The 112798-nt window shown below is 38.6% G+C and overlaps 11 protein-coding genes and 1 long non-coding RNA gene across 22 annotated transcripts; 6 read left to right on the top strand and 6 right to left on the bottom strand.

The window, feature by feature from the left end:
* The first annotated feature begins 651 nt into the window (after positions 1–651).
* gabrb1 (gamma-aminobutyric acid type A receptor subunit beta1) lies at positions 652–14666 on the top strand. Its single transcript, XM_079472439.1, has 9 exons — positions 652–1244; positions 1335–1426; positions 1553–1620; positions 6563–6783; positions 8430–8512; positions 11975–12109; positions 12430–12582; positions 12914–13155; positions 13266–14666. The coding sequence occupies exons 1-9, from the start codon at positions 1144–1146 to the stop codon at positions 13605–13607; spliced, it is 1437 nt and encodes a 478-aa protein (XP_079328565.1). The 5' UTR covers positions 652–1143; the 3' UTR covers positions 13608–14666.
* Positions 14193–18765, bottom strand: commd8 (COMM domain containing 8). The gene is made up of 5 exons (XM_079472440.1): positions 18136–18765; positions 17507–17662; positions 16684–16836; positions 16422–16577; positions 14193–16331 (listed from the first exon to the last, which is right to left on the bottom strand). Exons 1-5 carry the CDS (start codon positions 18178–18180, stop codon positions 16311–16313), a joined length of 531 nt encoding a protein of 176 aa, XP_079328566.1. The 5' UTR covers positions 18181–18765; the 3' UTR covers positions 14193–16310.
* On the top strand, positions 18723–39464 carry atp10d (ATPase phospholipid transporting 10D). Of its 4 annotated transcripts, none has more exons than XM_079472434.1 (23): positions 18723–18943; positions 21620–21999; positions 22532–22726; positions 29391–29595; positions 29842–29927; positions 30024–30130; positions 30219–30350; positions 30641–30753; positions 31475–31727; positions 31994–32208; positions 32360–32536; positions 32687–33314; positions 33800–33897; positions 34068–34194; positions 34450–34634; positions 35544–35832; positions 35929–36005; positions 36148–36273; positions 36367–36567; positions 36679–36759; positions 37394–37498; positions 37615–37802; positions 38122–39464. In XM_079472434.1, the coding sequence occupies exons 2-23, from the start codon at positions 21710–21712 to the stop codon at positions 38348–38350; spliced, it is 4107 nt and encodes a 1368-aa protein (XP_079328560.1). In that variant the 5' UTR covers positions 18723–18943; positions 21620–21709; the 3' UTR covers positions 38351–39464. The 4 variants fall into 4 exon arrangements, with proteins under 4 accessions (XP_079328560.1, XP_079328561.1, XP_079328562.1 ...); XM_079472435.1 differs by lacking the exon at positions 18723–18943 and adding an exon at positions 19911–20097; XM_079472436.1 differs by lacking the exons at positions 18723–18943; positions 21620–21999; positions 22532–22726 and adding an exon at positions 24503–25186.
* Positions 39465–39880: 416 nt separating this feature from the next.
* Positions 39881–45110, top strand: dapp1 (dual adaptor of phosphotyrosine and 3-phosphoinositides). Of its 2 annotated transcripts, none has more exons than XM_079473282.1 (9): positions 39881–40207; positions 41722–41844; positions 42458–42591; positions 42673–42803; positions 43124–43171; positions 43341–43403; positions 43486–43571; positions 44304–44347; positions 44511–45105. In XM_079473282.1, the coding sequence occupies exons 1-8, from the start codon at positions 40146–40148 to the stop codon at positions 44308–44310; spliced, it is 654 nt and encodes a 217-aa protein (XP_079329408.1). In that variant the 5' UTR covers positions 39881–40145; the 3' UTR covers positions 44311–44347; positions 44511–45105. The 2 variants fall into 2 exon arrangements, with proteins under 2 accessions (XP_079329408.1, XP_079329407.1); XM_079473281.1 differs by having other exon boundaries at positions 39938–40207; positions 44260–44347; positions 44511–45110.
* Positions 45102–46391, bottom strand: lamtor3 (late endosomal/lysosomal adaptor, MAPK and MTOR activator 3). 2 transcript variants are annotated; one of them, XM_079473283.1, is made up of 7 exons: positions 46314–46391; positions 46091–46130; positions 45955–45989; positions 45792–45850; positions 45567–45700; positions 45417–45480; positions 45102–45341 (listed from the first exon to the last, which is right to left on the bottom strand). In XM_079473283.1, the coding sequence occupies exons 2-7, from the start codon at positions 46097–46099 to the stop codon at positions 45268–45270; spliced, it is 375 nt and encodes a 124-aa protein (XP_079329409.1). In that variant the 5' UTR covers positions 46100–46130; positions 46314–46391; the 3' UTR covers positions 45102–45267. The 2 variants fall into 2 exon arrangements, with proteins under 2 accessions (XP_079329409.1, XP_079329410.1); XM_079473284.1 differs by having other exon boundaries at positions 46091–46127; positions 46314–46389.
* A 1314-nt stretch (positions 46392–47705) lies between these two features.
* rrh (retinal pigment epithelium-derived rhodopsin homolog) lies at positions 47706–51554 on the top strand. 4 transcript variants are annotated; one of them, XM_079472293.1, is made up of 8 exons: positions 47706–47979; positions 48311–48501; positions 48776–48860; positions 48981–49080; positions 49159–49312; positions 49611–49779; positions 49974–50152; positions 50225–51554. In XM_079472293.1, exons 2-8 carry the CDS (start codon positions 48377–48379, stop codon positions 50328–50330), a joined length of 918 nt encoding a protein of 305 aa, XP_079328419.1. In that variant the 5' UTR covers positions 47706–47979; positions 48311–48376; the 3' UTR covers positions 50331–51554. The 4 variants fall into 4 exon arrangements, with proteins under 4 accessions (XP_079328419.1, XP_079328418.1, XP_079328420.1 ...); XM_079472294.1 differs by having other exon boundaries at positions 47731–47844; XM_079472292.1 differs by lacking the exon at positions 48776–48860 and having other exon boundaries at positions 47721–47979.
* enpep (glutamyl aminopeptidase) lies at positions 50834–59798 on the bottom strand. Its single transcript, XM_079472290.1, has 20 exons — positions 58832–59798; positions 57817–57958; positions 57521–57649; positions 57310–57430; positions 57077–57231; positions 55415–55528; positions 55038–55172; positions 54878–54943; positions 54734–54799; positions 54478–54638; positions 54234–54313; positions 54005–54141; positions 53861–53916; positions 53564–53714; positions 53357–53430; positions 52697–52801; positions 52443–52616; positions 52163–52303; positions 51993–52074; positions 50834–51284 (listed from the first exon to the last, which is right to left on the bottom strand). Exons 1-20 carry the CDS (start codon positions 59473–59475, stop codon positions 51138–51140), a joined length of 2880 nt encoding a protein of 959 aa, XP_079328416.1. The 5' UTR covers positions 59476–59798; the 3' UTR covers positions 50834–51137.
* Positions 59799–60295: 497 nt separating this feature from the next.
* Positions 60296–64141, bottom strand: lrit3b (leucine-rich repeat, immunoglobulin-like and transmembrane domains 3b). The gene is made up of 5 exons (XM_079472291.1): positions 63916–64141; positions 63130–63593; positions 62403–62708; positions 61925–61987; positions 60296–61757 (listed from the first exon to the last, which is right to left on the bottom strand). The coding sequence occupies exons 1-5, from the start codon at positions 64038–64040 to the stop codon at positions 61591–61593; spliced, it is 1125 nt and encodes a 374-aa protein (XP_079328417.1). The 5' UTR covers positions 64041–64141; the 3' UTR covers positions 60296–61590.
* Positions 64142–65558: 1417 nt separating this feature from the next.
* On the top strand, positions 65559–74569 carry metap1 (methionyl aminopeptidase 1). Of its 2 annotated transcripts, XM_079472297.1 has the most exons (12): positions 65619–65753; positions 66119–66193; positions 66654–66705; positions 66805–66914; positions 67180–67240; positions 70898–70989; positions 71819–71902; positions 72134–72272; positions 72776–72907; positions 73058–73201; positions 73362–73427; positions 73504–74554. In XM_079472297.1, exons 2-12 carry the CDS (start codon positions 66149–66151, stop codon positions 73668–73670), a joined length of 1092 nt encoding a protein of 363 aa, XP_079328423.1. In that variant the 5' UTR covers positions 65619–65753; positions 66119–66148; the 3' UTR covers positions 73671–74554. The 2 variants fall into 2 exon arrangements, with proteins under 2 accessions (XP_079328422.1, XP_079328423.1); XM_079472296.1 differs by lacking the exon at positions 66119–66193 and having other exon boundaries at positions 65559–65753; positions 73504–74569.
* Positions 74570–79260: 4691 nt separating this feature from the next.
* Positions 79261–83185, bottom strand: LOC306903840 (alcohol dehydrogenase 1-like). Its single transcript, XM_079473362.1, has 9 exons — positions 82862–83185; positions 82039–82140; positions 81815–81956; positions 80841–80928; positions 80534–80753; positions 80179–80439; positions 79963–80095; positions 79732–79870; positions 79261–79620 (listed from the first exon to the last, which is right to left on the bottom strand). The coding sequence occupies exons 1-9, from the start codon at positions 82877–82879 to the stop codon at positions 79590–79592; spliced, it is 1134 nt and encodes a 377-aa protein (XP_079329488.1). The 5' UTR covers positions 82880–83185; the 3' UTR covers positions 79261–79589.
* Positions 83186–85882: 2697 nt separating this feature from the next.
* On the bottom strand, positions 85883–86722 carry LOC306903752. Its single transcript, XR_013787579.1, has 3 exons — positions 86658–86722; positions 86496–86587; positions 85883–85897 (listed from the first exon to the last, which is right to left on the bottom strand). It is a non-coding gene; the product is annotated as an uncharacterized lncRNA (long non-coding RNA).
* Positions 86723–87094: 372 nt separating this feature from the next.
* Positions 87095–110106, top strand: LOC306903948 (eukaryotic translation initiation factor 4E-1A-like). Of its 2 annotated transcripts, XM_079473500.1 has the most exons (8): positions 87095–87233; positions 88016–88119; positions 88521–88616; positions 88710–88773; positions 89158–89271; positions 89375–89514; positions 89604–89712; positions 108122–110106. In XM_079473500.1, the coding sequence occupies exons 1-8, from the start codon at positions 87189–87191 to the stop codon at positions 109949–109951; spliced, it is 2502 nt and encodes an 833-aa protein (XP_079329626.1). In that variant the 5' UTR covers positions 87095–87188; the 3' UTR covers positions 109952–110106. The 2 variants fall into 2 exon arrangements, with proteins under 2 accessions (XP_079329626.1, XP_079329627.1); XM_079473501.1 differs by lacking the exons at positions 87095–87233; positions 108122–110106 and adding an exon at positions 87236–87403 and having other exon boundaries at positions 89604–90564.
* Positions 110107–112798: the final 2692 nt, after the last annotated feature.

Genomic DNA, 112798 nt, shown 5'->3' on the forward strand with positions numbered 1-112798 from the left:
AAAAGGTGTGTGCATTGCTTTTCTAGAACTTCAATGAGACTCCACATGATGGCACCACTAAGCCATTTCACTGCAGTTTAGAGAAAAAAGGAATGTTAAACTGCAGATGTTTTTGTATGTCCATGCAAAACCACAACTTATGCTGTAATGCTATAATAACAGGCAAATCAATGCTGAATACAATTCCACACGGAAATATGCACATACTCAGGTACAGAGCAGCAAAGTATTTTTCAAAACACTTTTGACAAAAGTACAGAATAACACTGCAAGTACCATGATTGTTCTCCCAAGCACCTTACTTAATAGTGTAATATGTATATATCTATATGTTTAGTCTTTCTGTGCGAAATTATCCTTCTGTGTAAATTATTTTAATAACTTCTGGCTTAGTTTCCAGATAATATTATAAAGCAGGCCTATATTTTTATATGAGATGGTTTCACTTTGTAGTATGACAACAAAACACATCCCTTTGCATTTTAGACTTCAAAGTGCATGCTCTTGTAGTTCTTCACATCACCTACGCCCTGTCCTCCTCGACGCATCAATTCTCCCTACATCCTCCAGATATGAATGCGCTTTTTCGCGGCCCCTGCTGTTTTAATGCTTTTTTCTAGTTTCTAACAAATAATTCAGTCTGTCTCGGACGCGTGATGAATTGAACGATGGCGCGAAAGCACCAACGAGCCGAGTCGTCCAGCGGACACGCACCTCACACAAAAAATGCGCAGTTCATGATGCGCGCTGCTGCGGTGCGCTCCTACACATCAGAATCATGACTTAGGTGCAGAACGAATAGGTGAACACATCTTAACGCAAGTGTACGTTCAGAGGACTGCCGTGAGCTCTCGTGTCCGGTGACCCGCTGAAGCGCAGAGCGCCGGGGGCGATGGGATCTGACCGGCATACTGATACGCTTCGCAAGCAGCATCCCCTCGACCTCGATGACCGCAGCATCAGCACCGGGGAGCCGACGCAGGAGAACCTCTCCACCTGTCACTTTGGTTGCTCAATCCTTTAGCGTTTCATTATTTTGATGTTGGTTTCACAGCCGCCCGTGCGTTGCTGTGTAGTGGAAATTGCGGGACCGCTTCTTCAGACTAAGTTTACCGCTTCTGTTGCCGTTGATCTCGCTCGATAATGAGAGTGATGCTGAGCGCTTGGACTCACTGGCGCGCCGGGATCATGTTTCTCCACATATTTGTGGTTTTAACGTTTGGCCGAAGCCCGCCGGCGGACAGGTAAGATGCCGAGCTTAAGCGTGTCAGTATGATAAGACTGCATGCATTAAGTCAGTTTCTTCAAAAGCCCACTGCTGCTATTCTCCCCAGTGTAAACGAGCCCAGCAACATGTCTTACGTTAAAGTCACCGTGGATAAACTACTCAAGGGCTACGACATTCGTCTCAGGCCTGACTTCGGAGGTAAATAAGTTGTATTCTGCATCTACACGTTTCTTTTCTCGGTAACTGTTGTCACCATTTTGACAGATGATAGACTGTCGGATGCTCTGTGTGTCAAAGAGATTGTGGTGTCTGTGCGCTTTGCAGGTCCTCCGGTTGATGTCGGTATGAGTATTGATATCTCCAGTATCGACATGGTGTCAGAAGTGAACATGGTGAGTAACGTGAACAGTCGGAAGGTCCTGCTTTAAGAAAAGTGGTTTAATAGTAAGATATCCTATTAAGGCTAATGGGAAGACTAAAGTGGGGGGCATGGACTGTGTTCTATGGACTATAAAAGTTCACTGAGGAGCAGAATAGATTTGTAATGTGTGATATTTTCTTACACATCCTACACATACAGTCAGACATTGATTTGGAACATGCACAAAAATGACATTTTTTACAACATTTGATTAGATTACATTATTGAAATTATAACTGCATACAATCTTAAGAAAATGTTTTTCAATAATTGTATTTTTTGTGGCAGGTGTCTTTGTACAGTACGTGTTTGGTGGCTTAGCAAGAATATATAACATTAAAATATATAGCCCGTTTCTATTTAACCCCAAGGGATGGTCTTGTAAGGGGTGATGCGATGCTTCAGGTCAAGGTCGAGGTTGTCGCAGCAGGTGAACTGTGTGACAAAGTGTCAGATGTCCCATGCTGGAAAAAGCTATTTTTTGTGAATTATAGATAGAGGGCCTGAACAAACCCATTTCTGTGTTGGTCTGTCATACATTAATTATTTGAGTAAGTGGAAGCTTTTCAAGATGGGCACAGTGATTTTAATTGGAGATCCACAGCAAAGAGACAGTAAGCCTTAGCAGAAATATCTTGCGATTTTTTTTTAGATGTTTTGAAATGGTTTTATAATGATCATCAGAATGAGCATAATTTCAATACTGCAGATACAGAAAACCGCTGTACCAATTATTTTTATGCCTTTGTTTGTTTGGCAAGATCAGAGCACAACGTACAGTCCCAAAATTAAGTTACTGTGGAGTTTGAAATAAATGAAGGGTGTCTTGTGCTGCATAGTTGTGAGTAATAATGCATTGTGCATTGTTGGAAGTGTGGAGATAATCCTGCATCTGGCGTACTGTAATGTGTGTGTTAACCACACATTTTCTGTTTTATCATCACAGCATATTCTTGTGGTTACTTTTCTCATGTTCTAAATGTGCTGTGCTAGCATGTGAAGAGACTAAAGTTTAGAATATTACATACGAGTTCTATGTTCCCAGAAATACAATGTTCCTATTTCACTAATGGAGTGGTGCAGGGATGACGTATTTTTGAAGGCCAACCCGGAAGTTAGCGCCACACTGGTTCCCTCAACCAAAATGATGACGTCTAACGTAACGCTAGTTTCTTTTGTCAACTATAATAAATCTCGATGATGCATGCGGTGGACAAATGCAACATGCGATGCACCAGAATCCTGGCCGGGACGTGTCCTTGAAAAATGACACGTATGGTCACCTTACCATAGACTTTGCGATGGAACCTGAAGTTCTAAAATGCTCTCTCGCTTCCAGGGTTTGCATAATAGAACACATCACTTATTTGATTTGATTGATAATCTTCTGTTGGACCGAGAGTTGATCGCAGAAGATCAGCTCTCTTCTCAGTGCTGTCACCTCATCTGCACTCGCTCTGCACAGAATCACTGCAGTGTGCACTGGTGAAGTTTTCAGTCAAACATGTGAGGAGTTGATGTGCTATCTCATGGTGTTTTCCTAAATGAGTGTTCAAGAGGAACATGGCCGTATAATAATTATCCAGCAGGGTATATAAACCTTTGTTTACTTAAATCTGGTCTGGTGTCAGTTCTCCCTCCTCCTGCCCACTTCAACCCTCTATCTTAGGTGTGTTGTTCTATATAATCTTCCTATATAATTTCAATTACTGTAGTTGTCCCACAGGGGGAGGATTAAGAGCTAATTGCGTCGGGCATGCTTGATTCTCCTGGGTGCTTTAAGAGTTGAGAATAACGTCATTCTTTTCTCACGCTTACATTCTAAACTTCAATTTTTATGTAACACATACAAAAAGAATAGTGACAATTTTAGGCTTGCTGTGTTTATGAACTGTATATCTTTATCGTACAATTCTTGTTGCACAGATTAAAGGGTGAGGATGAGTATGTGATGAAAAATATTTCATTTTTAGGTGAACTGAATGTCAGGGCATCATCTTTGTCATTCATTCTTTACCCAGCCTCCCTTTCTTTTAGTCTGTGTCATTTTGTAGCATCATCTGTTTCTGCTCTTTGGTTTGCTACTTTTAATACTGCTGTGTCCCTCTGATATGAGTGTATCACACCCTTTTCTATCTTGTTTTCTCTTCTTTTTTGAATATGAGCAATAAACCTAAAGGCAAAAACATCTACAGCACAAATAGGTACAGTTATAGTAAGATATACCAAGAACCAAACTAACTAAAATAACAAACATAGCAGACAAACTTCGGTTTTCTTCAACTCTGTGATGTGTCTTTCATGTGATGAGTATACTGTAGGTAAATGAGGTTATGAACCTGTCAGATGTGGCTGTGATACTGCGAGTTCGGCCTTTTTGTGTGTTTGTGTTATTCTACTGTTGTTTGTGTGTGTTTTTCTGTCAGGGTGCTATGTTAAGAAGTTGAGGTGCTGGAGTGATGATTTTAAGCGGTTGTCAGGGGCAACCGCTGCTTCTAATAATAGAAGCTGAAGTAGGCATTTGTCCTAGGCGAACCTGAGGCACACCCATTCTCTCTCGCTCGTTCACATCTCTTTTTCTCTCTCTTTTTCTATCCCTGCCTTTGCTTTCTCTCGTCTTTGGCCCACACTCACATTATATCAGATTGGCACCTGACAGGTTTGCAAAATCCCCTGAAGAATCCACACAATGTTTTCAAAAACAAAAGCCTTTTTAACTTCCTTTTTCCAACTTTACAGAAAGACTGTGTTGTTAAATATTTTTGAAGCGTTTTACTCGATTTACAGTTTTCAGCTGTGCATACATCCAGTAAATCATCTCCAGATAAAAAGAAAGTTTGTTTCCCAAAGGCATGTTGTGAAGTGATTGCATAGGCACTTTAAAAATCTGCAAACTAGGCTGAATGATGTGCGTGTGTGCGCTCTGTGAGATGAGTCTTAACCGAAGCTTTGCGGTAAAGATAAGTCAAGTGGGTTGTGAGTTTGTTGAGGAGTGCTGGGACACGGCTTACAGTCTTCCCCTAGTAGGGCACCAACAGTCAATAGAAACAGTTGAAGTGCTTTTAAGCATCACTCACAAGGCTAGGCAGACATCCCTGGATAATACAAAATGGTCTTCAGTTATTTTTAATAATTAATGTTTGGTAGCTATTTCTTTATTTGTTTAATACAAAATGACGAGTGTACTGCTGGTTAATATTGAAAAGAGAGCGTATTACTGCATTGCAGCAAACCACTTCTACTCTGTAGTGTGTAAAAATACACCAATGTTTCACAGCAACGTAGTTCATTTTTCTACTGTTTAGTTTTTGCAATCCAGAATTTTAGGGGGAAGTCTTCACTAAATAGTAATATGTAAGTTTCTATTTATAACACTTTATGACATCAGAGTTTAGTTGGCGCAGGCAGGTAATTGAAACTTCTTATGCCTGACTTTGCATTAAAAGTCCAGTGTACGAAATTTTGCTTAATTTAGTGGTGAGGTTGCCAATTGCAACCGTGCACTATGGTGGCTGACACAGAACTAAGATGTCATCACATTTTCACTTCTTTGCCGAAGGAGATAATGTATTTACAAAACGCCTTCTGTAGAGCAGTTCATCCGTTTAGGGCTACTATAGAAATAACATGGCACATTCCACGTAAGGGGACCTCTGGTGATGTAGATAGAAATAGCTCATGCTAATATAATGAAAACAAAAAGCCTCATTCTGTAAGATCTTTATACACCTCTGAAGAGATAGTTATTTGTGTTTATATTGCATTTCTGTCAATAGATCATCCAAAGAATTACACACTGGGCCATCAATGTTTCATTTCCTTTAATGATGATTTTCATGAATTTTAATTTAATCATACAGTATTAATTATATTACTAATTGTATTTGATGTAAGGTTCATATTCCCAATTACCAGCTGTGTATGGATATACTGTATCTAACTCTACTATCACGGTTGGTCTTACTTTGGCATTTAGAATCATGTTGACTATCATCTTGGAGTTAATTGCATATATTGAAACATACACCTGTGAATATGTGAATACGTTTGTTCTGTTTAACCTCTGACTTTAACAGTTGAGTCACAGGATCATTCAGATTTCAAGCAGAGACTTTTTTCACATGGGCAAACAAAGAATTGCACAGTCACGTAAGAGGCAATATTGAGACTGCTAGCAGATAATGTATGCTAAGGTATTCATCAAAAAGCAGAATTCCAAGAAAACAAAACCAAATGTTGAAATGTAATATTATGTGTTTTAATATTTTTAGATGTAACAGGTGATGTTGAAATCTGTATACTAAAATGAGTGGATTATTGGGCAAATTATGATTTTTCTAATGTTCTTCAACAATGTGATATTCCAGGCCTGTCTAGTGGTCATCAAAGATTAAAGTAATGCGTTTTTATTTATCTGGAGGCAATGGCTGGCTGACCTTCAGCTGAATAGAGAAGAATCTTGGCTAGGGGGAAGGAGAGCTCAGCCTTGTAAAATAAGCTTGGGGTTGTAGACATCCGCTGTGATATGTCAGAGAGTCAGGCAGACATAATCTCTAAGACTGCAAATACAAAGACACATGAGATCTACAGCCGTGATAAATCATAGTGTGTGGAATATTTACTGTTTGTTGGTGCTGTAAGTGTATTTTTGCACATGCCAATGAGAACATCTGTGGAGCCGTGAACAATTTCTTCATCATTTTTGTTGTTTGTTTGCATAATTACTAAACTAGATGAATACATTAAAGATGCCACAAAAAATATAATCTTAACATTTACAAATGTTTCAAATTCTATATTTCTTTCCAGTGGAACACACACACAAATATTTTTCATACAATGACAGATTTACATTCTTTATTTTGTTTTGTTTTGTAAATTGTGTTTGTCTTTACACTTTGTGTGTTTTTCAGGACTACACCATCACCATGTATTTCCAGCAGTCGTGGCGTGACAAACGTCTGTCCTACACAGGGATCCCTCTCAATCTCACTTTAGATAACCGAGTTGCCGACCAACTTTGGGTGCCTGACACGTACTTCATAAATGACAAAAAATCTTTTGTGCATGGGGTCACAGTAAAGAATCGTATGATCCGTTTGCACCCTGATGGAACTGTGCTCTATGGTCTCAGGTCAGTGTGAAATGTCTTGTTTTTTAGATGTGTTTCCACGGTTGGATTTGTGTTTGTATTTTGGTTTGTGGATGCGTCTATATATTCGTGCTCGTGTGCATTGTTGGTTGACCCTATTCCCCTGACTGTCCTAATGTTGCTATTTTGGAATTTACAACTCAGTGATGCATACTTACCCTGCCAGGGAGTATAGAGCTCTGTTAACCAATGAAATATGAGGCTGTCGCTGTATTACTTGAACCAAGAAGGTCTGTAATCCCTGGAGAAAATCATCCGTTAACATTTATGTTCATCACAAGAACTAACTTCTTGTTAGTTCACGTTATAGTTAAAGTGATTGTTCAGCCAAAAAGGAAAATTCTGTCATCCTTTACTCACCCTCTTGTCATTTCAAACCTTTATGACTGACTTTCTTCGGCAGAACACAAAAGAAGATATTTTGAAGAAAGTCGGTAATCGAACAGCACTAGCCCCCATTCACTTCTATTGTACGAACACAAAATGAATGGGTGCCAGTTAACAACATTTTACAAAATATCTTCTTTTGTGTTCTGCGGAAGAAAGAAAGTCATAGAGGTGTGAAATGACAAGAGGGTGAGTAAACGATGACTTAATGCAAACCTTATTGTGGTGTGTTACCGCTAACACAACCCTATTTTATTTCCATCATTATTGATTTGGGCTGACAACCATCACGTCAGATATTATGTTCATTTATAACATGCTAAAACAGACTGATGACTCACGTCAGTGGACAAAAGACAAAGTAAAGAATCACATCGTCTGTCTTCACTGGGCAAACTGCATACTTGCTTAGTTCGCAGTTTGATCTGAAGCTTCGAGCCATCTCTCTCAATGCTGTATAATTTATGTCTAATGTACTATGCCTGAGAGGTATGGACAGAGCATACCTCCTTATAACACGCAGAGTTATAGAAGTGCTCTGTATATAAAAATACGCAATTGCTGATTAGATTACCATCTTCCTGCCTCTTAGAAACTCAATATCACCTTAATAAGTCATGCTACTGTGGATGTGTGGGTGTTTTATTGCTGTGTTTGTGCTTCCGCTGTCTGAAATAAGTGCTTTAAAGCCAACCTCACCTGGGACTGCAGAACGAAGAATCAATTCCATCATAAAATGACACAAAATGCAGCAGTCACGCACCGAAAGGCCATTCGAACTGTGTGTTTTCAGTGTTAATTAAAGCTCAGCGCAATTAAGATCCAGCCAGAGGCATTTCTGAGAGGCTGCAGACATGACTGAGACCGTGTTCAGGCAATTAAACAGAAGAGGGATAAAAAGCGGGAGATTTCTCAGAAATCGAAATGTCAGGAATGTAACGTGCATCGGCAATTATGATGTTTACCAAGCATCACATGAAAGAACATTTAAATGACACGTGAATGAGCAGTTCTAATCATAGCAAATGCTACCGTCTATCATAAGACAATAATTTTCTTGTCATATTAACGTTAGTTCAGCGTGACTTTTCTGCAAAGCTTTCCTGAGCAGGTATAGCATTAACTTTAGATCTCAGCAATCTTACTGTACGTTAAGGTTGTGTTGTGTAAATGACAGGAGAGATTAAAGAATAGTAAATCATTTTGATATAATGTACTGCTTTTTAACCTCATATCTGCAGGATAACTACCACAGCTGCGTGTATGATGGATCTGCGCAGATACCCACTGGATGAGCAGAACTGTACACTAGAGATTGAAAGTTGTAAGTTCTGTGCATGTTTTGACTTTGTGATTGCAGCTGAAGGGCTTGGTTATATTACATGCTGTACCCAGCACTAATGCGTTGAATTATGGAAAACGTGGACCTGCATGGCACGCGTGGTACTGTCATTAGGGCTGTGACAATATCAGACTTTTACTTCATGGTTACCAGAGCCAATAATCCACCGTAATGATATTATCAAGATATCTGTTTAAATGTTTTCATGAAAAAACTAATTATCAAATTCATAATTAAGAAACAAAGAATTTAATCACTGAGATTAGTTTTTTATTTTGTGATTTCACTTTTTTTGGCCAACAAATCAATTGGAGTGTAGGGATTAGAGAAAGCGTTCGCAAGCCGCGAGTGTTTGCAAGCCTTGTGCCTCTTAAGGCAAACCTTTTAACAGGTGCTGAATTATTTAGAAAATTTGAATTAATTCAGCATCGATACTCACGTTTTTGTATTTCACGGTTATTTACACCCCAAAAATAAGCAGTATTTATTAGTTACAATGTGAATAAAATCTTAAATGTTTTTTTCTTAAAATAGTTATTGTAATAATTACAAAGACAACAAATGCACTTCAGTAGTTTCATTGAAAACGTGTTTTTATTACTTTCCCTTTAATAACACTACTATATAACTATAATGTGCTTGCAACACCTTGCTCAACCAAAAATAATCATCAATTGAAAATGTCTTTTTTGCTCAAATGTCATGCTTGTTCACGATATTCACCTCTATGGTAAAGATGAACATGTCATGATACATCATACTGTATATGTTCATCTTTATGTGCAGCAGGCTCAAAGGTGGATAAAGAATTTAAGTGGCCTATGTTTGATCAACATTTAAAGGGGTCATATGGTGCGAAATTATGTTTTATCAACAAAGTTCCGGAGGAGCACATGCAGATAACTAACCCGGCTGGCTTGATATGACCAATCTCACAATCAGATAACTAACCCAGCTGGCTATCCATGACCAATCTCACAATCAGATAACTAACCCGGCTGGCTTTCCATGACCAATCTCACAATCAGACACTTTAACATTATGTACAGTAAATGTTATACCTTGAGTAGAAAAATCCATGATTTAGTTGAGCAGGTATTTATAAACATGCAGCTGAAGTCAACAAAGATAAGTGAGAAAAAGAAAGCGGAAAGAACATTTTGTGAAATAGCACATTTATCACCTGAGAGAATCAGAACTCACTAATGCAGCCGCTGTAATGCAGAGAGGCTTCTTCCTATCTCACGGCACTTATAGATCCATTCTACATTTCAAATTGAAGATTCATAGAAATCATTCCAGTTGCTCAGAAAGATGCTGGATTTTTTCCAGGCTACGTAACAGTTGCTGTACAATGCAGCAAAAGCACTGCTGAAATCAGTTGTGTAATCGGAATGAATTTATGCATCATCTCATTTATCCTCAAATACCTGCTGCAGAGAATATGGCTGTGCTGACTCTCTCTTTTTCATCTTTCTCGGTCTCTTTGACTTTACGTCTTTCTTTATCTGTCTTTCTTTTGCTCTCATCTCTTCCTCTCCATCTCATTTGCTCTTTGTATCTCTCTTGGTGACAGACAGTGTTTGTTATAGGGTGTCTACTCTGTTGGGCAGACAGCAGTAGCCTTGTGAGGCTGCTGTCGTGTCACGGTGTCTCAGCTCCGAGATGCATATCACAGCATGATGGAGAAACCACAAGACTTACATCACAGCAGACATAAACCATGTTGCTTTCACACAGCAGACATAAACCATTACGTACTGTCATGATTGACCATTACGTCACAGACCCACGTGTTTTATGTGGAGAGAAACATATTATGGTCAATCAGGACATAATATGTGTTCTCTCCAGTCTCGTCATTGGCCCCGCCCCTCTCGTTCCTAGTATTGCTTTCCTCCTGTGTCTCATTACCCACACCTGCCCATTGTTATCTCCTTTGTTAGTTTTCCTATAAGATGCCCTCATGTCTATTGTCTTGGGCTCGTTCGTTGTACTTGTTACGCCGTCATTGAAGCCTTGTCCTGTAAGGATACTTAAGTTTATGCTAGTCTTTGTGAGTGTTCGTTTTAGTCTTGGTATTTTGTAGTTAGTGTTCTTGTCAAGTGTGTTTAGTTCTTATCAGTTTAGTTAGTCCGTGTCCTGATTGTTATTATTTATCTTGTCTTGTTTTACCCCCCTTGTGGGTTTTTGTTTTGTGTTTATTTAATATTAGAGTCCTTGTTAACCCCTTCATCATCCGTGTCTGCCTGCACTTGGGTTCTCCTCTGTGATTCACAACACGTACATCATATACACTGGGAATAGTTGCTGAAATGTGGACAAAACTCCCCAAGCTGTTTCTTATAAATAGAATGCAAAATAAGGCCTTTTACAAAAGTATTTTATATGGTTGCAAGATTTGAAATATCCAGTAATACATTTGTGTTTTTTAATCAATAAACAGTGACTAAAACAGACAAATCGTATAACTAAACTATAAAAATATATAATGTAAAACTTTTAGTAACAACTCTTGTAACAAGATTTCAACATTCTAGTAATTAAACCCTGATATGTGTTTCTTTACTCGATACACATTGAATAAAAAGAGATGTATATGAATACAAAATAAATAAAAAAATGGAAATGTATACAATTGCTTTAATGAATTTAATATCAATTCAACTAACTGTGGCAAATTGTGGTATTTATGTTTTTTATGTTTATTTTAGTAAATATTTGGCTATTTGTTTAGCTGTTTTTGCAATAATGTATTATGTTACATTACATTATATTATATTACATTGTTATAGGTTTAACTTATTTTCAGTCTAGTTTTTTCAGTTTTGTGATTTTAAAGCAGTATTCTAAAGCAGTTTTTAATATAATATAATATATAACTATAACAATTATAGTTGTGTGATTTTGTGTTGGACAGACATTTGACTGTTGCTACTTAAGGTAAAGTTAATAACGTAAATGGACCCTAAATGGTGCTTTTATCATAGAAAATGCCTCCATTTGATCTGAATATAAAAAATCGGACCCGCAACCAATTTCAAGCTCAAATATAAAAGCGGAGAGGACTCAAAACGATAAAAAAGAAGAAAGGATGGCAAATGACTACAATAGGCCTTGATAAAGATTATCGCTGTGTTTCAGTCACTAAGGACTCTGATCTGATGTTCTTTTGATTGAACTTAATGAAGAACAGAAAGAATGGACGTTATCCCTTTAATTAAGCAGTAATGTTCTGGAGTGCTGTGCTCTCCTGTAGATAAGCAGGGATTGTCTGCAGGGAGAATACTGTCAGTCAGACCTGGACAAGCTTCTCACAGGGTTCTTCTCAGTGCAATAACATACTGATTTACAGAAGAAAAGAAGTAACTTTTCCTTTGTGGTGGATGTTGATGTTTGCTGTGAGTATATTCTGAACCTTTCAATGTCTCTTTTGTCTCTCAGATGGATACACCACGGATGACATTGAGTTTTACTGGCAGGGTGTGAGTTCAGTGACTGGCGTGGATAACATTGAGCTTCCACAGTTCTCTATCATTGACTATACGACACTGTCTACAAAAGCTGTGTTTGCCACAGGTACAGTGTGTTGTCAGACGAATAGCTTTGTGTAGAGACGAGGCCGATCTTCTTTAAAAGTCCTTTAAAAACTACACCAGGGTTACCCTGAGCTGGAAATCATACCGTACACTGAATTGTATGAAGAGTTTATTTGTTATATTTTTGGTTTTAATATTGTTTTGATAAAAATGGCTCTGCATGCGTTCTGTCTGGGGCTGAGAATTGACTTTACCCCCCCAATTGTATGTCTTATGTCTAATTCATTTCACAGATTTAACACACGTTACTGACTTTTACATGTAAATGTGTTTTAATGTCATTTTATTTCTGCTTTTCAGGGTCGTACCCTCGTCTGTCCCTTAGTTTTAAACTAAAGAGAAACATTGGATATTTCATCCTTCAGACCTACATGCCTTCGACCCTCATCACCATCCTGTCCTGGGTCTCCTTCTGGATCAACTACGACGCTTCAGCAGCAAGAGTTGCGCTAGGTGTGTGTTTGTGTTTGTGTTAGGTCACCCTGTACTGTACATTTCTCCATCCAAACACACCCCCACCTTTTTCATTCTCTTAAAGTGATAGTTCACCCAAAAATTAAAAGTCTGTAATCATTTACTCACCCTCAAATAGTTCCTAACCTGTATAAATGTCTTTGTTCTGCTAAACACAAAGGAAGATATTTGGAATAATGTCAGTAATTGAGCAAATCTCATCCCCATTGACTCCCATCTGCTCGGTTACTGACATTCTTCCAAATATCTTCCTATTCTTTCTTCCTAACTATTCAAACGTACTGTTGAGACATATTTGAATTCTCTTTAGGAATCACCACTGTTTTGACAATGACCACAATCAACACTCATCTTAGGGAGACATTACCCAAGATCCCTTATGTGAAAGCCATAGACATCTATCTGATGGGCTGCTTTGTCTTCGTGTTCCTGGCCTTGCTCGAATATGCCTTTGTCAACTACATCTTCTTCGGCCGCGGGCCGCACTTACAGAAAAAAAAAGCTGCCAAAAGCAACAACGAGAGAAGTCGAATGGACAGTAACAGAGTTCAGGTGGGCATGGATATACATAGATCACCATAATAAAGAGAAAAAAGGTTTTTAGGAATCTGTCAAAAACTGATTATTGTTATTGTCCTGTTTTCATTTTTTCTTTTGTAAAGGTTGATGTCCATGGAAACATCCCCCTCACAAACCTTGATCTGCGTCTTAGCGGGGCTGAGATGATAGGTGCCCTTGGGGACCCACGAAACACCATGTTCTCTTACGACAGCGCCAGCATCCAATACCGCAAGCCCCTTACAGGTCGTGACCTCTACGGCCGGCCCACCACCTCTCTCGAGAGGCCAATGCCACGCAAAAAGAGTCGTCTGAGGAGGCGGGCTGCTCAGCTGAAGATCCCAGATTTGACAGATGTAAATGCCATTGACAAATGGTCCCGTGTCATCTTTCCCATAACCTTCTCCTTCTTTAATCTGGTATACTGGCTGTATTATGTTCAGTAGGGGGCGGTATTAACACATCAGGTCAGACTCTCTAACCCTCCATTTGGTCATGACTTGATGTCAAGCAGGAGGAAGGAGTGCGTTTTATAAATTACCCTTCTATGTATATTGTTTACTAATAGATATTTAATTGAAACAATATATCATTTAAATCTATTAGTTATTATGAATATCCAATGTTTAATGTAAGTGGTCAAATATATAATAATTGGATTCATTGGATTTTTGCACAACGCTTGTGTGGAATCAGCTTCACGTGAGACTCAACTGCAAAGACTGAAACCACAAACTCACATTTAAAGGAAAATACTTTACCCGCAAACATCCTGCATGGCAGCACTGCACTTCTATGTCAGACCTGTAAAACCGCATTTGGAGGTCATTCTTCAAATTCAGATTGTTTTTGTAAACGCCTCAAAGCAACATTCTGGGTTCAATGCAAGTTAAAGATCAAATTGGCCCAAAAAGATGCAGGAAAGAGAGCTAATCTGCAAAGCACTGTTTACTGCAACTAAATCCACCCACAGGAGTTCATTAAAAAAGTTCATACACCTTGAAGCCTAAAAAACAACAACTTTACAGCTCAATAATAAACAGGATTTATGTAAACAGAAGTGCTTTACAAAAACAAGTTTTTTTGTGTACATTTTTGTCTTGAAACCCACTTCATTGTAAGTGTAACTATAAAAAACACTCAAAATAATTTTTGAGTAGTCAACATTATAGCACAAATTTGATTTAATTGTTTGACCTTACAGTATATCTTGTATTAAACCCAGAAAATTCCTTCTATATATACAGTTATCTTATGTACAAGACTTGCTGAAGATGATACCTTCACACAATGTAGCTCTTGCGTGTATGTGTGCCAGTGTCTTTGTGTGACTAACACACTTTTTGTGCTTAAAATCAGTTCTCGGTAATCTAATGCAAAACATAATTATACAGCAAAACACGATGACAAGCAGGAATTTATTATGACTTCACAATTCCTCAAAGTACTGTATATAAATTTGTACATTACAACATATCAGGAAAGAAAATGATGTCATCATGGTTTTGTGCTCCTTTTTATAAACCCAAGAATCCTGCCAATAATTTCATTTAAGTGGCGGTTGACTTTTCTATTTTAAAGCCCAGTATGGATAGCAAGTTACAACAAAAGAGAATTTGGAAATATAATACACGTCCTCCTTTCTTTTGTTCTCTTTGATTCAATCTTAGGCTTTATTGTAAACAGGCAATGTAATTTATCTTCCTGACACTAGTAAGCTGACCTAAATATGGGCATTGTTGATATAGGACTATTTATATACAGTAGTATAGGAATTTGGTGTATTTACTGTACGCACATGCATTTAGCTTTAAACATTCACTGTGAGTTATGTATTATCGACACTCACCAAAATAATAGGAGATAGGAAATAATAACTAATTTGTTGTTTTTGTCTTTATGGCTGAACCTGTGCCTTTTAAGAATTAAGAAACAGGGTTTCACATACAACAGAAGAGTCAAATTATTCTGAGAGGATATCCATTTTTATAGAGAACGATGATAACGCAGGGGAATCACAATAACGTAATCAAGCATAAGGGTACTTTTAAGTTCTTTTCTAATGCCCTGCATTGATATTGATATCATCATCAGCTATATAATTACATAAAGGGGCATGTAAATAAGTCGCTCCCAGTGCAAACACTAGTATTGGCCTGGAAGATAATCTTCTTGGTTATTTATCAAAAGTGAAGCAACATTGTTAGACTCTCCATTTAAACTGATCAAAGACATCTCGAGAATGTAAATGTATAAACAAAGCATATTCAAATTCGCTTTGGCAACGAATACACTAAAACATACGTACACATGAAACTTAAAAGCCAACTTTGATAGACCATTTATCACTCATACAAGGTGTTTGGCCTACAACAGCGAATGCCAAAAGATATAAAAAATTAACAGAATAAAAAATTATCCTAAGCGTATTTCTGAACAGTATCCTATTAGAACCACTAGCCATGTACGATTTCTGTAATTGCACTTAAACTTTGTTTGTTTGAATGCTTGACTGACTGAATGAGATGCAGAAGGTGCTTGTATTGGAGTGTATGTATGCATCTGAGTCGAGGACTGTAAGCACAGTTGTTCTTAAGGATACTTTATTTTAAATCATAGACCTTTTGAATGAATCCAAATAAAATCTCATCAAACCAACCGCAATGTGAAGAGCTGTTTGTACTTGCTGTACTATGAATACACACAGCTGTGAAAGAAATCAAAACACTATGTCTGCAACTTTATTTGAGGATTAGGCGTGTTCACAAACCGACAACCCTCGGGCCTCCTGGGATTGGGAATAATGAGGGCAGAATTTAATTCATACAACAAAGAATCAAGAGAACTTGATCGAGAGGACAATGCAGACTTTAATGCAGGATTTGACTTTATAATAAAGATTATAAATCATTTGGGACCTCTAACCGGTCAATTCTTGTTGCTTATAAACAAGCTTTCACTTGAGCAACAATAAAACAGTCTTTTGAGTTCTGTGTGAGTAGCCAAGAGTCAAAGGTATAATTTCCAGAGTCTTTGTGTAAAGTCTTGTTTGCCGGCAAGCCGGCATTGTCCCAATACATACATCATAATTTCTCTTTCAGAGGGGTTGACGGCACAGAACCCAGAGAAAACAATACCAGTCGGTGTCTTCATTTCAATTGCAGCACCACCTAGAATTGAACAAGTGTCAGGAAAGCTGTGTATGGATACTGCGGTATACTAAAAATACTCAATATATATTTGAATTATGACTGCATTACCTTATTAGCCGCCTCTAATGCACTGATGAGTGTTTGTAGCTCCTCTTTGTTCATTTCTATGTTTGTAGATCTTTGAGTTCCATTATCTTTTAAGTCCAGGCTGAGATTCAGCAGAGGAGTGTTTAAGGCCGAAAGCTTATCGCTGGATAATGCCAGCTGGAGTGAGTCGGTAATAAAACAAAGTGAGGAGAAAGAAAACAAGCAATAGTTTAACAAATTGTACATGTCCTTATATTGTCACACATGAATGTGTTTGACAGACCTTTATTTGCCAGTTGAAGTCTTGTAGCTGTGCGCTTGAGATGGCATTGGTCCTGTCCACCAAAGCATGTTTGATCTCATCGAACCTTGACCTCACACAATGCAGAACAGCCTCTGTACGTGCCGTGTCTAAATCACTCAGCAGCTCCCGAACCTACACATTCATGCGCACAATAAAATAACTCAGGATAACACAGTGACCCCAAAAGTATGTTATTATTTTCTTCTGTTAAAGTATGTTCTCTATTTCCCAAAAAACACACATAACAGGAAAAATTGTATAACTTGATTTGCTTGGGATAAAAGCGTTTACCAAATGCATAAATATATTCACTGACACCTATTGAAAAACCTATTGATATATAAAACCTATTTTATCTCTATCAAAGCTTTTTGAATTCTTATTCTTTACCTATCACAGTAATGAATAGGAGTAATGAATGAAACTGAAAACAGTATAAAATTCACAGCTCAACCGGGAGCTGTGAATAAATGCATGTAAATGTGTTCTGCGCTCCAGGGAAAATAAACACCATATGGGTTCGGAACATTGAGAGGACAAATAGGAATGGTCCACTTTAATAGGGTGAACATGATGGTGATATGGAAGGACATTGCTGATCAAATGCGCACAAAATACAATACAGCAAAATACTTCAAATCAGTTTAATCCCACAAACAAGGAAAAATAATTACATATTGAAAGTTACAAACATGTTTAGTCAACCTTACACAAAAGAAAAGAGGTGGTGTTATAATACAGTTTTAATTCTTCACCAATTGACATAGATCTAATGTTTGTAGATCTGTTCTCCTTTCCTCACCTCTTGATCTGTGCAACCTCTCCCTACAGCAAAACGGATAAAAGATGAGAGGCTGTTCATTAAATCCATCCATTCTGTCAAACTCCACCGGTCACTGTAATCTGACCGTCTGGGACCCCGTCGCCCGCACACTTCATCTGCCACCATGTGTACAATCTTAGACAGAAATAAAGGAAAATTCAGTGGGTCATATTCTAATAGCGTCCATTACAAATACTGTACCATTATGAATGATAATGTTGTTTATGATTAAAACCATTACTTTACGCAGTCTTTGTGCCTTACTTAATATTGTGCACACATACCATTATATACTTAAGTACTACATAATACCAATAATAATGTATTTAAATTGCTTAATGAATTAATGTATTATTTTATACGTTAGTCAACTGTAAATGTTTTACAGAAGTTAGAAAATAAAGAAATAAACTCAAGACAGAGGTATTATACAGCTTGCACTCTAGTGTGCAGTGAAGCTGATCACAATGCATAAGATGAGCTACCTAGGCAGGGAAGCAAGCATACTGCAAAGAGTCGCGTACTGATCATGCGGGATTGAAACCACCTCCCAGCTCGTGTTATTTAATAATGGATACTATATTAAATACCGAAGTGCTTCTACTTACTTTAGGACATTCTTCAGGCGATAATTTCTCGAGCAATGTTATCATTGTGCTGCAGGAAATCTTCCCCGACTTCAGTGATGTCAGCTGATAGAATATCACGTGACCTCTAATATGCGGGATTGCGCTGCTTGATTTTGTTCCTTGTCATCGAATATGCAAGAAACATATTTAATCTAATTTACACATAAAATTCAAAGAAACCCTTTAATGGCATTTACACATGAAAGCAAATGTAGCGTTACATGATCACGAATGAACCCGGAAACATTCGCTCGCGAAATTACAAAATAAAAGTACCTTCAATAAAATACACATTCGTGCAAATGATTCATACTGTTTAAAAACGAAATGTTAAATTAAAACTAGAGTGTGCTGTAATATTTCTTTTTATTTAGCTCAGGTGCATAGAGGGGCAGGTGAATCGTTTAAAGAGGGATTACTTAAAAATAACATAAACACTTGAAAGTACTAGATTACGTCTTTTCTTTCGTATTCCTTTACTCAAAATAAAACTATCAGTTTGCCAAAGCGCGAATATACGCTGTGCATGCAGACAGACGAAAGATAAAGCCGGTGGGTGTTTCTCTGTGTGGAGTGAAGGGAGTGAGCGCACGGATGATGCCTTGTATTGCTGCACGCGACACGCTGAGCTACGGTATATATAATGAAGGCTCGTGCAGTTTCCCAACGCAGTAAACCAAGCTTTTCATCCGCTCATTAAAGTGATTAAAATAAAAGACAACGAATGATTTAAACACGTGCGAACAGCCTGAAACATTCACGTTTATTCCACCGAGTCGATGAGTCGGTAAGTTGAACGTATTTGTTATCCTCAAACACTGTTGCTGTTTTGTTTAATAGACGTTTGATGTGAAGTCTTGGTGGGCGTCTAGTCCGACACAAGCGTTTGAACGCACTTTCTTTCACCGGAACTCGAGGTCACACAGATATGTTTATCTGTTATAAGTGCCTGTAGTAATGTTTACGCCTGTGCAGGTCAAAGACCGATTAACATAATTACTTTTACAGCTCTTATCTTTTTACATCACAAAACGAAGCTCATTTAAACCATTTTCCCTTGTATCGTGATAAGCGCGTGATTGGCTGCTTCGGCATCACGTGCTCCGGGTATTTTCTTTCCCTTGCAACAGTGTGTTGTATTACATTGTGAAGTGACACAATTCAATACCTTACAAATCTTTTGTCTGACTTTGGAAAGGTCTTGGGTTAGATTTGTGTTGAGTTTGAACTTCTGTTGTTTATAATCTGATATGATTTGTGAAAATGGCTCTTATCTCTTCTTTGTGTAATTGTATTAGTTAAGTACAAAAACAAACTTCATGGCTTTTGTTCTTCATTGTAGATGCTGTTTCGGACGTGGTAAAGAATACAATTCAGCGTTAAATACAGGAAATATAATATACAGAACATTGAGGGTTGAAATTTAGCAAATATGATCACCTTCATATAAACATTATTGCATGCAGATGTCTTTACTTATTCTCATACCAGTGTGTGTGTTCAGTGGCGCAAAAAGTGGGTATGCGCTATATGCGGCGCATAGGGGCGCCACACCATGGGGGGCGCCAACGCGATGGTTTAAAAATGTGAAATAGTAAAAGTTATATACATTTTTATAAAATTTATATAAGTTATTGTATATATAAAAAGTTATATACATTTAAGAGGACTAACAGGCTAGGCGGCACCGGTGCCCTCATAAGATTCCATCATATAATTTATTTAGACATAGAAGGGTAATATCGCAAGTGGGCGGGGCGCCGTGAGTTACGTTAAGTACGCAGTAACGTTGGTGAGTTGTCGTTGAAATTTGAATTAGAAAAAGATGGATAAACCAAAAAAGCCTTCGGGGCTAAACATAGAAAAAGAAAGATAGAAAAAGGAGATGGCCTGTCAAGGGATGCGACAGCAGCTAAATACGTGGATGGTGAAAGGCAACAGGTAGGATTTAAAATGTGACGTCTATTCTTGCAAATACAATATTCATGTTAACAGACTAACGTTAGCTAGCGAGCTTGCTGAGCAATCGACCGTCGGAATCATGAATAGATTTGCTACCAAACTTGGAGGCTTGAACATATAAATATTGACTGGCAAGTGTTTGCTAACTTAATGCAAAATAATGTTGCTGCTGATATCTACATTTAGATTTTGGTTAAACCCTATTGCACCAATGCCATGCATGACGTATAGCAATTTTATTAAAGTAAAATAAGAACTGGTAAATATAAGGTAGCATGCACAATAAATGACTAGAAGCTGGAAAACATTCCTTATGCAATAAGGCTGGTTTATCATGGATTTTTTTACCATTAGCTTCATGTTAGCTCAGCTGTGCTGTCAGACATACAGGCTACTTTACATCTGCTGGGTGACATGGAAGCTGTAATTAGGGCCACATTTCTCCTTCTTTAAAGATCTGTGCTATATGTGTATGTATGTATGTATGTATGTATGTATATATATCAGCACAGACCTTTAAACAGAGAGAGATGTGACCCTGTAATTACTTTTCTATATGTGTGTGTGTGTGTCATATTTGTACTTTTTAAAATCCCAAATGTTAATGTAATTTCAACAGCAGCACAACCTTACTGCATAATAGTTGTCTTATCTGATGCCATCCCTAGGCTGATTTAAACATTTTATTTAGGCTGCTATATTTAACAGCGAGTTCATTTTATTCAGGTGTGAGGGTGGTGAATCAGGAAAGACAGGGGAAAGCAACAGGTAGGTCTAACATTAGGTGGAAGTGTAGAGGGAGCTTGAAACCAACTTGATACCAACAGATTAATTTCTTAATATTATTAATATGGAAAAGGTAAGGGTGTAATGGTTCACAAAATTCAGGGTTCGGTTCGATACGATACACTTGTGTCACGTTTCGGTGCGTTTTAGATACGGCAAAAAGAAAGAAATGGCAGAGAAATTTCCATGAATAAATTTTTATATATTTGTGTCCATATACCATATAATTATGGTAGGCTTACAGTAGCTGTCTGATATACTTTTAAAATAAACCTTTATTATTTCAAGCCCATACATGATGATGTCCGGCACACTTTTTTATTTAGGGGGGGGCGCCAAACCTGTTTCTGCATACCCCCTAACACTGAGTAGTTGCGCCCCTGTGTGTGTTTATTGTTTTTCTGGATGGAAGGAACTTTTTAGCTTCCTGTTTCTGAATGATTCTGGTTAATCTCTCTTTGGACAAGTACTGGCCTGCAAAATACGAGAGGCTTTACAGGAAACCAATCAAACACTTCCTCTGTATGAGTTGCATATGAGGAAGTAAAAAAACATGTCTTCAGTTACAGACACAACGTCTGTATGAAGACATTGCGGATTCATATTTCATTTGGCTTTCAGCTCTGTCACGAGTTTAGAATATTCAACAGCATGCATTTTGTGAAGAAGACATAATAATCTACCAGCCATTTACACTCTGTTTTTATGTGTTTAGGAGGAAAGCTCTTTGCACTGCATACAAGGACTCCTGCCATTTTGGCCCCCCGGGTTCTGGAATTGCATTGGTTCTTGCGATTCAGCTCGTATGGATCAACTCCGTGTTATTCCACACAGATGTCTACAGCTACTATCCAGAGATGCAGGGAGAGGCTGGTACTCTCCTCCTTCATCACTGCCCCCTAAGAGTAGTCTGGATGCTCAAGACCCTGCGATTCAGCGGCTCAGCGGAAAGAGAAGAGTCGTGGTAGCACGTTGGAGTCCGCACCATGCAGAGTACCAGAACATCTCAAAGGGTTTCAGAAACAACAGCATTCGAACAACCAAATACAACCTTATCAGTTTCATCCCTATGAACTTGTTTCAGCAGTTTCACAGGTTAGATGTTTCTAGTTAAAGATCTTTCACTGTTGCGTAGTAGTTTCTTATCTAGATTTTTTGTCTACGTCAGAATGACTCCTTGACTAGTGAGATAAATAAGTGTAGTTTTAGTGTTTTAGTGTCCGAGCCTTATTGTGCTGGGAGTGTCATGTACTTTTTTTGTTAGACAGTTTGCATATAAAATTCCTCTCAGGATTGTTTTAATTCATTTTTAAACCACTTTTGTTTTGCTAAATGTTTCTTTTTCGAGTATCCTGCCATGAGCGTTGCGCTTTTAACATTCTGTCACGTTAAAAACAGTCCACATGCTTTGAACACCTAGTGCATTCTGTTACATTCCCTTGCATTTCTAATGTAAACAACAGCCAGAATCACAAATCAGACTGATTATACAGTCGTTCAGATAACCCACAACTATTAGCTTTTGGAAATAGTTTTTCCTATAGTTGTCAAAATAATTTTTGTGTGTATTTTAGAGTACTGATGAAGTGTTTTGCTGACACAGTTTAGTTTTTTTCTGTGACAACAGAGCAGCGAATTTATATTTCCTGTTCCTCGTGTTGCTGAATTGGGTACCAGCAGTGGAAGCGTTTCAGAAAGAGATCACCATGATCCCTCTCGCTGTGGTGCTCACCGTCATTGCTTTCAAGGATGCTATGGAGGACTACAGACGGTACCGCTACGACAAGAAAATAAACAACACGCCGACACATGTCTACTGCAGGTCAGTGTGTGTGTTTCTAATGTACAGTGGTGGCCAAATGATTAGAACAATAGTATTTTCTCCAGCTTAAAACGGTCTTTTGCTGTAGTTTGTCAGTAAGAAATATCCTATTCAAACATTAATTTTGCCATTAATTGTAATAATTAGATTTTTGTTTGCACAAAGAGTCTGACAACACCCAGTGCTCCACACAGAGATCCGATCTCAACATCATCATTAGCCTGTCTTTGTTCAAACGGAAATCTCACTGGATTAGTTAATGCCAAAATGAATTTTGGAAACGTAAACTGATATTTCCTACTGACAACAGCATCAAATTATAGCGAAAAGATTACTAAAAAACATTTCTAGCTTGTGAAAATACTAGTGTTCTAATAAATTTGGCCCACACTAGATAAAACAAGACAAAAACAACACTGTCATGAACACTGATTGTCTGAACAGGTTTTCATCTATTTTGTGATGTCATATCCTGTGTAGCGACCTCTGGCTAAAACCGGGGGGCTTCTCCTCTGACAGTGGCGTATTAATACTGTATCATGAGGAATGCATATTTTATTGATCTCTTAATAAAAAAAGATCATTATGCTTTGAAAACAAACTTTGGTAAGACTTTAAGTAAAGCCTTTAGGTATAATGCATTATTAAGGGTTATTAAATGGTATGATGCATTATAGTGTCAGAATCATCAGAATGTTTTTTGTAATACAATAAATGTTGTTTACCAAAATGAAAATATGTAACAATGAATTGATAAGAGTTATAATGTATAAATTGTAGTAACAATTACTCATGAGACATTATAAGGTGCACAACAAGGCATAATTAATACAGTAAAACTACTTGTATAATGCATTATACTGTACATATATGCTTTAAGTAAAGTGTTATCTATACTTTGTTATAATATGTTTTATTGATTTTTTTTTTATAAAACATGGTAATAAATACATAAATAATAAGTAATAAATTCATAAATGTAATATATACATAACAATAACAAAATTAAATGAATGTAATAAAATTATATGAAACACAGAGGCAATGGAAATCGCATATTATAACAGAAGAACCTAGGCGAGTAAATTATGACAGATTCTTTATTTTTAAATACTACCAATGTATATGAGCCTTTAAACTAATGGACTGGTTATGCTTTTGTTTACCATAAACATGAGGAACCGGTGCTGTTATCAAAAAGTGTTAACTATTGGCCCAGATTCACAATCCAAACCCATCACTTCCAAGAAAATCCTTCAAGCTTTAAGGAAAACTTCCTTCTAGACTCTCATGAAGATTAATGATTCATTAATGTGTCTCGTTGTTCCTTATTCTTTCACTTTAGTCTTCTATGGAGCGATCAGATAAATGGTTTGTTTCTCAAAAAATAGATCAGAATGATGCTATTGTATTGTAATGAGATGAAACGATATGTAGCTTCCCCACGTGGAACTTCATGTGTGGCTGTGATTGTCACAGTTAACCCCGCCCATAACCATGACCAGTTCGACTGGAGCTGTCATAACATGCTAGAATAATCCTTGCAGATCTACAGAGTGCGCTTAAATGTTAGTCTTCATTAAGTAATGCTGGTAATTATGAGCAGTCCTCCATTATGTTTTATAATACTAATAACAACAACATTCTCTGCACCTTAGTCCTCTGTCCCACATTATCGTCACTGGTTGCTCATTTACCAGCCCATTTGTTTTCTCAGTTGAAAAACCGCCTCTTGAGTCATAAAAAGCTATACATGAGTTTGTTTATGATGCCTGTGAGTGTTTCCTGGACGAGGAGCGGCCAGTCTACACGCTGTACATTATTTCAGATTTCTTAGACACGCTTGACTGTTGAAGCAGGTTTTGGATGAAAACACTTCTCAGGTTTCTGACCTGGCCAGTCAAGTCTTTGGTTTGGATAGGAACGGAGGGAGGACAATGATTGAGCATTACCTTGGAATGGTAAGACCTGTCGGATATGTTGGGGATAGAGAAACGACCTGATTTGGCTGGAATATTCTTACACGTTGTTTGGCTGGAGCTGAAGGATCAGTATCTAGAGTCCAGTCATGACTCCGGTGTCGGACCCAGATCAAGGTGGGACTATCAAAGATCAGGCAAAAAAGAGAAGGGTCGTCATCCCATGTTTGACCGAAGATGGAGAGGCGAAGGAATTGCGGAAGTTGTACAAAAAAAACAAGGTCAGAACGACCAAATACACATTTCTGTCTTTCATTCCAAAGAATCTTTTCGAGCAGCTCCATCGTTTCGCCAACGTATACTTCTTATTCTTGGGCGCATTGAACTTTGTGCCTGTCGTGAATGCCTTCCAGCCAGAGATCTCCATAATTCCTATTATTTTAGTAATGTTTGTAACTGCTGTCAAAGACCTTTGGGAGGATCACCGACGGAGGAGATCGGACAAAAAGGTCAATAACCGCTTGTGTGATGTGTATGACAGGTAAACCAATGAAACTTTCTGAAAACCATATGAAAATTGTAAATGTATGCGTAGACACGTGCTCTCATCTATAGATGCACGTGTGCTTTAACCAGTATGGTAGCTGATAGATCAAGTCATACAGTTTTGTTCTTAACATGTAGGAAAAGCATTGTTTTATCTAGCTGTAATATTTCTCTATAATGCACATTTTACGCTTGTTTATTTTGACATGTTAACAATGATGTATTGCCTCATAATGACATTTAAAGAAACATGACTGGTTTTTCAACATGCATCCATGTTAAAAACAAGGGAATTTGCATAATTCTGTGTCAGTCCAAACTGATTCATTTCTTCTAGCCTGTAGTGCTAAAACCGGTTTCTTGGTTTATGTTATTTCATATTGTGACTACCTTTGAAAATGCAGCTTAAAGTCCCAGTGAAATAAAAAATTACAGTGCCTATTTTATCATGAAATATTGCAGCGTTTATTGTAAATAAACTCTCAATGGTGATCATTCTCTTTTAAAAAAAATTGTGTGCACTCATAATCTTTAATAAAAATCTGAAAATGCACTTCCTTCCTGTAATGACTATCCACCTTAAATGACGTATGTTAAATGGATTGGACGGAGCATCCATTAACTCCTCCCTTTAACTGTCAGTCTGCTTCAATTTCAAAATGAAGTAAAAACGATTGCAACATCTGGTTTCCAGGGACTTTAAGTATTTGTTTGTTCATTCACAGATTTTTACGTAAAATCATCCTACATAATGTAAAAACATTTTGTTAAAATAAAACCTTAATCTTGTCAGTGTACAGCAGCCTTTCACAAAGTCAAGTTCAACAATTCAACAATTCCAAGTTACAAACAAACACACATGCAGGCACGCGTGTACACACACACAGGCGCCACGTGCACAAACCAGTGTAGGGGACCGATCACGTAAAAAACATTTATTGCTGTTAGTCGCTTCTCTTTTGAATTGTTTTCAGTTGGCAGAGAGCGTTTTGTGCGCCGGGCGTCTGTAGTTTACCGACTTCAGGTAAAGCGAATAGATAAAATGTTGCAGATACAGTCCCGCGAGCATGTGGTTTATGGTCTTTTCTCTTGTCCAGCGTCTGGCAGAAAAAAGAAGCACGCGACCGAACAAAACGCTGTTTTCAAAAATATGTCACTGTTACAGACTGCCTGGGCATATGAAAATGGATGTAGTGTGTAAATATTTGCATATTTTGTTGCCCAGACGGACATTTGTGCTGCACGATTCACTAAAAGTTACATTGAAGTAAATCAATGATGACAGAATTTTCATGTTTGTGTGAACTATCCCTTGAATGCTTGAAATCAAATTTGATTCTCATAATCGGATTTTGAGACGGGCAGGATCACATAATCTCGCTCACAGGTGAAAGTGCAAATTTGCCTTTGTGCGAGACCCAGAACAATGGCAGTATTTTTTTACTGTGATCTATAATATGATTTGCCTTCCGTCAACAGGAGCTTTCAATTCCCTGAATCACAGTCACGTCTTTTGTATACACTTGCACAAACAGAAATTGTGCACTGTTTGTACTGTATGTATTTATTATGAAAATAATTTTAGATATACTATGATACTCCAGTATACCAGCAGCTGTCTGTCGAAAACATACAGAGGTGTAAAAATGTGTTAGCTGTGTTTGAAGTCTTTCTGTGTTTTTTTTTTTACGTAAGCTGTATCAAAACATTATACTCTAACATTTGCCTTAGTACAGTTGTGCTGCTGTGTTCATAAAAGCTCCCATGTGATGGTCTTGCCGCAGTGGGTCATATTAGTTTTCCTATTGTGTAGCTGTTGCCATGGGAGATGGTGAACCACAGCGTTTTCTTAATTACTGACTTTGAGACCTTGGTGTTGACTTGAGTAGAAACAAGTTTATTGTTAGGATCTGTCCGTGTGTTCAAACAAAAGACGGATTAACAAAGCAGCACTGGGAAATGCATTTTATCCCTATTAAGAATCTGTTTGCTTTCTATAATAGATTGGGATTTCAGCATGGCAAATAATTCCTAATATAACTTGCAAGACTGGTTTTAGTGCTATCCAAATGGAGGAGGCCTGCTTTATCTCATAATAGACACACACAGTAAACTGACATCATATTCTTTTGGTGGTTGTGTAGAAGCAAAAGAGATTTAGTCAGAAAGCGCTGCATGGGTTTTGTCAGAAGCCACGCACATCTGTCTACTCTATACTGATTTTATCTCTTAGTAGCTAAAACAAACAAATTGGAGCTATTTAATGGTTACACTTTACGAGTAAGGTTTTATTGTTAATATTAGTTAAAGTGTTAGCTGACATTAACTAACATTGAACAGTTTATTTGTCTTGCATTTATTGATCTTTCTTAATCTTAGTTTAAACAAAATTTTCATTGTTTGGTAGTTTATGCCAACAGACACCACCTTTGGAAATCTTGCAGAAGGATTGTTTATTGTTAGTTCATGTTACTAGATTTAATGGATGTTAAAGGTGCTGTGTGTAATTTTGTGGAGGATCTACAGAAATGCAATATAATATATAGAACTACAGTGAGTGAAATCATTATCTGATCAACCGCTGATTTGGTAAATATGCCTGCTTGCAAAGAAATTAAGGGTGTTTAATTTTTTATGGTAGGTTTATTTTAACTGATAGATACAGAATATTAAAAATAATCAGGGGGGAATTGTATATAAAGGTTATAAATTGATTTGGATCTCAGTAAGTGAAATAAACATAACTTTGTAATTGGTGAAGAAACCCTTGTTTGCAGGCACAGAAGTTCAGACATTTCTGATAGTTGGTCACCAGGTTTCCACATGTGTCAGGAAACATTTTACTCCACTCCTCTGTAAATCTTTAAGGTTTCTTGAATGTCGCTCAGTAAATTGGCGTTTTAGCTTCCTTCACAGATTTTCCGACACTGGCTAGGACATTTAATTCTCTGTAAGCCACTCTTTGTTTGTCATGGCAATATGTTTTGGGTTTTTGTCATGTTAAAGGAACATCCACGACCCATCTTCAGTGATCTAGTTAATGGGAGGAGGTTCTCGTCTTAGATTTTACGTCACATGGGCCCGTCCCTCAACCCTTCAATGCGGTGAAGTCATCTTGTACCCGAGCAAAGAAAAAGCCCTAAAGCATAATGTTGCCATTAATGTGCTTCTCAGTTGTGATGGTGTTCTTGGGGTCATAGTCAGCATTTCTCGCCCTTCTAAATTAGGGAGGACCTTTCGGGTGCTTCAGAATTTCAATCTATTGTGGCATCGCGTGTTACCAGTGGTTTGCTTGCTAACTGTGGTCCAAACTGTCTTGAAATCATTACCAAGATTCTACCCTATAGTTCAGGGCTGATCTCTAACCTTTCTCATGATCATCTTTACCCCATTGGGGAAATCTTGCAGGGAGCTCCAGAACAAGAGCAATTGATAGTTATTTAGTGTTCCTTATATTTCCAATTAATCGCACCAACAGTTGTCTCCCTCTAACCAAGCATCTGTCTGTAGCCTATTGAAGGTTTCTGCAGGTCTGCAATCTTGTCCCTGACTTCCTTTGAAACCTATTTGGTCTTGACAAAGGTTGTGGAGAGGTTTAAATGGGATATACAGATTCTGTTGGCCTGCATCTTTTATATACCTCATAAACTGACTCAGGAGTACTTTCTTAAAGTGACAGGACTTATCTGTGGTCCATATAGGCACATGACCAATCTGCGGAGCCAGAATTCTTGCTGGTTGGTGGGGGATCAAATACTTATTTAACAGACTGAAATGCAAATCATTTATAACCTTGATTTCTTTCTGATCTGTCTCTATCAGTGAAAATAAACCTACCATAAAAATTATAGACCCTTAATTTCTTTGTAAAATGGCAAATTTACAAAATCAGCTGGGGATAAAATAATTATTTCCCTCAATTTATGTCTTCAGAGATGTATAAAGACCGTACATAATGTAGCATTAGTGTTTTTATTACTTTAGAATGAGCTATTTCTATCTACATACACTGCGGGTCCCTGTATAATATTCTATCAATATGGTGAACACACCGCTACCTCTATCCATAAAGAAATATGTTGGCGTCTTGTCTCTACGAGTATCTGGAGCTTTTTATGGTTATTAATTTTATTTTGAGCACACCAAAACATATATATGAAGATATAAAAAGGTTTCTGTGTGTATTTGTGTCTTTGAAGGAAGCAGAAGCATTATGTGGAGCGGCGCTGGGCAGAGGTGTGTGTTGGTGATCTGGTCCGTCTCTGCTGTAATGAAATCATACCAGCTGATATGGTGCTGCTTCACTCGTCTGATCCTAACGGTGTGTGTCACATCGAGACCGCCAACCTGGACGGAGAAACCAACCTGAAACAGAGGCAGGTTGTCCGTGAGCTGCCACAACAGGTGAGTGGCTGTCATCTTTACCACTATTGGCAAATGGTACGAGCACAAGAAACTTTGTACATTTGAAAGATTTTTATTTTTAATCTTTTAAAGCGTATGAATACATTTTTAGGGAGCAGTTCAATGAAATATACATTGTGTCCTGTGTTTTCATATTTTACCAAGATAATATCTTACCTAGAAAACATCTGAGGATTGAGAATGAAAATAAATGTGTCTGTATGTGCATGTATATGTTGTCCACAGGGATCCGAATTCATTCCAGAAAGCTTCAGCAGTCACATTGAGTGTGAAAATCCCAATAATGATTTGAGACGCTTCAGGGGCTTTATGTGAGTAAAGTAGCCGCTTCCGTACATAATAAACACTGGGAACTCTTTCATTCTGATTTGAATAAAAAGGCAACGTGTTTGTTTTCACTCACACAGGGAACATCCTGGTAAGATACGCGTTGGACTGCACAGTGAAAATCTGCTGCTGAGGAGCTGTACCGTGAGAAACACAGAGACTGTCATTGGCATCGTGGTCTATGCAGGTCACTTACACATTTCCGCTCTTAGAGATGAACTTCACCACAGATACAGCTAACGGATGGAGATAAATGAAATTGCATGTGCTTGCAGGTCATGAGACAAAAGCGATGCAGAATAACAGCGGACCGCGCTACAAGCGAAGCAAACTGGAGCGCAGGCTCAATGTAGATGTGCTGTGGAGTGTGGCATTATTGCTGCTTATGTGCTTTGTTGCTGCTGTAGGTCAGTGCCAACAAAGTCTATATTAATGAACATGCATGACATTGCAATGGTATCACTATTATTACGAGTATTACTAACGTGGAAAATGTGACTCAGTCTTTTACATAAATAGAATTTGTTGTGTTATGAATGAAATAGCTCTTCGGAAGTGTTCCAAATATGGACTTTCCCTAAAGGGCTTTGGTATGTCTCATGCAAAGCCAAGAGTCGTATAGCTGCTGTAGTTTAAGTCATGAATGTGTTAACTATTCAAGTTTGATTGATTTATGTGGTCTACTGGTGTTTTATAGGTCATGGTCTTTGGTTGAACGGACTAAAGGATCCCATCTTCATGATCCCTGATGACACGCCAAATGCCCTCGCTGCTTTTTACACGTTCTGGACAATGATTATTGTTCTGCAGGTTAGTGACGGTAAAAATTTACACATGATATAATCTGAGGGTGCAAAAGGCTCTCTATTGGCTTAACACTGTAATGACGTTGCAGAGAGTAGATGAACCTGAAAGCGGAAATTCTACGCTTTACATAGATACCAAACTTGAATGGGTAGTTCCCAATTTAGGAATTTCGGCCATTTTTGTTGAGCAGCAATTTTTGTTGGCGGTTTTACAGCATCCAAAACAATTTAGTTTTTATATATTTACGATGGGAAATTTCCTAAATATCTTCATGGAACATGATCTTAATATCCTAAGGCATAAAAGAAAAATAAATTTTGACCCATACAATGTTTTGTTGGCTGTTGCTACATATATACCTGTAATACTTAAAGGTCCAGTCAGTTATATATAGCGGCAAAGTTGCGTATTGCAACCAACCGCTCACTCCACCCCTCCCCTTCGAAACACTACGACGGCTGTCAGAACATGGCGAATTACATGCGAGGTGTAGATAGAAATAGCATTCTAAGGTAATAAAAACATAACGCCTCATTGTGTAAGCTTTTTATACACCATTGAAGACATAGCCCTGCATATTATATTGCATTTCTATCAATAGATCATCCCAAAAAATTACACACTGGACCTTTAAGACAGGTTTGGGTCCAGGGTCATAATGAATAAGTAGCGTTTAAAACGCCTATTCAAAGCTCCTTCACTCTCTTTTTCCTTTGTATTGCAGGTGCTGATTCCGATCTCACTCTACGTGTCAATAGAGATTGTGAAGCTTGGACAGATTTATTTTATTCAAAATGATCTAGATCTGTATAACCCGAGATTGGACACAGGAGTCCAGTGCAGAGCATTGAACATCACTGAAGATCTTGGCCAGATTCAATATATTTTCTCCGACAAGACAGGAACCCTCACAGAAAACCGCATGCTGTTCCGTCGCTGTACTGTGGCAGGAAAAGAGTACCTTCACCGCGAGAACGGTCAGTTTTCTACCCACACATAATTCAACCCGTTCCAATTTCCATTTCAGGTTGTGCCATTTTATAAAAGGATACTTTACCCAAAATGTTATTTCTATTTACAATTTAGTGTATCACTATTTCCATTTGGAGTGAATAACATCTACCTGTGAATAAATTATAACAAAAGTTTCATTAAATAATCTAAATATGAATAATAATAAATATATGTAAATATAATTTGGTGAGAGGCTTAATAACTGATGAGTTTTTTTGTCATTCTTCAGCAATTTCTCTGGAGCAGTATGAGGAGCAGGGATGTAGTGATGTAGATCGCTCTCACACGCTGAGATCGCGATCCAGCAAGAAGTCTCTGAGCTGTAAATCTCTCAGCTGCAATCAAAGTTCAGTCTCTCTCAATACCCTCATGGCAGAGTCTGACACACACTCCGTCGTCGACACGCTCCGAAGACGCACACTCGGAGCCTTTAGCGGCACCATGGTGAGATATGTGAACCCGTTGACACATAGCTTTTATGCATTTAGGGTGTGTACTTTTGTGTATTAGTCACCCATTAATTTTACTCTACCACACCTCAGTAAGTACTTATCGTCACAGATATGTGTGTGTGTAAATCACATGTTTCATTCAGGAGTGTGCAGTTGTTCCAGACCCTCAACTGAAGGGGAAGCTGGATACCTTGTGTTCACCCTCACACAAGGGTGTCCGCCATGAAGCTGCTGAAATCTCTCACATTCTGGACTTCTTTCTGGCGCTGGCCATCTGTAACACTGTGGTGGTTTCCTCGCCCACTCAGCCGAGACATGTGGTATGAGCCAAAGATTTCCTGATATTCAGTTAATCCTGTTGAAATATGAACTCAGGCTCTTGTCCACCTTGTCATATGGTTTGTGTACTGTAGTTTTAAGTCCACTGGCTTTAATTGTTTTTGTTGTAATATTTTTGCATATAATATCAGGTTCAGGTGCCTGTGGTTCGCACTCCCCTACGCTCTCTAGAGGACATGAAGCTTCTGTTGCAGAAGTTGAGTCTACCTCGCTTTCCCATTTCACCTAACCAAAACACAGACAGCCATAGCAGCCTGACCAAAAAACTCTTCAGCCGTGGTCGCTCGGCAACGTACTTCCCCAACAGCGCTTCACAAACGCCCAGCACAACCCTACCCTTACCCAACACACCCACCTGCACCCCTTCAGACACTCCCTCGAACCCCTCTACTCCAGTCTTGTTGCGTAGTGGCGCGTGTGGAGATATGAAGGATGCAGAGCAAGCCAAAGGTTATGATGAGACGGAGAGCGATGAGGATGAGGAGGAAGATGATTTGCTATATGAGGCAGAGAGCCCGGATGAGGCAGCGTTGGTACAAGCAGCAAAGGCTTATGGTTGCACTCTGCTGGGCCGGTCTCCAGAGCAGGTCTTGGTGGCTGTTCCAGGTGCGGGGCCGCTCTCCATCCCACTGCTGCACGTGCTACCATTTCATTCTGCCCGCAAGAGGATGTCTGTGGTTGTCCGTCATCCTTTCACAGGAGATGTGATGGTGTACACTAAAGGAGCAGATAATGTCATTATGGAGCTGGCCGAAGGAGGTTTGTGATGTCATAACTTTGTTTTATTAAAGCTGGTTATGCTACAGTTTTGCTAGTGTATGAGTGCAATATTCTTTTGTTGTTTTATTAGTTGAATATTTGATATTCGTTCTGCTTACATATTGTTAGTGATCAAAAGCTACTTTAGGCCCAAAGCAACTGATGGTAACAGTTTCAACATTTGGTTTTAAAAATGCATTAGTAAATGCTGAACTAAGATAATTGCTGTAAAAGTATTGCTCATTGTTTCTTCGTGTTAGTGCATTAAATGATGTTAACGAAATACAACCTAATCATAAAGTTAATGCAAAATTCCAAATATCGCCTGGTTGTCTATCACTAGATGTAACTACATTTTATTTGAATATTTGCCCAGACCTACTATTTATGCAAAGTTGGATACTATATTGTCACCAATAGTGTTGAACCGCAATAGCTCTGAACCCGGTTCATCTGTGTGCTTTGTGTATTCATGTGGGTGGCAGCTAAAGATGGTTTCTCTAGAGAGGTCATGGAACGGACGCAGAGACATCTGGACCAATACGCAAGAGATGGGCTACGCACTCTCTGTGTTGCTAAAAAAGTATGCTTAGCCTTCTCACTTCCTTTTTTGAAACAATGAAACTTGAATATGTTCCATCTGCATTCCGTTTGTCAAACTTCATCTGAGAATAGCATCCATTAACAACGCATGACCTTATGTGTGAACGTTCATGACACTGTTTGACAGAATTGTTGGTGTATGATTGACAGGCGATAGAAGAGCAGGAATACAAAGCCTGGTTGAAGAGACACGAGTATGCAGAAACCAGTATTGAAAACCGAGAAGAGCTGCTGCTTGAATCTGCCGAGAGACTAGAAAATAATCTCACATTGTTGGGTGAGACACTAAGATTATAGCTTTGCAAGAAGAAAAACCTAGAAACCACATACAAGTACTCTAATAACCACCCTGAAAACCATTGCAAGCACTTAGAGGTTTCCTTTGAAACCATACAAAGCACCTTAACAATTTCCTAGTAACAACTTGCATCCATTAAGGCCTTGAGTCAAGCACCTCTCACATTTTTTTGTCATGAACTGAAGCAAAGATTTAATACAAATGGAGTACTGAAAATGTTTTCTTGGCTCACAGGGGCGACGGGTATAGTAGACCGTCTGCAGGAGGAGGTGCCCGAGACCATTGAGGCCCTGCAAAAAGCTGGAATTAAAGTGTGGGTCCTTACAGGAGACAAACAAGAGACGGCTATTAATATTGCCTATGCTTGTAAACTCCTCAGACCGACAGACCAGCTCCTGACAGCCAACTGTGACAGTAAGGTATGAACACGTGTAGGTAGAGGGGGACTGAAGGAAAAGTTATTGAACTAAATAAGTGGCCGTTTGCACACAGGTAGACAACACTCCAGGTAATCTCCACTGATGTAGCACTGCAAAAATTCGAAATATTAGAGAGACCGGTTTAGCCAAGTTACATTTCTTCTCGGTTTCTTTTGATTGTTATCAGAAAGAATCTACAGGTACTCTTGTTTGTGAATTTTTACCGGAGGTCAAGTTGGGGCCACAAAAGTGTGCATGCGCAGTAAGGTTTGTTTATGTTGTTAAGATGAAACCGTCTTCTGTATATGCAGGTGACCTGAGCTGTGTCCTGCTTGTGATATTAATCATGTAATTGTCACATTGTTTAAACGTGTACTAAATACTACACACTTAATAACAAATACTAAAACTTTTTCAGGGTTAAAGGAATTAAAATTTCATATTTAAAATAAAAGTTATAGTAAACATTCATGTAAACTTGTGACTTGTTGTCATATGTCTTTTCGTCAAGAGACACAAAAGAACCAATGAGATTTGATGTTAATGACATGTTGCCAAAGCTGATATTGTAACGTACAGTATATACAGTATCTCTTTTGGCTTTAGTTTTGATAAATAAACTCAAAATGTGAATATTCTTACGCCCTACTCTGTAGCCTATTGGGTTTTTTAAATTAGAAGAAGAATTTGCCAATTTAATACTAAAATAAGTCATTTTGTGTGAACTATTCCTTTCAGAAAATGCAAATAGCAACAACATATTACGGAAATGGGAGCTAAAAACAAAACATTACTTAAGTGGAAGTATAAAAAACAAAGACAGTATTCTAATGTGTTCAACTTTATAACTTCAATCTAATTGTTGTACAATATGCACAACTGAATTTTTTCCTGTGTTTTCTCTTTTAGGAGGCATGTGAGGCTCGACTTTACGAGTTACAACGTGAGATCGTACACTTCACCAAGGAAGGATTGTCTAGCCATGACATGTCTGAGGATGATAGAAGCACCTCTGACTTTGTGCTGGTCATTGATGGCCGCACGCTAGACTTTGCTCTGCACAATGAACTACAGGGGGCTTTCCTGGACCTTGCATGCTGCTGTCGCTCGGTCATATGCTGCAGATCCACCCCCCTGCAGAAGAGCCAAGTGGTACGGCTGGTCCGAGACCAACTCAAAGTCATGACCCTGGCTATAGGTCAGTAGATGAAAGATCTGATTAGCTTCTGGTAAATGAAGCTGTCCATGTGTTTTGGGGCTTTGTGAAAATGGAATGTGTGGTTCTCGTTCTCAGGTGATGGAGCTAATGATGTTAGCATGATTCAGATGGCAGACGTCGGCATTGGCATCTCGGGCCAGGAGGGCATGCAGGTATGTGGACAGACACTGAACTGTTTTTCTGTTTGTTTCACATGCCAAGCTAAGCAGTTTTCCTAGAGTTACTAAAAGACATTTCTATCTTACCGAGACCTTATTGTTCATAGAAATATCTCTCCTGCTCTTTCTCCTATAGGCGGTGATGTCCAGTGACTTTGCCATCTCAAGATTTAAGTACCTGAAAAAGCTGATTTTGGTTCACGGTCATTGGTGCTATTCACGCTTGGCTAACATGATCCTTTATTTCTTCTACAAGAATGTGGTGAGTTTTATAAGCATGTATAAAATGAGGGCAGAATGAATGCGCTGTGGATCCTGTGACCTTCTTACCACTTTGTTCCTGGTGTCCGTTTAGATGTACGTGAACCTGTTGTTCTGGTATCAGTTTTTCTGTGGGTTCTCCGGCAGCACTATGACCAACTCATGGGTTCTCATCTTCTTTAACCTGCTCTTCACCTCCGTCCCTCCACTCGTGTACGGGGTGTTGGACAAAGACGTCTCCGCAGAGACACTCCTTGACCTGCCCGATCTGTACAAATCTGGACAGAAGTCTCAGGTGGGTTTGATTTTTCCTACACTATACTGTTGTATTATAAAATGTGAAGGTGTGAAAGGAATATTCTGATGGCTTGTTTGTGATTTGTTTGATACAATTTGTGCAATTCAGGCCTATCTTCCCTCAACGTTCTGGGTGACCATGCTTGATGCGTTTTACCAGAGCCTAGTGTGCTTCTTCATACCCTACTTTGTAAGTCATGCTCAAGTGTTTTAATAATACTTTGTAAAGGGTTCTTATTTGAATTGAGCGATTTGCATCATTCAAAAATGACATTTGGGTGTGTAGGAAAGGTGCAAATTCCTTTTAAAGGTAAAGTGTGTATTCTTTATTTAATAATACTTTATCTTTGAGCTGTGCAATTAAAAGTAATTCATCAAACAAATATTGAGGTAATACGATTGTTGTGTTTCCATTTGGAAAGAATCTACGGTGCAGTGCAGCTTTTTATTCAGTCGAATTCAAGATAGAAAGACAATTTATTTTTTAATCCGAGTAATCATGGTCGAAATATTTTGGTCATTTGTCATCGAGAAACCCTATATTCTTCAGTCTGATGTAAATACATGTAAACACACAGTTGCTATCAAAACCATGCTTTTTTTAAAGGTAGAAATATTGGCTCTAGTCTGTTTGTCCAACCAGTGAAGGATGGAAGTCACTAACAATGCTCACACACTTTACATTTTAAGTTTCATATTCATGCTTGAAATCCCTAAATAATATCCATTAATACTGGATTGTTGAAATGCATCTACAGAGTAATGTGTATTTATATATATATATATATATAAATGATCACCTTCTCTTTTGTTTGTTATGTAAGGCATATGCAGGGAGTGATATTGGGGTACTCTCCTTTGGTTCTCCAATTAATGGGTCTGCCCTCCTCATCATCCTCCTGCATCAGATCATAGAGAGCCGCTCACTGGTAAGCCAGTGAATTACAGTGCCAATTTGTCACTTAAAAACACAATATGTCTAATATGTGGCTAAATAAAATTGTGTGCAAATCTGTTTTGTGATGATTCTTTTTTTTCTCTGCAGACATGGCTACATGGTGCATTTCTGCTCCTCAGTGCCCTGTTCTATTATGTCTTCGTATTGGTGTTCAGCGTTACATGTGTGACATGCAATTCTCCCACAAACCCTTTCGGCATCGAGACTAAAGTAATGTCAGAGGCACCCTACTATTTTGTGTGTGGACTTACCACAATCCTGGCACTGCTGCCTAGGTACAAATCACACCTATTCATTCTGTTCTACGTGTACATAATATATTTAATGTGTAAGTGAATAGCTGCCAGCCCTTTACCTAACTTATTGGATTAGCACATGCTTTAAAATAAAGTGCACCCCACTAACCAATTTCAATAGTCTACAGCTTTCATCTTTTAGCTTAGCAGCATGATGTCAAACTTCTGAAATAAGTACTGTCAAGATAGAACATCTTAGTTAAGATGCTAGGCAGTATACATGTAGGCATATATTTAATGTCGTTTTTCCCCTCACTACACGCAATTTTGTCACACTCACTGTGTTTTTCTTTCACAGGATTCTGATCCGTGCCATTTGTAACAGCACCTGTCCTTCTGACCTGGTGAAAGCACAGAAAATAGAGAGACTCCCTCCAGTAGACTATTGCTCTAGCATAAAGCAGTGGAAGGAGAGCGGAGCCACTGGGAAACTGTCCGCAAGAAACATCCCTCAAGACCTCAGTGTGAATGCCGATGTGCCTAATTTAACAGATTGTATCACAGAAGCAGGCTCGGTCATTTCGTGACCAATAACAAAATGGCCACCTCAAACCACATAGACAGTCATTGATAAAACGATTGACTGTATATTCCTGCACTTTTATGATTGGCAGGAACTCTGACCAATCAGATCACAGAGCTGGAGTTTCTCTGCCCAAGGAGAGTGTTTTTACAGTGACGTTCCAAGCTGCAAGATACAGTTGTTTCCACTACACAGGTCTCAGGCTGTGCCTGTGGCTTTTTGAATTACACATGCACCCCAGCACCATACAAGAACTGTGTACTTCATGTGTTTGAAGAGATCTGAGTAGTGAGGATGAATCGTGGGCCAGGGTGCGGTTAGTGTATGCCAAGAAATTATGGCTGCTTTGCTCCTACTGTAATGTAATATATAATACAGTTTTAGATTTTTGAGACTGAGATAGTCCGGCAGTTTTGTCAAGCAATGTCTCAACCATTATTTTCATCATGTATTCACACTCATGTCATTCCAAGCCTGAATGGCTTTCTTCTGCAGAACACAAAAGAAGAACGTTTGAAGAATGAAACACAGGACCCAATTGACTTCCATTGTATAGACATTTCTCACAATATTTTTTGTGAGTCGCATACAGGTTTTGAATTGATGTAAGGGCAAATAAATGGCAAAATGTTATTTTTTATTTCAGTACCATGTCGGGTAACTCCAGTAACCAGTTGGAATAAGAAAGTACATTTGCACATGTATTTGTTCATCTGGTAACCTCTGAATAATAAGGAAAAGCATTCTTGTTTTATTGATAATAGACAGCTTTGACATACCAAGATGCTTTTACAATAAGAACAAGTGAATTTTCCCTGCTCAGGAATGAAACGAAGCAAAGAAAGAGCTGATGTATTTGTGACGAGGTCTTTGATGCCCATGTTTGTGTAGATGCATGTAAACATGCATTCCATGTGGATTATCAGTATTTTATTACTTTTTATGTCACGTTATTTTTATTGCAGAAATGAATGCTTGAGTCGAAAATGTGAATGGATAAACAAGATTGATGTATACTTAACTTGTATAGTATTTATAGTTCATGAACATGTTATTTTACATCTCTTGATAGACATTTGTTTTATTTGCGAATTTTCAAATAAAACACTCAAACTTATTCATTTTGCATTAATACAATTAAATATACAAATGTGTTTCTAATAACGCGTGTAGAGAAACATTGTCGCATTGGATTTACATCGTTCTATCTCCACCAAAGAGTAGAATTAACTAAAGAAAATAGTCAAATTGACTTTAAAATCTGTGCAAAACTAGATATTGTATAATTGAAAAAAAGTATTTTCTACTTTTTAAGTTTTGACAGTGTGCATATTGCAGTTTTTACATTTTTGCATTCCATTTTTTCAAAAAAAAATCCCAAAATGTAATGAAATACATATGTAGGCCTAAACAGTCATAGAATATGTGAAAACTTAATTTTGACAATGTCAGATCAAATCTATAATTCGACGATTTGTTCTGAGATAAGAGTTTCTGTGAAATATGATTCAGTGTCTTAACAACAACAACACACACAGATGAAAGACTTCCTGTCTGTCACTATAAAGTTTTGAATGGCAGTAACTAAACTATCTTGGATATGACATGTAACGTTACTGGGTGAACTCATTGGTTCCCTAAATAATTAGATCTGTGGGCGGAACTGTTGGACTTCCCCTGTGCTGAAGGTGCTTTCGATTGTAAAGCAGGACATCAAAGTAACTGTTTTAGTCGAGTCTGAACAGAGATCAGTCGTGAGTGGATTTCTTCTGTTCATATTTACGCTGAATGGTGAAGAGATGAGCTTGTGCAGTTCAACGCGCAGCTGCGGGGAAGACGCGGACGAGCTCGAGTCTGTCAGGTGAATTTAAGATGTGACTTGTTACCCTATAATAAAAACAATCCCGTCTGTATAGTAAGCGGTGTATCTTTTAAGCTATTATGTTTAAGTTACATTTAAACGTGTTAAGTTATTCGCAATTACTCATTTGTCATCGCATAATATAACATAATGATCGGTCATGAAAATAAAACGTACAGAAAGAACAAATAGCCTACACGGTGGTATGAACAAGCTTAGGTTGTGTTATGTGTTTGCACACCTGCTAAGCCTGTTCTTGAGTATGATGAGGAAATACTCTCGTTTCACGGACTGAAATACTGTATAAACAAATCTGACCATTTAATTTTACATAGCGCCTATTCATTTAAAGTAGTTTTATAGATCCTTATTGAAAAGTTTTATTTAAAGCTTCAATACATTTTTGCCTTATTTGATATTTTTTTGACACCAGCTGGTTCTTTTAACTGAGTTCTTTCAGTCTTTTGCAACATTTGGAACACAGCAAAACAAAAAGAGGCTACAAAGTAACAACCGTGATCGTAAAAAAGTGATCCTCCAAAGAAAGCAGACTGGAATATCTACTGAACGCAATGACTTCTTGGGCTCTGTTCAATGTTTACAAATAAATCACAATTGCATACCCCGAATAACATAATAATTATAACGTTATTTTGTTTGTTTTATATTAAGACTCATAACATTATGCTCAGGACATTGTCAGAACAAACATTTGAAAATGGTGTCATTACATTGCTCAGTATACATCCTACCACATCCAGGTCACTGCTCTAAAATAGTAATGACAGAGTAAAGCGGTGCCCTGCAAAACCTGAAACTTAGTGGTTTGTGAAATGCTTATCACTGAATTAAACTTGTTCATTTTGTATCTGATTTTATCATTAGACCGCCTCTCTTTTAAAGTGTTGATTTGATGTGCCGGTTTAAGAGATATCAGTCTAATGTGTCATGGGTTGTCAAGGGATACTTCACCCAAAACTGAAAATTCTGTCATGCATTACTCACCTTGTCGTTGATCCAAACATGCATACATGACTTTGTTCTGTTGAACAAGAAAGAGAGATATTTTGGAATAATGTTCTGACCAACAGTTCTGAAACACCATTGACTGCCATAGTAGGAAAAATGACAATGGTTGTCAAAAGTGCCACAGAACTGTTTGTTTTCCTACATTCCTCGAAATATCTTCTTTTGTGTTCAACAGAACCAAACAAATACTAAAACGTATTCCTACTCTGGCAGTCAATGGTGCTTCAGAAATGTTGGTCGCTAACATTATTCCAAAATATCTTTCTTTGTGTCTAACCGAACAAAGAAATGTATACATGTCTGGAACATCTAGAGGGTGAGTAATTCATGACAGAATTTGTATCTTCGGCTGGAGTATCCCTTGGGGCAGGTTAACAGTACACGAGATATATCGGATATGTTTTGTTTATGGCATATTAATGAGTCGGCTCACTGTATGTGTATCTAGCACTCAAGTCCCCTATTTTCTTTGTTGATCTTTGTAGTTGGTATCATTATGATTTGTCCCGGCATGCAGCTGAAGCTCTTCTGCTTTCAAATGGGGTAGATGGGAGTTTTTTGCTTAGAAACAGCAACCAGGGACCTGAATGCTTTGCACTGTCTGTCCGGTAAGATGTCCTCTGGACTAAAACCCTTAAATATTACAATAGTAACATACGAATCATTTACTTATCAATACTAATTCAATACTTATATATAGAAAAAGCTCTTTTGTTATTCCCCCATTTTGTCTTTCACTGTTCTGTGGTTCTTTAGTGCTGCTTACAAAATTTCAGTTCCCCTTTCTTTTTAAAAAGTGTGAATATAATCACAACTAAAGCCTGTTGGTAAAGCTGCAACCTGAACCCATTTTTAGACTATATTTACAATAAAACATGACCTTGAATGCAAAGTCCAACAAACCATTTCTTTTTTACAAAAATACTAGCACATTTGGAACAGTCTTTATGTTTGGAACAGTCTTTTGCGACCATTTTATAAAAACAAGAGAGGATCCATTGCAGTCATGTTACATCCTTATTGTATTATGTGAATCCTTTTTTTATTGCCTAGATAACATTTCTCTTATAAGAAAATTTGCCCACAGTTGCTGGCAGTGGAGAGACATCTAAGTCTAAAGATATCTCAATGTGGTCTTTGTCTTTTGAGAAAATGTAATTGACAGGAGGGGAAAACCTGCTTATCATTATCACATTTCCTGACTTTCCTTGACATGTTCAGTGCAAAGGATTCGGTGAAACACTTCAACGTCCGGCGGCAGTATGGCAGATATTCTTTTGGCTTCAATGAATTTTCATCTCTACAGGATTTCACCAGTCATATGGCCAATCAGCCCCTGCTAGGCAGCGAGGCAGGTAAGTGTACTTTTCCTTTACACAGTTCTCAAACTCACTTTTTATAGTGACCTTGATTCCTGTCTCACTCTTGTAACTAAGGAAGCCTCATCGTCCTACGGTTCCCATACCCACGCCAGGTGGAGGAGCCGTCTATATATGAGACTGTGTGTGTGCATACGGCCATGCAGACGGGGCGGCATGAAAATGACTTGGTGCCTAATGCTCCATCAGTAAGTCAATCAGCTTTTATCTGTTTATAGTTTAACATATCGAGTGTCTTTTAACATTTACAATTGGGACCAAAATTGGGACCAAAAGTCAATAGGATGAATGGGCTGTTGGTGGAGACACCTGAGATTTGGCAGACAGTTATACTGACTTAATTTACAAAAAATAAACTTACAGTGCCAGCTGGCATAGATGGGCACAGAACAGCGCAGTTTCACAGCGAGAACTATTTGTCCTGATTTAGAAAAGTGTTACATGTCATTACAGCATGAGATTGACCGTGAAGTGTTAATAATTACATAGAACTGTGTTTTGTCTACAGCTTGGCACTAAAGAGGGTTATCTGGTAAAACAAGGTGCCTTCATAAAGGTATGCATCATATGGTTGTTTGCTCATTACACACATGACACCCATTTATTGTCAAACTAATGTTTGTGTTAAATGTCAATTCCAGATAATGGGTTAAACTAGAGCAAACCCAGATCTATGTTAATGAATGTGGGCTGATAGTATCTCTCTTCATTTGTTTTCTGATTAGAACTGGAAGCAGAGATGGTTCACATTGCATAGACATGAACTAAAATATTTCAAGGACAAAGTGGTAAGTGTGTTTTGCGCAGTCAGCCTCAGTAAATAACTGAAGTTGATTATTTGTCTAACAAAAGAAAAATATTTATTCTTAGTTTGTTGAGCCAATTCGAACCCTTGATCTGACGGAGTGCTCAGCGGTTCAGTTCGACTACAGTCAGGAGAGGGTCAACTGCTTCTGGTAAGACGTTTACATTATGCCTTATTCACATCGATCCAACAAACATCAACAAAATTGAATTAGTGTCAATGAGAATTTAGAATGTTGGTGCTTGTTGGATCAGTGTGAATTAACCTTGGTTGCTGTAATGGAACTCCACATTGTGCCTTTTTTTACTGTATGTTTGTAGAAAATTTAGCAAAATTTTTCACATATGCATCTGGATTTAATTAAGTTTAGTGAAGATATTACAAAACTATTCTGTTTTACTGCACATACAAACAGTTGTTGAAAAAATTAAAGAATGAAACCATTAAACGCTAGGTTATTTTGAACCCATTGTTGGGTCAAATATAAAAATGTCTTGGGCTAATAACAAACAACTGTTGTATAGTATAACATTGCAAAAATAAATGTAATAGCATTACTTGTAATTTTTAAGTTAATTTTTTTTTTCAACTACACTTAAAAGGTCATAACAAGAAATAATGACAGTTTTGAATTTCTCATTATAATACTTTATTATAACTGTGGTCACTTAACATCATTTCCTATATATAAGTGAGCCTAATAAAGAGGAAGTCTGGACTAACACCTGCCCACATATTTTCCATACCATGCTTATTATCAGAATTCTACCCACCGTAAACACCCATTTAAAAACTTGATATATTATTTCACTGAACTCTTTTATCCCTGTGTCTGATAGTATGGTGTTCCCTGAAAGGACATTTTATCTGTGTGCAAAATCAGGTGCTGAGGTAGATGAATGGATAAAGATACTACGATGGAAACTGGTAAGAGGAACCTACAAACAAACTTTATCAAGATATTGAGTCTAAATACGCTACATTATTTCCTTCTTCTAACACAATTAAACGAATCTTTTAAGAATTAAACATCTTTTGTGACTGTCTTTCGTTTACCTTATCTCTTATGGTGTCTGTCCTACATTTTCAGTCACAGATGAAGAAAGGTCGATGACGGTCAACATGAAGAATATTCAAAGTAATTACATCTGAAGGCCTGTGACTTTGGTGATGTGGATCTAAAAATGAGCACTGAACCATGCATTAAAGCTTGTGCACACAGAAAAATCAAGTCCAGCGAATGTCTGAAGACGGTACACTACCGACATTAGAACTATAATTTAAAGTTGGCATACCAAACTGTACATGAAGCATACATTTGCCTCAAAACTGTGTGTGTTCCCAAATATATGTACATATCGCTGCTGTCCTTTTGAAACCTCGTATCTCCATATTAGTTTTTTTTTTTGCCAAAAATGAGTCGCCCTTTATGTTTGTCACTGGGTTTTGCAAATATCTAACACAGTATTTCATCATTTTTTAAATATTCCAGTGCTTTTTCCATTCCATGAAAACAGACAATATGGACATTGAAGGAAGGACGAGTTATTTCTAAAGTAATGTCTGAACTGACAGTAAATGAATACCCCATGTTGTTTAGTAATGTGTACACAGTACCCATCTTCCTATGAAAGAGCACCTTCTGTAAAAATGTATGATGGACAGTAAATAAAATATATTTTTCTTAACCAAAGCCTTGGACATATTTATTAACAAGGAGACACAAGGAATAGGTTACATTCATAAGAGACGTACAGCATCAAGACAAAATCAAACACCAAATTCAATACAGACATACAGCTCACATTATATATGTACAGATGTACAACACTGTAGTCGATACGTTTCTAAGCTACTTCCACCACCTGCCTTAATTCTTCTATCAGGGGAACAAGCTCCTTCTCAAGACTGAAGATCAAACCTAAACACAAATGAATACATATTAGTATTGATGAATCTACTATATTTTTTCACGACCAAAGTAACTTTGGCTTACCTGTGTTGGCATTACTACTTGCGATGAAACTTATCACTAAGGGTAATCGGTTGAACTGTACAATCTGCCAGGAAATGCATAACAAACACACAAATTACAACCAGAAATGTTGCAAGTAACAAGTGAAAAGTTGACTCTGTAAAACAGTACCTGATAAGTGTTATAGTAGCAAATTATGCTTTTATTTTTAGACAAGCCCAGCTTGCTGCCCTGGTCAGTTGCCAAAGCAAAGGTAGAGAGGAAAGCCGGCCGCAGGGCGTATTCAGGTGCATTGTCATTGGCAACTAAAGGTGTAGCACAACCAAGATTTCAGATAGAGCCTGTACACTATAGAAAACAAACATGCAAACCACGTGACCAAACTGAGGCTTTTACCTTTGATTACAGGAACCCCATCTCGATCTGTGATTACTATCGCATGGAGCCCTTCAACACTGTGAACAAAATACAACTCTTAAGAAACAACATTATTCCTTTGTTCATTACATTTGACAACGCATTATAATATTTGAGTTCAGTTGTTGATGAATCTGTTTACCTTGGCAGTTGTTTATACAGAAAACTCCTCAGATTCTTTAACAGAAACAAACATAATGTCAGGTGAGTGATAGTTATAATCCACAGAATATAAAGCAAGACTTCAAGCTTTAGGGAAAATGTACACTACTACTCACATCTGCCATATTTATGACAATGGATTCAGTGATTCGCCTGCTAAAGCAAAAATAAAATAATGCGATTACACATAATGGAAATATCGTATTGGTGTCAATTTCTAGGTAGCGAGACATTTTATACTTTAACGTGCAATGCTGACGGACTTACGTCATCTTATAGTTGTTGTTAATAAGGAACATATTTATAGAAAACGTACATATAAAAATGTGACGGTATTACCTTTATTGTTGCTTGACTTGATAGTTCTCAACTTGTTTATGCGCGTTCGTCACATGACAAGCGCAAGCTTTTCCGTATACCTAATATCCGTTGTCGTCACTTCCGTCAAAAGGCACAGCCACAGGGCCTCCGGTGGCAATATGCAGCAGGGAAACTCGTCTCAATAATACTATTTATTTGTTAGTTTTATTTTTTTATTTTATAACTTTCATGTAACCCTTACATTTTGGTCTGATGCTAGCTCCTTTAAATTTGCCCATAAAAATATTGTTTATATGTTATCGCTTAAATATGTTATATTTTCATATACTAATGATTGTAAAATGTTTGATTATGTGGCGAATTTCGAGATTTTACATGGCAAATATTATATTCATGAACAAAAGTTTGTAAGATCTGCACTTAACTGCAATTTATATTTGTTAGAATTGGAGAACTTAAAAAATCTCTATCGCTTATAAACAACCAAAAACATGTCAAGTTGTTCAAATTAATTTTTTCAACTTAATATCCGGCCTGTTTTTTACCATACAGTGTTTTTATGGATGCTCTATTTGTGGTTTATTTTGTGTGTTAGAATTTGTCCATAGGAAAGAGGAGACATATTTGTTGTTTTACTGAATGAATTAACCTTGAGATTATCTGAAAATATTTTTAGCAGCATCACAGTAGTTATTGTACAACTGTACATAAACAGCATAGTCAGAGTAACACAGAGCAGAGACGCTTAAACGCAACAAGGGGATGGAAAGATTATCTTGGTTAAACCCAATCCTTTCTCCATGGTGGCTTTATTTAAACATAAACCACATTTTACAGCATTTAAATGAATTGAACGAACAACATATATTGTACATCATTTCAAATTAACATTCACTTTTTCAATGTGATTTTATGCAGTAATTATGATAATTAATCATACAGAATATAAATGACAATTTATGCTGTCTACAAATAAGGTAGCTCCTCTTTGAGCGGTTTCATTTAAAAGTTACATCATAAGATTCCTGAAATAATACAGCCAGATAATGTACAGTGCATGTGCTTGACCTCATAAATATTTCACACATGATCCTGGGCCCAAACTGTTTCTTATTTCTTTTTCTAACTCTTCATCTGACAGATTTATGTTTTTTAATAAAAAAATGCTACTTTTTGTTTTGAAGGTAAACTGTTTGAATGAAATTATACTCTTATAAGAAACCTTTTCTGCTCCTTGGAATGAAAAGCCTTCATGTGTGGATTAACACTGAAACAACGCTCTCTTCAGTTCTCGCAAATCAAGCAGAAAACATAATTAGAGAGCTTTCCATTCCAATGTTCTTCCAGCCTTTCATTCCCACAGTCACCCCATCAACTTCTACATCCCCTAAATCCCACAGCCCCCCACCCAGCCTCCTCTGTCACACACACAAACAGTACAGTTTCATGATTCTCTCACAAGGTAAAACAGAGGACTTCAAGGTTCCTTTGAGCTGCACATTTGAATGAAACTGATGTGAATGTTAGAAAAAGAAGATAAATCTGACTGGTGAGTAAATGGCTTTGTGTGACAAAGAGATGGAATCTGGCTTTCTGAATTCTTCTGAGAGTTTTCCTCATGTTGAAAAGAGTGCCTTCACACAATCAGAGCACAATATTGTCGCTGCATATCTCATCACGGCAGGTAATGTTTGTGTGTTTGTCTATTTGATTGTATAGCGTTCGAGATAAGCATTTTTATATAAAGAGTTTAGTAAGCTAACGCCAAAGTATTTGCCTTTTTACGTTTATTTTCTTACATCTGTGTCTTTGGGTCGCATTAGGATGTAGGGTTGTTTTCAAACATTCCTTGAATTTGACATTTATAGATTCAGCCAAGCGTGGAAAGCTACCAGCAGAGGGAGCCTGTAAAACGGCAAATGAATGCGTGAAATGTTTTGAATGGACATGAAATATGCCTTTGTGTGTCCACAGACCTATTAACATCTTCTCTCCTCGTCTGTCTCTCTTGGCAGGGGTAGTCAGTCTGTCAAGTAACATTGTGGTGCTACTGATGTTTGTGAAGTTCAGAGAGTTGCGTAATGCCACGAATAATATCATCATTAATCTGGCTTTTACTGACATTGGTATTGCTGGCATTGGTTACCCCATGTCTGCAGCCTCAGACCTGCACGGGAGCTGGAAATTCGGCTACACGGGTTGCCAGGTGTGCGTCCATTGCCTGGTTCACAGATACAATAATGACTATGTTTGACTTTTGTTTATGCCACATTGTTTAGTTAAATGAACAGAATCATCCAAAAAAATGTCTACTCATCCTGGAGTTGTTACAAATCTGTATAAATGCCTTTGTTCTGATGAACACAGAGAAATATATTTGGAAGAATGCTGGTAACCAGTTCTTGGCCACCATTGACTACCCATACAAGTCAAAGGTGCTTTCCTACATTCTTCAAAATATCTTTTTTTGTGTTCAACAGATCAAAGAAAATGTGCTTGTCAATGGGGGCCAAGAACAAACAAATTTATACAGATTTGGACTCAAATCTTTTTTTTAACTCAATGGTGAGTAAATTATGAATTTGTATTTTTGGTTGAACTGCTCCTATAAATACTTAAGTGCGTCACATGGTATAGACTGTATGTTATGCTGTTTTGATTCATTCCTAGATGTCTCCTTCATAGATCTATGCTGCTTTGAATATATTCTTTGGAATGGCCAGTATTGGACTGCTCACAATGGTTGCCATTGACAGATATCTTACCATATGCCGGCCTGACATAGGTATGCATTTATAATTATTTTCAGAATGCTTACCAGGTTGCGGATTGGATTGTGTAGAATAGTTTGTGTGTGTTACAGGTCAGAAGCTGACAACCTTGTCATACACACTTCTAATTTTGGCTGCTTGGGTGAATGCTGTGTTTTGGTCATCCATGCCCATCATAGGCTGGGCAGGATATGCGCCTGACCCCACAGGTGCTACCTGCACCATCAACTGGAGGAACAATGATGCGTGAGTCGAGAGTAAAAAACAGCAGGAATTATGATTCATAATATAATTTACTCATACTCTTGCCATTTCAAACCTGGATTACTTCTTTTTCTAATGCAGAACACAAAAGAAGATATTTTGAAGAATGTTGGAAACCAACAACAGCGGTACCCATTCATTTCTATTGTATGGTCATAAGACCAATGCATGTCAATGGGTATTGTACTGCTGTGCATTGGTTACCAACATTCTTAAAATTGTCTTCTTTGTGTGAGGCAGAAGATATAAATGTAAGAGGATGAATCACTTTATATTTTAGATCTTTCGTGTCCTACACGATGGCTGTGATCACGATCAACTTCATCATTCCTCTCTCGGTCATGTTCTACTGTTACTACAGTGTTTCTGTTACTGTGAAGAGGTATAAAGCCAATAACTGTTTAGAGAGCATCAACATGGATTGGTCAGACCAGATGGATGTGACCAAGGTAAGCAGTGTATTTGGCATACATATTCGTATGCATTTCGTATGATATTGTTTTTTGGTAATAATTGAGCATATATGAATTCCTTCAATGCATCTTTTTTAATTCCCAACATTGCTATAGTGATTCTCATTACTGTGGGAAATGACCCAGGATGCGCGTCTTCATTTAAATTAATTTCTTTGTCTTTTTTGTAGATGTCTATTATAATGATAGTGATGTTCCTGGTTGCCTGGTCACCCTATTCAGTTGTGTGTCTTTGGGCATCATTTGGTGATCCCAAAAAGATCCCAGCTTCCATGGCCATAATTGCCCCGCTCTTCGCCAAGTCCTCCACCTTCTACAATCCTTGCATCTATGTCATTGCCAACAAAAAGTAAGTGCCCCTTGTGCCACCTCTGTTGCTACAATGTGTTGTATTATCTCATCTATTTCGTCTTGTCTGCAGGTTCAGAAGAGCCATCATTGGAATGCTACGATGTCAAACACGACAGCGAATTACTATTAACAACCAGGTTCCAATGACAGCCTCTTCTTCACCTCTTAATCCGTAAATGATCAAAACCCCTAGTGAATCACGTATTCATTAGACATGAATAAAATATGGCCTATAATCAGCGCTGGACGCTATCTCTACGCTTCACAGTTAATACACCACATATACCATTACTTTCAAGTCTGATCCTGTACATTGTATCAGTATGTGCTCTCCTTGGAATTCACGCCTTGTATTGAAAGTACAGTGCCCTGCCTGTTGCATTATTAGTGTCAATACTGTAAAATGGGACCAACTTGATTTGACGTTCTTGTGTTACATTGTTATCTTTTCATTACAAATGCTGTGAAATTCCACATTGTTACAAAGAGTTTACAGGGTAAATTCTTCTCCATTGCTTTTGTCTTCACTTGAAAGTTAGCACTACTGACTCTACTGTACGTACCTGTTTCAAATTGTATAAAACTGTTTTATCATGATTTATCTCGCAGGTTTCTGCAGTTCATATTTTAATGTCAGACATGAACGCAAAGAACAATAATGTGCACTTGAACACAATGCTGGGAATTTAAACATCCTTTATAATGTATTTTACATTGACACATTTTACAAATAATTAATAAAAAGTATAACACTTTAAATAGGAAAACATTTACAGAGTCTGCCGATTTTCAATGCCTGTTTCCAAAGGAAACAGTATTTAACTGTAATGGAATTCAACCCAATGTTATTTTAAGGCTCTTAACAACAAAGTATTTTCAAGCTGCCCTGAGCAATTCATTTCATTAATTTAACTAAACTTTGTGAGCAAATGTGTGTGATGTAGTGGCTAGTGGTAGAATCAGTCGTGAACTCATGTACATCACTAAGACACATTGCTCTCTAGCCAGAGCTTTATCTCCTCCAGGTTCCGTTTCATCCATTCAATATTGTTCCTCACTGTCTCTAGTGCTTGTTTCCTGGGCATCTCACCTGCTCCTGCATTCGGGTTCGATGCAAAGAAATTCCCCATCTGAAAAAGAATGCGAGATTAATTTACAAAAAATAACACTGTAAAAAAACAGAAATGTTCCCTCAGCTGGTGCACCAGAAATATTATATAAAATAGAATAAAAAGTTCCCCCCTGTAAAATGACATGGTTTTCCCTTAGGTTTTCATTGTAAATTTGCTGTCTTTTTCTGTTAATTGCAATGTTTTGACCACATTTAAATAAAAGATTGTAAAAAAACCCTGGCAACTGGGGCGCCAGAAATATACCGCAAAAATAAAAGTTTTTCCTGTAAAATTACACGTTCCTTTATTTTGTAAATTTGCTGTATTTTTCTGTTATTTGAAAGTATTTGACCGTATTTCAAAAACCTTGTGAAAATCTGTTATTTAAAAACATTACAGTTTTTGGGACATTATACGTGAAAACCTGTAAAAATACCTGTAAATGATGTTTTTTTCCAGTGTATAATCACTGTCCTTTCAAAACCTAGTATGTCCTGATTTTCAGGAATGCTGAACGCTGCACTTTTTGAATGATTAAATACTTAGGAACATAAAAAGTGACTCATAATAATGACGTATGGCAAAACATACAAATCATGCAATACGGAGACACAAGGTTTCAGAAGGACATCAGTGATATATAACATATAACGTGATGAGATCATCATAATGCAGCTTTCTAGTAGTGTGCCTAGTGTGTGTAGTATTAATCCAGGTGTGCATTACCTTCCACAGCTGCAGCTCGGTGTTATACGTGCCAGTAATTCTGGAGGGCAGGCGGCCTAAGTTCCTGTCATTGATAGTATATCTGCAAAAGACATGACATCATATACAATATTAGTTATTTAAAGACCGTTTGTTTCATACAATTCATAATCGTTAATGGATAAACTGACCTGTTTACTAAATAATCCCAGTTAAGCGTGACCCAGTCCCACGCCATGGTTTTACCATATTTGTTCCGGGACACATATTGCACTACGGTAAAAACATCTTGGCTCCTTATTATGCTTTCATTCTTAGTGGCCTCCAGCAACCTATTAAGAAACATTTTCAATAAGTACTGTGTGAATTGTAAAGTACGTTTTATATAAAAACATTATGAAAAATGAATGGGTGGCCATTGTGATGTATAATATTGCAATAGGATTTGAACTAATATTAGTATGGATTTACCTAGACAGAAGTGTGATATCTTCCACTGATGCCAGCCCATAGAGCAGCTTGTCTTTCTCCTGTGCGAGACCTGCGGTGAGATATCTCTGGAACATGACCTCCCATCCTGGTGCGGACCCCGAGTTCATCATTCCATAACGATACACCAGCAACCGTAAGTTCACAGCCACACTGCTGCTCCCAGATCAGACAAACAGCCCATTAATACACAATCTCTAAGTCAAGTGTATACTTCCTGTGAGTCAATGTATTACCTCAGTGTTCCATCAATCCATTTATTAAAAATATCAGAGGCTTGATTAAGAGCCTCTTGATCTCCCATCTGACATGCGATGCCCAACACCATCTCTCTCAGTAGCCTGTGCGGAAACACACATCATTCAGTTTGTCCGCTGGAGTGAATTTATATTGAAAAATGATACCGTGGTGTTGGAAATGTCCAGTGTGTCATTATTAAAGGATCTATGGACAGAAATGCAATATCATATACATAACTATGTCTTCAGAGGTGTATGAAGAGCTTACACCATGAAGCGTTTTGTTTTTATTATCTTAAGGAGCTGAGCTTACATGCAATGCGCTATGTTGTTTCTACAGTAGCCCTAAATGGACAAACTGCTCGACGGAGCGCATTTCATATGTATGTTTTCTCCATCGGCAAAGAACTGAAAACGTGACTACAGCTTCCTCCGTAGTGCTTTGAAAGGGAGGGGTGAATGTGGAGCGAGCCATTCAACTTTTCACTATAATCAGAATACTTTGCATTTGTAATGTATATACAATTCTTTAGACTCACACTTCCCACTCACACACTATTCAGCACATGTACTGTATACATATCCAAGATGGACAGATCCAAAACTGGCCTGTGTAATAGGAAAGTCTTTTCACTAGTTCTGCTAAATATCTCTTACCTTTCTGTTTGGGTCCCCTCATCATTCCACCCAAGAGTCTTGGATATCTTCTGCACATGATCACGGAAGAGTTTCTAAACAGATTTAATATGAAGCAGAAGATATGAAAGAGAATTTATGCCAACATATTGCATCTCACAGTTATTCTACAAGTTTAGTGTCATTTCACTAAAAAGTCCCATACTCTCAGACGATATTGAAACCTACCTGGAATTTAGGGTACAGCACTGCGTCATCAGCCAGCATGCTCGCCACATATGAGATTGAAGTTGAGACTCGATCCCACACAATGTACTCGGTTTCATTGATCAGATACTTCATTAAGTTGAACGCATTTGCATAATCAATGATATCTGCCCTGTTTACCAACAAAAAGCAGCACAATAAACACGAAATTCTTAATAACCATGGCAAAATATATACGTACTATGTATGAATCTGCTGAAAACGCTTTGAATACAATTGTCCACCATATGTGTTAATGTACATTTTGCAATGACTCACCGTCCAAATGCAAACACATCATCAATGTAGCTGCTTCGGTCGGTTGCATCATACACCTAAAACACACGTTGGTTATTGCATTTTGATTATTAAGTGGCAACTTTGTTTTATTATTTCAAGAAACGGATTAGAAAAATACAATACCAGATGATCTGAGAGAAGTTGCTCGCTGATAGTGGTCCACATACTGTCATTGTGATAAACTCGGTAAAAGCCCATGTGGTCTTTGTTGACTTTGATGAGACCATCACTGGCAGGAGAATATCCGGGAATGACTAGCTCTGAACAAACACAGAGCAAGTGGTAGATCTCCATTAAAACATGTTAAGAAGTGAATCCTCAAATGTAAATAATCTGAGCAGAAACAAGTTACCTGTCTGTCCCTTGTCAAATATGATGGAGTCATTGTTGGAGTTTAGTGATTTCCATTTGACAGGAATGGTCCATTTGTATCTGTGGGACAAGAGTTGCAACGTCAAAGAAAAACTTCAGTAAATGAACCAACCAGAGTTGAAATAAGCAGAATCAAACATTAACGTTGATGAACAGTCAATACAAATACTGCACCGATGACCATTGAATGAAATGAATCGGGATTGCAGGACTGTCAGACTCACCCCAGGGGACTACTGGGCTGAGATGGGTCAGCATTGGGGTCCAGGAGAAACCTGGTCTGGGTGAGTTTAGCATTACTATCTGTGGTGGTCAGTCTTAGCATAGGATATCCCATCTGCTTGGTCCACGTGTCCATAATGTCCGCTACAGGTCTGCTACTTTCCTAAAATACAGCCATGGAGATGCACAATGACTAAACATTCTGTAAAATTGGACATTAATGAACATGGCAAGACATGACCACTAAACGCTGTTTACATCAGTCAAGGCTTTCCAGAAGTCTGCAGTCTTTGCATTCTGGAAGGGGTAAGCTTTCAGGTATCTCTGTGGTGGGAAAAACAAAATAGAAGGTTCACACAGCCATTGGAAAACCCTTGCGAAGAAAGAGATGTGGTGACTTACTCGACATCCATCCCTAAATGTGTCACGGCCAAGCAGGTCCTCTAGCATTCTTAAAATAGATGCTCCCTAAAACACACAGTGAAGATAACAATTCAATTTAAGGCCAACTGGTAAATGAAGCTGGGAACCTTAATGCATCAGCACCACTGTACTCCAGTACCTTGCTGTACGAGATGCCATCAAACACCGATGTGATCTCAGCCGGGCTGGACACATCCACAATAATAGGATGGGAGGAGAGAAGAGCATCGTCAACCATAACAGGGAACACATCACTAATGAGCATGATGTCACGCTGAAAACAGAAAGAAACGTTTTTACATGACCATCCATTGTTTAACCTCAGATCTCATGGTAGGTCTGTTTTGAAATATCTTTGTGAGTGTTAAAAATATAATTTTGAAAGAAAAAATTCATTATATGTTACACTCAAAACTGACTCCGGCGCTCTGTTTGGCAACATATTTGATTCATATTGTGTGTTATATACAGTACATGTATTGTCATACATGCAGCATGCCTATAGTATGTGCTCACCATTCCCCAGTCGGGCTCTGCTTGTTCCACTCCAACATATTCAAAGAAACTAGCAAAGCCTTCATTCAGCCACAGGTCATCCCACCAATCCATGGTCACAATATTTCCAAACCACTACAAATAAAAGACAAAACACAGTTTAAACTGTAGCTCCAAAATAATACATAACCCAGTCATATTCATGCTCTTATAACAATGCATTTGATGAAATGTTGTTATATTTACTTATAGTTACATTTTCTCTTTCGAAGAGACTACCAATGATGGGAAAAATGGTGTCTCTGCACACTTTTCAGGCAGATTAACCTTTATTGGTTCATTCATGCTTTGTATATTATACGTAATATAATATCACTTTTTTGGCCCTGGGTAACTCAGTAACTAGTTTTTTAATCCCATATCTGTTCACAACCTTGGACCTGTCCATAAAAAGATAATCTTATCAATGTACAATGTGACTGCCGTCATTTTCCCCATACGCATGACTTTGTTGGGATGTGAGGAGTGTAATATGTCCCTGTGGCACGTGACATTAATCTTTAAGGTATCTGCTGTTTCTCTTATGTCTTGTTTTACTGTAAGCCTCAGACGTCACGCCCACAGACCATTGGCTAAACGTCTGATGCATAAGGCACACTTCTCTGGAAACACTTCTTCGAAGTCCTCATCTGATTGGTTGAATTTCATAGGATTTCCGGGAGATGTGCGTTCTTTAACGGTCCGTCTGGAAACAACATCAAGCCGTCTGATCTAAGAATTAAGCTGTCGTGTTTACAACGGTTGCTAAAAGAATTCATCACGATCTACTAAACGCATAGTTATTACAAGTATGCGAGGTTCACACAAAACGAGAGATGATTGGTTGCTTTACCTGTCAGTCATATGGCCTCTTGGGCGGACCTTGGCCAAAGGAAGCGGCGATAAGTTCTATGCGAGACTATTGTAAACAGGTCTAATAAACTGCTTTTTTAATAAAAGTCGTACAAGGTAAAATAAGATTTATTCTCAGAACAGGATGTTCTGCCCAGGCCTTTTCGAAATACATGCAACTTATAAAAAATTTGAGTAACTGTATTTCATTACAGTTACTTCTAAATAGGTAGTAATCAAATTACAGTTACATCAGAAAAATGTAACCAAAATAATTACTTGGAAATGTATTGTCATGTAATTTCATTTAAACATTAATATCAACTGTAACAGGGAATTCATGTAAACAGCAACTGTTGATTCTCTGACTTTGACAATCTGCAAAAGCATCCTAAACTACTACCCCTTGCCGAATATGCAAATTCTCTTTTCTCACAATTGTGAGTTTATCTCCCAATTGACCCTCATTTCATTCCAAACCTGTATGACTTTATTTATTCTGCAAAACACAAAAGAAAACATTTTGAAGAAAGTTGATAACCAAACAACAATGACCCCCCATTGACCTCCGTTGTATGGAAACCACTGAGACATTTCTCAAAATATCTTCTTTTGTGGAAGAAAGTCATATTCAGGCTTTGAACCACAAGAGGGTGAATGAATGATGACAGAATAAACCATCTCTTTAACTAAATGTCTCAAATACAATTAAAACAGCTGGAAAACTCCAATGATCACATAAATGACCACATATTTATGTGACATCGGAAATATTTTTCGGGAAAAAGTAACCTGATGAACTAGCTCATGTGCGATGACACTGGCCACACGCTGTTTGTTGTATGACGATGACTCATTCTCATCAAACAGCAGGTTAGTTTCTCTGTAGGTGATCAAACCCCAGTTCTCCATTGCACCCGTCCCAAAATCAGGAATTGCTATCTTATCTGTAACAAAGACAACAATGAATCTATTTAAATCAGTCCGATAGAGCTTTTACAATAATAAAGATTTCACAGATTTACCTAGTTTCTCTATGGAATATTCCATGTCAAAATACTCCTCAAAGTAATCAAATATGATCTTGGTGACATTGGCAGCATAGTTTGCCGTTTTTATCTGTAAAGGCTGAGCGTAGATCCGCAACTGTCAGAAGGAAAATAGAAAGATTCCCCTTAATGGAGTCCAAGGAATTATTATTTCATTGGAAAGATAATTTATAAAGCAATTGCTTACTGGTACGTTTCTCTTTGACATCCGCTCCACATATTGAAACTGGTGCACTGCAAAGCATACCAAATAGGTGCTCATCTTTACAGATTTTTTAAAGGAGGTTATGGTCTTTTGATCTGACAGTTGTACGTTCTGTAAAAGAGAAGGCCAAGGGACGTGTTAATGAAATCAATTGGGGTGTCCCAAAAGATATAAAATAAAAGAAGACATCATCCAGTAGAGATAAGAATGACCTCACACAATTTCATACATAATATAGCAGATGTAAAGCTCCACACAGTTTTAAAGAGTGAATGTACCTCCACAGGCATGTTGGACAGAGCTTCATATGCACTGTCATGGGTGATGGAGATAGTGTAGGTGGCTTTTTTGTTGGGCTCATCAAAACAGGGGAAAGATTTACGAGCGTCCGTGGGTTCATGGTCTGTGGCAGCGATTTTCCTGTAAAACATCAGTGAGGGATTCATAAAACTCAACCCGTGGTTTATATTTACCTCAGTAACCACGTGTGGAGAAAGTTCAACCAAAGTGACATTTTAAAAAACATCCAGTCTCATGTAGTATAATCAAACCCGCTGCCTGTTATGTGTGTGTGCAAAAAATGACTTTGTGGGCTCTATGACGTCACTCAATAGACGGTTTCATTGGAGGCATATTAATATTTTTATTTAGGGCTATCGAACGATTAATCACGATAAATCGCATCCAGAATAAAAGTTTCTGTTCACATAATATATGTCTGTGTACTGTGCATATATATTTTGTATTTGTAAACACACACACAAACAAATATTTTGGCTACCATGTATTTATTTAATTTGACTAATCATTTAAATTGTATATAAATGTTTATAAATTTTTTTATTTTATATTTTTCTTAAATATATGCATGTATGTTTTATGAATACAAAATTAATATGCACAGTAAACGGTATATTATGTAAACTTTTATTTAAAAAGCATGCGATTAATCGTTTGACAGCCCTAATTTATATATTTTTTGTTTTATATCATTACGTTCATATTTTATAGCATTTGATTCTATAAAACTACATTAAAACTACTCAATAGTTATTGATTCTTTGCAGAGGTCTAAATCTCAAACAGAGAAGTGATGCAAAGAATAACAGAGCTGAAAACCGCATTACTTCATGGTTGAATGAAAGAGATATTGATCTCTTTGGTATGATATGTTTGGCACAACATGCTCTAAGAAATGAAGGTCTGAACCATTCCAAAACCCCAAAATAAAGTCACACAGGTTTGGAATGACATTAGAGTGAGTAAATAAGGAGGTCAAGGAGCGATACTTACTTGAGAACTCCATTCTCAGAATAAGTGGTCCTGTAGAAACCCACCAGAGACCCATTGAGCCAGCCTTGGAAGTGCAGAGTGAGAACGTAGCTTTCCTCCGTTCCTGTGACTCTCAGCTGCTCGGACGCCTCAACCACCACATACTCTTGTGGCTTGTACTCGAAGCATTCCTTCACTCCGATAGAGGTCAAACCAGATGGAGCTTTATGCTGCAAAGAGGGCACTGCAGTGATGAACGTATCCCGGATGTGGAGCCACAGGTGCGAGCTGGATTGCGTCAGGCTGAGGTGGATGGACACGCTCCCGGTGTAGATGTCTGTGTTGAGGTCAGGCTCCAGGTGCAAATCGTAATGTAACGGCACTATGTGGTTAGGCAGCCGGAAGTTACTCCAGCCACCGTTTGTGTTGTTGGATGGTTTGCAGGGTCCCCGGTCAGCAGGCGGGGGCGGGGTTGATGGTGATGGTGATGGTGTTGGTGATGGTGTCGGTTTGGTTTCATCTTCTGATGAGGAGGTCTTCTGGCTCAAACCGACCCCAAGCCCCACAGCAACTCCTGTCACTACAACAACGGCACAGATGATAGCAGCGTGTTTCCCGCGGATAAAGTAACGTTTATCCTTCTTCTCAAACTCCAGGCTTTCCATGGCGAGCACACAAAGTAAGAATGTGTAAGAAAGTCAAAACACTCAGAATTTTCTCCCTTTTAACCCAGGCATACACACAACAAACTCTACGCGCCGGTTCGCCTCCAAAGAGAGAAAACAGCTGTGTGTGGATCTCCAGTCCCACACACACTCATGCACTGCAGCCTGTGGGAGGCACAGATGTTTAAGCAGGAGTTACGTTTCACCACTGTCCAAAAAAGGGCTTGGATCTCTGCAAGGCCACTGCCAGGCAGTTGTGAAAATGTACAGACCGGGAGTGTTCCACTTCCAAGCGCACTGAATCTCACACCAAAGCATGGAGTGATACATAAGGGACAGGGGCTGAATTTGTACCGCCCTTCAGTTAAACATAAATCAAAACATGTTAATAAGCAGTCAAAGAGGGATGATCATAAACATGCATCCAAGAGAGATAGCGAGGGAGAAGTGGGGAGGAAGTAAAAATGGAATGGGCTATTATGTGAAGAGAATGGGTCTTTTACCAAGAAAATGTGATAGAAGGCTGTGACTGAAGAAATTATTTTCACATTGTCCATGGGATACCATTATCAAGTTGTGTTTGAATTAAACTGTAATAGAACATTAAAAAGTTGTTCAAGCTGACTTTAAGTTTAAATCCAATTGGCTTTACAAGTCACATGAATTCAAATTTGATTAAACTGACTTGAAAACTGATTTATAATTTAAATTCAAGTGACACGTAAAGCCTATTTGATTTAATTTGAACATTTACGTTTTTATAGTGGAATTAATGCTGTCAGTAAAAAGTGTCTCAGAATTCTGGGTAATTTTTACTTTTAACCAAGGTGTCATTTAATCAACACAATTTTACTGTAACAAATTGGTTTTGGCTTTACAAGTTATTTCAACTTACTATTTTACACTTTTACATGTTTTTACATTAACTCATCAAAGTAAGTTAAGCAATTTCAACGTATGTTTATAAACTACAGCAACTCACCCCTGGTCAAAATAAATTTTTTTATTTCAAATAACTTAGGACATCAAAACATTCAAACGCATATTTGAAAAAAGAAATTGAAAATAAAAATGAAATCAATAAAGATCTTTTTTGAAACCCCCTATAAGCAACTTTCAAAATATGATGAACGGTAATCACGTTTGGTAATCTGAGGCTCATGTAACAATGAGTGGATGACAAGCAGGTGGGAGTTTGAAAATCGAACAAACTTTGCCATTGAAAACACACAAATAAGGTATATTATAACATACTTCACAGGAACGGTGTGTTCATATCAGTTGTTGAATCTTTACAGCAGAGCGGCAATGTGGACATGAAAGATCCAATCTGATAAATCTGACATTTTCATTGATTTGTTTTCATCAGTCTGCAAGAGGTGGTGAGCAAGATCGGGAAATGTTGGTGCTGTAAATTCCTCATCTGGGAGTCTGAGTACAGACGGGTAAGTGTCAGAGCCTCATAAAATCCAACACTCAATTTATCACACTATAATCAGGATATTATTTAACAGACTATAAACTTAAGTCAGCAAAATAATAATCTTTGCCCCATAGTAGGAACAATATTAATGGTAGTCAAAAGTGCCCCAGAACTGTTTGCTTTTTTCTACAGTCCTCAAAATATCGTATTTTGTGTTCAACAGAACAAATAAAAAAACTATGCAATGCTTTTTCTACTATGGTAGTCAATGATGTCCCAATATGTCAGTTGCTAACTGCCAAATATCTTCCTTTGTGAAATGTATACAGATTTGGAGTGTATACAGTAAATGATGACAGAATGTCACATGTCAGAAAACATCTGAGACTGTAATAAAACCGATTCCTTACATATAACTTTCATTTTCTGTAGTAGGCTACATGATGTACAACTGCAGTATTTGGTAAAACAATATAAAGTGAGCTAAATGAACTAGTTGATTTTGGTGAACGTTCTTTGGCTCAATGCTGCCACCTGGTGGTCATTAAAAATAATCTTATCTCTCTTCATTTTAGGGATGTTTATCAGTTTCTTTAAGGCTGAATGAGGCCCAGTTATGTTTTAAGGTAACGGATACACTGAGACTTGATTGGTTGGGTTCTTCTATGAGTAGTTTGCGGGCTATTTTGAGGCTATTTACTGTTGGACATTAAGCCCACCACATCCAGACTGACAACGGCCTCTGATATCCCTGCCATGTTTTGTGCTCTGCATCGATACTCTCCTGCATCTTTATAGGATACACCATTAAGAGTGACAGCTAACCAGCGGATTCCCACGCGAGAAGAGTCTTGGACATCTGCAGGAAATAAAAGCGATCGTACGTGAAATCAAAGGAGACAGATGTATGCGACTAGGATTTATTTGGTTACAAAGTTCAGTCCAACAGCAACATTTTTAAAAGTAAAGGATAGGCACAAAGTACATTAAAGTTAATTATTTTATGTGTGACCCATGGGAACTTACAGCTGGAGAGTTTTCTAGGCAGTCTTTCAGTTTCCATGCTGCTCTGAAACTGCTTACAACAGCCTTAAAGTAAAAAACATTTAAAGAAAAGATAAAGTGGAGTGTTAATGTCTAAATAAAGGATACAAATTTTCAATAAAAAATATTTTTCCAGTTCCTAACATTGTTCCAAATATCTTTGTTCAATAGAATTTATACAGGTTTGGAAAAACTTGAAGTTGAGTAATTCGTAATAGAATTTTCATTTTTCCCTTTAACCAACTCAGCATATGATCCCAACAGATTTAGTCCAATGTGCAAAAGTCAAATCATGTCTCATATAATAAACTGTTGTCAAGGTTATTATAGTTTTGTTGAGACATTGTATTTTCAAATAATATTCAGGCACATATAACAGAAATGTTTTAATAGTTTCGTTTTAGTAAACTACAGTTACCTCGCTGTGTGTTTAAAAATGTACCACATAAGTGTGTTATACCTGTGTTATAATGATTTGGTCTGGCAGATTTGAACCACATAAGCGTGGGGGTGGGATGTCCCGTAGCGTCACAGCGAAGCAGAACATTGCTCCCCAGCAGAGCTGTGATCTTTGTGCTAGAGGTTACCACATATGGCCTACGGCAACGAGAGAGCTCCACGGTTTGAAAGGGAACTCCGGCGAGGCCCGGCGGTCCACTACATGTTAGGAACCGATCCAGCAGTGCCATGGAAGACTCCGGTGCCTTGCTAATATCAAGCAAGGAGGCAAGCCTGCAGTCACACACCCACGGGTTATCCTGTAGACCTGAGAGATAAGGTGACAGAAAGAGAGACATGTATTGACACATTTGAGAAAAGGCCTGTCTGGCACATTGAATCCTCGGAGGTGTGCATGGTTACGTAACGTATGCTGGAGCAATGGTTTTCACTGGAGACTTAATGCCGGCGAGGCATATAATGACCGAAGATTCTCAAATCCCACAGAGATAACATCAGTGTTTCTGTGTAAACCAGCCAGATAAGGTATTTATCTGGCTTATTTAATAATATTTTATTACCATAAGACATTAATGACTTCATTTTGTTTCAGTTGCCTTGGTAATCATTTCCTTTTTGTTATCAGTGACTTGCATTTGCATTCTTGTCAGTAATTCTATAAAAAACGTTATGATCATATACTGTCTAACTAAAAACGTCTGGTATGTTTTCAGCTCTGCATGTTTCACCTAAAACCACAGGGCACTGGGGTTGAGTTGTATCGCTGAGCGAGACGAGCGGCCAGAGAGCGATCAGAACATTAGGCAGCGTGTTCAGCCTGTTGCTCGAGAGGTCCAGATAAGTGATGTTGCCTAGGTAACGCGCAGCCATGGGTGGGATTCGTGCCAGGCGGTTATTGTGCAATCCAAGGGTTCGGAGGCGTGGTACGTCCCTAAGTCCCTCCCAGGGGAAGGTGGACAGAAGGTTGCCATCCAATCGTAACTCGTGAAGGAAAGGCAGGTTCGTAAAACTCCTTGGATGTATAACAGTGATGGAGTTATATGTGAGCCACAAATAATGAAGTTCTGGCATAGCAGAGAAAGCACCTCTAAATATCCTTGACACAGACGTGCGTTCCAGACGAAACTTGACCGTATCACTTGGGAGATCTAGTGGAATGGCAGTTAAGGCTGGGTTCTTACAAAGCACAGTTCTAATAAGAAAGACAGAGAAAACAAATAAATAGACAAATAAATTAAGGTTATTTGTAAGCAGCTACCTCATTAAAATAAAATACAAGTCTACGTGACCGCTACAAGCATCTGTTCACACTTTTTTCTCTATTAAAAATGAATAAATTAGCTGAATAAACTGTTGAATGCACATGGTGACAGCCATAAGGATGAAACAAACAAGTTTATTAAAATGCTTGTCTGCCCCACACTTCATTGGTGACCTCTTTTAAAGGACATTAAAACAAGAGAAGAGAAAGTGTGTGGATGTAAAAACAACCGAAAACAAAAAACGGACTGTACCTGAGTTCCTTGCTATTGCTTCGACCGCGAAAAACACACGTGCATAAAGACGGGCACACTGGATTCTGTGCACAGCCAACCAAAGCCAAAAACAAAATGAGTTCAGCAAGTAGAAATGGATTCATTGTTATGCATGAAGTATCTCAAACACTATTGTTCAGGAGAGATGGGCCACGTGTGTGTGTGCAAAAACATGCCATTCCCAAACACCAGATTAAACAATAAACGGATTAGTTCAGATTACTCGGGTAAAGTGCACATCAATACTGACTGTTAAACACCAAGCTGCTGATGGTTCATAGTGGTGTTTATATTATGGAACGGCAAACCATTATCAGGATAAATAGATTAACTGTAAAAAATGAGAAGATGGATCAAGTTTTTAAAAATACTTCAATTGGTAAATTTTAGTTTGGACAAAAAAAATGTTTGAGTTACTATTAAGGTTATTTTAGTTTACTCAAATTAAAACGTTGAAAACGTTCCTGTTCATTGCAATCAAATAATCACCAATGAAAAGATGTTGACCTAAAAGTTTTGGGAATTTTTTTTTAAATGTCGACTCCAAAAAATCTGAAGTAAGCACTAGAATTATAATAATATACAAAAACTACAATAAAAAGTGTTTAATCTCATATAGCAAGATAAATTTAGCTTCTCATACGTAGAACCTAAACTCTGGAATAGCCTTCCCGATACTATTTGAGGGTCAGGCACACTCTCCCGATTTAAATCTAGATTAAAGACACATCTTTTCAGCCAAGCGTTCACTTAATGCATAGTATGCCAAATAACATAAAAAATTAACTAACCACAGCTACGCTAACTATTCTCTTTCTTCTTCCCCTGCCTCGGGATGCCCATCCCAAGGTAGAGAGAGATTATGCCCATCCCTAAAATTAAGGCAGCTACATCTGAAAATCCTGCGCGACCCTTCGGAATGACTGACCATCCCAGCTCCCAATTCCATCACCACCCAAGAGCAAAGATGGACTACTTGTCACATTAACGCTACATTTATAATACGAAGTATTTAATGCTAAACTTACATCACATGACAGCAGTCTGAAGTTAAAGCTGCACTCAGGGACATTATACCATTACTATTTTCCCTGCTTGTAACGTTCCTCTGTTGTCTGATATCGATCACAAAATTAGACCGTTTCAACAAATAAAATGTACTAACTAATAAGCTCTCCCTATTTCTCATAAACATTACTATCAAAGTCACCGAGTGCAGCGGTGACACGTCTGAGGGGATCTGGCCCTCCCTGCTGAGTCTGGTTTCTCCCGAGTGTTTTTTCTCCATTTATTCATCATTGGAGTTTGGGATCCTCGCCACAGGGCCTTGTTGGGTTGCTCACCGGGAGACTTCTATTATTTGCTAGAATGATCTTGCTTGTTCCACCACGCTGTCCTGTGTTTTACCTTTTCTGTTTGTCTTCCCCCCCCCTGCAAAGCTGCTTTGCAACAATGCACGTTGTGCAAAGCGCAATATAAATAAAATTGAATCAAACTTCACCAAATAAAATATATTGCAATTCACAGTTTTCTCTTTGTCATAGTCAACTGTGTTGTCAAAATGAATGGGAAATTATCCAAAAGGGCACATTTAACAGCTATTCGTATGATAGTGGCGGAGTGGGTCCCTCCCTCTGATGATCTCAGATGACTGCTGTCTCCCCGTATTTCTCTCTCTCCGTCTCTCGGTCCGACACAGCAGCATGGCGGCGGTGGAGACACGGGAGTGTGAGACGGAAGGTTGCTGCAGTGAAGCCAAACTCCAGTGTCCCACCTGCATCAAACTCGGGATTCAAGGCTCATACTTCTGCTCTCAGGTGAAACTCTTAACGCCTCGCAAACGTCCGAAGCTTTTCGGATTAGCAGCGCGTGTCACGCTACCGGCCTACGAGAACGAGCTCCAGCATTAGCCAGCTAGCCGTTACATATCACGAAGAGGCACTGTTACAGCTCAATGTCAGCTTCGACGGTTCCGTGGAGCTTTGTGCATGTGGATATTAAGGACGACACAATTGCCTGAGATGTTTACTCTTATCACATCAGGTCAAAATGCTGTTTCTGCGAGCTGTTTTCTTGTGTTTTTAGGCGCTTTAAATGACTGCAGCTCAACGTGGCCGCGCGCTGAACGGTTCAGTTGACAGATCGTTCAGTACTGAATAACCTTCGGTGGTTTTATTTCCAGGCTCGTTAAAGTGAAATAAAAACAGAGGACATGTATCCGAAAGGTCGTCTTTATCATCTGGTGCTGCGCATGAAGGTTTGTCGTTTACTGTATGTGTGCAGTCTGTAGGGGAGCGTCTCTTCATTCTCATGATCAGATCTGCTGAGGTTGTCTCAAGACACTGTGCTGCCCACTAACGTTACACCCTGTGTTGATCTGTACGGGTAGCAAGCTCACTAGGTGTTTAGACCCAAGCATCTGATGCAAGGCATGATCTGCTGTCATTGTTGTTGAGAGATTGAAGAGTGACATCATGATGATGATGCTGCCAAGACAACTGTATTGGATTTGACATGTCTGTAAATAACATTTGACAAGTGCCTTTAATAAGTGCAGCATTGTTAGTCGCGCTTATAAGAAATCCTTTTATACCGCACCATATGTGGTATAACGCAATATGTAAATTGATGTGGTTTATTTCTACATAAAACGAAAACTTGTTTCTTGTCGTCTTCGTGTTGCTTGAGTGACAGCTCGAGTTCTTGTATGTTTTCAGGAGTGTTTCAAGGGCAGCTGGGCCACCCATAAAGTGCTCCACAAAAAAGCAAGTACGTGTTTCCCTGCCATCGAGTTTCATTACTAAATTGCGTATGTATTTTGTGAAAATCTGCACAGTTCCGTCGTCAATGTCTGCCTTGTTTCTACAGAGGAAGATCAAATAAAAGATGATGGCAAGAACTGTGTGGAGAAGGAAATCAACACAGACCCATGGCCTGGCTACAGATACACTGGCAAACTGCGACCCCACTATCCACTGGTAATGACAAAGCACACGCGCACATGCGTGAGTTACCGCAAGAAGGGGTGTCTGTCATTATGACATCATTTAAAACAGACTCGATTAGTCAGCGGCATTATCTGCTGGAAATCAGTAAAATGTTGTCGTTGAAATAGTTTTTAAGAGTCAGTCTGATAGCGTTGATGATGCATTTTCAGTTCGTTCATACCGACCTGATTCGGAGCAAAACCGATCAATGCTTTAAATGTTCGATTGGTTCGATGTTCTCTTTCTTTTGTTTTAGACACCAATGCGGCTTGTTCCCAGCTACATTCAGAGACCAGACTATGCAGATCATCCGTTGGGTAAGACATTTACTTCTGCGTAAACTGTACGCAAACTGCTAGAGTCAAACACGTGTGTCTCTCTCAGGCTGTCTATCTTGCCATGCCCTCCATCTGGGTCACTGCACCAATCTGACCGACTGCCATATTTACTGTGTTAAAATATGCCTGTGGTCTTTTCACCCTTTTTCTGGAGCACTGACGTATATTCGCTCTTAAATTAATAAATCTCATCAGCCGTTAGATTCTTTCAATAGAGACATGTTTCCTGCAACAGTGCACACCTGCTAACCGAAAATAACCACAAGTGAACATTCCCAAGATAAACCTGTAAGATTTGCGTTCTATTCGTGTGCCTCTAATACCATAATATATCAAATAAAAATGTACATTGCTAGTATTGTGGTGAACAATTCATCCTTGCCAGTAAGATTTTTGTCTTTGTAATTTTCAATCTAAATGTTAAATTTGTGGCAAAATCAGCTACGCCGTAGGCTCTGTTGACGTAGGCTGCGTAGCCAGACGTGAACCTCTCCAAAAACGTAACGATGCGTCGACTCTACGTGGACCACAAGCACTGTGATTGATCTGTTTAAAACCCCTCCCTCAGGTCAGAAAACTCAGTCATTGCAACATGTTTACTTAAACGCATTTCGGAAGGAATTATCTTAGTCAATTGTTTGTTCTTCCGTATTTAACATCTCAAGCTGCATCAAAAGTGACTGTTTACTTGCCCTTATCACTGCTAATGCTTCTCAAATGAGCTGCTTCTGCTTCGGCTCTTGTCTTGGTTACACAAGCGACACGTGCGTGAACACTGACACCTAGGGGTCATTGCCTGTCGACGCGGACGGCGCACAAGTTTGTCACGCATACTTTAAAACATATTTTTATATTTGTAAGCATTAGAATGTTACCACAGGGAGTTACATACAGTGGCCTTAAAATATATGTCCACAATTAAACCACACTTAATAATGTATGAATGTGAACTGGTTTTCAGAGGTTCAGTAAATTTGTGGGACATAGACATACTTTATTTTGTTTACTTTCTTCCCACTGAATTTCATTTTTTCATATGTTAGTCATTTATTTACAGGGTTCAAATTGAGGGGGAGCTGGGGTGTTCCCGGACCCACAATAGCCTTAAGGGACACCTCATGAAGTCTAAAATATTTAACTTGGGGTCCCCTGGTTTTTTATTAACACTAGACAACTAAAAGCCCCAAATATTTTTTTGGTCACATTTTTACGCTAAAACAACACACTATTAACCGTTGAAATTTGATAAGACGCAAATTAAAATGTCATTTTTATCTGAAAATATCCATGTATGCAAATTCACCACATTGTTCAATGAAGATATGTACAGACAAAGATGTCTGTAGATGATCTTAAAACTCAACTTCTGCAAACATGACCTCCGACTTTGACGAGAAGGGTACCCATCTGCTCTCGCTCAAAGGGATGAGATTAGTTTTCTTATTCTGCATTGGTGTATATGGATTATTTTCATATACTTGATCTACATTATCATTATCAAGTTTAAATCGTTCATACACTTCTATATGTGGTGACTGGCTGGTTTTGCTGCACTGCACAGACAACCACTATTGACATTGATGCATCCTCTCCCTCACTCGCTCCAACCAAATTACTGTGATCCAAACTATCATGTGATTTCTTTTGTGGGGGGGGCTGGTTAGGGGACCCCTCCAGAGCTTTGACACAATTCGAACACTGTTTATTTACCCTACAACAACTACACGACTGATCTGACAAGTTCCCCGCAGTTATGCATTTAGACAGAGGATGTACACGTGTCTCCAGGAACTGACTTCAGACAGCACATCACCCAGGACCAGTTGTTTAAATATGGCTAATAAAAAACACATGAGTATATGTTTTTAGTGTGATAGGCCTATATTGAAAACAAGGTATTATCAAGATATTTGTGCTGAAGGTATATAATTACATGTGCTAAAGTCTGCACCAATTGTCAATTTTACTCAATTACATCAATGTTACAATTTTTTTGTACTGCGTTTTTGCACTTAACATTTTAAATGATCTTTCCAACACATACTTTTTAAAGTGGGTTAAACCATCTTTTAAATTATTGTAGAGCAAAAATGCTATAAAAAATATATATTTTGAGATGTACATCGACTATCATTAAAATGAGGATCAAATTCTAGGTATATCGCACAGCCCTACTTACTTTGAGTGATATTTTGTATCTAATGCTGTGACATCCATACAAATTGTTCCATACAAACATGTTGTTGCTGTTCATGATGCAACAACACTTCAAAGAGAGATACTCGATCACTGTCTTTGAGAACAAATTGAGATTTCGTACACAGCCTCAATATCATTAACCCACATGTACATTTATTTCTCTTCCTATACTGTAGAGGCGTCTCTTTGTGAAACACTGTATTTTGTGAGTAAATGTTTATTTGTCCCTCATCCACTAATGCTGCAGACTCTTCCTGTAAGTAAAACCATTATGGTTGTGATGAGTTACCGTTAGGCTCCTCCTTATAGTTACAGCCTCTCATTCCTGTTATTAACTCATCCTTTAGTCCCTTAAGCCTCGGCTTTCACATACAGAGTGATGAGAGAGTCTGGATGTCTTTAAGAGCGTCATTAAGTTTAGTGAAGCGTGTGTGTGAGGGTCCACAAGTCCCTTGTGTGTGTGTGGGGTCAGGCTTGTGCGGCGTGCGTCTGAAGCCTCTCTCTCGCTCTGTGCAGCTGCAGAGGTTGGGTTGTTGGCAGGTACGAAGCCCCGCCGCTCCCCTCGTGTTTCCAGCTCTTGTTTTTACAGTACCACATGGAGCGTTTCACTCCGCAGTGGGCGTGCGAGTGTGTTTTTCTGTGTGTGTGTCTGTAATGGCATGGCTCTGTCTGTTTCTGCATGGCTGATGTGGTTCGCTCAGCTGGAGCTAGGGGTGGACGATGTGACGAAACATTCGTAATAAAATCTTTGTGCTGATCGATTAATACTTTTATTTGGAAAAATATGATTTGATAGAAGCTAAGTTCTTATAATATATATATATAAATGTGTATTAATTATTATAATGATTATCTCGATAAGCCCTGTTTCTTAGTATGTGTGCAATAAAATAAAAAAAGATAAAAGTATTGTATAGAAATGATAAAATGTCAGTTTGGGAGTCAATAAATTGTTTTATTTTATAGTTTCAAATCGTGAACATAACACAGGCCTACACTCCACAGAAATCCATTTTGCTATCAAGTTTTTTAAATCACTATTTGGATTTGGCAAACAAGAATGTTTTTTTTGTTCTGGTTTCTTTTCATTGTTGGTCCAAATAATATCATTCGATAGTCCAAAATATAGAGTTATTTATAGCATCAGTATACGCAAAATCTCATTTCTGCGTCATACCACCCAGACCCAGCTGGACGTGTCTGTGGATACACCATGCCAAACTGTCATGTCAATAGTGCTCAGTGGATCAGTGATCATATGTGTGTTTGTGTTTGTATGTGAGTGTCAGAGGTGATTGTGATGCGCTCATTTGCTGACTGAAGATCGTGCTGTTGTTGAAATAGTTAGTCAAAATAGTGGTAGTGAAATGCTTATGTGGGAATGTGTGCGTATCTATATATTTGACCATGCATTCACATATTTGTATTTGTTTATAGGGATGTCTGAGTCAGAACAGTCCATGAAGGGGACATCTCAGATAAAGACCCTTGATGCGGAAGAGATTGAGGGCATGAGAGTTGTCAGCAAGGTAAACCAACACCATAACCTTCCAAAATCTTGTCTAATTCCAGATCCTGCTCCACATCCAGATATAGGCTAAATAATGAAGTTGTCAAATAAAGGTAGATGATGCTTGATCAGTGTTCCTTGTGAAGTTGTAAGTGACTCGAAATAACTCTGTTTTGAAATGGGACTGTCGGGTATGGGAATCTCATCCGCATCTGTGCATTAATAATGGATCAGGCGTGTCTAACTAATGACTGCCAGTGATTTCGTACTGATTTTCTGTTATGCTTTTTTGGCAGTAAATCAAAATCAAGCTGGCCAAAATCTGAATAGAAGTATAATGCAAATGTAAATAGATTAAATTGTAATTCATGGTGTGATTTCATCCTCTGAATGTGCATGATTATGATTTGTCATTTTGCTATAGAAATTATATCCACCAGCTGCACTGCCGCAGATATCTGTTCTATCGTTCCACCCTCACATTATTTATGTCATTTGAGTGAAGGAGAAACCAGATGAAATATTGAGTACATAATCATCATGGACATCAGTTAGTATTAGTGATGTGTTTATGAAAAGATTAGATGAGATCCAAGCCGGACAATGGCACATTCAGCTTTTGAAGAAGCATCCAAGATTCCAGCTCACCAACTGAGAGTGATAATATCACACTTGCTAGAAGTTTTTTCTGCTCGTCGGCAGGGGATGCTTTCCTGCTGAGAGACACGGTTGCGTTCATCAGATTTCCAAATATTTATGTGAATACATTTACAACTGAGAACACTGTCGTAAGCAAAAACACAGAAGAGTTATGCTCTGTTGCAGAGATGACTGTTTGTTTTTTCTAGCTGGCTCGAGAAGTGCTGGACATTGCTGCCATGATGGTGAAATCTGGGGTGACAACGGAGGAGATCGACCATGCAGTGCATTTGGTAAAGCTTCATCTTTTCATCTTCGCATCCTCCTGTTTAAATATTATATGCGCTTAGAATTAACACAGAAAGTGTTAATGATTTTACTTTATAAGACAATCAGAAAGAAAATTTGATAAGCGTTTTTTAATCTGATGGTTTGTGCTGAAGTCCAAAGCTCACCATTTTAAAAAAAGTCCAAAGTTGCACCTTTTTAATGCTTTTTAACATTCCTCCTGTTTATTGATGAAGGCGTGTACAGCTAGGAATTGTTACCCATCGCCTCTGAACTACTACAACTTTCCCAAGTCCTGCTGTACCTCCGTCAATGAAGTCATCTGTCATGGAATACCTGACCGTCGCCCCCTACAGGATGGGGACATACTTAACAGTAAGTATCACCATACACGTGCAGATTTATCCGCGTTAAAACATTTACACCCTTAGTGCTGCTTTAAAACAGCTATTTATATTATATTTCAATCAAATTATATTTTTAACTGTACTCATGGCAGCTAGAAGTGACTTTGTTTCATAAGCATTAAAATGTGATTTCCTTAAAATGTGCCTCTTTTAATTAATGCAATAAATGTGTATGCACAATGAAGTTTATCATTGTAGTTATCAAATCAAATCTTTATTGATTCATACAATTCAAGATAACTGATACATGGGAACATGCAAGCCACACAACTCTACAGTGACCTGAGAATGTGTTTCACACATTACAAATTAACAGCTACTGTAAGACTGTCGATTTCTGCCGACAGCTCGTGAAAGAAATTCAGTCCTCTGTGAAACCTCTGCCAGACATAACACTTTATAAGTAACAACAAATGCAAACGCGAGCATTCAGACTGAAATAAACACACTTGCATTTGTGTTTTTCTGCAGTTGACATAACGGTTTACCACAATAGTTACCATGGAGATCTGAATGAAACCTTTTTTGTGGGTGAGGTGGACGAGGAAGCCAAGAGATTGGTTCAGACCACTTATGAATGTCTAATGCAAGCCATCGACTCAGGTGAGGTCAAACGTTATTGCAAACAAGCGCTACACATTTCAATGAGAGTGTAAATTGTCTCAACAGACAAAAACAGCCATTGTTACATGAATCGTACATAGCTTTTAGTGGAATATCTGTGTTAAGGAGGCTTGTTGTTTTTATATCTAGTGAAGCCTGGTATCCGCTATCGTGAACTGGGGAACATCATTCAAAAACATGCGCAGGCTAATGGCTTCTCTGTGGTCCGGAGCTACTGTGGCCATGGCATTCACAAACTGTTTCACACTGCACCCAATGTACCGCACTATGCCAGTAAGTGTATTTACAGAAACCGACATCCTGTCAGAGAAAAGCAATCTGAATGATACACATCGTGATGTAATCAGAGCTGGAGAAATTGCAAACTCTCGTAAAGCAGATTTTGTGTCCCCTGGACAGATCTGAATTGTATATGTTGTTTATATTTGCACAGAGAATAAAGCAGTAGGAGTGATGAAGCCTGGCCATGTGTTCACTATTGAGCCCATGATCTGCGAAGGTTAGAGACTAATCACCAAATTCTTTACTTGAATCTTTAAATCTTATTGTATGTAAAACAAAAGTTCTCTGTGCAGGTGGCTGGCAGGACGAGACGTGGCCAGATGGTTGGACGGCAGTCACTCGCGACGGAAAACGTTCGGCCCAGTTCGAACACACGCTCCTCGTGACTGAGACCGGCTGCGAAATCCTCACACGTCGACTGGAGGATAACGGCAACGCTCACTTCCTGTCCCAAATGTAGGATGGTGGGGTCGTATCAGCCCTATTCTGCAGTGGAGATAGGATACAACAGCTCCGCCCCATATCACCGATCAGCCAATCACACTGTGGTTCTCTGTTGGGCTGGAGATGATTGGCACTGTGGCCGTGTCAGCGGTTTTGGGCAGGAGATGGAGATTTGTATACTTCTGAATGTGTCATCTGACAGTCACATTAATTCAGCTTGGATCTGAGAAAAGGCGCTGGCCTTTAACTCTGTTACTCTGTCTACATGGGATGCCGAGTTATCTGTGTGAGTGCTTTTGTGTGTGTGTGCACCCCTGTGTGTTTGAGTCAGAGTGTCAGCTGTGTGGACTCTGCCGTCTCATTTTGCTTCAGTGTGTTTGTATGGCTGGCTCGTTGCAGTGTACGGTTATTTTAGTTTTTTTTGGTAAGCCATTGGAGTTTGAGATGCAACGAGTAATAGAATATAAATAGTAAAACACTGGAGGCTCTCCTACTGATATCAGAACAGATATAATCACAGTTAGAGTGCCTCGTGACAATGAACATTGTAAAACTGTTTTTGTCGGCGTTCATAAGGTCCTCTTAAATCAGTCGTGTTTTCTCTACAGCACCCAGAGGTGAACATTTGGTTAAATACAATGGTTTATTTTCTGCTTTGTTAAAGGGGGGATAGTTTCTCTGAAAAGGTTCTCATTGCAGTTGTCCTTGGTCAATGAAAAGATGATTTTTGTTTGTCTCTGGTGATAAAATCCAACATAAGGAGAAGAGAATCCCATATAAAAGGAAGGCTGAAAAGCAGAGGCCTTGCGTCATTGATGCTCTCTGTCTGTTTAATGCATCTCATGGAATCATCTTCAGTGTTTCGGTATTCAAGCTGAATAAAAGTATATTTTCTCCTTTATTCTGTCCTCTATTTCGGAACAAATAGCAAAAAACTAATAACAAAACCTGTGCATACTTAATACTAAAGTACCACCCTTTTCATAACATGTTTAAGTATTTGGTCATTCTCAAAATACGACTTTCAGTTTTCATGCCTAAAATGTTGTTATTATTATTATTATTCACTGGCATGATTAGATTTGTTACCAATAGTAATGGGCAACTTGAATCTGTTTTCTTATTCAATTATTTGCTTACAGTTCCTGTCATTGTTGATGTAGCTCCAGTGACAAATTCCCATGAAAGGCTAATTCTCCAAAGTCACCTCAAAACTCAATACATGTATTTTTCCGATAAAACCTAAATTTTTTCCGATATATCCTTCATACCGACACAATCCAAAGCAACACCAATGACGCTTTTAAAGAACCACGCCAAAAACCGACATTTTAAATAAAATGTCTATCTTATATTTAGGAAAGGGACAGTCACCATGTGTGTGCTTGAATGGAGCATCTACTTTGTTGACCATTCCCCTTGTAAGTTCCTACTGGCTAGTTTGTGTCACCAATGACACAAAATCAAAGGAAAGATATATATTTTAAATTATTTATATTAATGATTTATTTGGTTTGCATTTTATGCATTTATTAGACCCTATACAAAAGGGTTAAACATAGGGAGGGGGACGTGTTTTTTGTCAAGTACAAATTAAATTCAAAATAGTTTAGAAAAATGTTTACAAAAATATGGGCTAAATAACAATCAAAATAAAAAGATGCTGAGTTGTCTATTAATGGCTAAATCAGGTGAATTTGTTTTATTTGGAAGTCGGCCCATTCTCCTCTGACCTCTAGCATCAACAAGGCATTTTCGCCCACAGGACTGCCGCATACTGGATGTTTTTCCCTTTTCACACCATTCTTTGTAAACCCTAGAAATGTTTGTGCGTGAAAATCCCAGTAACTGAGTAGATTGTGAAATACTCAGAGCGGCCCGTCTGGCACCAACAGCCATGCCATGCTCCAAATTGCTTAAATCACCTTTCTTTCCCATTCTGATGTTCAGTTTGGAGTTCAGGAGATTGTCTTGACCAGCGCCACAACCCTAACTGCATTGAAGCAACTGCCATGTGATTGGTTGATACGATAATTGCATTAATAAGAAATTAAACAGGTGTTCCTAATTATCCTTTAGGTGAGTGTATACAGTTGCTGGTCATATAATTAGAATATCATCAAAAAGTTTATTTATTTCACTAATTCCGTTAAAAAGGTGAAACTAATTTATATATTCATTCATTACACACAGACTGATATATTTCAAATGTTTATTTCTTTTCATTTTTATTATTATAACTGAAAACTAAGGAAACTCCCAAATACAGTATCTCAGAAAATTTGTATTACTTAAGACCCATAATAAGAAAGTATATATTTTTTAAATCTTGGCCAACTGAAAAGTATGAACATGTACAGAACTCAATACTTAGTTGGGCCTCTTTTGCCTGAATTACTGCAGCAATGCGGCATGGCATGGAGTCGATCAGTCTGTGGCACTGCTCAGGTGTTATGAGAGCCCAGGTTGCTCTGATAGTGGCCTCTTCTGCATTGTTGGGTCTGGCATATCGCATCTTACTCTTTACAATACCCCATAGATTTTCTATGGTGTTCAGGTCAGGCGTGTTTGCTGGCCAATTAAGAACAGGGATACCATGGTCCTTAAACCAGGCACTGGTTGCTTTGGCACTGTGTGCAGGTGCCAAGTCCTGTTGGAAAAGGAAATCTGCATCTCCATAAAGTTGGTCAGCAGCAGGAACCATTTAGTGCTCTAAAACTTCCTTGTACACTTGACCTTGGACCTCAGAAAACACAGTGGACCAACACCAGCAGATGACATGGCACCCCAAACCATCACTGACTGGAAACTTTACACTGGACATCAAGCAATGTGGATTGTGTGCCTCTCCTCTCTTCCTCCAGACTTTGGGACCCTGATTCCAAAGGAAATGCAACATTTACTTTCATCAGAGAACAACTTTGGACCACTCAGAAGCAGTCCAGCAGTTAGTTTCACAATCCTCTCCAGGGTGCGGTTACCCCTATTGCTTGTGCACTTTTTTTTACCACATCTTTTCCTTCCCTTCGCCTCTCTATTAATGTACTTGGACACAGAGCTCTGTGAACAGCCAGCCTCTTTTGCAATTACCTTTTGTGTCTTGCCCTCCTTGTGCAAGGTGTCAATGGTCATCTTTTGGACAACTGTCAAGTCAGCAGTCTTCCCCATGTTCCCCATATCAGTCTGTGTGTAATGAATTAATATAATATAAAAGTTTCTCTTCTTGAATGGAATTAGTGAAATAAATCAACTTTTTGATGATATTCTAATTATATGACCAGCACCTGTACATTCACCTATAGCTGAAAGAATAATCAAAATATCCCAAACGTTTAATAAAATGCTGTGGATAGAGTATGTGCACACCAAAAGTAAAGAAAATACTGGTACAACTACTTAATATTTGTTAGAAAATAAGATATCATAAACTGCAAAAGTTTATTTTTTTATTGTAATTAAAATATGATTCTTTGTTTATTATAGTACCAAATGTTAAAACTTAAATTGTGAAAACGTAATAAATGTAAAACTTCAAAATAAACCAAGGTTACGCTGCAACTAATATTCATAGATTAAACCTTATTTAAACCTTATTTCCCTTATCTAAAGAGGTGAAAGTGTATCGGATGATGTAGTAGCACCCCTTGTATTGGTTGATGTTTAACTATGCCATTAAAACCCAAGGTAAAGTAAGGAATGGCTTTTTGATAGCTGCTGTTGTGACCTGCATGTAAGGCTTTATTCATTTCTATCATAAATGTCTGCAGTTAGTCCTGCCACCAATCTTTTTCCATTTGTTTTTCTTTGAATCTTGACGAAAAGGCAAGACTGTGGCCAAAAGACATGCAAAAACAGTGAAGAATCTAAAAAAAAATGTCTGCAAATTAGGACTGAATGGAGAAGCAGTGTCAGACATACAACCCGAATTCCAGAAAAGTTGGGATGTTTTTTTAAATTGAAAACTAAAGGAAATTCAAATCACATGAGCCAATATTTTAGTCACAATAGAACATAGCAAATGTTTAAATGGAGAAATTGTACATTTTTATCCACTAAATTATCTAATTTAAAATGCAATGCCTGCTACAGGTCTCAAAAAAGTTGTGACGGGTGCATGTTTACGATGGTGTAGCATCTTCTCTTTTCAAAACAGTTTGAAGACGTCTGGGCATTGAGGCTATGAGTTTCTGGAATTTGGTCTCATTCTTGCCTTGCCTATAGGTTTCCAGCTGAAGAGTTCGTGGTCGTCTTTGATGTATTTTTCGTTTAATGATGTGCCAAATATTCTCTAAAGGTGAAAGATCTGGACTACAGGCAGGCCAATTCAATACCCAGACTCTTTGGACGACGAAGCCATGCTGTTGTAATAGCTGCAGTATGTGGTTTTGCATTGTCCTGCTGAAGTATACAAGGCCTTCCCTGAAATAGATGTCGTTTTGAGGGAAGCATATGTTGCTCTAAAAACTTTATATACCTTTCAGCTCTCACAGAGCCTTCCAAAACATGCAAGCTGCCCATACCGTATGCACTTATGCACACCCATACCATCAGAGATGCTGTCTTTTGAACTGAACGCTGATAACACGCTGGAAGGTCTCCCTCTTTTTTAGCCGGAAGACACTGCGTCCGTGATTTCCAACAAGAATGTCAAATTTGGACTCGTCTGACCATAGAACACTATTCCACTTTGAAATAGTCCATTTTTAAATGAGCCTTGGCCCACAGGACACGACAGCACTTCTGGACAATGTTCACATACGGCTTCCTTTTTGCATGATAGAGCTTTAGTTGGCATCTGCTGATGGCACGGTTTCTGGAAGTGTTCCTGGGCCGATTTAGTAATGTCATTGACACGATCATGCCGATGAGTGATGCAGTGTCATCTGAGGCCCCGAAGACTTTGGGCATCCAGACAAGGTCTCCGGCTTCGTCCCTTACACACAGAGATTTCTCCAGTTTCTCTGAATCTTTTGATGATGTTATGCACTGTAGATGATAAAGCCTTTGCAATTTGACGTTGAGTAACATTGTTTTTAAAGTATTGCACAATCTTTTTACGCAGTCTATCACAGATTGGTGAGCCTCTGCCCATCTTTACTTCCCTAAGTCATCCCTTTTATACCTAGTCACGTTACAGAACTGATATCAATTAACTTTATTAGTCTAGATGTTCTCCCAGCTGAATCTTTTCTAAACTGCTTGCTTTTTTAGCCATTTGTTGCCCCGTCCCAACTTTTTTGAGACCTGTAGCAGGCATTACATTTTAAATTAGCTAATTTAGTGGAAAAAAGTGGAAAACTTCTCAGTTTAAACATTTGCTATGTTATCTATGTTCTATGGTGAATAAAATATTGGCTCATGTGATTTGAAATTCCTTTAGTTTTCATTTTATTCAAATTTAACTTTTCCGGAATTCGGGTTGCATTATAAAACCTTGTTAAATGCCAAATGCTGTAAAATATGAAGTATTTATGACAACTTGGCCGTGTTGACCGGCTATGAGTTAGAGCAGCAGGGTAGACTGAGTCCCAATATTCTCACTAAGTTATGTGAGCAGGACACAGAAGAATCAGTCCCACCATAAATTTGTTACACCAAAACACAAGTGATTTAAAAGCTCATTTTTTATTGCAAAAGATTCCCTGCTGTTTTCAGAAGGACTTTTCAAAATGTATTTTGTTTGTTAAAAATTAACGTTTACATGCCAATGATAACTGTGTATACTAAGTGGATATACTGTAAAACATGCATGGTTATAATGCAACATAGTTGTTCAAATTTGCTGATATGTAACATTTTCTTCTAAGCAGATTGGCATACTCTATAAAGCAGTTGGCTAGATTGTCCTGTAAAAGAAATTATCTTTGAACTTTGCTGTTACACATTGTAAACAGGGACAAGGCAATGAGCACTTTTACTTCATTTTGATTGCTTCTCATTTGGATATATTCAGGATGGTCCGAATGCTGTTAAATAGGAAACAAAGTTTAGTAGTTTTGCATCGTTTATAAGTAATATATATATACACACACACTTCAAAAAGGTGGAAATAATGCAAGGTTTTACAAATTTTTTACCATTCTCCAGTCTTCATAAGTTTGATGGCATCATTGACCTGCTCCAGACTCATGTTGTGGGTTATAAACTCATCAAGCTTTATTTTGCCAGACATGTAGTCATGAACAAGTTTTGGAACGCTGTCCTTGCTCTTAAAACCTTAAAACCCAAAGGTTACTCTTTTTCATACACATGAAACACACAAAGAGCTTTTTAATAAATGAAAATAAACATTGGCCGGTCTTGCTTACCTCCAAACAGAGAACCCTTCCAAGTTTTTCCAGATATGAGCTGAATTGGTCTTGCCGAAAAGTCTGACATATCAGTCCACCCGACCAGAACACTCACACCCCAACCTTTAACACACGACTCCAGTGCACTCCTCTGTGATTAAAGAAATACTCATTCACAATCAAAAGCTTACAAATACATTCATAAATGCGCCTTATCCATGCATCCATTCATACCATTACTTCAGTGTTGCCCACACACTCCAGGGAGAAGTCCACCCCTCCATTGGTCATCTCTGCAAGCACCACGCTGACTGGTTTATCGTACGCTTTCGGATTCACAAAATCAGTGGCGCCGAAGACCTTCGCCTTCTCAAACTTTTGTTCGTTGATATCCACAGCAAAGATCCGAGAGGCTCCTGCGTTTTTACATCCCATGACGGCGGCGAGGCCTACCGCACCCAGCCCGAAAACTGCACACACTGAGCCTGGCGTGACCTTATCAAACACACACAACAACTCAATGCTGCAATTTCTCAATGTCTGGAGTCGATGTGAACAAGTGAAGAGTGTCTGTGTACTGTATACATACTCCAGCTGTATTGATAGCAGCTCCATAGCCAGTAGAGATGCCACAGGCGAGCAGACACACGCGGTTGAGCGGAGCATCATCGCGGATCTTTGTCACGGCGATCTGATTCAGGACAGTGTACTCGGAGAAGGTACTGGTGCCCATGAACTGCAGGATGGGTTTACCCCGGCAGGTGAACCGGGAGGTGGGATCAGACATCACATCATAGCGCTTGCTTGACCTGATAGATAAACAAACTTTGAAAGCTGGCAAAAAGGAAGAAAATAAAATAAGTGAGCGTTCCACATACTACGCTTGTTTGTCTCACCAGTTGCGATCACAATGGTTTGTTTTCGGATGCTTGCAGAACCTGCATTCTCCACACTGAGAGATGAAGAGCGGAATGACTTTATCACCTATTCAATACAAAAATACAAATGAATCACATTTATATCACATTTGAGTGATTCTCAACAGCTCACTATGGTGCAGTATTACAAAAATAAGTTCAAGTTTATTTTATCAAGCATGCTGGAGTAAAGTTTAAGTGAGTATGCTTTACAAGGTGTATATTGTATATTTATAATAATATATTATTGTATAGCAGTGTACCAGTAGACAGTTTACCAATTTAATACCTATAGTTGTTTTATCAATATACACCTTGAAGTATTCTCTCAGCAAAAGTTTAGTAGTTTTTATACCGCAAGTTTACTAGTAAGTTGTCTTTAGGAGAATTTAACATCATTCTTACAGTATTATTTAATCATTATTTGTGCACTTTACACAAATAAACGCTGAGATATTTTTAATACAGCAACCGGCTGGGTTGAAAATTAACCTATTGTCGGACTACATATAAACCATTTTCTGGGTCTTTTTAACCAAACGGCTAGGTTTGTCCCTTAATTTTGACACAGCTATGGTTGAAAATAACCCTGAATTTAAAAAAAAGCTTACAAATACATGCATTCTTAACTTGAAATATACCTTCAAATGTACTTAGAGTCAATTTGAAGTACATCTGTATCAAAAGATTGAGTTCACGTATAGGCCAAACATACTTTTAAGACATTATATTACTTTTCTGTCAGTAAAAACCACTGTGGAAGACATCAAAGCTGGATAATTTTTTTAACACTACACAAAGTTTTGAACCGAACATTTTTAACCCAATAATAATATTATAATATTATATATGTAAGATTATAATATTAAAACTGGAAGTCCTGCTGGGTCAGTGTTTACATCTTGCAACGTGGTTTATAAGTCAAACATATTAGTCAAGTTTTCTTTTGTGACCTGGTTTGAAGTCGGTGACTCCAGGCCCCACACTCTCCACCACACCGGCCCCTTCGTGACCCAGCACAGTTGGGAAGCCCATCTTCTGCTGGCTCTCAAACAGGTGATAAAGATCAGTGTGACACACACCTGTAGCTATAACCTACAAAACAGGGAAATCCTTTTGACACATATGTGATTTGGAATCAGTGGCTTGAGTGTGACAGCTATGCAACGTTTCAAACCTTAATTCGTATTTCTCCTTCCTGTGGTGGCGCCACCTCTATTTCCTCCATCACCAGGGGAGCACTGGGCTCCCAGGCAACAGCAGCCCGACATTTAATCACCTAAAGCAAGAATATTGACTTGATGTGTTTTGTTTGGATAGACTGTTTAGGGATTGACTCAGACGTTTATGTAACCCGTGTCCGGGAGCAGTTGCATGTAATCTGCTCAGCTATACTTGGAGCTTGTCCAGTTATTTGGTTTTGGCCAATGGAGACATAACTATTTGCAATTTCACAATCACAGCTAAATATTAACCCAATGCACACCATGCATTTTGATAGGTTAGGTGCGGTTCAAAGTTTTTAATTACAATGAAAATTACAATATACTTTATAAATAATATTTTAAATATTTTTCATACATTTTTCATATTTATTTCTTACATATATACATATATTCAATGTATGTGGAATTTTAAATTTTTCTATTTAAAAGGTTAAAAAACGGGTGAAAATATTCATACACACGGTATAAATCTACAATAGGCTACACACAGTATGGACTGCTAAACTTGTAAAACAGTTTAACCTGTTTTTATGTAAGACTATTAAAGCAAAATAGTCTTAAGACAACCATAAAAACTTTGGCATTGCTATCTTAATTGCCATAAATAGATTTATACAGAATCAGAATTGAAATTCTTTAGACCTTTATGCATTGTAAATTTGAACCCATGTTATCAATGTCCATGCAGCGTATAAAGAGACATAGTTAATATTTAAAATGCATTAAGTGCCCCGCAGCACACATAAAAAGAGATCAAAAGACAGCTTTACGAACCTTCCCTGCAGTGGCCATCTCCCAATGTAGTCGTATTGCTGCGCTGAATACATAGAGAGCAACAATTCTATGGCACCCGTTTTTATACTCTGGTTTTATACAGATGAAGCAATCTCTCCACCTATTTTTCTCTCTACTCTCTCTTTCTTGTCTCTCTTTTTCACTCTGTATTAATGAATGATTGCCTGAAGATATATCGTTTTAGACTGATCCTTTAACTGACTGCAAGTTCTGATAAAAAGGTCAGTTTTTCATGTGCAAGTTGAATTAAATGATAGAACAACTGAAGTGGCTTCTTTCAGTTTCAGGAGGGTTTTGTTTTGTGCTGCTCAGCAAACAGAAGCTCTATAATAAATTGTCACAGGACTTTTTCCAACTATGAGTCCAAAAGGGATAAATATTCTCATGTAAGTTATAGTATCTGGTGTGAATTTCCCAGGTGTATATGCACACACTGAGCAGTGGTTGCAGCTTTTATTTACTTTTACATTTTCACAGTTCAATTTACTGACATTTCAACCAACAATCTATATTGAGTTGATATTGATTTTATTTAACAGGAATTATACCAGTTTAGTTAAATACTTATCATTTTACAACCTAGAAAGTTGGGATTATACAACATTTATGATCATTCTCAATGAGCCTGTCCTCACTCTTCAGTGCAATAGTAGCCATACACAGAAGACTTTATTTCTAAATGTAATCTTATTATCCAGTCTCATGCAAAGCATGCTGGGAACTGGAGATCCTTAGTCACATTTTTGTAATGCTGCTATGATATACGCATCATTCATGTAGCCTGACATCTAATATATGAAGTTCAAGATGACTGAAAATGTTTTTGAAAATAAAATTTATTTTCAGATTTTGAGACATTTCACGCAAAGTTCGAAAGTGTTAAATGGTAAGGGGAGGAGCCTTAAAATCCTAAACTCAATCGATTTGGAAAAATTAAGACATCAAGTCATTTTATTGAGTTATACTACTTAAATATGATTTAAAACAAAACAATGCATTTAAGTTAAAGTATACAATAGGTTGATGTAACCTGTTCAACCTAAACATAAAAGGAGATTAGCCATAGTATTAGGGACTGAAAGCATCAGTCATCGAATTTATATTCCTGTTACAGAAAGCCCTTAAAATCACCAGTAAAAACAAGTTATTTAAAACATTTTTATTATCAAAACTTTAGTTACATTGCAAAATGATTAGAAATATTGAAAAACTGATTGTTTCAAAATAAATACTTTGCAAATCATAATTCCCAACCCGCCACAACCAACTCCACCCAAATACAGCGAAAATCATGTGTAAATGATGGCACAAAGCATGATTCCCAAGAATATACTGTCCCTGATTCATACTAACAATAAAAGTCTGTATATAATTTAAATTCAGTTTTAAGAGTCATCAGCAGTTATATGTTGTTTTACAGCAGTACCACAGATAATCAAACATGATTTACATATGGTTTAAACAAGACTTTTATAAATATATGATAATGTCATTTTGCAAAGAGCAGTTTAACCCTGCGTAGAAAGTTAGCATTCATTCATTTATTTTCAAATATATTATTTGTATAAAGACAGTACCAGATCAATTCTGATTCCTGAATATGGATTTTAAAAAATGTACTTCAATTGGGACCATATAAATAACTTAATTGATACTGATATTGCAATATACTGATATTAATAAGGGGTTATTCTATAAATAGAATTCAGAAAATAAAAAATCAGCTTTCTGAATAAACTCTTCTCTCATCAAATGAATACAAAATACAGTGCATAACCTATAGATCATTCAGATCAATAAGAGGTAAGGTTTAAAGGTATCGTTCACCCAAAAATGAAAATTCAGTCACCTATTTACCTTCATGCGCTTCTAAAGACCTGTTAATAACTGACAGCATTAGCCACAATTCACTTTGCATTCACATTCTATGTAAAATCCCAATATCGACATCACACAAAAGAAAGTCACACTAGCTTTGAGAAGTATGAGGATGTGCACATTTTGGCTGCATTTTCAGTTAATTATTCGTTTTACACAGTTGGGGTTTAAATATCATCACTCATGTTTCTGTTTGTACTGTTGGAGGATTTCGTTTTATGCAAGAGGTGTTTAAAAACCCAAAGATATTCCAACAGCCCCAGAACAATCACATGCAGTATTAACACATTCAAGTTTTAAAACAGAAGGATTACTATTTCCTGGTATGTTTTCCCATGACATTTAAGGGGAGGATAAGGAAGTCTGCCCCCTTGTGCATGGGATAGGGCTGCCATGTGGGCAGAGTATACATTCAATAATTGTACTGTTAGAATTACAACCGATTGATATGTACTATTAATGTTACTGTCATTAGAATCAGGCTGGACTGATACACTACTAATACTTTAAAGTGCCAACGAATGACAGTCAAGATATCAATACGTAACCATTTAGTCAATGCAAATGCTTGGGGGATGCATGCTTATAAGAAATACCTTCACATCTACTGCACAGTGCACACCTGTGCAAACGTCACTATAAAGCAAATCCGCTTATTATTTTCACCCACTCACCCTCTTGTGCACACCCACACATAAAGATACCAAAACACAGAGACCCCCGCATTTAAGTGTAATACGTTCAAAGGACAATCATAAAGCTCTTTTATTTTTAAAGGAGTCTCTCCTTTCTTCCATTGGCACAGTCTCCGGCCACTGATTCTGAATGCACTTCCGTCCGTTATTTCTGGATATAAATGATAACAATGCATAGAGTTCCCACAAGGCCAAGGGCTTGTACACCCAGAAACCAGAGCAGCAACCAAAAGAACAGCACGACCACAGGCTCCACAATTTTCTCTCCGAAGTACAGCTGGGTGAAGCCAATACCCCTCAAACACTTATTCAGCTCTCCGAACAGAGTGCCCAGTCTCTCGCAGTCATCCACCAGTGGAGCCTCTTGTGTAGGTCCTGCTGCTGTCCCTGGCTCCGCTGTGGAGGAGGCACTGCGTGATCTTGCCCTCACCCTGAGGTCATTCTGAAAAATAGGATTGGGGTAAATCATACTTTTTTTGTTTCAGTAAAAGCTGGCTATAGAGTACAAGACGACGAAGGACATAGTTTGTGTGAGTTTATTTTTGTGTGAGTTTATTTAGGGATACACGGTTTGTGTGGGTAGTAAACTGGTTTGTATGTACCAAGGCTATATATAGGTATGTTTGTGTATTTACGTTTTATGATTTAGCTAAACTAAATTATAAACTAGGTAATCACAGAATATTTCTGATACCTAACAGCTACTTAGATATTTGTAACCTGTGGTATATTCTTGGGAATGGGCAAAACGGTCTTATGTTATAACTCATGAATGCGACAACAGTGCAAAATAGTTATTCACAATCCAGGATGTGGTCTAATATGCAAAACTCTGGATAAAGAAAGGGGGTGGCAGGTAAGTGTCTGAAATTACAGATAAATTAAATAAATCCAGAACAGAAGTGTGGCATAAGGAATCTAGTTACATCCACATCCAAATTTTTATACAATATTATATCCAAAGCAAGACTCTCGTTTCTAGGGCAAAAAGACATAAGTTAAGGTCGTTATAAGAGCATAATATGAGAAACACGCCTTACTTGTTCAACGTGTCTAGGAACTCTGACAGCAGGCTGAACACGGACCCCGCTGTGATTTATCGTCCTGCTTAAGTCCTCGTGGCGGTGTACATCTGTATCATTCACGATACGATTAGTGCTCGACATTGTTTTGGCTTAAAAACTAAAAGTGTTCACGCTGACCTGAGAAAGAAGCGAAACGGTGAGTACCATCTGGCTGTTGGCGATACTTCCGGTCTCGGCTGTCAACAGAATTCTGACGTCATCAGCCACCGTGTGGTCAAAATAAAACGGTAATCGTCTCAAAATTGCTGTAACTTTTTTAAAACCTGTAATATTAAAACTTACAATGGCACATCAAGGCATGGCATTGAGTAATCAGTTTGAATTATATGACAATTATGTTGTGATGAAAGCTGCTCAAAAAGGTACTCTATTTGATTAGCTGTATTAGTTATTATGATACTAGGGGGTTTCAAGGTTCATTCACACGTGAAAACTAAATGAAATAAAAAATCAATTTCTTGAAAAAGAAAGTTCTTTGTTCAAAACATTTAAGGCCGCCCACCCAGACGAAACCCGTTTCTGGGCATAAAGCGCGCTGAAGCTGTCTGGTGGGCGGGTCGAGGTGTTTTTAAACACGGCCTGTGATTCGTTTTCAGCTGCGTGTCAGCCAATCAGAGCGAAGCGCTGAGTGCACCGTGAACGTCCCTTATGAGGCCTGTGAGCGACTCACGAAAAATGGCGACTGCGGAGCCGGTGAGTCAATAAACTTTTTAAACATTATTTGCCACTTTCCAGTCCCTTCCACGTGCATCATTAATCTCCCTGCTATTACCAGTAACATTAGAGTTAATTGTATTGCAAAACGACATTTAAGCTGTGTCTTCAGTGAACTTTCTTAAACTTATTCGGCAAGTATGAATGAGGTATAGAGCAACACGTCAGGCTCAAAGTTGTCTGGGTTGTTTCGAGTCGGGTAATGCGCTTCATGGTATTAACAGATGTGTCTTTGTCAGAACGTCTTAATGAGTATTTAGCTTACGTTTCGTGCTTTTTCTTTAGGAATTAGAAACCCGTCGTATAAGCCAAAATGATCGACCGCGATTGGAAAATATATTTTATTGTATCGCCAACGTGCAAAACACTGCAGTGTCTACCAGCTGCTACAACATGAAGTTACTTACACTCCAGATAGACCTGACACTTTCAATGTAATTATGTTACAGCATTTGTAATGTGTCTTTTTAACGATTTAAGCATCACATGCTGAAATGTAAACACTACTGTAGTCTTTATGCTAACGTAAGACCCTGGTTATACTTTACTAGAACTTAAACTAGGTTTTGCAAGCTGGGTATGAAGTTTTGGGTTGTTTTGTTTAAAAGAAAAGAAAAGAAAAGAAAAAGGCATTGAGATCCTTCTTCTGTCATTATCGTGTGTCTGTTCTGGTGATCAATTGATTTCTTGCTGCTTTGGCATGAATAGAGCTGATTGGATTGAAATGTACCAAATTAATAGACACGTTTTAAATGTTCCAGGAAATAAACTCAAATTCTTGTAAGAGCGAAGAGGACAACCTGGAACAGACCGACCAGGAGATTGTCAGCCCTGAGAGCTACATCAAACACCCACTACAGAACAGGTATCATTGAATTCATTCACTTGTTACTGGAGTCCGGCGGTGGTGTCGTGATAAAAGTTCATAATATTTCAAAAAGAAAAATAAAGTTTCTGTAATCTGATGGAATTTTAGTTTTCAACTAATATGTATTTTTTTTTATAGACGTTTCATCTTAAACTAAAGTTATGTGGCCTGAAGTTAACTTCCGGTAGACATCTTCAATAAATCACTAACTGCTGAGTAGTTTTTATTTAATTTAATACAATAAAATATGAGTATAAATTAAATGTAAAATAAATTGTTATATTAAAACCAAACACAGACTGGAAGGTAACTTCGGGCCGGGTCCGTGCGTCCATCTTCTTATATATATATATATATTTATTTATTTTGTTTATTTTGTTTATATTATTTCCCTATAGATGGTGTTTATGGTTCTTTAAAAACGACAAGAGCAAAACATGGCAGGCAAATCTCAGGCTGATCTCCAAAGTCGACACAGTAGAAGATTTTTGGGCGTGAGACTTTCTTTTTTGCAAGATACAAATATCAGTGCAAGTATTCTTGTGTCTTGACCATTTTCATTCATTCGATGAATCCCCTCTTTCTAGGCTTTATAACCACATTCAGTTCTCAAGTAATTTGATGTCAGGTTGTGACTACTCATTGTTCAAGGTGGGCTTGCATCTGTTGTCATTTTTAGAGTCTTAAAGAGGTAGTTCACCCCAAAATAAATATCGGACTTATCCACCTGGTGTTCCAAACACGTGAGTGTATGGAATACAAACAGAGATATTTCTCAGACATTAGTTTCATTTTGAGTGAATTATCCCTTCATTAAACGGCTCAGTGGAATTTGCACAATATTACATAAAACTCATTACCATGATTTCAAGTGCTTTGAGCTCTCACTGCTGCAAGAATAGTATTTGTAAATATTGTTTATGTTTTTTTTTTTTTCTTTCTGTTTGTTTGATTTAGATGCGCTTGCTGCTTTCTAGAGGTTATTTATGATTTTCTCCAGGTTACTGTGCATTTTGGTTTCTGTTTGGGTTGCAGGACGGTATTGAGCCCATGTGGGAGGATGAGAGAAATAAAAGAGGAGGCCGCTGGCTTCTCACTCTCAACAAGCAGCAGAGAAAATATGACCTGGACCGCTTTTGGTTGGAAACTGTAAGAGTTCAGAGTTAGTCATTGTACACCCCCTCACCGTACATTCATACACTAGTCATTCATTTCCCCGTCTCTGTAACATGTGTCTTTGTCCTGCCCACAGCTGCTGTGCCTCATCGGAGAGGCTTTTGATGACTACAGCGATGAGGTGTGTGGCGCTGTAGTCAACATCCGAACAAAAGGTGATAAAATTGCTGTTTGGACAACTGATTATGAAAGCAGAGATGGTATAACACACATAGGGTGAGTTTTTCAAACATTCAGTTACGTGGAAATAAAAATGTGTGCTCGAACTTGTAAAACATGTAATTCTGTGTGTGTTTGTTTGGCAGGAGGGTGTACAAGGAACGGTTAGGAATCCCTATGAACATGACCATTGGCTACCAGTCTCATGCCGATACGGCCACAAAGAGTGGCTCTACTACTAAGAACAAATTTGTGGTATGAATATCTTCAAGGGCCTGAATCCTCTCTCTCTATCTCTCTCCCTCTATCACTCTCTATCTCTCTCTCTCCCTCCCTCTCTCTCCTCATTCTCTGCCAGCTGAAACCATAACATAAGGACAGACTGGACTCAAACCTCCGTGATCCCCTGCAAATACAATTTTCCCAAAAGCCATTCACAAACACTCATGGACTTACACTAAGTATGAGGCAATGTAACTTGGGACAGTAACATTACCTCTGCTGCTTGTTACATTCAAATACATATCTTATAGTATTATTTCTGTGTCACTTTTACACTACAATGCAAATATTGTCTTTATAACCAGACAGGTTGCAATCACCCACGCTACACAGTTTCCCTAGAACATAACGCATGACCATTCTTTGTTTCAGTTTTTCTGAGTTTGTAAAATAGTTACCTTTTTTTGAAAAGATATGGTCAATTTATTTAATGGCAGAAAAATGTTAATGTCGGTGTTCTTTTATCCAGCAGCTTTGCTGCATAAACATTTTAATTTATTTAGATTTACCCTCAACATTTCATTGTGATATGTGGCCATTGAGAGTATATAGTCAAGCTAATCTGCATAGCGCTGCCTGCTTCTATAAGCATTAACTTAATTAAATTTGGGTGTATACGATTCAATATCAGAGTTTTTATATTGTGGATTTTTTCCGTCATCAATGTTTTTCATCATAAATATACATTCCTTGTTTGAATAATTGAACTTTGGGACTATTTGCAGCATTGTGGTTGTGTGCATGTAAATAGTTTGAGTTGGTTCATAGATAAAATAGCAGCATGATCAAATTGGCCCTCAAAATAAACTAGTTTTATGATGGTTCAATTTTTTTGTTCTAAAAGGGGGAAGCTCCTTAGGATTCATCCTCATTCTGTTGCATGTGTTGTTCCTCCAGGCTAATCTGCAAAAAAAGATACACACTTCGAATAATCTTCGACTATTTTGCAAGATATCTTCAGGTGAGATCAGAAACTAGGCCAGATTTTTGTTGATCAGCATACAATTACAAGCTTCATTTCCACCCTGGTGTTCTATTCTTAGTATTTGTGGTGAATGTTATACTTTTAAAGAAACCTAAGATTCAAGGTTTGCAGTCTTTTTGGCTTGAGAGTCCCGAATTACTCTGCATTCACAACACTTGACTCAGGCTGGTGCCAGAGCAAAACCTGATAACTGTCTCACTGCCACATTATCATCTGAAACCAGCACCTGTAGCTGTGGATTTAACTCAATTCATAGAGCTTGAAACAAGTTTAACGGATCAAACCGCTTCAACAGATTAGTTTAGATGTTGAACGCTGCTGTGAACGCTGCTGTACTATATCACAACATCAATGTCTTGTGTAAACCTGATTCTTTGCTTTAGGTGCATGAAAAAGAGGGAACTGTTCAATCTTCTACTTATTGTCGGACAAGTGATCAATATAGGCATTTGTGAAAATAAGATTATAGTCCTGTGGTTATTTGTACTTTATGTGGCTACAACACGAGACAAGTTGGCAAAGAAGAAGGCCTTTTGTTTGACAAGATCTTTCTGTGAAGAACTGTTATTGTTTTTTTTAAATAGCTATATTTAAGTTAAGATCCGCTTTGTGCATACAATATAAACCTTTTTGTCGATATAAGTTGAAATCATTGCTTCACTGACATCTTAATATGTACCATATTTTTGGTGAAGCTTTGTAAACATGTTTAATATTGCAGTGCATTTTTAAGTGGACAGTCTTTCAATGCATTTAGGTGTCCACTTTTGTTATTTACTGATCTTATGCGCCTTGTTCTGTGGCATTTCTTTAGCTCAGCAGTTTGATCTTTAAACAATCTCTTACTTTCTTAAACGTACTTTGATCAATGAACAGGCCAGATGCTTCAGCAGTTAAACAAGCATTTTTATAGCCAAATCTTCAACAAAAACCCTCAACAAAATCAAACTTGGCAACCATAAAACTCCATAAAAACTTTCTGGCTGACTGAATGCCTAGGAGCCAAATTAACATAAAGAAATGTGTAGTGTAGCTGCACTTGTCAATAGTTTTTAACATCATCTTGATGTTCTTTGGATGTTTATTCAGTACTGGACAGCGACATAATGAGGCAACCCACTGATGTGCTATTTGTGGCTCTTCGTCTAATACCTCTCTAGCATCTCTAATGAGAGGCCCTTGAATCTGTCTTAGTGACCCTTACAAAACTATAATGAGGCTTGTGCAGTTTGTTAACCAATTACTGGTCCAGGGCCTATGGAGAAATGTAATGCTGAAATCTTAATTTAGACGTCTGTGTTACATGCTATGTGAATATTTGTAATTTGTGCATTGAGATTAAAGTCAAGGCTTCGATGTGAAAGTCACATACTGAGATAAAAATCTATTAACAGCCAGATCTTTGAACTGATATAATAAAAAGATGGAGAAAGGGAGTATTATACAACTGCTCTAAATGGGGAGGTCCTATCAGTCATTTGCTTTGACAATAAACCCTCACTCGGACCTCTGAATACCATATATATGGTTATTCTCATGGCAGGATGCTCTTAGGCGAAGTCATGTCTTATTACTTTATATGTTTGTTTTTGCCTCTAGCTACCATACAGCACCAAAGCTTCTTCGCTGTTGCAGAAATCCTGACATCTGGCCAAGGTTTTTGCCAAACATGTTTACAATTTCAGCGGTGGACAGCAGTAAACAGCATACAGGCATCAGTGAATATGCAGTGCATTTAAAATTTAGATGAAGTGTTGTTTTCCTCGTGCTGGTTATTAACATACTTCATGTACTGGGGGACATTTACATCTGCCAATGAGCCAAATGTGAAATTAATGTCCATTTAGACGGTTGTGGAGGGAAACTTGATGCAGATCTGAGAATGTTGTGATTAATGACCACAAGATGGAGACTCAACCTTCACTTCGTCTCTGGCAATTAGTCAACATAAATAGCTTAAGCCTTTGGCTGTAGCCTGAAGGAACATTTTCCAACATTCCCACAGTTATGATGGGTCTGTCCTTAAAAAGGGATGTACCTTAAAATGTAAGATTTCAATGTAATCCAATGCCTGTGGTGAAATATAACCTTCATGAATATCAGCTGCTTTCACTATTTAAATGTACATATGCAAACATTTAATTCACAGGCCATAACGTTAGGTTCCTGCCCTCCATAAATCTCAAAACGAGACCACCTGCGAGACAATTCAAGCACCGTTTTGCACAGAGTTTATTTCGTCTCGTTCTGTAGATTTATATTTCTGCCGTCCCATAATTATTTCATTCCCTCAAACGTCTTGCTCAATATCCGAGCACAGCATGACCCTTTCGCCGGCTGTGCTATTATAGCTCTGACGGATGACTCTCTATTTCTTTTTATGAGATAAAGGGTGTGAAACCGAATTGTGCAGCTATACGGGAAAGCGCGCTTTGTGTGTTTCGCTGGACAGGAGTCCCTCGAGGACTCTTTCGGATGCGCTCCGATGGTTTCCAATGGCAACCGACTGGCCAGTCAGGAGCTGCATAGGGAGTGTGTGTGAGTGAAGTGAGAAGGTGCGTCCTGTTCACACTTCAACTCTCTGACACACACCGCACGATTATCACTCATTTCGCTTGCACGCCAGACGTGTGAAAACAGACGTTGATAAATGCATCTCATTTCCTTCTGGTCACAGTGCGTCATTGTGGCTTTTTTCTGTTTGCTTCTTTGAGACAGATACGCCTTAAATGATCAAACATATAGGAGGACAAAACATCAAAGCGCCTCCTGAATAATTCTGTTGGTTGTTTTTTTCCGTTTGTTTGCCTCAGGAAAGGCAAATCAGCTTGTTGTCCAATGCATAGGCTACAATGGGGGAAACTCCGTATAAACTTGATTTTCTGCTCTGTAAGTTAAATGCATTTTAACATTAAATCAAATTAGCTTTATGAGTCAATTGAACTTAATTATGTTAAGCTGACTTAAAAAAATCAAGGTGTAAAATGATGAATGAAGCTGAATTATAAAATGAATGAAGCTGAAATTGGTTACGTATTTAAGTTGTTTTTTGCAGTGTGAAGCTCCGCTTTCCTTTTTTGAAGTAAAATATCATGTTCTTCATGTTATTCTACACTCGGCTTGACATTTTTAACGCATTTCCTAAATATTATAAATTCTGTAAAATAAGCTAATTCATTTTTTTTTACAGATTGGTCTTTGATTATTGTCAGTGAATCAAGTCATCTTGTCTATGTGGGCACATGCAGCATTCTGTTAGTGACTCAAATGCTTATTCGAGAAGTTGTTCAGCCACAAAAAAGAAAAAAACACTGTCACCATTTACTCTCATTTAGTCTCATGCCTTTCAAAACATGCATGATTCACTTCTTTGGAACACGGCTACTTACTTAACCACATCTGTCAAAAAAGATCTTTTACGTGATCATCAAATTGAAAGACAAACTTAATGTTTTGTGAGCTCTTCCAAAAGTGTATACAAATCCCTTTGGCTGTTTTTTATCGAAGTGGAGATGTCTGATCGCCCAGGCACATTTATTTCATAATGCTGTTGACAATGTGCCCCGTTTTGTTTATGCTCATTTCACATGTCCTTTAAAACACATCACTCTGCCTGAATGTATGAATGTATGCACAACAGGGCCGAGATGAGATGGGAGTCAAAATTGGCAAAGGACTCAGTCTGCACACGTACCTCCATATCTGTGATTTGCCAGTCCTGGAGAGGAGCTCAGAAGTGCTGTCAACCGTCTAAAAGAAACGCTGTCTTTGCATTAACAAGTAGTTGTCCAGTTCGATTGTCTATACAAAGTGAATTGAACAAATACTTGAATTCAATTGTACAATAGGCCGTATGCACACAGTGCGATGATGTACTTCCGCACAAATCTCGGTCTGCTAAGCCATTTCCTCTCTCATAGCATTTTTCACCGAGCACGAACGTTCACATTCCAGCGAACCGACAGCATGATTACAACCTTTTGTGTTGTCGAATTATGACATAATGTCATAACGTCTATGGACGCTACGTGCGCAGGATGTAACAGAGCTGGCTGAGATTTCAGTGGAAGTACATCATCACTCCATGTGCATGAACCCCATTCAGCGGTCCATCTTTTAAGTAAACATAGTCTGTGTGCACAGAACATGGTAAGACCATCAATAGTAATGCAACCGTCTTCTCGACTTATACAGTAATGTGCTTTAAAACAGGCCTGCCTAAGCTTTACCGAAACTCTCACTCTGCGAGAAGGCTTGTGCGTGTGGGTTAGATGTTGTGTGAACTCACGGAACGTTCAATCGCAGCACACTTTCATCTGTTTGATATCAGATCAGCATGACAGAATCATATGATAAGGCTCTACAATCAATGCTGCACCTTTGAAAGCGCATTTGGCATTCTGCAGAGCACATGCTGCATACATTTATGCCCCAGATAGATTCTACTAACAAGTTACTTTCAGATCACACGCGTCAGGGCTTCATCTATGCAGACGGCTCATTCAATCAATTGTTTAGTTGTTATGAGGGTCTTTATCTGATGGGGCTGTAATTTTTTTACCCACAGTCCAGAATTGCTGCTGTGGGTTCCTTTGTTTAGAGAGCAGAATGAGTAGCCTGTCATACCAGTATATGGTAATTGTCATCCGCACCATGTTGATATGAATTGGACATGACGTTTCATGTTTCCTAAAGTATTGTCAAGACAATTGCCCTTCACTTTGTCCCATCAGAAGGCTTTTAAATTGAATCTCACATTACACCGATGCAGGACAGGGCGAGACGGCCTGTGTAATCTTAGAGAAGGCGACAGGTTTAAATCATTTAGCTGGAGCTATTTTAATCTAAAGGCAAGAGCATTAAGTCAGATGCACAATATAGACAGGCGGCAGGCCCCCCTCAGGGCTAGTGTTTTACATCGAAAGAGCTCACAAGGTGGAAGAGAGAATAGATACATGCAGATTCGCGTGTTCGCCTTCTGCGTTTTTCATTTCGGCTTGCTATTAGCGAGTTTTTTCAGCGAAAGTGAATTGAAAGTGTAGGTGAGTATGCGTGTGTATGCGTGTCCATGGTTTTTCCTTGTGCCACTACCCCCTCCACATCATTCACCCTTCTTCATGGGTGAATATCTCCATGACGACCCCATCCGCTGTCTCTTCCTCACACTCCATCTCTGGTCTCTCTCTCTCTGGTCTCTCTCTCTCTCTCTCTCTCTCTCTCTCTCTGCTTCTTTACTGTGCGTCATAGACACGAAAAGTGTCTAATCCCCTCGTGGAACTCACTCTAACGGACACACACACAGAACATCCTCGGTTCTCTAGATAAGACGTCACACACCAGCACGTCACACTCTCCGAGCGAGCACAGCTTTACAGCGGGAAACAACGGATGGAGAAGCCAAGTGAGGGAGGGTGGAGATAAACGCTTATTGTTCTTGAGCAGCCCGAACTGGAGGTGTGGCATCTGCCGGGCGTTGTCGTGGAGACAGAGTGCTGGCTGTTCCCTCTTCCTCTTGGCTGATCACTCAGACACTGATTACAGGAAGGCTGATCCTTATGGCATCTAGAGCAGCAGCCACAGGTAACCAGCACACATTAAACACGGCAGCTTGACTGCAGCTACAGAGTTAGTGTTACTGTATATGAGAGTGCCACTCTCTGAGCGTAGGGAGGAAAAAGCGTAAATGTAAAGGAAAACGCAGAAAGTCCACCTGTGAGACAGCGTGTGGCAGGTAGGAATACATCAGAGGTGTGTGTGCGCGCGCGATGTGAGTCATAAAGGAGAAAGTGGTGATGTATTCTGCCAGGGGTTTTGGCGAGAGCTGCACATTTCCACAGCCCTCTCCTGCTGCGCTTTAGGAGAGAGGTGGGAAAAAGAAGCAGGAGTGCGAGGGACCGTTCGCCGTCCTAAGAAATGTGTTGTTTTGTCGGCACGCGTAACTGTGTCAGGAGTTCACTTTGCCTGTGACGGTCAGGTGTCGATGTTGATGCGCACATCCATTAGCGGAGCTCTCGGCGGACAAGCACAAACAGCAATTCTGTCTCATGTGGCGTTCAACATTTCGTCTCTCGCGCTGATAGACTAGAGAAGCTGCGGTCATTGATGGATGCTGTGCCAGGGTAAGGAGGGAAAAGTCTGGATTTCAGGGCTGGAGAAGCACAGGTTTAAGCTGTCAGGCACCATCAAGAGGATAGAGACCTGCCTTCGGGAAACACAGAGACAGGTTCGACTGAATAAGTAAGTAACTTGCCGAATAAATGGATGCGGGAGCCATTCGCGCATTTGGTGCTCGCGTTCCGTCGCATGTGAGAAAAGCACGAATATTCGGTTTAAAACCTTGTTAAGGCAAAACATGAACTCAGCAGATATGCGAGATATGGAATTCAATTTTCAGGTCCATTAGGGACTGACGGAGAGGAAAGAACGGAAACATTGAGGAAATGGATCTGGCAAGTTGATGGAGGCTATTTAAGGTTGTATTGAGGAAAGCTCCTGAAACCTGGGGAGCATCAGATACTCTCGATCCTCGCTTAGAAAATACATTTAGGCTTAATGTATAAAAAGGCTAACTACGGTATACATTATTAAATATGTGAATGAGTCGTGCGTACAGTAGGTGTCACTGGATGTGCGAGTGCGTGATTTTATTTTTGAGAGTGGGAATGGGTGTGTGAAAACGAGGAAGGTAGAGAAAAAGTTTCAAACACCACATACAGCCTTACTATAGTTAACATTTAAATAAAGCAGTCATTTCTGTTGCTGTGATCTTATTGGGCAAACATTGTTTCTGGGCTTGTATCGAGTGTTTGGTCAGCAGCCATCATTCTGCTGTGTTTTTCTTGCCCTCCAGAGTATTTGAGGAGTTCAGTAGATAAGGAGTTGGGATTTTGTCAGAAACAAAGAGTGGGTTACTGGTGGAGTCTGAGAGGTTACAGAACACTTTTCTGAGGGAAGAGCAGAAATACTGTTGCTCTAATTCACTCACGTACGGCGTTCGACTGTGTGTTGCTTGGTTACAGGCAAAACTTAAAGGTGCGGTCACCGTCACACTATAGATGTTCGTTCACCTTTATGTGAACACAGGAAAACCGAAATTCATGCAAAAAGTGTTGTCCTCCAAAATTGAAGCTTAGTGAACTCAGGGCTCCGAAATAATTTCACAGCAAATCTAAACATATAGTTTACCCTTAATAGTTGCGTTTTTACTGGGAGAGAACCAATATGAAAACAACAACATAAATGTGTGACCCTGCCTGTGAAAACTTTTTTTTGTGATTTACTGTTAATATAATTCTACATAAAGAACATTTTGTGAAATTATAACGTTGATATCTTTAATATTAATATAAAATGATTGACAATCACGTTGATGATCCAAATTTCGCATTATTAGATTTTGTGACTTTAGCCTGGATTTCATAGCTCATATATATCTTTGCTATGTAAATACTGGTCTAAAGGCACTTATGGTTTATTTTATAAAATATCTTACTATACGCATGGTTAAATATAAAAAAAATATAATTTGAGTCAGTTATAAATGTTCTGTTCATTATGTTTTGTTCAAACGTTTGTATACTCTTAAAAATAAAGTTACTTAAAAGGTTCTTCACAGCGATGCCATAGAAGAACAATTTTTGTTTCCACAAAGAGCTATTCAGTGGAAGGTTCTTTAAAGAACATCTCTTTCTTACCTTTTTGTAATCTAAAGAACCTTTTTTGATTCCACTTACACTGGATCACCAGCGTGACTTGCGAGATATTGCTTAATTGTAATATGGTTTCTCTATACATATTGAACATACTGTGAACTAACACTCTAACACATACTGATGTATAATCATGTCCAAACTAATTAAATCATAACAGACCCATCAACAGCATGCATATCCCCTCAGAGGAATTTTAAGTCGTTAAATTCTGTAAAAATGTTATTAATGAAGCCCTAGGGGAATACATTCTTTAACATAATATTATTAAAATTGCCATGTAATTACAATGATGTACCAGAAATTGTTAAACCATTTATTCTGTGCTTCATTTTCCCTTGTAAGCAACACACACCAACAGGTCTGGATTGTGTTGTTTACTGTCTTTGCTCTGCTGACATCTTGAAGCAACTGGACCATAAAAAAAAAAGATTTCTCCTTTTTCTTTAGCAAAGCCAAATGCTTTACCTAGATTAGCTCTGCCATATTTATTCCTCCAGACTGCTTACAAAGAACTTCAGCAATGCTACAAGAATTGAAGGCTACGTTTTATAGGATTTCTCAGTGATTTAAATACATTTGTTTCAAGGTAAACGTAAACCCCAAAGACATAACCTTCCGATACGGTTTGAAGTATTTTCCGAGGCGTGCGGAAATACATTTACATAAATACATTTCTCTTTTGTGCCAGAATGACTTATTAGAATGTGCACACATTCTATCGTTACAATTACTTTTCGGCCGGATGCAAAATATACAAATCAAGAAGGAATAAAGCCAGAGCCACAATTTATAAATAGGCAGCAAAACATGGTGCCACTGTGAATATACCGCTGTCTGTAGAGAGAGAGGAGGACAGGACGTCTAGAGAGAGTGAGTTCTGTATGTTGAAGAGGTTACACCACTATAAAGATGGAATAATATATGGATATTTTTATATGCAGATAAGTCTCTCTGTACGGCGGCTCAATCTCAGCTAACCATCACACACTTACTATCATATTGACTCGAAGTAATTGAGAACTAGTGGCAAGTGATGTAAAACCTCCCCCCCCCCAGGGATTTGTAAATCGTGAGTCCATGCTTCAGAGGAAAGGCTAATAAGCCTGACAGTTTAGCTGTTGGTTTGATTAAAGAACTTGCCAACAGGGTTACAAATTAGATACAGTAGTGTTAACAATTTGCAAAATGTGCAGGGACATGTGTAGAGAGGGGGTGTTTGGGCATGAAGACTAACTCTTGGTGCTTTGCTAATAAAGGAATTTGTATTGACACTCATGTTGTCTATAGTCTACATGTGTATGTTGGTACTCAATAGGAGTGCGGTTTGTTACTTTTTTGTTATGTAAAATCCATATGACTTTTCTTTCTTGAACACAAGTGGCTGTGGGGGTGACCTAAGTCACCATTCAATTTTATTGCGTAGACAAAAGTAAGGCATTTGCAATAAAAGTGACTAGTGGCAAAACAGTGAACATTCTGCACATCTCATCTCCAAGTTTTTGCTTCACAGAAAAAATAACACAAGTTTTATAGTATTGAAACAATATCACTATGACTTCTGAGACTTCAGATTTCAGAACAAAGAAAATATCGCAGATGAGATATCTTTTAACATCTCAGTTATTTCTGAGAGCACAACAGTGTCACAAACAATTCTCGTCAACTGTACACTGCCAACATGCGTATTTCAACTAAAAAACGTAAAAACTGACTTAAAATTGCCTTTACAAGTCACTTGAATTCAAATAGTTTTAAATACCAATCCTTAATCATTTTATATATCATTTTAATATAACGTTATATTTAAGGCACCTTCTGAATTAAAGTTTATAAAGTTGTCTAGATTATTTTACCAATACAACATTATTTTACAGCTCTTTACTACCTAATTTATAATAATTGTATCATTTGTTTTTATGTGTTTCAATTTAAGTTGATGCTTAAATGAAACGCAACGTATGAACTCCAAGAAGTCCTTACCTGTAAAGGAGCTCTGCGAGCGATAACAATTTCATATCTTGGTTATCCCTAGAAAAGGGCGTGACAGACCCTGGTCCCCATCTGTTTCACTGGAAGAGAGCATCTTAAGCATTCTACTAAACAATAAAGAATTTGGTCCACAGAGATGAAATGACAACGAACATTTCATTTAGTCTAAACTTTCCCTTCAAGAGTGAAGGTTTATTTTAGGTTTGGCTAATTTTAAGTATTACAGCTCTTTTGTTCAAGGCCCAGTGACCTACAAATGTCACCAGTTAATCTTATGATGATAGTTTTATGAGAGGTTTCACAAACTGTCCAGATAGGCTCAATACACTTTAAGTCCCTGAATATTTACAACTAGACAGATTCATTATGCTGTCAGACGTATGACAAGCCAAAACATCTGTTCTGAGTGTTGGTGTTTTTAATTAGACTCCCTTTCAAAGTGCAGATTGTTCTGTTTCAACTCAAGGGACCTGGTGGCCCCAGGAGCTTTCTGAACATCCTCCAGGGAGACCAGCAGACTTTTTCCTAAATCCCTCCGTTAGTGCTCTGGGCTAGTTTCCAAACTTTTTTACATTCCAGTATTTCAAAAGGGAGGATCTTTATTCATATTCAGTTGCTTCAGATTACATCCCATCTGTGACTGAACTAGCCCACTGTAAGCAGGGACACTATGGTTCCACTTCACATCCGGATACAGTTCATGGCCACCGAGCGCAGAGGTAGCGCACTGTAATTCATAATATCATTGTTTCTCAAAACAGCCGTCGCTTTACGCAACGTTGCACGGGGAGAATGGGGTCATATACTTATTCCTCCTGCTCACTTGTTAGCTTCTCAAAAAGATGAAGCCCGATAACTGTCTCGCTAATCTGCATTATGTGCATGAATTTGCATATTTTAAGTAACCAACTAAATATGCATGTAAATGGATGTGTGGCAGTGCCAGTCAGTCGTGTCTGTGTGCGAGAGTCTGTGAACGTTTGGCTGAAGAAGCTGTTCGGGAAGTTAGCGGTGGCCACTGCCAAAGTAATTTCACTCGGTCCGAGTCTAATTACTTTAGATTAGATTGGATGTCTTATGCCTGGACCTTAAGTACCGTAAGACTACTTTTAATAATTAATTGGTCAACGCGACTATATATTTGGAGAAGATGCATTACATGAAACTTTTACTTCACTTTGACGGAGAACTTCACAGTGTTGATCAATGCACGCATTTTATCTGTACGTTTCGTTGGCAGTATAATTATTCAACCAAGTGCCAAGGTTTTCTGCCAAAGCAAGATCAGACCCATAATGGAAATGCACTTAATAGAATCAAAAACAGGCGGCTGTAAAGAGGATTGCCGCTTAGAACAGCCAGCATCCTCTTGATCTAATTCCCTGGACATGCCAATGCTCTGTCCCACCAAGAGAGGAGCAATTTAAATGTGAGGACCAAGTTCTTTAGAAAGAATAAAACATTTATGGTTAAAGTGATTCAAAGATAAGACCGATCTATTGTATGGCTAGGCAAGCATTACTATTAAAATCATTTAGTTTGAACAAAACCTTTTTTGTAAAACAATGAGATTTACATTGAACGGTTAGCTTGACAGTAATACAAAAGGTGAAAAATCCAATAGAGTTATATGAAATTGAATAGTTTACCCCCCCCCAAAAAATGGAAGTAAATGGGGCTAAATCACACAGAACACTTTTTCATGAACAAATCCCAGTCACGGCATCTCTTTCTTTGCTCCATTTCTTCATCATGCATCATTACTGGGTGCGTTGCCTTTGTTAACATGTATAAAAGTAAGTATATACACAAGAAAAACAAAAAGAATACACAATCCTCTTTTAAAGTTTCATGCGCGGTTATGGATGTGTGGGTGTTTTTGTTGCGTTAAGGGTAAGTGCAATGTGGATTTTGTCTGCTGGGTTAATTAGCATTGCAGAAGCAAAGTCTGAAGGCAGTCGGCTCATCAAACCTCGCCTTCGCTCCGTTTTTCTCAACCCTTCCTTTCTGTTTGTGTCTGCATGAATAGGAGAATTCGGCAAGAAAACATAAATGACGCTCAACTACACAGGAGCACAGTGATACATACACACAGACAAATGGCATTGGGAGGAAAAAACCTGTTGGCCAAATAAACGTGACTACACATACATTAATGGTATTATTCAAACGAGCAGGTGGAAGATGAATCAGTGCCTGATTTCTTTGTCTCATTGGTTTGTTCTTATTCAGTGCAACATGTTCTTCTTTTTGATTTACCGCTTATATTCATCTCATTATTCCATTTTATATTCTTGTATCCTCGGTTTCTTTTCTCTATTGTGTCTTCAATTATTTTCTCTGCCCTTACATCACATCTGTGTGCCCTTTGCGTTTTGAGTTTCTTTCTTTCAAGATGTGGATCATGTCATTGTTTCTCACAGAATGTTAATGCCGTGCACCCCGGAAAGATTTTCCCGCACCAAAATCGCAATTGCTATGCAACCGTACGGATAGCTCACGTAACACTTCACTGTATCCTGCAATGTCTAAAACTATTTTTAAAATGCATTATTGAAATACGTTCAGTAATATTATTCATTAAATTGTATGACCTTATGTTAGTATCGAGACTACATGAAGTGCACAAGACTACATGGTGTAAAACAGTCACTCTGCTGGACTATTCTGCTATAAGGTGACTTCTAAAATATACAATTTCCTTACCCAACTATATAATTACATTAGTCTAATCCAGAAGTGGGATGTTAAACAACCATATTTCTAAGCTCACAATAACTACTTGAGCTTTATGCGTGTAAATGTTCCTATGGTTTATTTGTGATTCTTACTATCCCTGTTTTAACACCTGACATTTGAAAAGCATGTGCTGACATCCTTGACAAACACACCCCGAATTAAGGCATTAACAGCTGAGCCCAGACACCCTACTGATGTTCAGTAAACATAAACACATTGCATCAGCCCTTCCACACGCCTTACCAGAGAGACGGAAAGACGCACACAAGCACGCGCACATCAACATAATAATTTATTCTGATAGAAAGCTGAAAGGGACATGCTGGAATCATTCTTAATATTCCATACAGAAAATATTCGATCAACCTTCTTGAGAGGAAAACAGTCATCTAAGAATGAAAAAATAACATTACTTTCTCTGTCTGAGGTTTTGAAGCGCGAGAGCCGCTAAAGGAATTATGCAAATCAGGCAACGGCACAAAGGCGCACAAAACACTTACTGGCGAAGGCAATGTACGTGTCGCAGTTCTCTAACTTGCAGTCTGGCTTCGTTTGGGTGTGAAATGCGGAAGATGTGCTGTATATTCATACTACTATGATTTGTCTTACTTTACAGTATCGCTCTCCCACGCGACCCAGGCGGCGTATTGCTTATTAAAATAAAGAAAGTGTGCTTAGTTGAGCTTCTTATATAAAACTCTGCTTTATTATTTGCTCATCGTTTCATGGAAAAACGGCTGCCATGATCACTAGAAAAATGTGCAGACATTTTTTTTACCACCTGCTTTTTTTGGCTTTCAACATTAATTGCACCAGCACAGAGATCTGTGAACAAGATGCAATAAGATAAAAGGCGTAGTGGCGCTAAAAAGATCACACGCGAGTTTTGCGACTAACTACTGTATCGTCGAATTCCTCTTTTAACTGTGCCAACCCACCGACTCCGGCAGAACCATTGGAGTATTATTATAGTATTCAGTAGATTTTCACCTGAGCTCTAGGGATATGAAACATTCAGAGATAAGAGCTTGATTGACGGCTGGTTGCCATGGGTGCAGAGCTACACAGCGTTTCAGTCTTGTGCAATGCGAGAGACGTGCAAAGAAATGAATGTGTAATAACACAGAGATCAATAGAGGGAGTCAATAGCGCTCCACTGGGCTGGATCAGAGTATCATAGAGATACTACAGCACGCTGACTGAAAGCGACACACAGGGAAAACACACAGCCTGTGGCACCTACATTCAGACACCTCTGTATGAAATGATCACCCAATGTAGATCAACCTTGCGCTGTAGACCTGAATAAAACATGAGATCCAGAGACCCCGAAGGATCAAGGTCAGCGAGCGTGCGCGCGGCCTACATGCACAAGCTCGCATTTCTCCTTGCATATATGTACATTATATGTGTATGCTACACTCTGATTCTCATTCAGACTCACCAACACGCACCGACTTTTGCTTTTCTCCCTAGTGTCAGATAGCTCCGACACACACACATCTACCCGGTGGGAGATGGGACACTGCTCTCTCGGTGGCTGCGGTGGTTTCACTCAATGAAAAATGGATGAGACTTAAAATTAGATAAACTAAAATTAGACCAAGTTAATCTACAGAATGTCCTCAAAGTAAGAAAAACCGCAGGCTTCACAATCCCCGTCTATGGAGGCGAGACACTGATGTAGATCAATGGAGAGACGCGGGCACATTTTTTCCCAAAGCTCACCTGCAGTGCACGAGGAAATGCTGTGATGTTTATTTTCGATACGCTAGAAAGTTAGACAGAATCCTTTTCGACAGTCACATGCTCATAGCTCACTGTTACGATGTGTGCGTGTTTGTGAGTAAGGCATGATTCATTCAAAAATGAAGAATAAATCATTATTCACTCACTCTCATGTTGTTCCCGAACTCATACGGCTTTCTTTCCTCTCCAAAACACAGGCGGAGATATTCAGCAAAGTACAATGAAAGTACGTGGGGACTAGAGGCAGTTATGGTGGTCACCATTCACTTTCATTGCCTAGAAACGAGCGCATTGGACATTCTGTGAAACACGAGAAAAAAAGTCATACGGCTTTGGATTGACATAAAAGTGAGTAACTGATGACAGAGTTTCTATTTATGGTAGAACTATCCCTTTAAAAGCATCTGTGCGGTAGAGAGATTCAGGAACTGAGATAATACCGGTTTCATAAAAGACGGAAAATGTGCAATGTGACAACGTTTCTTCTGATATGATAGCTTATCTCAGTCCTGGAAAAAGAGGACTTTGTATTGATTCATTGATTTAGCTTTAGAAATGGTGTTTTTCTTTTCTTATCCACCTTTAGAAGGAATCACATCAACGCTCATGCTCTCCCCTGCTGCTGATACTGTCATTGGATCAGCTGGGATGAATTGAATTATTAACTCATTAAAACTTAATAAACTTCTCCTGGCAGTACGCTGCGCCCCATAAGGAACCACAGGCTTAGCGTTGCCCCCTGATGTTCCACCCAGACGTGTCCTCTGTCTTCATTCTCAAACTCACGCTGGCAGGCAGACGTTTCACATGTCGTGTCGTGTCGTGACGCACTTGATGGAGTTGTGAATGAAACGGGATTGCGCAGAGGCTGAGAAATGCTTCTTCTGTGCACTCAAGGACATTTGCAACAAAATGCAGCGGAGAGTGTTGCGGCATGGCATGTATTGATATTGATTTTAAGAGGAAAGCAGAATATTGATTTTACTAATCACTCGAATGAGGCAGACTGTGCTCTTTGCACAGAATCCGAGTCATTTAGACCAGTGGAATCTGAAATGGATTTTTTGAGAATTTGCACCTCCAACCTTTTCTCGCTCTTTTCATTTAATGAAGTTAGTTTTTTTTTGCTCGATACACAATGGTAACAGAATCTTCCTGTTCTAACAGAGATTATATGAATATGAAAGTATGTGTACAAATGAGAAGAGATGGAAAAAGAAATACTAAATAAGTGTAAAAGTATTCATGTATACTGTATAATGTGCATAAATTGTGTATGCACGAAATACAGTATCGAGTAATCTACATACTGTATAGTTGCTTTCCATTTTGTCATATGTGTAAACATGGAGTACACCGTACAAAGGAAGATATATTTGCGTTTTATTGACAAGCTGAAAGCTACAGGTCCAGACAAACTTGAGTCAGTGCATGCAGGTCAGTTTGTAGCTATATTGGTTTTGTAAGTCTTCCAAGTCCTACCAGCCTACTATAAACTGTGTTTGGCCCATTTTAAGCCCACAATTATAACCAGTGGGTTTTCTTTTTATGCCCTTTAAGAGCAATGACAACAGTAGAATCCATTATGAGCTTATAATTGACTATTTCTTACAAATGATGTCTGTGTAACTTTTCCCAAATGATGCTCCGTTATAATGATATTTTCAAAGCGATAACTATCTCTTCTTCATTATTAAAAGATGCGTAACACATCATTTTCTAGCATTCAACAGTGCGCATTACGTCTGAGGGAGCATTAAACTTTGAAAATTAGCCTAAAAGGGAAAAGCACGTGGAATAAGAGCTTGTGAAATGGACAGATAGTTAGGGATGTTTTAAGGTTTCATTATCTAAAGCAGGAGACACTGCTGGTTTCTAGGGAGAATTGGTACATGTTAGGCTTTTACGATGGATGCATCAATTTTTAATGCCAAGACCAAATGACTGTGAATTAGATGCTGCTTTAAACGACGCAATCTCATGCAAGATGGATACACAGAAAATACAAAAACGTCCCCTGTTCATATGAGATGGTTTAATCACGCTGTCTATAATAAGGCTTGTATTTCACCTCTTTTCATTGAATTCTAGAGGACGTAAATTGATGGATTACTAGGAAGTGTCACTTAACAATATAATAAAGATATCACTGTTTAGCTTCTTGTGCGGTCATGTGATATTATCCGGCTATTTTAGAGTCCGTGGAGTGTTCTCTCTTAATTTATTTTTCACATTGAACACACAGAAAATATCCAGATAAAATCGGTTGACTATGTCTAAATTATACATTTGCGGTCTGTGTCTCACGGACCTGTGGAATGCCTGCCTTTTGCTCTCTTCCATTATTGATTTTGATTGGCAAAGCAGGACTTGTGCCAAGGGAGCATGGGGTTTCCATGGTTATGGCATGTTTGGAGATGTCTTTCTGAAAGAAGCCTTTGTATGTGCGTGCGCACGAGGAGAGAGAAAGAGACAATCGATGTACCACAGGGTTCCTATCAGCTAGAATCAGGAAGGGGTTTTGTTTAAGGAATTTGGTATGGAAGAAAGGCGTTGTGTGCATGTGTGTGCATTATAATGGCATAGATTATACGTTAGGATGTTTATTAGGGATGAACATGGGTACTTGAGAACTGAGACATAGTAATTGCATGATTGTATTTTTTTAACTCCGGTTTATAAGATGCTGATTGAAAGAGACACAGATATCAAAAATCATATTTGATCTAATTTGGTGATCAGTTACGTTCTCAGAAGTACATTTACATTCATTCATTTGGCAGACTCTTTTATCAAAAGCATCTTACAGTGCTTTATACAATACATCTGTATCTGAGTATGTGAATCCCTGGGTCAAACCCATGACATCGACTCTTTACGATCACATTTTCCCTCTGAAACAGAGCTTTTAACCCTCCTCTATAAATTATTAATTTATACGCCAAGTACACACAATTACCAGAAAGCCCATCTCTAATGTTTGCATTATCTGGAGTGTTAAAATATGAGTTGTGCATGCATTATTAGCAAAAAGCTGTGTACATTTTTGCAGAATTTAAACAAATTTCTATACACCCTCATCTTGTCGTTTCTCATGGATCTCAAGTCCATTCTGCAGATCATGTCTACAGATTTCCATTAGGCATACTAACCATGCAACAATTTCTTTCTTAAATCACGTGTCTCTTCCTATTCCCTCTCTCTGCAGGTGGCCATGCTGTTCTCTCCGTTCGTTTGTGCTGTGGGGTTCTCCCTCCTGTCACTCCTCCTGTTTCAGAGCCCCGTCCACGCCTGTCCTGCCCGCTGTGAGTGTTCTGTGCCCACCCGTTCGGTCTCATGCCATCGCAGAAAGCTGACGCAGGTCCCTGAGGGCATCCCTATAGAGACAAGGGCGCTGGACCTCAGTAAAAACCGTCTACGGATTGTGACGCCCCAGAACTTCTCCTCGCTGCTTCTGCTGGAGGAGCTGGATCTCAGCAACAACCTGTTGTCCTCTGTGGAGCCTAACAGCTTCCGCGCCCAGCCGCGGCTACGGGTGCTCCGACTGCGCAGCAACCACCTGACCCTGCTGCCTCGAGGAGCGCTGGCCGGCCTCGGTGAGCTTACCCTGCTGGACGTCAGTCAGAACCGCCTTGTTATTCTGCTGGACTACGGCTTCGAGGAGCAGCGGAGGCTGCGTGTGCTGGAGCTAAGTGATAATGAGCTGGTGTTTATTGCCCCACGGGCGTTCACCGGCCTGCCATCCTTGCGCTCTCTGACGCTGCAGCGCTGCAACTTGAGCACGGTGCCCACGCACGCTCTCGCGCATCTCCACGGCCTGACCAGCCTGCGTTTGCGTGACCTCAGCATTGCTGATCTTCAGGCGCACGCTTTCAAGGGTCTTCCACGACTCAAGCATCTGGAAGTGGAGCGCTGGCCTCTGTTAGAAGGCTTTCCCACATCAGCATTGCAGGGGCTAAACCTCAGCACACTGTATATTACGCACACCAACCTGACATCCGTGCCGGTCGTGACGCACTTGTTCTATCTGACGCACCTCAACCTGTCGTACAGTCGTATACGGGTCCTGCCAGCCGGATGGTTGCGAGGAATGGACAGGTTGGAGGTCGTACGAGTGCGGCAGGCCAACCTGCTCAGCGTGGAGCCTCAGGCCTTCCAAGGAGCCTCCTCAATACGACTTCTCGACCTTTCGTACAACCGCCTCTCCACGCTCGAAAGAGCCGTTTTTCCAGCTTCCGAGTCATTGCAAAGTCTCCTGATTAGTCAGAATCCGTTAGTGTGCGACTGTCGTCTGCGTTGGCTGCTAGAGAGGAATCCACCTTTGCTCTTCGGGGAGGTTCAACCTGAATGTAGTTCGCCCGCCCCCCTGGCTGGAAAACTCCTAAGGGACCTGGCGGAAAATATAATCTCTCGCTATGTTATCTGCACAAAACCCAGGGTCGTCTCCATGGCAACATATCCGGCACAGGCGGAAGAAGGACAGAGAGCTTGGCTGTACTGCAGTGCGGAGGGCGCACCACCTCCCTCAGTCTCATGGCTAACACCGCACAGACGCCACATTACCACAAAGAGTACCGGCAGAGTTGTTGTCCACGGCAACGGCTCACTGGAGTTTCGCATGGCAGAGCCTCAGGATAGCGGCATGTATGTATGCGTGGCATCCAACCCAGCCGGAAACGCTACTCTGTCTGTAACTCTCGCCGTGAAAACTTCTGGAATCAGAGACAGAGCGCTTTATGCCAACCGCAGCTTCATTTTTGACCCCGACTACAACAGTTCTTTGGTTAACAGCACTGAAGAGTTCACCATCAGGGTGGTGCTGGACTTCACCACCATCCTGGTCTCCACGGCAATGGGCTGCCTCAGCTTCCTGGGTGTCGTTTTGTTCTGTTTCCTGTTGTTGTTCGCGTGGAGTCGGGGCAAAGGGAAACACAGAGGAAGCGTGGATATTCAGTACGTTCCACGGAAGCGGAAAGGAGCTAACTCAGAACTTACAGAAACGAGCGGGCCCAGACGAGTCAACATGAAGATGATATAAACTGTTTACATGACAGAGGACTTCGCTGGATTGCATGGTCACGTGTGTGTGTTTGTTGAACTTGTGAATCTTCGGATATCTGTGATGCAAAAGAAGGATGTATTACACATGGTACAGTTTACACATGGTATTCCAATGAAAACATTTATCCACATAAAATAAGAAAGATGAAGAACAAACCAAACCGTGGTATACGCGTCTTCTGCGATGCTTTGTCCGTGGAAAGCATTATTTGGACAGTGCAGACGTGTGTATGTTTAAGTTGTTGTATATATATTTCATATTTGTGGGAAAGAATGGTATATTTATACATATATATATATATACATATATCTCTATTTACAGATACATTACAGTTAACTTTCAAAACGCTGCAAAAACTCAAGTTGTCTTCCCAGATAAGCAAAGTATCTACTGGAAAAGCCTCGGCAGTGCTGTGTTGTGAAGTGTTTGGTTTTGCTCGGAATTGCTGTTCTCTTGGGATGTCCTATTGTTGGCAGAACCTCTGGGGGGAACTGGGGAGATTCTGCCATTTTGTTGTAAAGATGTTAAAATGCAAGAAGCTCTTTGACATGGTGGGTTCCAGGGGCTGTATTTGTGACTCAGTGGAAGTCTGTGGAACTGTGTGAAAATGTTCTTTTCTGTTTCTTTTTTATGTTCTGTCAAATGCTGCTCAAATGTTTTTACATACTAAATATCTGTTTATATTTTCCAAAGAAAATAAATATAAATCATACAGCTTGAAAAGTGTTACTGTCATCTCAAATTACATTCGTGCCATTCTCAAATGGTCCCTGTTGCACAAAATGTGTGCCTACACCTTGTTAAACTGTTCTACTCCCTTGACTCAATATTAATGCCGGGGTGCTTCCTAAACACTTCTCCCATCTAGCTTTGGTTCGAATAAACGGATAAGCTCAACTTGCTCCATTCCAACTGTTTACACATCTGAAGGAAATTAGTTTAAGGACACCTCACTTAAATCTGCTGGAATCCAAGAAAGTATTTTATCATCGGAAAAGTGACACGCTTCAGAATTAACATGAAAAAAATACACACTTCCGCTTTAACTCAATTTTTAAGAGGAAAGATGGATAGCCATAAAATGTGTTTGATATCCCCACTATATGAGAATCCGATTAGGCTTATTTAAACAGATTATTCTTTTAAAGTCTTCGCTTGTTTAAAGTGCTTTAGATTGATTGCTTAAAACAAAAGTGCAAGGACAGAGTTTTTCATCTGGAGAACGTGCCCTAAGAAATGGCTGGCTGAACCGCCGTCCTTTACCTGCTCTACTGACAAGTACCTCGAAGGTATCTGGTCCTTATTACACAATCAGCAGTATCTAAATATTCCTTTCTGCCTGCCACGTTTATGACTAAATGACTAAAAATAAACAAAAGAACTCAAACGAAATGAGTGTGCCAGTGTTTGCATCACTGTCGTATGGCGTCTTCTGTCGAGTGTCTGACCTTGCAGTTATCTGTCAGCACGAGTTGGGGTGAAAATAGGAGATGGGGGCGCTTTTCTATGTGAATGAATGTCCCTCAGAAATATATAACAGCATCAGGAACTGATGCATAAAGTCTAGCTTCGAGATGGACCTCGGGAACTGCTTGGTATTTGAGAGCGACTGCAGCAGAGAAGAAAAAAAGAGATAGACATATCATGAGATCTAAACTTCATCACCAATCCCAGCAAGAATATTATGTAACATCAAATAATACGCAGGACACATTACCTTTTTTTTCTCACACACACACCTTGAACTCTTTTCGCTTGAACATCCAATAGGATAAATTGGATAGTTGAGCCCCAGCTGAAGAAAACTTTTAGAAATAAACTTTCTACCATCACACTTAAAAAATGCTGGGTCAAAACCTAACTGTGTGGTTAAATACATTTTTAAGAGTGTCCTGTCATTCCAAACATGTCTGACTTTCTTTCTGTGAATAAAGCTTTTACAAAAAATACCATAAATTTATAATGAAAGTGGTTGGTAAAAGGTGTGCATGTACTGTATGTTCTGAAGCTTTGTTGTATTAATATACTTGCAGTTTATTCATAATCTCCCCCTCCATCGAGCTGTTAAATGCTGCCATCAATCAGTTAGATTGTGCCGGTAAATGGTAGACAGTTTGTTAGAACTGAATAAATGTATCCATTGAAAAAAATCCAAGTTAATAGACTGTTTAGTTCGATAAATATGCCCTATGTGACAATTACAATACCTTACACAAGACAAATTCAGTGCTCTCCAAATGAAAATGTTCATTTATTCTGCAAAAAAATTCATCGCTCTCCAAATCAAAATTGACTATTGACTTTGCTGCATCCAAATACTTCCAAGTTTTGGAAATTTTACAAACGCGAAAGGTCAAAAGAGATACATACAGTATATGAAACCTTAAATGAGCCAATAAAATTGTTTTGAGTTGGGCTCTGACATATAGTGAATAAAAGACATGATTTCTGTCATACCCAAGTTTTGATGTGAACTACAGTGTGTTTTGGTTTCATTTCAGTATTCAAGGTTATTGTGACTTCAGAATACCTGCAATATTCTATGCCAACCGTATGAACCATAGTTGTGATACCTTTATAGTGCATTTTTCTTCTATGCCCAGTACTTCTTTTGAACTTTTCCTATAATTCTATAGACGTCTCTTTGGCAAACTGTGTCCGAAAATCCTGTAGATAATAAACAAAATACTAGCTAAAAGCTGTTGTTAGAGTCGACTGCAAACCGTATATTTCTTTCATAGTTGCCTTTCTTGACTGTGTTCCCAGACAGATAACATTTTGCTCTAGGGAGGTTGTTCCAGCAGTTAGTGTACTGTAAATCAC

This window comes from Barbatula barbatula (genome assembly GCF_947034865.1).
Source record: "Barbatula barbatula genome assembly, chromosome: 14".
In the NCBI taxonomy this organism is placed as follows: Eukaryota; Metazoa; Chordata; class Actinopteri; order Cypriniformes; family Nemacheilidae; genus Barbatula; species Barbatula barbatula.

What these genes read in the sequence shown, in the direction of transcription:
- LOC306903948 (XM_079473500.1), top strand. Translation starts at nt 87,189, where the DNA reads ATGAGGCCTGTGAGCGACTCACGAAAAATGGCGACTGCGGAGCCG. An exon ending in GATGGTATAACACACATAGG is followed by an intron (nt 89,515 to 89,603) that starts GTGAGTTTTTCA and finishes TTTGTTTGGCAG; the next exon opens with GAGGGTGTACAAGGAACGGT. An exon ending in CTACTAAGAACAAATTTGTG is followed by an intron (nt 89,713 to 108,121) that starts GTATGAATATCT and finishes CTCTCTCTGCAG; the next exon opens with GTGGCCATGCTGTTCTCTCC.
- commd8 (XM_079472440.1), bottom strand. Translation starts at nt 18,180, where the DNA reads ATGATAACATTGCTCGAGAAATTATCGCCTGAAGAATGTCCTAAA. An exon ending in CGCCTGAAGAATGTCCTAAA is followed by an intron (nt 17,663 to 18,135) that starts GTAAGTAGAAGC and finishes TTTCTGTCTAAG; the next exon opens with ATTGTACACATGGTGGCAGA. An exon ending in ACTTCAACTGGCAAATAAAG is followed by an intron (nt 16,578 to 16,683) that starts GTCTGTCAAACA and finishes GACTCACTCCAG; the next exon opens with CTGGCATTATCCAGCGATAA.
- lrit3b (XM_079472291.1), bottom strand. Translation starts at nt 64,040, where the DNA reads ATGAATCCATTTCTACTTGCTGAACTCATTTTGTTTTTGGCTTTGGTT. An exon ending in AGCAATAGCAAGGAACTCAG is followed by an intron (nt 63,594 to 63,915) that starts GTACAGTCCGTT and finishes CTTTCTTATTAG; the next exon opens with AACTGTGCTTTGTAAGAACC. An exon ending in ACCAAATCATTATAACACAG is followed by an intron (nt 61,988 to 62,402) that starts GTATAACACACT and finishes TTTTACTTTAAG; the next exon opens with GCTGTTGTAAGCAGTTTCAG.
- atp10d (XM_079472434.1), top strand. Translation starts at nt 21,710, where the DNA reads ATGGATCAACTCCGTGTTATTCCACACAGATGTCTACAGCTACTATCC. An exon ending in TGGCATCGTGGTCTATGCAG is followed by an intron (nt 30,131 to 30,218) that starts GTCACTTACACA and finishes ATGTGCTTGCAG; the next exon opens with GTCATGAGACAAAAGCGATG. An exon ending in CCACTCAGCCGAGACATGTG is followed by an intron (nt 32,537 to 32,686) that starts GTATGAGCCAAA and finishes ATATAATATCAG; the next exon opens with GTTCAGGTGCCTGTGGTTCG.
- dapp1 (XM_079473281.1), top strand. Translation starts at nt 40,146, where the DNA reads ATGAGCTTGTGCAGTTCAACGCGCAGCTGCGGGGAAGACGCGGACGAG. An exon ending in GACGAGCTCGAGTCTGTCAG is followed by an intron (nt 40,208 to 41,721) that starts GTGAATTTAAGA and finishes TGATCTTTGTAG; the next exon opens with TTGGTATCATTATGATTTGT. An exon ending in AGATACTACGATGGAAACTG is followed by an intron (nt 44,348 to 44,510) that starts GTAAGAGGAACC and finishes CTACATTTTCAG; the next exon opens with TCACAGATGAAGAAAGGTCG.
- LOC306903840 (XM_079473362.1), bottom strand. An exon ending in AAGGAGAAATACGAATTAAG is followed by an intron (nt 81,957 to 82,038) that starts GTTTGAAACGTT and finishes CCTGTTTTGTAG; the next exon opens with GTTATAGCTACAGGTGTGTG. An exon ending in GAAGGGTTCTCTGTTTGGAG is followed by an intron (nt 79,871 to 79,962) that starts GTAAGCAAGACC and finishes TTGGGTTTTAAG; the next exon opens with GTTTTAAGAGCAAGGACAGC.
- metap1 (XM_079472296.1), top strand. Translation starts at nt 65,574, where the DNA reads ATGATCTCAGATGACTGCTGTCTCCCCGTATTTCTCTCTCTCCGTCTC. An exon ending in TGCGACCCCACTATCCACTG is followed by an intron (nt 66,915 to 67,179) that starts GTAATGACAAAG and finishes CTTTTGTTTTAG; the next exon opens with ACACCAATGCGGCTTGTTCC. An exon ending in GCATGAGAGTTGTCAGCAAG is followed by an intron (nt 70,990 to 71,818) that starts GTAAACCAACAC and finishes TGTTTTTTCTAG; the next exon opens with CTGGCTCGAGAAGTGCTGGA.
- lamtor3 (XM_079473283.1), bottom strand. An exon ending in CTGTATAAACAACTGCCAAG is followed by an intron (nt 45,851 to 45,954) that starts GTAAACAGATTC and finishes TTTTGTTCACAG; the next exon opens with TGTTGAAGGGCTCCATGCGA. An exon ending in TGGGGTTCCTGTAATCAAAG is followed by an intron (nt 45,701 to 45,791) that starts GTAAAAGCCTCA and finishes CTACACCTTTAG; the next exon opens with TTGCCAATGACAATGCACCT.
- gabrb1 (XM_079472439.1), top strand. Translation starts at nt 1,144, where the DNA reads ATGAGAGTGATGCTGAGCGCTTGGACTCACTGGCGCGCCGGGATCATG. An exon ending in TACACTAGAGATTGAAAGTT is followed by an intron (nt 8,513 to 11,974) that starts GTAAGTTCTGTG and finishes TTTGTCTCTCAG; the next exon opens with ATGGATACACCACGGATGAC. An exon ending in AAAAGCTGTGTTTGCCACAG is followed by an intron (nt 12,110 to 12,429) that starts GTACAGTGTGTT and finishes TCTGCTTTTCAG; the next exon opens with GGTCGTACCCTCGTCTGTCC.
- enpep (XM_079472290.1), bottom strand. Translation starts at nt 59,475, where the DNA reads ATGGAAAGCCTGGAGTTTGAGAAGAAGGATAAACGTTACTTTATCCGC. An exon ending in AACTTCTCTCAGATCATCTG is followed by an intron (nt 53,917 to 54,004) that starts GTATTGTATTTT and finishes CGTGTGTTTTAG; the next exon opens with GTGTATGATGCAACCGACCG. An exon ending in TGGATTGATGGAACACTGAG is followed by an intron (nt 52,617 to 52,696) that starts GTAATACATTGA and finishes ATCTGGGAGCAG; the next exon opens with CAGTGTGGCTGTGAACTTAC.
- rrh (XM_079472292.1), top strand. Translation starts at nt 47,853, where the DNA reads ATGGCTTTGTGTGACAAAGAGATGGAATCTGGCTTTCTGAATTCTTCT. An exon ending in TGCATATCTCATCACGGCAG is followed by an intron (nt 47,980 to 48,310) that starts GTAATGTTTGTG and finishes CTCTCTTGGCAG; the next exon opens with GGGTAGTCAGTCTGTCAAGT. An exon ending in AACTGGAGGAACAATGATGC is followed by an intron (nt 49,313 to 49,610) that starts GTGAGTCGAGAG and finishes TTTATATTTTAG; the next exon opens with ATCTTTCGTGTCCTACACGA.